Source organism: Nymphalis io, chromosome 20, assembly GCF_905147045.1.
Source record: "Nymphalis io chromosome 20, ilAglIoxx1.1, whole genome shotgun sequence".
NCBI lineage: Eukaryota > Metazoa > Arthropoda > Insecta > Lepidoptera > Nymphalidae > Nymphalis > Nymphalis io.
In genome coordinates, this window is record NC_065907.1 from 557,352 (window position 1) to 701,530 (window position 144,179).

The 144,179-nt window shown below is 33.8% G+C and overlaps 9 protein-coding genes across 23 annotated transcripts in view; 4 read left to right on the forward strand and 5 right to left on the reverse strand.

Annotated features, from left to right (window-relative positions):
* Positions 1 to 425: 425 nt before the first annotated feature.
* LOC126776268 (venom protease-like) lies at positions 426 to 24,149 on the forward strand. Of its 2 annotated transcripts, XM_050498594.1 has the most exons (9): positions 426 to 583; positions 3,850 to 4,659; positions 14,433 to 14,590; positions 14,899 to 15,106; positions 15,721 to 15,856; positions 20,185 to 20,348; positions 20,859 to 20,960; positions 21,309 to 21,493; positions 22,241 to 24,149. In XM_050498594.1, exons 1-9 carry the CDS (start codon positions 520 to 522, stop codon positions 22,388 to 22,390), a joined length of 1,977 nt encoding a protein of 658 aa, XP_050354551.1. In that variant the 5' UTR covers positions 426 to 519; the 3' UTR covers positions 22,391 to 24,149. The 2 variants fall into 2 exon arrangements, with proteins under 2 accessions (XP_050354551.1, XP_050354552.1); XM_050498595.1 differs by lacking the exon at positions 3,850 to 4,659 and having other exon boundaries at positions 430 to 583.
* A 2,008-nt stretch (positions 24,150 to 26,157) lies between these two features.
* LOC126776598 (solute carrier organic anion transporter family member 74D-like) lies at positions 26,158 to 38,129 on the forward strand. Its single transcript, XM_050499244.1, has 12 exons — positions 26,158 to 26,161; positions 29,618 to 29,782; positions 29,982 to 30,152; positions 31,414 to 31,614; positions 32,103 to 32,277; positions 33,116 to 33,254; positions 33,447 to 33,542; positions 34,138 to 34,328; positions 35,061 to 35,174; positions 36,160 to 36,281; positions 37,371 to 37,511; positions 37,957 to 38,129. The coding sequence occupies exons 1-12, from the start codon at positions 26,158 to 26,160 to the stop codon at positions 38,127 to 38,129; spliced, it is 1,692 nt and encodes a 563-aa protein (XP_050355201.1).
* A 3,582-nt stretch (positions 38,130 to 41,711) lies between these two features.
* LOC126776271 (UTP--glucose-1-phosphate uridylyltransferase) lies at positions 41,712 to 64,155 on the reverse strand. 4 transcript variants are annotated; one of them, XM_050498598.1, is made up of 7 exons: positions 64,009 to 64,155; positions 63,523 to 63,549; positions 48,990 to 49,176; positions 48,231 to 48,463; positions 47,295 to 47,500; positions 43,911 to 44,682; positions 41,712 to 43,501 (listed from the first exon to the last, which is right to left on the reverse strand). In XM_050498598.1, the coding sequence occupies exons 1-7, from the start codon at positions 64,036 to 64,038 to the stop codon at positions 43,394 to 43,396; spliced, it is 1,563 nt and encodes a 520-aa protein (XP_050354555.1). In that variant the 5' UTR covers positions 64,039 to 64,155; the 3' UTR covers positions 41,712 to 43,393. The 4 variants fall into 4 exon arrangements, with proteins under 4 accessions (XP_050354555.1, XP_050354558.1, XP_050354559.1 ...); XM_050498601.1 differs by lacking the exon at positions 63,523 to 63,549 and having other exon boundaries at positions 64,009 to 64,146; XM_050498602.1 differs by lacking the exons at positions 63,523 to 63,549; positions 64,009 to 64,155 and adding an exon at positions 56,879 to 57,043.
* A 480-nt stretch (positions 64,156 to 64,635) lies between these two features.
* On the reverse strand, positions 64,636 to 80,800 carry LOC126776270 (solute carrier organic anion transporter family member 1C1-like). Of its 2 annotated transcripts, XM_050498597.1 has the most exons (14): positions 80,670 to 80,800; positions 77,778 to 77,939; positions 71,748 to 71,859; positions 70,966 to 71,130; positions 70,678 to 70,845; positions 70,215 to 70,400; positions 69,589 to 69,792; positions 68,962 to 69,083; positions 67,934 to 68,020; positions 67,585 to 67,781; positions 66,969 to 67,082; positions 66,441 to 66,565; positions 65,870 to 66,010; positions 64,636 to 65,673 (listed from the first exon to the last, which is right to left on the reverse strand). In XM_050498597.1, exons 3-14 carry the CDS (start codon positions 71,779 to 71,781, stop codon positions 65,498 to 65,500), a joined length of 1,719 nt encoding a protein of 572 aa, XP_050354554.1. In that variant the 5' UTR covers positions 71,782 to 71,859; positions 77,778 to 77,939; positions 80,670 to 80,800; the 3' UTR covers positions 64,636 to 65,497. The 2 variants fall into 2 exon arrangements, with proteins under 2 accessions (XP_050354554.1, XP_050354553.1); XM_050498596.1 differs by lacking the exon at positions 77,778 to 77,939.
* Positions 80,801 to 94,393: 13,593 nt separating this feature from the next.
* On the reverse strand, positions 94,394 to 101,047 carry LOC126776273 (small VCP/p97-interacting protein). 3 transcript variants are annotated; one of them, XM_050498606.1, is made up of 3 exons: positions 100,925 to 101,047; positions 98,989 to 99,150; positions 94,394 to 98,750 (listed from the first exon to the last, which is right to left on the reverse strand). In XM_050498606.1, the coding sequence occupies exons 1-3, from the start codon at positions 100,955 to 100,957 to the stop codon at positions 98,736 to 98,738; spliced, it is 210 nt and encodes a 69-aa protein (XP_050354563.1). In that variant the 5' UTR covers positions 100,958 to 101,047; the 3' UTR covers positions 94,394 to 98,735. The 3 variants fall into 3 exon arrangements, with proteins under 3 accessions (XP_050354563.1, XP_050354562.1, XP_050354561.1); XM_050498605.1 differs by lacking the exon at positions 100,925 to 101,047 and adding an exon at positions 100,557 to 100,787; XM_050498604.1 differs by lacking the exon at positions 100,925 to 101,047 and adding an exon at positions 100,557 to 100,723 and having other exon boundaries at positions 98,989 to 99,153.
* Positions 101,048 to 101,226: 179 nt separating this feature from the next.
* On the forward strand, positions 101,227 to 104,462 carry LOC126776520 (ATP synthase subunit b, mitochondrial). Its single transcript, XM_050499112.1, has 5 exons — positions 101,227 to 101,395; positions 101,970 to 102,114; positions 102,736 to 102,934; positions 103,568 to 103,756; positions 104,230 to 104,462. Exons 1-5 carry the CDS (start codon positions 101,368 to 101,370, stop codon positions 104,401 to 104,403), a joined length of 735 nt encoding a protein of 244 aa, XP_050355069.1. The 5' UTR covers positions 101,227 to 101,367; the 3' UTR covers positions 104,404 to 104,462.
* Positions 104,463 to 105,048: 586 nt separating this feature from the next.
* Positions 105,049 to 114,080, reverse strand: LOC126776526 (ras-like protein 2). The gene is made up of 4 exons (XM_050499120.1): positions 113,826 to 114,080; positions 112,581 to 112,668; positions 111,857 to 112,068; positions 105,049 to 110,052 (listed from the first exon to the last, which is right to left on the reverse strand). The coding sequence occupies exons 1-4, from the start codon at positions 113,928 to 113,930 to the stop codon at positions 109,858 to 109,860; spliced, it is 600 nt and encodes a 199-aa protein (XP_050355077.1). The 5' UTR covers positions 113,931 to 114,080; the 3' UTR covers positions 105,049 to 109,857.
* Positions 114,081 to 114,407: 327 nt separating this feature from the next.
* Positions 114,408 to 115,539, forward strand: LOC126776511 (cyclin-H). Its single transcript, XM_050499096.1, has one exon. The coding sequence runs from the start codon at positions 114,499 to 114,501 to the stop codon at positions 115,474 to 115,476; it is 978 nt and encodes a 325-aa protein (XP_050355053.1). The 5' UTR covers positions 114,408 to 114,498; the 3' UTR covers positions 115,477 to 115,539.
* Positions 115,540 to 128,194: 12,655 nt separating this feature from the next.
* LOC126776498 (glutamate-gated chloride channel) overlaps positions 128,195 to 144,179 on the reverse strand; it is a 31,449-nt gene continuing 15,464 nt past the window's right edge. For 2 of the 8 annotated variants that reach the window (XM_050499068.1, XM_050499067.1), the window contains exons 4-11: positions 142,045 to 142,115; positions 138,995 to 139,064; positions 138,510 to 138,746; positions 137,073 to 137,207; positions 136,131 to 136,283; positions 135,397 to 135,671; positions 134,620 to 134,804; positions 128,195 to 134,108 (exon numbers count right to left, since the gene is read on the reverse strand). In XM_050499068.1, coding sequence (XP_050355025.1) covers positions 134,069 to 134,108; positions 134,620 to 134,804; positions 135,397 to 135,671; positions 136,131 to 136,283; positions 137,073 to 137,207; positions 138,510 to 138,746; positions 138,995 to 139,064; positions 142,045 to 142,115 — 1,166 coding nt within the window. In that variant the 3' untranslated portion in view covers positions 128,195 to 134,068. Of the gene's footprint in view, positions 134,109 to 134,619; positions 134,805 to 135,396; positions 135,672 to 136,130; positions 136,284 to 137,072; positions 137,208 to 138,509; positions 138,747 to 138,994; positions 139,065 to 142,044; positions 142,116 to 142,749; positions 142,818 to 144,179 lie in introns of all 8 variants that reach the window. The other 6 variants (XM_050499069.1, XM_050499075.1, XM_050499072.1 and 3 more) reach the window with 5 other exon arrangements.

Below are 144,179 nucleotides of genomic sequence, written 5' to 3' on the forward strand. Positions count from 1 at the left end.
CATCCAAGGCAACGCACAAAAAAAATGAAAATCGGACCAGCCATTTAGGGAGATCAGTGACGCACAGTATACACGTATTACAAGAGAATTATGTATAATGTTGTATATATAAAGACTAGGATAATTACGGTAGTTAATTAAAATGTTGCCTAGCTTTATATAATCTTATTAATGAAGCAAAAATGTAATTAGAATAATAGAACAATGCAAATAAATGCGCAGACGCACATATCTGCGGAGAAAAATAATATTGAATAAAAAAATGTATTTTCTAGATGAATATAATAAATAACCAAATTGATTTCAAATTATAAATACTCGGGTGATCACTTTGGGTTTTTTTGATCTATATCCCCTTGGAATTAAAGTTCCGGTCAGCACAGTGGACGTTTGAATAACTAACCTCGGACGCTTATATTTAAAAAAACGTTCAAGATATCGCCACAAGCTAACCGAATGCGGCGCCGGCGCACGCTTTAGACCTGAGTAAAATTTTATATAAAGTGTTTAAGTTCGACAATGGCGGGTGTGCCGATATTTCTGTGTGTTTGTTTGTGGTTACAATTAGTTGCTGGACAGTATGGTAAGTTTTTCTATATCTTAAGTTAGTTTTTCTTTTTTTTTTTTGTTTAAACGTTTTGCTCAAGTTTTTATATTTAAAAAATATTTAATATTGGGAATAGATAATAATTGTTGTTGTGTCATTTATTTATTTATGTTAAATTATAAATAAAGTTTTTTTTTATTATAACCTATTGTATATTATATGTAATTTGTATTTTAAAATTGTAGTTTAACAATGAAAATAATCGAGGCTTCAATTAGTTGCATTAATAAAAAGTTTTGTGGCAAAAAAGGTTATATTAATTTAAAAAAAAAAAACAAAATATCTATCAAATGTCAAAAACAAAGTCTGACTATTTTAATATACTGATTACATATATTTATGATCATAATTTTAGTCTTGTCCGCATATATAAGCTTATAGTTTTAAATATAAAATAATTATATTAATTCTAATAATGCTGTATTTGAAATATGTTTAGAACACTTATATTTATGTATATAACTAAAATTGTTATATAATTAACTTTAAAGACAGGAAAAAAACCTCATTATAGGAATGTATCAGAAGTAAACAACTGCCGTTAAATCCTCTATAATCATTGTAATTTAAGAAGATGAACACTCAGATAGATATTAATTAATTATATAATAATGAACGATATATAATTTTTGTTGAGAGGGTGATTAGTTAAACAACCTTTGACTGATTTTGGTGGCTAGGTTATGGGTTCAAATCCCATCAAAAAGTTGTTCGAGTTTTTCGTTTTAGAAATTCTGCAATTCGGAACATTGCTAAAATGTTTCCGCCCGCCTGCCTCCTAAAGCTAGAGGTCCTATTGATGAACTCCTTACGGTTATATCTGATCTGCCATTTCATTGGATTATGAGAGTGATAGAACAGAGTGCTCCAGTATTTGCGCACACGCTTAAGCACTTTGTCCTGAGAAGTTCGTCTCTAGTCTCGCTTGAAAATGGTTCCTAAATCATCATTTTAACAATGCTGTGTCTTGTTATTTCGAATATAGCATCAATTATGATAGAGAGAGTCAGAAATCATTGTTAAGCACCTCCAAGCAACATTTATAAGTAAAGCCATTTGTGTTTATGGTATTATTATAATTAAATAATTCACTTACGTTATTTATCGAGGAACCTAAAAGGAGTATGCATCCGTGGAGTAGACTGGTCGTGTAATGTTAAGGATTCGTCTATAAATAATATTATAATTAGTAACAAAAAGTATTTTATAGTCGATTAGATTAGCTATAATTAATGTAATATAATTTAAAAATATATTTTATAATTTTAATGTCAGGTTCTGTTGAAATGGTTGTTTTCGTTTCGTTTAATTTGTCAATATACGTATGAAAATCAATTATGAATAGCTAATCAATATTATTTAATAAAAGAAAATGTTTGAAAAAAACAACAATAAATAATAATTGGTATAATATAACAAATGTGGGTCCATAGGGAAATTTTTGTTTCATAATTTTACTAAATTAATTATTCAATTATTTTTATAAAAATCATAAATACGAGACAGATTAAAAAAAAAACATTTAGAAAAGTCGTGTCACATTGTTAGTTATTGCAAAGGAAACACATTTAAAATGAAAGTAATTAAAATAATCTATACAGTTTAAAACTGCGGTGATTAGTGCTAATTAAGACACAATTATTGCATTCATGGGTTTTGCATTGCATTTTGTTAATAAGAAGTTAATAAAATGTAAATTTTTATAATTTGTTTTTTCGATTTAATGAATAAAAAAAAAAATTATTTTTTAAACATTTTTCCTTTATAAATGCCTAAATTTGTTTATCTAATAGCTTACTTTTTCGAACTTAGATCAATTTAAAAAAAGGATATAATCGATTCTGTATAAATACCTATAAAATAGGCGCACAAAGAAATTAACGTAGGCTCAATCAATCAAAAAAACACATTAATATTTTAAATCTCAATAAATGCCTAATATTATTTTAATGAAAAAGTGCCCAAACATCTTTATTTAAGCAATCCATAAAATTTTTAATAGCATTAAAATTAATAGTCCTAATAAACACAATTGAAGATATACTAAATAAGTTTTTATAATGAATAATTTTTCAACTTTTTTTGTACTTACCAACCATTATTACGTAACTGAAAAACTTTTTTATTATTTAATTCAAACCAGTATTGTTAAATACACCGATAAATAAAATAGCAAGGAAGGCAATAAAAAAAAAAAACAATATAACTTTTTGTTCTAATCTGTGAATCAAGTTTTGGCGGCAATGACTTTAATGGGAATAAAATTAATGTTGAACAACCGGTTAGTAGCCTAAAAACACGGGACCGTACCGAGTTTAGTTTACTTATAACGTGACAATCATTTATTTCAGAAATAGAAATATCATGAATGAGTTTATTTACAACAACACGGGAATTTTTAAATTACGCCTTAAGTTCATGTAGGTTAAATTATTGAGTACTTATTAGATATAAATCCATAATAATAATAAAAAGTTTTGTCCCGTCTTTTATTAATCGTAATGATTATGTCACCGATTATGTTGTGTACAATTAGCATAATATTAATTACATATTGATAATGAAAAACAATGTATATTAACAGATTATACAAAGCCATTGACAGCTGTAAATGTTTAAAAATTACTACCATTAATTAGGTTATTTAAAAAAAATTGTCATATTTTTTTTAGTTTTAAATGTAAGTTTTATTATTTGATACATTCTGACGCTTTGTACATAGAAAAAGTTAATTAGCTCTGCCGTGTACAGCGATGATGCAGTGTGTGTGATTATTTGTATTTGTATGGCATAAGAGGTAATAACCCAAACACGATCCGTTGATGTATAATTGAGCATGACATTATCATTATATATTCTAGGTAGACTTAACGATTTGCTTTTGTTACTTGATTTTTTACAAAGGTTTCGGTACTTTATATAAAAATTGTATACCTTTGCATATTTAAACAGTCTAAGAACGATATTATGATATTTAAAAAAAAAACATATTTTATGATATACTTGCTAATGTTGTGCGTTTGATTTTCATCGTAAACAAGTAACCGATACGTTTCTCACGCAGGCTGCGCGTCATTATAATTGTCAGTTTTCTAAGTAAACGCACAGAATACGAACAACAAAGACCATTAGTTTGTATAAAATAAAATTAACTGTAACATTTTGGACATACAATACTGTTTATAATAATATTATAAAGTATTATATATATATTTAAATCTTAATAATATTATTTTATATAGGATTCTTCCCTCAACGCGCTGAGCGTCGATACCCATCATTTGGATTTGCTGAAAACTTCTTTCCAAATCGAAATGGAATCAGGAACACGTTAAATAACCTATTCAACCCTCGACGCGACATGCCAAATCAATACGATCAGAATAGACCGATAAACCAATATGATCAACAAAGACCTATATACAACGACCAATATAATCAAAACAGGCCAAACAACAATCAATACGATCAAAACAATCCTATGAACAACAATCAATATGACCAGAACAGGCCAATAAACAATAATCAATTTGATCATAACCGGCCCATTAACAACAATCAATTTGATCAAAACAGGCCCATTAACAACAATCAATTTGATCAAAACAGGCCAATAAACAACAATCAATTTGATCAAAACAGGCCCATTAACAACAATCAATATGACCAAAATACACCGGGCTTTAATCCACCAAATAATGTTCGTTTTCCTAATCGAGGAGGTGAAGAGGTACCATATGACAATGTCAACTTTGAACCTGAACAACCCAAACCTGAAACTGAACGTCCTGTTGCAAATGAACAAGAAATGGGTTATGACTTTCAGAATAATGGAGACAAAGGACTTAATAATGGTAACTCAGCAAACAATGAACCTACTTCATCTCCGTTTGGTAATGATCAAGAATTTAGTCAAGATGATTTGTTCAGTAACAAGAATGCAATACCAACAGCCCCACCACAGTTTTCGTCGACCGATCGACCCAGACTGACTCCAGTGCCTCCGTCCGAATCAAGAAACAATTTCAATTTTGGAACGCAAGGAATATTCCGTAATAATTTTTAATATTATAATTAATAACAATTGTTAACATTCATAATTTATTTATAATTCTTATAATTATTAATTTGCATGGTAATGTTATTAGCAGTACATAACTCTGTAGTGTTTTACTTAACAAAGTTAAATATGTGAATAATTTTAAACAAATATACTCAAATTAATGTGGATTTTAAAATGAATACTTACAAAACTAACGATATTAAATTATTATTTGGAATATTTGTAACTAACTAAAGTCGATTTTATATCGACTAAAGGGTCTTCTGCTCAGAAAGGGAGAGGAGGCCTTAGCCCAGCAGTGGGACATTCACAGGCTGTTACTATCATGAAAATACCGCTTATAAACTACTCTTATCTTTAAATTTTGGGACGGCAATACAACATTAAGCCGTTATGTTTTAAAATGACTAATGTAGCTACTTCCAGAAATATAACTGTCGCTTGGGAGCTTAATATTCATATTCAGCTCTTGTGTAATTTACAAAAATATCGCCACAGAGATATATTTGTAAATTTAATATCGAATTTATTATTATTTGTATTTTGTGGGCATGTTTCAAAAATCTTACTTATTAACTTAAGTGTATGTTGTGTGTTAAATATTTTGTGTGTGAATTGGTTACTCGATGAACTGTCATTACCTTCAAGACACTGTAAGAAATGACTACTTAGATAATCAATGGGACGCTAACCATTAGAACTAAGAAAATGTTATGTCATCTAATTCTTTCACAATTACCATTGCAATGAGAATAAATAGGACATAAATACAGAGGATTTATAGTATAGATGTGCAAATATATAACTGCTGGTAAGGTACCTAGCTTGTCTATGGTTTATGGTGTATGGTTTGTCTGTGAAAAATTTAAAATTTTAAAGCGCATAATAGTTGTTAAAAACGTCATCATTTCATTATGTAATGAGTCGCTTCTGTTTGTACGTTTTGTTTACCGTGTCCTTGAATATTTGCAACATACATTTTGCTCTGTCTATTATTAATTCATATGTGGAAACAAGTTTGCGCAAATATATTAAAATCTCAACAATCTATTTGATTAGCATTAATGAATGAGATGTCAAATCGATTGTGACTTAACCTTTGTGGCTGACGTCATTGGTGTAATTATTATTAATTTCATTAGGATTTCATCAAAATTCAGTAAAAACAGCCCAGCTACAGCAGCTTAAGAAGATTTAAATATAGCTAAGGATCTTGCTTTTTATTTAATTAAAGTTTATCGTAACTAGTAAATTTATATGTACTCTAATACAGATAAAAGAAGGTCCCATCTATCTCCAAGAATATTATGGGTAGAGTTAGGAAATGACTTTTGAGTAGTGCAGCTCTATCAAAAAAATAGTAGCTTCGAGGTCACGGTATTTTAAATTTCGATTTAAATCTTATGTTAAAAAATAATAATAAAAAGACGTGTTACTTAGTCCAATAATATATAAACATATCAATAAATCAATCAATCAATAGCCAATCGTTGTCCACTGCTGAACATAGGCCTCTCCCAAGGTGCGCCAAAGCTCCCTGTCCTCCGCCTTCCGCATCCAGTTGGTGAAACATATATAGATATATAATTGTATATATAATTGTACATTTAAATTACATACGTATTTATAATTTTTGGTTAATTATAATTTACAGTTATACAAATAAATATTTAAAAATCACTATATAAAAATATAAAATACGTATTTAGTGAGAAATCAAATTAGCAGACATGATTACTTATTATTAAATTCGCTGCCAGCTATTTGATAAATTTCTTTGTTTAGCAGAGTAAAGATTTCCTTTGTCCACTTTGTAGATAAAAAAAAACAACTAAAATACAACCAAGATTTACACAGTTCAATGAACTTATAAAGCTAAACCTGTCTTAATAGCCGAAATAAATTATTGTTCTTTAACGATAATTAAACTTTATTAAGAATACTTTATTTTAATTTTTATTAATTTAGTTATTTCATGTAAAATAATAAAATCGTTCTATATTTAAAAGATTCCTATATTTTATCAGTCGCTACTGTCCACAAAAACAAGAAATAATTGTTAAAAAAAACGAATCCGGCAACCGAAATGTCATTTAAATTCGACTGAATCATTATTCACGACCTTTATTTCTCGCTATATCCGCCTTCTTTCTACTACCGAAGTGAAAACGTCACCATATAGCCATAGAGCTATTCCATATAAACAAACTCGAAATTATATAATTTCAAGAATACACGCATCAAAATAGTATATCACCATATTTGTCATACACTTGCCATGGTTGTCAACTTTTCACGGGTCAGTAATGAAGTGAGTTCTTACAGAATAGCACTACAGTAGCAATAGCAATATATAGTATGATTTTCTATTCGCTCCATTAAATAGATAATTTATTCAAAAACGTATAAGTATACAAAATAATCATATTTAATTCGACAGTCCTAGAGAAATTTGATATTTTATAATAAAGTCATTAAAATTATTTAAATGCACAGATTATAAAAGTTCTCAACAGCGTACGTATATTTGTTTATAGATAAGTTTCAGTTATCATTTTTAATTTTAGAAAAATAATATTATATATAATACACATGAACATCGATAATAACAAATAAAATTATGTTATTGTGTTTAATTATATTTTACACTAATTAATAAATCTTTACGATTTGCATTGCAAACCGGTGGATTGATTACAAAACATTTATATGAATGCATGAAGATAATTATCTGCATATATATAAATTGCGGAGAGATCGTTAGACTCGATGTTGATTATATTATATTTGTATATAATTTAATAAATAAATAAAAGTGAGTACTATTTTTATATTAATTTTATCAAAAGATCTTAACATAATGTTCGGTTAAAATACTTATTCATATATCACGGAGACACATTCGCAAATTTCAGATATTTAATAGATCCCATTATAAGATACTCACGAAATTTATGTGACTACCCTTATGGTACGTCCTTGCTTAAAGAATTATTATATTCGAACAAAGTGGAGTAAAATATCATTATACATATTAAAGGAACAATAATGGTCGATATAAGACATTTATATAGTAAAACATATAACTATACGCAGGAACTATTTACTTAATTTGGTTCCTCCGTCACCTTTTTACCACAGAACTGCGAGGCATCGTAAAGATCTGATGATATATAACACCCGTACATAGTTGACGTATCTAAGACACGATTTGCTTCCTCGTTTCTGATACGCACCGCTAAGATCTGGAATACTCTCCCAACCTCCGTTTTCCCCACCACCTACAATATGGATACCTTCAAGTCTAGAGTGAATAGGCATCTTCTAGGCAAGCGCGCTTCATCTTAAATGTATCATCACTTTCCATCAGGTGTGATAATAGTCAAGCGCTAGCCTATATATTAAAAAAAAACGCGGCATATAGTAAACCTATTCGGCATGATTTTTTCTGACATCTTCAACATTTACTTTAATATTTCGGCCAATTTTTACACAACATCATCTAAACCTTCCTCGTGAACGACCCCGTCCATTGGTGAAAACTATATGAAAATTTGTACGGGAGTTTTTGAGTTTATCACGTTTAGACAGACAGTTTTATAATATGTAGTGTTATTGTATTTCGACTAATTGACAACAATTTTTTTTGGAAATTAATTAAAAATTCGCCTCTCTTATATTCAAATATATCATGTCAGATATAAATATTGTATATCCATATACCCATTATGTAATAACAATAACGATTACACTAAATTTAAAACTATAAACTTGTATAAAATGCCCAATAATTTTAAACTCCAACTCAATTCGTACAAGGCACGACCGAGTCCGCTTGTAAGTGGTTTGACCTCAAGTTTTATTTGAATTTATTAACACTAAGAAAAACTCGCTATTAACAAAATTCGGCCACCGGTTTTCCTTATATCTATTTATATGTTTGAAGTAGCAGCCAAGGTTTTGTTGGTCATCGAACAGGTCAGCGCGCTATGTGACTAGGTTTAGCAAACACATGTATTAGCTAAGTGACGTTGTGAGCTCTCTTTATGTTATAAGAACACGGCCATATCTTTACCTGGTATGTTATTCGTATCGTATTTATTTATAACAAATTATAAAGAGAAACCTAAAAATAAAAACTTGTTAACATCATCATATAGCGTGTATATTGCAGACAAATTATAAAAAATATAGATAAAAAATAAATAACTTAACCTAAATGTATTATCCATCTGGATATATATATGAATGTGATATAGCTATGTATTACAGTTGGTTCCTAAAAAATCAATAAAAACAAATACACATTGACCAGTAACAATTCAGAATAATGAAAATTACTTAATTTGACATTGATCGTCGTTTCCGAAATTCGAGGTTAATTTAAGTAATTAACTACTTTGCGAATAAGAACAGTAATATGTTAAACTTTGCCTTGATAAGAATAAAGAATTCCAGAGCCTTTCCAATCTGTGCCGCCATTCTGGTAGTTTTAATGGGTAAGAATTCCACATAACACGGTACCATCTCAAGAGTGGGTACCCTAAAGATTTGAACTCCGCAATAAAAAATCGAATAGGCATACATGACGTCACATGAAACAGCTTGTATATCATAGTCAAGACTTATTACTTCTTATAACAAACTGGAATTCAAATCCGGTCCCCCTTGACATACTCGGCTATAAGATCGAAATTGCGATGAACATTTTCCATTATACTTTTATCGCTAGCTTGTACAACTACATATCATGAGTAAAGGTGGATACAAAAAGAATTTTTTTTTTCAGTCCATTATTAAATCAACTGTCTGTCTAGAAATATTTGAATATTAGTTAGGCAGTCTGTAAACTGCCTTATATGCCGCCTCGCTAGCCACTAAACATTAAATTATCAATAGAATGTAAAATAAATGTTAAATGGTAAAATAAAAGTTACAACGCTAGTTTATTTGTATAACCAACCACAGAGGAGTAAAGACATAAACAGCTTTGACGTTGAATTGACGCAATACCATTGGTTGCGTTTTTATTTTATAAAGCAAGACCCAATGAACACAGTGATATTTATAACAATTTATTTATTATTAATACTAATTTTTTTTTGTTAATACTTTTTTTTTATGTAAGGCCGCAGACCCGGAGGTCTTGGGTTCAATTTTCAGGTCGGGCCAGTAAAAATTTGTTGAGTTTTTCTGTCGGAAAATTCTCAGTAGCAGCCCGGAGTATGGAAATTGGAAGTGTGTACACTCCCATGTCTCGGAAAACACGTAAAGCCGTTGGTCCTGCGCCTGAGTTCTTTACGGTCGTGTCGGATTGCCATCCCAACAGATTATGAGAGTTAGGGCATCTAGCGAGTGCACCTGTGTTTGCGCATACATTTGTGCACTATAATGTCTCCTGCGCAGTTAGCTAATCTCTCTTGTGATTGGCTGCTGTGGCCAAAATCGGTCTGGACGACATATTATATTAAATATTCTAGCTGCTGTGCATAGTATGTATTAAGGTCTTCATAGTTCTTTGTATATTGCTTAGAATTACATAGCACTTCTTTCATACTATTTTTGTTGTTGGTGTAATGTTAATGTAAACAACTGTTTAAATGTTGTTACTTCAGAAAGAGCACATAGCAACCAACCAATATGGTTTGACAACGACGATATGAGACGATATGCCTCAGTGCACACAACACGTGAATCTTAGTCGAAGGTTGCGTATTCATATATAGGCAAGGATCTCCAAAGCTATCATTTGTTTTAATAATTCATCTCGTGTTCAATATAGAAGGAAAACTTCACGAGGAACTCTGCATATGTTACAAATACTCTAGATATACATAAGGTAGATATGTGCATACGTAGAAAACCATAAAATTTACACGATGTCACGTCAATTATCTAAATTTAAAGCGTGTAAAACTTCGAATCGCGTGTACTTATATAATTATTTTAAAAATATCCGAAATGTGTTGCTTCTTCTAGTATAAGTTTTATATATATTTGCTTAATAGTTTTTTTTCTGTTAGGCCGTATAAAAGAAACGACTACTCATTTATTGGTATAGATATTCACCCAGAATAGAGTCTAGTGGAGTTCTAAGTATTTCATTGGCTGCCTTGCTTTTTCCATTAAAACCAGTAATATTATATTTACGCTTATTATAGTTAACCCGCGGGTTCGCCAGCGTGGAATTTAGTTTGTCGAAAAACCTTTCAAATCTGTCAATTTAACTTACCTAACGCTTATTTGAATTATACATATAAAATATTTAAATTATTAGGTACTTACAATTACGACTACCGGTATGGTAATACAGTACAGTACAGTACAGTAACAGCCTGTGAATGTCCCACGGCTGGGCTAAGGCCCTCTCCCTTTTTGAGGAGAAGGTTTTGGAGCTTATTCCACCACACTGGTCCAATGCGGGTTGGTGAAATACACATGTGCCCGAATTTCAGTGAAATTAGACACATGCAGGTTTCCTCACGATGTTTTCCTTTACCGTTAAGCACGAGATGAATTATAATCACAAATTAAGCACATGAAAATTCAGTGGTGCTTGTATATGCTATGTATCTTCAATTTTATTTATTTTTATATATATATAACTATGCGGATGTTGTGATTGTTTACCTGTTCATTTTTATAACCATCGCGCCGTAAAGTTTACAAAGTTTGAACATCGTTAACTGCTACAAAAACATGTATACTCAAATACGTAAGCATGGTGGTTTTAAGTTGATAAAATATTAAATAATTTAACACTGAACCAACAAATCTTAGCTTTTTTATTCCAGGAAATATTATTTCAATGGTAATAATCAAGTTTTATATAAAACCGGCTTCATAAAAATCGGATATTTATAACGATTTTCTCACTCGGCTTCGTCCACGTTTTCAAATCTACAAACAGACTCATTTTCAAATCTATAATAAGTAGTTTTAAAGTATCTAATGAAATGACTTATTTTAGATCATAATTAATTAACTTTAATATTTTGATTCAACAATCTAGAATATTTTAGATTAATAAAGTCTTAATCAACACTTACGAGTTTTTTTTATAAGTACAGGATTAATGAATCGTATAAAACAAACCTTATGGTATGGATATAAGATTTGAATTTAAATAAATAGCTGAATGAAGTTCATGACATTCTAATTTGTGGAATAATAATCTAAATCGTAGTTTTTTCAACGATTGCAAACGCACTTTTACAGTAGGAATAGGGTTGTATATATAATATATTATGTAAGCCACAAAGCATGAGCTCGAATAGGAACAGGCGGATTTCTCAAAGCATTGTCAGTAGAAACAAGTTTTACTTGGTGATGGGGCTTTGGCATGCTCGTCTGGATAACACTAGGTACCACTCATCAGATATTCTACCTCAAAACAACTGTACTAAGTATCGTTGTGTTCTCGTTTGAAGGGTGAGTGGCCAGTGTAACTACAGACACGAGGGATACAATATCTTAGCTCCCAAGGATGGTGGTGCATTGGTCATGTAAGAGATGGTTAATATTTCTTAAAATATAAAAACCAATGGGCGATATTGACCACTACCATCATGTGGTTTCCCGTGGCATGTGGTGGCGTTCCCGTGCGTAATTAAGCGCTCTATGTATAATACAGTTTTAACACCCACATGGCGGGTTCACTGACCCTCCGAAACTTAACAATACATTGCTTAACAGTAAAATAACAATCGAGACTGCTATTACGTCTACTACTACTGTTGTGACTTAGACAAACAAAAAATGCCTTCACCAATAAATCAACTAACAAGAATTAATATGTACATATAATTAAGCACATGAATGTCAAATATGGCTGTGAGTGATTTGTGCGATCGATATGACGACGTTTTTATATTATTTATTATATTTCTTTGTCGGAAATCGCCTTGAGAATTTGTCTCATAACTGTTACACATAAATCGTATCCTGTTTGAGTTCCTTTTACACTTAAATTTATCATACATAAACGTGTAATATGTTCTATTACACGAGATAACCTCGGTATTAACTAGTTCGATTTGAAAATGTCTATCAGTTCACCAAGAAAGGTTGTGGAGTGTATAATATAATAGGCAGAGCAGTTCCATTTCACGCGGGTTAAACTGCACGGTATAATTTTTCTATTATAAATCCAATTGGCTCAATAGTGCGTGAATGATTGAAAGTTATAGCGACGATACAGTTCGATATAATCCTACTAGTGGGTCATAGTTTGCGATACCAACACGCTCACTGCGAATTGGCGAAACCTTCATTATTTGCTAATTACTAGAATTTCATACGATGAATGTTTTTGTATTTTTTTATTTAAAAATATGACACATACAAAAAATATAATATGTATGTTAAATAGACAAATTGAGAACCAAAAAACTAATAACTGAAAGCGAAGTCTTTTTTTAAAATCAGTAAAAATATTAATTATACAAAAGTTAACATTACTGATTTAAAAAAATATATATTTCCGAATTTTTATTACTGTGCAAGCGACGGAGATAAATAAATAAATATTATATTGCTAAAACAAATAAATAGATCGCGCGCCGAAAAAAGCATGTAAGGGACTCGTGAAATCTGAAACGTTGCATGTCTTTAAGGCACATTTTAAGCGTTCATTTAAATCTCGATTATTTTTAAAACGTGTTTCGAAAGGTTTTACAAAATGCAAGACAAATGTCAATTTTGACGAGTAAATTTTAGGTAGCTTATCAATTATTTCATATGCGCGGCAAATGTTTAGGAATTCTAATGTTGTAGCGCTATTTGTACATTATTTCTGGAAGAAATCACTTCTACCTCAATCATGAAATGTGGAAAAGCCACATACGATAATACGCTATTTTGATGCTTGTAAAGTTTACAAAATTGTTCCACTGAAATGATGATATTCTACCGGCAAACTTCAATAGTTTGTTTTCCTGTGTTCCGGGTTTAAAGTTGACTGAGCCATTGTAATTCACAATATCTTAGATCCTACTGATAGCGGCGAATTGGTTACGTAAGAAGCTTATTTGCAGTGCAAGTGTAATTTACATGACTGCCTTCTTAAATAATAAAAAAAACGTACAATTAATCAAATTTAAGGAAACAACGTATACGTATCAGGATCAGTATCAGCCTGTTAATGTCCCACTGCTGGGCTAAGGCCTCCTCTCTCTCTCTTTTGGGGAGAAGGCTTGGAGCTTATTCCACAACGTATACGTACATACTATTAAACATTGTTTAGCGGGTTTTTAGTTAAACAATGACTTCTCTCCATGATTAAGATCAAATAACAGAGAGAGGTACATCCTGGCTGGTCTAGGCCAGTCTGGGTACGGGCCTCGGGGTTGCCCCATTTACCCGGGCTGCTCCTCCTCGAAGGTCTTGACCGTCGCGTCATTTCATTCTGGCCCAAAGGGCCAGGGTCTCAATGACCTAGTGGCTGTCTATTATTTGATTTTCTTGTCATCAATAGATGGCGCTAGTTGTATTCTACATCGCTCTATAGCTATTTATTCGTGCAACTACTTAATAAGGTTTGGCCTATTTAAAATAAGAACATAAAAAACCATCTGACCAGCAGTACATACTCGGCTTATTGTAAAATTAGTACAGTACTACCGGGCAACCCCAAACACTCTTTCGGTCATTATCGATTATAATTTATACATTAGAAAGAAGAAATCAGCATTGTTTAAATATTCACTCCTTTCTAAAAAAAACGTTTATAGATAAAATCATTGATTGATACGCTATTTTCAGAGGAAACATGCACAACAATCGAAGGTGGCGTCGGAAGTTGCATAGCAATAGCCTCGTGCCCGACCTACGTGAAGTTATTGCAACAAGTCAGAACAAACCCGGCCTATGCGCAAGTGTTGAAGAAAGCTCATTGCGGCTTCGAAGGCAACTATCCCAAGGTAAGTAATACGAGCCTTAGTAATCTAGTATCAGGACTGAAGCTGAAGAGTTCATCCATTTGTATAAGATTGATAATTATTTTATAAATCGTTTTTGTTTTTGACATAAATCATGCGAAGTTAGTACTGGTTGGTATGGTAAGAAGCTGGTGTAAGAATTGATGCAAATTGAACATTGGACATAGAACTCATGCCAGTGTGCCTTCCATATCCAGTCGGGGGCCGACTCCTCGGTCATCAGCCGAACCAGTTGGAAGGCGCTCTATAAATGGTTGTATATTGCTTTGCAATTAAAATCTTTGTTCCAGGTTTGCTGCCCACTTGCTACAATACCTAATAAGCCGCCACAAACCCAACCCCCTCCCGTGGCTACTACAATGGCTCCTGTAACGTCTGATGCAGCGTCCGGTAAATCTCTGGCATCAGACTTTCTCCAAGTGTTTCCGGCGCCGCCAGAATGTGGAGTTAGCAACGCTTCATTCAGTAGAGTGGTCGGAGGAATTGACGCTAAGCTAGGTACAGAAATCTATATACACATAATTCAATTCCGTGATTGAGGCTTGTATAACAATATCAGTTATCTATTTATAAAGGAAAAATACGTTTTTGTTTAACTGAAAAACTACTAAACCAATATACATAAATCTTATATAAGAAGATACAGCGCGTTTCTGAGAATGATTCAGTATAAATGTTTGTGCTTTGCAGTTTCGTTCACTTAAATCCTAGGTTTTGAACCGTAATAAGTCAAGACTTATCACTTAATACGATAAATTACTGGTGATAGGGCTTTGTGCAAGCTCACCTAGGTAGGTACCACCCACTCATCAGATATTGTACCGCAAAACAGCAGTACATGGTATTGTTGTGTTTCGGTTTGAAGGGTGAAAGAGCCAGTGTAATTACAGGCACAAGGGACATAACATCTTAGTTGGTGGCGCATTGGCGATGTAAGCGATGGTTAACACTTCTTACAATGCTATGCCTGTGGGCATTGGTGACCACTTACCACCAGGTGGCCCATATACTCGTCCGCCTACCTATTCAAAAAAATAAAAATAAACCACGTGACAAACTTGAATTCGGTGTTCATGTACTATGCAAAGATATTTAATTTATCTTCTTATCAGGTGACTTCCCGTGGATGGCGTTACTGGGTTACAAAAGCAGAGGCTCTGAGACTCGCTGGAAGTGTGGCGGTTCCCTCATCAGCTCTCACCATGTGTTAACCGCTGCGCATTGCATACATAACCATGAAGAGGATTTGTAAGTTATTTTAATCATTTCATAGTATTATATCATGCAGTATTTACGATCTATTGGAGTCCTGGGATCAAATAATTAAATAGCATAGTGCTGTACAGTACAGAACAGTAACAGCCTGTAAATGTCCCACTGCTGGGATAAAGCCTCCTCTCCCTTTTGAGGAGAGGGTAGTGCTGTATCAATACATATTATAAAACACCCCCACCGTGTCTAAATTTTGATTAAATTAGATAAATATTTATGATAAGGGTTAAAGTGTATAATTCAATAAGGTTTTGTGTAAATTTGCTGAAATTATTGATTGATTTATTGTTGAAGATGTCGGAAAAATCACCGAGCTTTACTTGCGTGCGCCGCACAAACCAATAAAGTTATATATATGTATTACAATATTAAAGTCTTATGTAGACCATTATTCTGTCCATGTGATGATTAGTTACTTATATATAAAGGTATATTAAACAAGAAATGCTTGTAGTACATAATATAACAGAGCTATATGCAAATTTTATTTAATTTATAAATCTAATATCTACTCCTTCTTTGATACGAATATGCTATGAAGAAGTAAAATGGATCCAGAGCGTATATCTAAAATCAAAATTCCTTTCAACATAGAAACGTAACACTTACTTATTGATAGTCAAATTGGAAACTACCACCGGTTCGGATTAGAAATATGAAGCCCTGAGGAGAACTGGTGGAAGAAAATCAACGGGTTTTTTTTGTCCGTATGTGTCATTGTAAATAATGTATCAAAACGATGTTGTATGAATAACCATAGTCTGCTGATCACATGAGGATGCATTTTGAATATATGATATATAATCGTGTTAACAATTAGCACATTATATAATTACGTCATTAAAATATGTTGGATTATTTAAAATTGCGACATACTATTTGCAGATGACACATATCTTATTTTTAAACTTGAGAGAAAAATAGACAATTATGGCGTTGTAGGCAGTGCTGCGTCACGGGTTCGAGTTTATTTTGAGAGAAATAAACGAGTTCTAAATGCAAAAAAGACCAAATTTATGTTATTTTCGCTACCATATGTAAAATTTAAACTCCTCTGCGGTTACTTTAGGCAATGAACGTCGATGGTCTACGATCTTTCTCGGTGTCAGTCTCGACTCCAAGCTTCCAGCCTTTCGGTGACTATTTGCATGCCCTGGCAGGGTAGTTTAGTTGTACAGTTTATCCGAGCAAAGTAATTCGGCAACTCACAGACAAGTACTGCAAGGCTAATTTATTTTACTAATTTTCGGTCATATGTCATTTTTTATAATATGTAAAATAAAAATAAAAAAACCAAATATACATTATAAATTTATAGCAAAAACACGCCGTCTAAAAGATTGTCATGTGGCATTTAATTTTTTTTTTAAATGACTGTACATATTATCTAATAATAATTAATCTTAATAAATTATAGAGTAAATTCTTATGTCATATGAAATATTCTCATGATGTAATACCATAGACAGATTATTATTCTGCACAAAATAGCCCTCCGAACCATTTATTATCAAATATACCGCTTTTTTCTTTCGCTTCGTTTTTAATTTTCCTAGATGATTACTGACTGATTCAAAAACGCTTTCTTGTAAAGCGCACTGGATAAAATGCATTTGATTTTTATTTGTAATAAGATGATTCAATTATACTGACTAAAAACATAAATATACCAACAAAGTAGTTAGACATACTTCTTATCATAATATGCATGTATGTTCGCTGGCGGGTGGTCTTTGTGCAAGCTCGTCCGGATAGGTACCACCCACTTATCAGATATTCTACCGCAAAACAGCAGTACTTGGTATTGTTGTGTTCCGGTTTGAAGGGTGAGTGAGCCAGTGTAATTACAGGCACAAGGGACATAACATCTTAGTTCCCAGGGTTGGTGGCGCATTGGCGATGTCAGGAATGTATAATATTTCTTACAATGCTTATGTCTATGGGCATTGGTGACCACTTGGTAGTTGGTGAACATAGGTACCTGATGCATGGGCCACCTAATGGTGCCCATGCTCGTCCGCCTACCTATACTATAAAAAAAAAGTTATTGATGATTAGATTATATGTATAATACAGTAGTTGGAGTTAGTATTCATTGATTTTTCTTATACAGGATACATACATTTATATATCACTAGCCCGTGGCTTTGCCCTGTGTTTGGAAGACTGGACAGTTGTTCCTTGAAGCTTCTTTGAGCTTAAGGTTTCATACCAAATTTTATCAAAATCGGTTCACTTGTTAGCCACGAAAACGTAACAGATAGACAGAGTTAGTTTCGTAATTATAATATTAGCATAGATTAATGAAAAATAGTAATTAAATACTGAGTGTCATGTTGGTTCTCAGTGGATCCTATATTCCGAGCAATACATGGTAGCTATACATTAAAAAACTTGAAAAAAATACGATTCAAACAAACTCAACGTCATCTTAGAAATTTGTATTTTGATAATCTATTGTTAACTACTCATTGTTGAGAACGAGTTTTACTTGAACGATTTTCCCAAGATAGATTATCTGTAGCGTATTTCGGCTCACGCTGACATTGAAGACGCAGAAGTTGTTTCGTAATATAAACAAACCGGTAACTTTAACTAATTGGCAGTAAGGCTTTGTGTCAGCCTGTCTGTTTAGGTACCCATCACATACTTAACCACCATACAAAAATGCTTAGTATTGTTGTGTTCCGGTTTGTAGGGTGAGTGAGTCTGTGTAACTACAGGCACAAGGGACATAACATCTTAGTTTCTAAGGTTGGTTACGCATGTAAGAAATGGTTAATATTTCTTACAGTGCCAACGTTTATCTGTAGTAATGACGATTTACACATGAATTTATAGTATCCATAGAATATTATTTATTCCTTTGATATTAAATTCAATTTACATTTGAAGAAGAACATTTTTATAAGTTTATATAGTAATAATAATGTCCTCCAGACCGATTTCGCCCACGGCGGCCAATCTCAAGAGATATTAACCAATTGCGCATTAGATATTATAGTACTCAAGTGTGTGCACAGACACAGGTGCACTATCTATTCCTTAACTCTCATAATCCGATGGGACGGCAATCCAACACGACCGGAAAGAGCTCAGGTGCAGGACAACGGTTTTACGTCCTTTCCGAGGCACGGGAGTGTACACACTTCCGACTTCCAGACTCGAAACAGAACAGGAAAGCCCAATAAATTTTTATTGGCCCGACCTGGGAGTTGAACCCAGGACCTCCGGGTCTGCCGCCTTACATCAAGCCAACAGGCAGGTGTGCGTTATATAGTATTTACCTATAATTCGGAATTAATACTTTAACATTTATTTATTTATTTATTCGTTTAACTCACTTTTTTTTAATTACCTTTAAAAGGACACGAATATATAAACTAGATTTAGGAAGTAACCTTCTAAATCACATGAGAAGTAATACATCAAGTTATTCAATAAAACACGTATATATAATGTATATAATGAAGCAATTACCATAATTAATTGATAGAATGACTTTATAACAAGTAATAACCGACGATCAACTTGAGGCTGTTTATGTTAAGTTATTCTCTTGTAAATGACAAGTGTTATTTACACGTATATATATTAATATTATAATAACAACGAGACGGATGTAGCACTATGATAACTCATAACGTTTTATGACGATGGTTTTTGTACTCTAATAATATGTACTTTGGAAACTTATATAATTTTTCTGATTAATACTCGTGGTGGTATTAGTTAATTAATCATATTTACAAATAATCTAGTTCTGTCACTTTCGGGTTTTTTTAAAACATTTCCGCTTCATTTTTATAACGATACAAAGCTCTTGGAGCTTGCAACTTTTTCTTTCGCGAAAAACCACACCAATACTAAGCTTACTTGAAATTTAACTGCAGGTGACTTCGCACCAATCATCTTTACACAATTGCTGCTGCTGATTTCGAGATTCTGAGTTCGACTCTCCTATAGATCAAATTGTCTATTGCGTTTTTCTGTCCAGAAATTTTCAGTAGCAACTTAACCTCAGAGTTATGAAGACGCTAGTGTTACACTCCCGTGCCTCGGAAAGCACGTACAGCTGTGTCCTGTGCCTGATCTTATTCCGGTCGTGTTGGATTACTAACTCATCGGACTATGAGTTTCAAAGAATGGAGACTTCTCCTATGTTTCAAGCACAATTATGAACTATATCTCCTCAACTCCTGCGCAGTTAAATCGTTTAAGAGGGCTACGTCATCATCGCGCAAATAAAACTGCAACGTATTTTCCTTTACAACACTGTTTAAAATTAATTATATTATTCGCAGATACTTAGTGCGACTCGGTGAGCTTGACCTCGACAGAGAAGACGAAGGCGCAACTCCGATAGACGTCCTCATAAAATACAAAATCAAACACGAAGGCTACAATCCCAAGGCATTCACGAATGATATCGGATTACTGATATTGCAAAACGACGTACAGTTCACAGGTAAATATTAAGTTGGATAATTTTATTGAATAAATTCCTGTGCCGTCCGCACATTCACCTCTAAACTTTCTGCCTCATTGGTCTAGTGGCTCGCTATAACGTCGCAGATCTCGAGATTCTGGGTTCAAACCACAGATCGACCCGATAAAAAGTTATTGAGCTTTTCCGTCGAAAAATTCTCAGTAACACAACAAACACAAGCACGTAAAGCCGTTAAAGTTCCTGCGTCTGGACTCTTTCCGGTCATGGAGGCATGTTTTGCAGAATCTGCATGTGTTTGATAACCATCTGACTGTCAATCCAACGCATGAAAGTTTTTTCAAGTGGTTTTTCTTCACTACCGTGCGCGAAATTAATGTTTAACACAAATTAAGTACATGAAAATCCAATGATGCGTCTCGATTTGACTCCAAAACCTGCAGTTTACTCATCCTAGCCATTGTCATCTTCACTCCTCTCGGATTTACTCCATCTATTACTATATTCAAAATTATTGGTTTCGTATTTCAGATCTTATCAGGCCCATATGTATACCTCTGACCAGCGACTTGAGAGCTAAAAACTTCGAGAACTACAACCCTATCATAGCTGGTTGGGGAGACACTGAATTCCGTAAGTTAGATTAAGATATATATCCCGTTTAAAAATTTTTTAAGGTCGCATATCATTGTAACGTCAATAAGCTTCTGATACAAAAATATATTACTCCTATCACGTGTTCTATTAATAAGTGCTTGTAAATATCGAAAAGTTATTCAAAAACTGAATATATTTGATGGAAAGTAAATCAAATGTCACATGAGAAGAATTTTGAGACTTTGCCTCTCTGCTCCAGATAACATGAGTTAAAATAAAAGTAAAATGAAGATTCAAAAGTACTTGTAAGAATAAAGTATAATTTGATTTTGATTAAACGATATTGGTTAGCTGTACATCTAAAAAATCTTCTTTCGATTCCAGGCGGTCCATCAGCATCACACTTGCAAGTTTTGCAGCTGCCAGTTGTCAGTAATGACTTTTGTAAAAAAGCGTACATCGATTACAAGGCCCAGGTGATAGACGAGCGAGTGTTATGTGCTGGATTCAAGAAGGGCGGTAAAGACGCTTGCCAAGGAGACAGTGGTGGACCATTGATGCAGCCAATTGTAAGTAGTAACCACAAAAGATAACTTACAAAGAACGTTTCTGATTGTTAGATTATGAGCTAAATGAAATAGAAATATAAATTTTTTGAAGACTGCCTAAAACAAAATAAATAAACATATCTATTCCCGTATTTCGTCTTCTTTCTGGTAAATGGACCACCTGATGGTAAGTGGACACCACCGCCCGTAGACTTTGGTCGCCAATGCACCACAAAACTTGGGAACTAAGATATTATAGCTCTCGTGCATGTGCATCTCGTGCATCTCGTGCATGGCAAGAAGCCGAGATGGCCCAGTGGTATGAACGCGTGAATCTAAACCGATGATCGTGGGTTCAAACCCGGGCAAGCACCACTGAATTTTCATGTGCTCAATTTGTAATTATAATTCATCTCGTGCTTTACGGTGAAGGAAAACATCGTCAGGAAACCTGCATGTCTCTAATTTCAATTAAATTCTGCCATATGTGTGTTCCACCAACCCGCATTGGAGCAGCGTGGTGGAATAAGCTCCAAACCTTCTCCTCAAAAAGAGGAGAGGCCTTTAGCCCAGCAGTGGGCCATTCACAGGCTGTTACGGTCATGTTACATTGGCTCACTCACCCTTCAAACCGGAACACAATAATAATAAGTATTGCTATTTGACGTTTGAATATGTGATGAGTGGGTGGTACCTACCCAGAAGGACTTGCACAAAGCCCTACCACCAATAATTTATCAAATAAAAAAATATCATCTTAATTTCCAGTACTACCCCCAAAATCTGACGACATACTTCTTCCAAATCGGAGTAGTGTCCTACGGTAAGAAGTGCGCGGAAGCTGGCTTCCCTGGCGTTTACTCGCGCGTCACCAACTTCGTGCCGTGGCTACAACAAAACATCTTAGGCAGTTCTTAACAATATAAAATATAATACTACGACAAATATATTTAGCTATAAACTGAAAAGTTTACGATACTAGTTGTGAATAATGAAGACGAGAAGATGCTTATTCTGAGCGAGCTCCTGCAGGTAAAGTGATTGCCACATCAATCATAATATCAGTATCTTCTCAGGGGACCAATTCTATTAATTGTCACAACGCAATCGAATAGAAACGTAATCGTTGCCGATTAACCATTTTTCTGTTTTACTAACACGACCTGTCGCGGTTCCGTCGTAGTTAGATCGAAATAGGATCGGGAACGTATCGTTACCGTAATAAATTATTAAAATTGGTCCCCAGTACCTTTCCGTTATAATAATAAAAACCAGAGCGAGATGTGAATTGAGTATTTTCATTATCGAAGCCATGACGTCTAGACTATATTTCCATGACGTATCTACATTTTAACTTAGCTAAATAAATAATTTATAATAGGGTTATTTTTATTGTATTTAATGAACACTTATTGTATTAAATATTAAGTATTAATATAAATTGTTTCTCAATAAATTTTTTATACTTATCTATTGAACTTCACCTGTTTTGCGCATATTCTTACGATTACATTTGTTACGCTGTAAACTAGTGAGTATATTGAAATAATGTATTTCAAACTTTCGAACGATAACCGTTGACTCTTGTTATATATGATATAACTAATGGTCGAAATCGGATAATATAAACGACATGTTTTATATACTATTAATCAACACGCGTCTGAAACCACAGGCCACATCTCGTTATTAATAGGTTTTACTATATAGAGCAATAATTACATTTATTTATTATCTTCTATCAAATATTTATCTTATTTAATAATTGAAGATATTTCTTCTTAGACATATATGCGTTTATTTATATTTAATATTATAACATAGAGCGTGTGGTTCGCTCACCTACTGAGGTTATATGATCGTATGCTGCGTCGAGCTTCGAGTTTCTTACAATTTGTGCATCATGAAGCAATGCTCAATATAGTATCGCTTCATTACATTTCAGTGATACTTTATCTTGATATATCATGTATTGAAAGTATATGATTGACATACTCAATAGTTTTATGTATATTGTATTTTAATCCATAGGTATTTATTTACTGCTTATATACATACAATTGCTATAATTAATGTAACAAAGACAGTGATATGAGATTAACATACGAGTACATACACAATTGAAAGCAATATTTAATGTTGCAATGAATGCAAATATATAAAATAAAGTTGGTTACTTATGTGTTGTCAACCCATTTGACATAAGTATTTGTAATTTATTTGTTCACAACACTTGTCATATTGTTTGTGATTTACTGAACAATTGTAAACAGTTCTTAACACAAAAATTGACAATTATTTAAAATAATTTTACTTCTGTGTTATCAACACGTGTTAGTGACAATATTCTATGATTACATTAGGTTATCAAATATTAAGTACAATGTTTTGTGATTACTGTTGACTTCCTAAATAATTGAAAACACAAAATTACCAAGTGTTTGATAAAAAACGTAGAATTAGCATCTTTACAGTTTTATACCAGTTTTATATATTTTATAAGAAATCAAAGAAAATGTTAACATGGTATTATATATTTTTAAATGTTTGTTTCGTTGATCGAAAACAGATAATGTATAAAATATTAACTAAAAAAAAGTTTTATTAATATAATTTATCACACAGATCAATTTTATAAATGTTTTTATTTTTGATGTAATTAAATTATTAAATTATATACCATAGTTTTTTATTACAAATCCTATATTTATCTAAATTTTTAAAGTGAAATTACTATGAGTGCGGAGTGTATACTATTACATGTACAGATGCAATGTTTCTATAAAAAGTTGCACTTTAATCGCTTTGCTCGCGTCCCAATTCAAAATTGCTAAATTGCCAAAGAAGTTTCTTTAAAAATGAAGAATTATTATACAAACTGTCATCCTCTTTATTACTAACTTAGAGGTTGAATTAAAAAAAACCTCCTTAGTACTAACCTACTGTGTAAAAGAAACCCGTTTGCAAATGTTTATGGTTGATATGTCAGGCAGTCAGTCAGTTATTCTTTTATGTACATAGATGACAGCCTGTAAACGTCACTGATGGGAAAGACCTCTTCTCTTGAATAGACTTGGAGTTTTTTCCATCACGATGATCCAATGCGGGTCAGTGGATGTAACATGTGGCAGAAATTTGTCCAAAACATGCGTTCTTCATCTTCATATAATTGTACGCTCACACTGTAATATTAGGTCCTTACATATGAAATTAGCGTTTTATCGTACTGACCACTTTGATCTGAAATATCTCCTCTTTGGTTAAGAATTCCAAATTCAAATTTATAAATTCATTTAGCTAATATATTTGAGTTTTGAAAACAGTCATTCATTTGTTTTTTCCTCATTATTTTTTCTTTGACGTCACTTATTACCGCACAATGAAAAACATGAAATCTCGGTATATTTACGAATACGAGCTCTACCGTGGCACCAGTTAATAGTATATAAGTAGAAATTTCGACATTCAGAACCAACCCCGTGGACGGCCGGAGACCAAAGTGGAAAATGAAGAATTAAAGGATTATATGATGGAAGCGGATTCATCACAAAGCACTTCAGAGATAGATGCAGGCTTCGGGGTAAGTGATAAAACTGTGTTAATCCACTGAAGCAAACGGGAAAGTAAAAAAAACTTGAACGACGGGTACCTCATGAATTGAATGAATCGCACTTGCAAACACGCGTCGACTGCTGTGTTACTTTGCTCAACCGACACAATAATGAACGGATTTTAAATCGAATCATTACTTGTGACAAAAAGTGGATACTGTACGATAATAGAAAGCGCTCGTCGCAATAGCTGAACCCTGGAGACCCAGCCAAATCCTGCCCTAAACGAAAATTAACTCAGAAAAAGTTACTTGTGAGTGTTTGGTGGACTAGCGCCGGTGTTGTTCACTATAGCTTTCTAAAATCTGACCAACGATTACGGCAGATATCTATTGTCAGGAACTGCAAACCATGAAGGAAGAACTAGCTGCTTAACAACCGAGATTGGTCAATCGCTCTAGGCCACTGCTGCTTCACGACAACGCATGACCACACACTGCACAACAAACAACCACTAAGTTAGATGAGCTACAATTGGAAAGTCTGCGACATCCACCGTACTCCCCGGACCTTACTCCAACATATTACCATTTTTTTCGGAATTTGGACAACTTCTTACTTACTTAAAAAAATTCAACTCCGATGCGGCAGTCCAAGCCGCCTTCAAAGAGTTTATTGATTCTTGCCCCCATAGTTTTTTTAGTAAAGGGATCAATGAACTACCTATGAGATGGCAAAAGTGCATAGATAACGACGGTGCATACTTTGATTAATTTAATATATTTTACAAAAAGAAGACTTTATATTCCTTCCGTACAAAACGCCAATTTCTTATGTAAGGACCTATTTTAATATTTGGCAAAATTTTTCTCATTAAAAACCAAACGTTAAACGGTATTATTCGCATATCTTATAAAACGTACGAGTAACATTGTCACAAGACCTTTAATTTTTGGACTAATCATTGATTTAGATAAGATAAATAAATCGATAAACGAATACGAGTCAGTACACAGCGTTCCGCTGTGGCGTCTGCGCTACCAAACGTCACTCATTGCATAGTGTTAATGATAAATAACTCGTAACCCAATGTGATTATATATGTAAAAAAATAATTTACATAACTAAATCATGATGTGTAAGTATACATTTTCATTAATAATTATAAAATCAAAAGATTGTTTTTTGTTGTTCTTTTTTAGTGTGATTATTCAATATTTTCCGTGCAAACAAATATTTTACTATAATTTCACTAATGGTATATTAATTGGATGAATCTTGTGTGAGAAGAATATCTTCTTCATTCGTATTTCATCTTCTTCTTCTGCATTTATTTAATTATTTACTATTACGTCATTTAGCATTATGTTAAAGATTATAATAAAAAAAATCAATTTTCGTGTGTTAGTTTTATGTTTATAATTAATTTCCGGCTCAATTTATAGTACTTATTATGAAATTCTTGCTTAATGGTGACGGAAATGGTCGCGAGGGTCGTCTGTGTATAAAACTAGAGTGAGGTTTTTGCTTAATCTTCAAATTTTATTAAAATCAATGTGATTTCATCATGGTATCTGAGTTGTATTTTTTCAAACCTATCAAGTCTGGAAAAAGGTTAATCCATTAGTAATACATCCCATCGATTTAAAAAAAATACCTAATTCAAAATCTCCATGACATGTATGTAAAAAGTATCGCTTAAAATATTTAAATATTTCATAATTTAGTTTTTATCAATTCACATGTTAACATTTTGAATGAAAACTTTCATTTAAAGTTTTATAAAGAACAAAAAGATTAAATTCACGTTGTCACGTCAATATAAGGTTTATAGACATTTATTCTAACATTCTTCAAAAAGACCCATTTTACCCTCATCCCTCCCTCTGTGGCATACCGCTGATGATACAAAGCAAAATCGCCATGCGGGGGATGGACGTTCGCTGCGACCTTAGTCCAAGGGATTACATCGAGGCTATTATAAAAACAGCTTCACGGAAACTCAGAGTTCTGAACAAGGTGCGGCGTTTTTTCACGCCACAACAACTGTGCCTGTTATACAAAACACAGGTACGGTCTTGCGTTGAATATTGCTCGCACCTTTGGGATGGCTCCGCTAAGTACCTACTGGAGGCCTTGGACCGGTTGCAGCGACGTGCAGTACGCATTATTGGCGACGTAAAGGTCACAAACACCCTTGAACCTTTACAATTGCGTCGCGAGATAGCAGCACTGAGCGCTCTCTATCGACTGTATCACGGCGAGTGCTCTGAGGAACTATTCTCTCTAATTCCTGCTTCCCCCTTCCCTCTTAAGTCCACGCGAGCTGGTTCTCGATGTCACCGCCTAACTGTGACATCAATTCCATCGCGAACAAAGAAATTTGGCAACTCCTTTCTTTGTCGCACTTCCAAAAAATGGAATTCCTTACCAGCTCACGTGTTCCCCTCCTCTTACAACCCGGGTTCCTTCAAACGAGGCGTGAAGAGGCATCTTGCGAGCCGGCAAGGCGAAGGCGGCTAGTGCTGAACGTTTTTCCCGTCTGTACTGGCCGTCGTCGCGTTTGGACTCTACTACCAGTTACCATCAGGTGGAGTAGAGTCATTTGCCATCCCGGACATATAAAAAAAAAAGACAAAAACAAAAAAGTCACTTACGTGAGATATTTTTAAATTTTTTTAGAAAATATTGTTCAGGTAATTCGTCGTTCTTGGTAGATGTAATATTATCTATATAAAAAAGGTAAACAAAAGGTTAGTAAGTAAGAATAAGCGTGTACATAATATGTTTTTAATTAAGACTAAGTATTTATAGCATATTGTGCTAAATTTGATTTAAATGTTGGCATTGAGTTACAATTTTTAATCTGCGCACCTTCGAAGGTAATAATAAGTTTGTTCGGGTTTTCGTGTATTATAAATTTAAAGATGATGAAACTGCGAAAGTGCTACATATGTGTTAAGATTATATATATAACTCTCTCCGAAACGCGTTGCATCATCTAATATACGTTTTTTTTATTTTTTATATGAAACGTATATTTTTCACCTTAATTCGGATGTTATCCGAACAGTCGCTGATTATTTTATCCGCTTACAACTTAATGCCTTTTAACCGAGCGGAAGTTGTCGTAAATTTGTTTCTTTTTTAAAATTTAGTCTCTTGAAAAGTAAGATCAGAAACAGAACTCTAAACTCTTAAGTACATTCGGCGTCTCGTAAGAATTACATTACCCACTTAATAACGCCTAGAAATAATAAAAAAATATTCAATTTAAATTTAAATATCGATTTATAATAATAGTATAATATATACTAAAATAAAATCAAAATCAACTGTTATCATATTAAACTGTATCTGTATCAAGTTTTATTTCTTGATTATATTTATAATTAAATATATTAATACCTTTGGATGGGGAATTTTATCAACTAAATAATTAGATGATTATTATTATGCGAAAACAAATTAGCTTTTCTAAAAAGTTTTTTTTTGCGAGGATAGATTTTCTATTTAGGTAACTATCGTGCTATTTGAATGCTAATTAATTGTGACAGCCTGTGAATGTCTAAGGCCTCCTATCCTTGTTTTTTGAGGAGAAGGTTGGAGCTTATTCCACCACGCTGCACCAATGCCGGTTGGTCAAATACACATGTGGCAGAATTTCAGTGAAATTTGACACATGCAGGTTTCCTCACGATGTTTTTCTTCACCGTCAAGCACGAGATAAATTATAAAGACAAATGAAAACAAAGCACATGAAAATTCAGTGGTGCTTGCCTGGGTTTAAACCCACGATCATCGTTTAAGATTCACGCGTTTTAACCTCTGGGCCATCTCGGCTTGGAATTTGTTAATATTAACTATATATTTTTGTACTGATCTAAATTGGTGTTAATTAATTTTTTGAAGTTCCTAAATAGCCCTATTTTATGTCCCTTGTGCCTGTAATTACACTGGCTCACTCACCCTTCAAACCGGAACACAACAATAATAAATACTGCTGTTTTGCGGTAGAATATCTGATGAGTGGGTGGTACCTACCCAGACGAGCTTGCACAAAGCTCTACCACCAGTGTCTGCCGGATGATCAGCATTCTCAACTAACTGTCAGGAGATACTATAGTCAATAAGTGTGTGCGTAAACACAGATGCCCTCTTTATTCCCTTATTCTTATAACGCGATGAGACGGCGATCAGACAGAAAGTCCAGGTGAAGGTTTGAGGTGCTTCCTGAGAAGTTCTCGACAAAAACATCAGGACGTCGAGTTATGTGGGATAATAAAGCCCACTGCAAAGGCCATCTTCGACACGGAGAGATTACAGGATCGGGTCAATATAACGCATCCACGACCACGATCCACCGGTGATGTGTTCCAGTCGTGACTTGGCGATGCTCTTCTCAGGGGGCAAAAGTAATCTCGCCGGTCCCCTATACTTCTAGGTAGTGCATGCGGCACCACAAAGCAATCTCGGTTAACTCAGAGCAGTATGAAAGTCTTATAAGCTAATCCAACCAAACAAGAGTAACGCCATCCACTATGAACTATGGAGTACTATGAATAAGATTCAAAAAATATCATACCTCTTTCAGTAATCGCAAAAGTATGGTTCCTCCTTCGCAAGTATATCCTGACAATTCCGCGTTTCGACCTGTTCCTGCAAGGTGCGCTGCTAATTGTTGTATTCCTGGAAAGCAATGTCTACCTCCTCTTGAGGAGAAATGCGGGTACAGGGTACCTGTCATCAATAAATGAAGGTATTTATGAACATTATTAATTAATTTTAAAAAAAAAAGTCAAATATTCTTCACAAAAGTTGCATTTATAGAACTATCAGTTTTTACTAGGTGTCTTTTGTATAAAATTTACTGTTTTAAATATCATTGTTCTGCTATAATTATTTTAAACTGCAGAACAAGTAACGATCAATCATATCAATCTGTTATTTAATTGCAGATTGGGTTAAAATGGGAGTTGGTGGTGCGGAATTTTTATTGGGTGCAATGGTGGCGTGGTATGGACGAGGCATGAGACACTTTACACTGTCAGCTTGGCTTGGAGCCACGGCCATTTCTGGCCTGATAGTTTTAGCATTCCCGTATCCTGAATCGGGGCGACCTTCGGTAGGTAAGAATGAGTAATAGAATTCTAAATAACACATAGTCAATTGATTTTTGTGTCCTAGAAACTTCGTACATTAATAATAAAATATAAATGATAATATTTGAAATCAAGGCTACAATATAATAATATAAGCTATATAAATATAATATAATAAGCTATAGTGTGACTGTCTCGAAAACATTAGGTAATAACCGAATATTTTTATTTATTTAATTAATAAAATTAAAGTTTATTCAAGATGCTCGAAGAATAATATATACTCCAAAGAATGTATTCACATTTGAACTGTCGATAAAACATTTTAATCATTTGCGTATTAAAAATACAACGTGATACAAATATTATTTAACATTATCTGATCATAACGAATAATTATCGTGTTGTTAATTCTCATTATATATTACTTCATAATAGATAATTAGAATTAATCTTGTAATTATAAAAAAAAACGCCCGGATACGCACACTGTACCATCGATCAAAGATAATATAAAAATCTCTTCGCGTCCTTGACTACTTAAATTTTAATTAGCGCCTCGTTGGCGTGATTGTTAGCTTATACAGACGTTGATATTTACGTCCTAGATTTGAATCTGGAGCCAATCATTTGTCTTGATGTGAACTGAGCAACATAGTTTTATTTTATAACGTAAGCATCCATACTATTTTTGGAAATTTCAACTTTAAGGGGATGGAAATGAGTCTAACTTCGTATGAACTTTTCCCTTACAAAATTGAGACGGACAGTTATAGAGGCTTGGGATCTTTCTTTAAGCAAGACAATAGATAAACGAAACAGTATCCAATCCAATACTACAAATATAAAGCTTGAAAGCTAAAATTGACGCGCGACAAAACGAGACGTCATATAACATGTTATATGACGTCTCGTTTATACATTACCCACCACACATAATACATTACCCATGACACACGTAACATTACAAACAACGATCTTTTAAATGAAGATCGTAGTTTAAAATTGACAAGCATTACAGTTTTCACGCGTTCAATTTCCGGTGAAGGTAAGCATCGTGAGGCAACCTGCTTATGTTTGAGGATATTGCCATATTACATCCACCAAACCACATTGGACCAGCGTTGTTGGTTCAGTTCAACGTTATCTATAATAGGAGACGATGCATTTCTCCAACATTGGGACATTTATGGGCTGTGTCTGACTGGATGACATCTATACAAGTCTATCCAGTGTCCTACCATCGCGACGATATTTGATTATTAATTTAAATTATTTTTTATTCTAGAACTTTGCGGAGGTGGTGTCATTTCAGCATACTCCGAACATAATTTAAATAAACAGTCCACTGAAGATAACCTTCTGGTTCCAAGAACCGTGTTCCTTATTATCACAGCAGTTCTTTGCGCACTCACAAAGATCAGCGTGTGGGCGCACGGGATCACGTACTTGGATGACCATGAACCGGAAAGTGGACCATATTTTTATGGTAAATAATTTATATATATATGATAACACTTAAATTAACAAAAAATATTATATACATTATATTACATGCATTAGAAACAATAGGCGCTATTTATTTTATTATAACTGAAGTATGTCGTCTGTATGTATATTCAAACGCCGTAAGTTTTATTGTTATTAGTGATTGTTTTTATTTGAACTAAATAATTAAGAATCTAACATTGTATTCCATGTCAATATTTACCTGTATTGTATTTTAGTGACGTGATGATGTCCGCTCCGTGATGAATTTCTGAATATATATAATAATATTGAGAAAGCTTAAAGTTCTTTTTTAAAAAAAAGTATTTGTTTAAACTATAGTTTGGAATAAGCTCCAAACCTTCTCCTCAAAAAGAGGAGAAGAGGCCTTAAGCCCAGCAGTGGGACATTCACAGGCTGTTACGGTTACGGTTATAGTTTCCCTAAAATGTTCATATACATAAATAATAATATTATTTAAAATTTTAGGTATCCTTATATCAATACGTCTGTCCCTCGGTCTGAGTGGTCAGAACTGGTTGAGAAGTGGTTCAGTGAGGGAGGACTGGTGGGAGGCACATGTGTCACTCTCGATGCTGACTCTCATGTTCTGTATCCTGTTCACTCTGTTCCCGAGGAAAATGGAGGGGTACAAGGAGTTCGAGCCCATTGAATATAACTGTAAGTTATTTTGAAGTTAAAAACAATTGTCTGATAAGCAGGTCAGGATAGTGAATGAGATGAATCTGAACCGAAGAGTGCGGAATTGAACCCGGGCAAGCATATTTGACTTTTCATTTCAATAGGTAATAAATAAATTAGAATAATATAAATTAAATAATATAAATTACTTATTGTAAATAACTTTTCATTTTATTAGCTCGTCGAGTCATTGTAGCTACAGGCACAAGAGACATAACGTCTTAGTTTTGATTTGTATGAACTAAACATAACTTTATATCTTTAAATGAATAGAAGTATGTATTAAGGTTTATAAAGTCAGCCTTATGACTCAGCGAAGAATAGCCAATTGCGCAGGGAAATTGTTGTATTCAAGTTTGTGCGCAGACACGGGTGCTCTGTCTATCTGCACTTATTGCCGCTCATAAGCATAATCCGATGAGACAAGGATCCGACACAATTGTTGAAACGGCTTAGCGAAGGATCAACAGCTTTGAGCGTCACGGTAGCATGTGCATGCGATCCCGTGGAGCTGGTTATTTAGTGGGTATTCCGATGTTCGGGGCATACTCAGCGCCTTAGACACTAGTTCGACTTGGCTCGCCGCAAACGCCTGATGCTTTTTTCCAGCTATAAAAAAAAGGAACAACAACTTTACATGCCTTCACGACACGACGCAAAGTTTCGGAACTGCTTCGGAGAATTCCCTGACCGAATAACCTATTTTTACAGACCCAGAGTTTCAACTTAGAACCTTGGAATCTGCAATCTTAACATGCCAGACATGAAATCAACGAGGCAGTCAGCTTAATTATTTAGAGTATGTTAATTTTTCCAGGTATATTAAAGCCGATTGGTCGTATGCTTAGCAATAAGCCATTAATGCTGCAGACGGTGGCGCTGTCGCTCCTCAACACGGCTCTCTTCGGCTACGTCAGATTTGATACTGCAACTATACAGGTTCGCTTAGATATTATGCAAAAAAAATTTATACCAAATTTCACAATACATACAAACAAAATTAACCCAATATTTACAGTAACTTTTATACTTAGTTGAAACTGTAATATTCGATTAAAAACCACGTGTTCTGGACATTCTCGGCTACTATTTTTAATATTAAATTATTATATAGTTCTTTTATAATTTCAGTCGAAGTTCCACGTAGAAACTCTACGTCAGGATCCGCGAACCTCGCGCACGATAATGGACATCTTCAGATCCCTCGTCATTATTTTCTTCGTCTCGGTAATGGAAAATCATTATTGTTCAAATAAAGTATAATTTAAATAATATAATTGAAATATATTCATTACTGTAGCGAAAATTGAATTAATTACCAAATGCGTTAGTATACGCTCTTAATTTCTCATTTTGACTTACTCGTTGGACTAGTAAGCGAATTATGGCCATAGCCTTCGTTTTGTGACGTCATATTTCAGAAGGAGAAAGATACATAGGTTGGGCCTCACTCAGGTATCTTTTGATTTCCGCAACGTCACAATTGGTCAGCAGACGGCGAGGATTTAAATCTAACAATAAAAGTTATTACGTTTTCCTTCAAGTCCTTAACATCAGTCTGTAGTTGTGAGCTCGTCGAGTCAGTGTAGCTACAGGCACAAGGGACATAACGTCTTAGTTTTCAAGGTTAGTGGCGCATTGACGATGTAAATGGTTAATAGTTCTTCAAGCGCCAATTTATGAGCCATAGAACACTTACCACCAGAAGGCCCATTTGCCTATTCTATTTAACATAAATATAAAAAGTTAAGAAGTTTGTATTGCTTAAGCTCCTGTACCTCAGTAATTATTATTTTTTTGCCTTTATTATTACTTTTTCCAGATATTTCGCATGCGTTTCTCCGGTCGTCGCAGTGAAGGTGTCAAATCAAACACTGCTTCCAAAGTTGGTGGTATTACTTGTGTTTTGGTGACTGCATTCTTCGCTGTACTCACTGGCCTTAGCTGTGGTATAGGGGAAATTGCTGGCGTCAACGGGGAGTACCAGCAGCCAAGCTGCAGTGTTGGATGCGAGTATGTACCGAGTATATCATACATGTACTCTAATTTCATAACCTCGTTACCACTATTATTGCTATCCGGACAATCACCTTAATTATTAATTTTATTTGTGTTTATTGTTCATCACGTATTCTATGCAGAGAAAAATTGAGCGCGGTGAAAATTTATTTGTTTGTGGTAGGTATAGGTGAGTGTGTGCTGACTTGTATATTATATGTATTTTTTTTAAATATTAATAGAAATAGCCGTTTAAAGTTTAAGGAATTACTAATATTACTATAAATAGTAATACGTAGTGGTAAACCCCTCCAATTAATTTAGGAGTGGGAATGACAATAGTCCAAAGGATTAAAATAAAATCAGCGACTTTTACAACGCTATACGGCCCGTAAACTATTATACTATTGACGCTTATTTTCTTAGTCGATTAGCTCTTGGTAGAGCGGTCGTGGTCGTCATGAAGTAGTGGCTGATGTTATTCTTTTCAGGATGTTACGTCATCTCTCACTGTCAGCTGTCATCCTAGTACACCTATGCAATGATATATTATAAAATTAAAAATATTAAATAATTGTTGTTATATGTTTTTATTTGTTTACGCTTATACAATATGTTAATGTCCTATTGCTGGGCTAAAGCCTCGTCTTCCTTTTGAGGAGAAGGTTTGGAGCTTATTCCACCACGCTGATCCAATGTGGGTAATACAATAACAACTATATAATTATATAACAATTGTTTTTTTAGATGCAAATCAGAGACTTACGGCTTCAGTCCTGTTTGTGTATTGAATACTTCGACGACTTACTTCTCTCCGTGTCACGCGGGATGCAGGGAATACGAAGACCTTAATGGATTTTTGTAAGTTCATTCATAATTTTTTTTTTTTTGAAATCGAATATTTGAAAAAAAGGCTCACCTTCGACTGCCATAATTTTAGTTTACATATATACTACTTTTATGTCGTCGACATTCGTACATAAGAAACTTACATAACGTGAGAAACATGGAAAATGTTTAATTGATAACAATCAAAGCATTACAAACCATAAAAAACTTATACCCGTGTTTCTGAGTACCCTGCCCCCCCTGGATAAACATAAAAAATAAGTCCTTTTACCAATTAAACCATGCAAACACTGTTCAGACTAATGTTCAGTTCAGTGTAAAGCGCATCCATCAATCTACACCTAAATAAAAAATTGCATTATTTACTTACATGTAAGACTTTGTGCAAGCCCCCATGGGTAGGTACCCACTCATAAGGTATTCTACCGTTAAACAGCAATACTTAGTATTGTTGTGTTCAGGTTGGAAAGATGAGTAAGCCAGGGTAACTACAGGCGGACATCACATCTTAGTTAACAATACTGGTTCCCAATACGCGCTACCTAAATAGTAATAGTAAGTGCCGAAGTCTATGGGTGGTGGTGGCCCATTTTCCCGTCCGCCAACTTTTATATAAAAAGAAGCATTGCCAGTGAAGCGACAGCAAATCTGACAAATTCTAATATTATAATAATAATGTCTTCCAAGCCGATTTCGGCAAAGGCGGCCAATCTCAAGAGAGATTAACCAACTACGCAGGAGATATTATAATGCACAAGGGCAAACACAGGTGCACTCTCTATTCCCTGACTCTCATAATCCGATATTGGCCCGACCTAGGAATTGAACCCAGGACCTCCGGGTCTGCGGCCTTACATCAATCACCTAGACCAACGAGGCAGACATTCTAATATTACAGACTGTTACAAATAAATCGGATTCTGACAACCAAATAATAATTATATTACTGTACAGCTTAACTAAAGCATCATCAATCATTTCCTTATTATTTTCGAAGGTTGTTCGACAATTGCTCTTGTGGCCCTCAAAGAGCGGTTCGCGGAAGCTGCACCCTACCTTCCTGCTGGCTCGTTTACAACATCTACCTGGTCTTCTTTACATTAGTGCTCGCTGCCACAGGTGAGTTCTGCATTCTATATTATATTGTAGTTGACACCCACAATTTAGTTGTGTATTATGTAGTGGTGGTAGAGCTTTGTGCAAACTCGTCTGTGTAGGTACCACCGACTCATCAGATATTCTACCGCAAAACAGCAGTAAAGGGTGAGTGAGCCAGTGTAATAACAGGCACAACGGTAATTACATCTTAGTTCCCAAAGTTGGTGGCGCATTGGTGTGTTAGTGATAGTTAACATTTTTTACAATGCCAATGTCTATGGGTGTTGGTGACCACTTACCATCAGGCGGCCCAAATTCAATAAAAAAAAATAGAAAAAGTATTAAAACTTTTTAAAAAGTACCATAATTTCAAACTATCTGTAATGATGATGATGTCCTTGTTGATGTCGACCACGGCGGCCATTCCTAAGGGTGACTAATCAACTACGCAGGACATGTGCACAAATGTGTGCGCAAACACAGGTGCACTTTCTTTCCCTCATTGCCATGCGTGTAAATGTTCCATTGATTGCAGAGGTTATATAATTATTATTCATATGTATATAACATCTATATACATTGATTATTATTAATAGATATATTGTTATTTATAGATTTAATACTGATATATGACATACCGTTTACTGGTGTGTATGATGAGAGTTTGTATCCTGATAAAAGTTGGAGAACCACCTTGAACTACTCTGTTGCAAGTTTCTGGAACTGATCTGATACTAATAATTTTATATTCTAAAACTAACCGCCAATTAAACTAATCTTTTTATCGCTGGAAAAACGGGTTACGTGTTTCCCCCACGGGAATAGTGGGGAGGTATGTGGGGCTCGCCGGTGTCCAAGGCGCTGAGTTCGCCCCAAATATCGGAATACCCACTAAAAAACCAGCGATACCCTTTCCGTCTTAACGAGGAGCGCCACGGGATCGCTTTCGCATGCTATCGTGACGCTCTGACGGCTGGCCCGCATATGCGGGCCTCCTTTCACTAGGGAGGATTCCTAGGGTACCGTGAACCCCCCTTGTCACTCACTTCTCCATTAACTGTATTTAGTTTTGTTTATTTAGGATTTTTAAATCGGTTTTAATCATTTCAGCGGCGTCGTTCCTCATGCAAGGCATGGTGATACTTCGCGCCGTCCCGCCCCGTGACAAGCCCATAGCTATCGGGGTCAGCTTCGCCATAATCGGAATCCTCTCGCACGTGCTTGGCCACTTTTTGTACATGGTGATCGGCTGTGAGTATCGCATTCATTTTTTTTGTATTATTATATATTTATAGTTTTAAATTATAATTGTATATAGGTTTACTGCAATAACTTCATTGATGGAACATTATATTACGGTTCACAAATGGTTGGGTTTTGTATTTAAATTTTAAAAGTTTATATCTCAAATTATGTCCCGACCTAGAGTTTTTTTGTTTGTTTTGTGTAGCTCTGTCTGTTAAATTTTCAAAGCTAAACTACTGAAACGTTTTTGATGAAATTTGGTATGAAGCAAGTATGAATTGCAAGGCAGGACATAGGCTACTTTTTTTTACCTCGTACCTGCCCCCCCTCCCTCTAGCACGTGGGCGAAACCGAAGGAGAAAACCAGTAATGTAATAATAATGTAATAATTTAATTTTCCCTTGCATGCATTATCCTATGATAACTGATATTCCGTTTTGTTCTGTTACAGATTTAACGTGTGTCTACGAAAGGGATAGTATATGTCTGCTCCATGATTTTTCAATCTGGTCGATTGGAGCGGTCAGTGCTGCACTCGCAGTAATGTCGGGAATCGTCAGCATAATAGCGAGTCGATATCGACCCACACCTGAACTTCTCATCACTAGCGATGAAAACAGCTGATAGTATATCATAAAATAATAGTCATAACATAATAGGTTTAACATGTTAAGTATACAAGCAGCGAATGAAAGGCGGCACTACTCATGTTAAAGCTACAGTCACATCTGTGAAATCAAGTGACTTCAATGGTCGCACAGGAGTAGCTGTAGCTTAATAGTTTCCGCTTCATAATTACTATTATTATTAAATTATCACAAGTTATAAATATTCTAAAATACTCTTATAGTACGGGAGGCAGCGTTGAAATGACAGAATTATTTCATGAGCTTTGTTGATATATATTTATACATATTGCGAGCGTATCTGCTTAATGTGTAATAAATTGCATTAAATATTAAATAAATTTACCGGTTTTTTTTTTTGAATATCTGAATTTATACGATAAACTAACAGCAATATAATATTTCCTGGTTAATGCAGCTGACAACTCTTATTATAATTACATATTATTAAGACTTCGTATTATAAAATTTTAAGTGGTATACAGCTATACTGGTATACTCACGGTGTACCATGTATTTATTATATATATTTAGTATAAACTGCCTCGTTGGTTTGGCTTGATATAAGGCCGCAGAAGAGAGGTCCTGGGTAGAATTCCCAGGTCGGGCCAATAAAAAGTTATTGGGCTTTTCTACCAGAAAACTCTCAGTAGCAGCCCGGAGTCTGAAAGTTGGAAGTGTGTACACTCCCGTGCATCGAAAAGCACGTGAAGCCGTTGGTCCTGCGTCTGAACTCTTTCCGGTCGTGTCGGATTGCCATCCCATCGGATTTTGAGAGTTGGGGAATAGTGAGTGCACCTGTGTTTGTGCACACACTTGTGCACTGTAATATCTCCTGCGTAGTTGGTTAATCTCTCTTGAGATTAGCCGCCGTGGCCGAAATCGGTCTAGAGAACATTATTATTATTATTATATATTTAGTTTATATGTATATAATACAAGTAGTATATAATTAATTACGTATATATGTGTATCATGGTCCAACATATTTATATATCTTATATTTATTTACACAATTTGATGTACAAATATAGAAAAGTATTTGAAATGAATTGTTGTATTTGCTCAAATCATGTAAACTTGATTTTAGGCAATTGCAACGCCTCTCCCGGACTATTATTTGATATATAATCTTATACCTGTTCAATGTGTTTGTTCAGTTTTATAATTTCAATTTGTTATTAGTTAATTTGTTACACATTTGTTCTATTATGATTTTTAATTTTTTTAAGGTGTATTGTGTTATATATATATACATATATATATATATATATATATATATATATATATATATATATATATATATATTCGACGGGCCGGTTGGCGTGGTTGTTAGATACTTGCCTTTCACGTCGAAGGTTATGGGTTCGATTCCCACCCAGGACAGACATTCGTCTGCATGAACATGTTTGTTTGTCCTGAGTCGGGTGTTATTATCTATATAAGAATGTATTTACAAAAGAAAAGTAGTGTATGTAGTATATCAGTTGTCTGGTTTCCATAGTATGAGCTCTGCTTAGTTTGGGATCAGATGGCCGTATGTGAATGATATCCCAGTATATTATTATTATTAATTTGCAATAACTTGTATTTAAATATAATGATGAAGATGATAGTTTTATAATATATTTTGTATAAAAATATCAACTTTTTTGTTTTATTTCGTTCACAAAAATAAATACAATTACTTAAAACGCGTGTGCAATTCACAATATAAAACATTACAATTTCATTTAATTTTATATATATAATAAAATTCACAGTAAGAGTGAATAAATTTTATTAAAAATATAACATCTCGTCTACTGAGGACAGGAGGGCTGGTTCATTTTTCGCCCAGAGGATTGGATTGCGATTCAAAGGGGAAATGCTGCCAGCATTCTCATTTGTTGCCACCATACTACGCGGACATGACCATCATTTGTATAGTTAGATAGTAGAGGTCTTAAAATAAATAATTCTTACATAAATAAATGCATATGGGCCACTAGATGGTAAGTAGTCACCAACGCCCATAGACATTGTAAGAAATGTTAATCATCGCTTACATCACCAATGCGCCACTAACCTTGGGAACTAAGATGCTATGTCCTTTGTGCCTGTAATTACATTGGCTCACTCAGCCTTCAAACCGGAACACAACAATAACAATTACTGCTGCTTTGCGATAGAATATCTGATGAGTGGGTGGTACCTACCCAGACGAGCTTGCACAAAGCTCTACCACCAGCTTCGACATATTCCTAACTATATTTACATATTATATATAACAAAAGAGTAGTTTTATAATAGGAACATGACACATATTTTTCTTAGTTCGAAGTCGTATATCATCATGGTTGAATGGAAAAACTTTCTTCCTAGCTCTGGTAAATTATTTATTCAATAAGATATCTATTATATAATATAACAAATTATAACAAAAAGCTTGACTTTATTTTAAAGCGCCTGTTTTTATTATCAAGCAACATCACAGTTGTTATTTGTTTTAAATTTTTCGTCGATCAACAAACCTTGGTGAAATAAGATCTATTGCGTAAATTGAACTTCTTGCTCATTATATTTTACGAATTTCATGATAATAGTGTTTTCGATATTAGCAATTGTGGCACCGCTCGTATCCTGTTTGGGATTTAGGAAACGACGCGTTTTGCTGATCAGTTACACATTCACTGTTACTGTGTGGTTTTCCCCACCACCTATTATATGGGTACCTTCAAGTCAAGAGTGAATAGGCATCTTCTAGGCAAGCGCGCTCCACCTTAGACTGTATCTTCACTTTCCATCAGGTGTGATAACAGTCAAGCGCTAGCCAACTCATTTTAAAAAATGCCAGCGAAATTAAATAGGAAGGGATCAGGTAATTTTAATCTTTATAATATATATATATGAGTTTAAAGGTAATTTTAAAATGTATTTGTCGTTCATCTCAAACTACAGCAGGTGGCAGTCCAGATGGAATTTCAAAAAAGGAAGTTTAGTTTACAGTTTTAATATATTTGATTGTCTTAAGATAGATTATTCTCGTCGAAAGAATGGGTGCATTTATAAGAAAAAATACTACTGACCATGATAGCGCCATTTTTAGAACCACGACATCTAGATTAATACTACATCATCCCTGTCACCATAAATACTTATTTGCTCTATTACCCTTTCTTTTACGTTTGCATGCGCAAGCGATTTGCATGTTTTTATGCAGATTAAAAGATAGATATTTGTGGAATACGATCATATTTTTGTACTAAAGAAAGCAAATTTATGAACAAATAATGAGTATAAAATAAAAAAGGGCTTTGTGCAAGCTCGTCTGGGTAGGTACCACCCACTCATCAGATATTCTACCGCAAAACAGCAATACTTGATATTGTTGTGTTCCGGTTTGAAGGGTGAGTGAGCCAGTGTAATTACAGGCACAAGGGACATAAAATCTTAGTTCCCAAGGTTGGTGGCGCATTGGATATGTAAGCGTTGGTTGACATTTCTTACAATGCTAATGTCTAAGAGCGTTGGTGACCACTTACCATCAGGTGGCCCATATGCTCGTCCGCCTTCCTATTCTATAAAAAAAAAAAAAATATTATGATTTCATTTTAATATTTATTTACATATTTGCTTTGACTATGGAAATAGTTCATAACAAATATTGAAAAAATATATTTTATTATCGTGATAAATATACAAATAGAATTTTCATCGTCGTTTCATTAAATTAAATAATGGCACGATTTCAGCAGCTGAAAAAATCTATTAATAACAATTTTAAATAATGATGTGCTTGGTGTTTTGCTTAACTTTAATCTAAGCTATAAAAATCACCACCGTACAAGTTTTATAAATATGTTTATATAAATTATATGAAGATTGTGCACTTCTGACTGTTTCATACAACTTGGTCGCCCGCGACTTGAAAGATTTAATCATTTCAGCGATGCTATTCTATAAGAACTAAATTACGGAAATATCGATGCGTGTATTCTTTTAACTTTATTGTTATCATGTAAACGTGAAGGCTAGATAAGACCGCAGATTCCGAAGTCCTGGGTTCAATAAAAAGTAATTGTTTTTTTTGTCGATAATTCTCAGTAGCCCGAAGTATGCAAGTTAAATCTATACACTCCCGCATCTCGGAAAACACGTAAAGCCGTTGGTCTTGTGCCTGAATTATTTTCGGCCATGTAAACAATGAGTTTCGAGTTTATTCTTACAGAATAGCCTGCTCTCAGACATCAAAAATAATCCAAAATTAAAATAAAACGTCCATTCAAACAGATTTTAAATTTGTGTTTTACATAGAACTGAATACAATATATAGCCTCCCAACATATAATTGTACATAAAAAACCTAATTTTAGTATTAAGCTTATTGTACCCAAAAGAAAGCTGAAAGAATTTTAACATATATACGTACGTTTTTTTAAATATTTTTTGTCATATAAGAGTTCGTGTAATCATATTTCTACATAAATTTAATTAAGTTTTAAGGCAAGTAGGCAATTCCTAATATATTATTGCTACAATAATGTATATAAATGAAAACATTTGTCTTTAATTTATTGACTTTTTTTAAACATAAAATCATTGCACAGATAAAAATAAATATATTTTTTTATAATAAAAACGCAACCCGATTACCTTGAGCGCAATAATATATAGAACCAAATATATATATATATTTTTTTTTTACAAAAACTATTTTTTTTTATATAAAAACAAATATATGTTCATAAAAATCGGTAAATATTTTAGTATATAAAATTATTATGTAAATATTCGCAGTTTTTTACGCTTTAAATTGAGAGTACAACCGTGACAAGCGTCAACTTCACGTTTATTTATTTATCAAAACCTTTAAGTTCTTATATCAATTCATATAATTATATTTCATTTGCTATAATATTAAACAACTATAATTAAAATTAAAAATCGACTTCAAAGTTCAATTATTGAGCCATAGCGACTACAAAAAGACTATTTATTACATAATAAGTCACACATACATAGCACTATATGTTACCAAGAATATATATATCTATATAAGAATATATTATCATTACGAAAGAACAAATTACAAATACATTCGTTTAATGAATTTGAGAAATCGGCACCGTTTGCAAATTCAGAAATTATCATTACGATATAAATTTATTTAATAAATATATTTGCATGCGTAAATATGTATATTTTTTATTTAAACACGCTGTAACGTCTAAATATAATCTAAATTCAATCCTACTACAATAATTATAAAGTTCAATTTCGCTAGTGATCCAATATACGTAGATTGCCCGACACTATCTTGTTCTCCAAGAGAGCTCCAGAGGGTATGTCGATACGGTCTCCGTGGTTCGCGATTATTATGACGGTACCCTGAAATTAAAAACAAAAATTAACGCAATGCTGAAAAAGCATTTTTTAATGGATGAAATTTATACAATGGTAATTTTTTATGTATGGCGGCTGCGTGCGCGTCTGGTAGGTACCCCCACTCATTACCGCCAAACAGCAATAGTTAGTATAGTTGTTTTCCAATTTAAAGTGAGCCAGTGTAAGCACAGGCACAAGGGACATAACATTTTTTGTTCCCAAGGTACGTGGCGTATCGGCGATGTAAGGGATGGTTAATATTTCTTACAGTACCAATGCCTATGCACAGTGGTACCTATTTACCATCAGCTCACCCATTTGCCAGCCTAGGTAGGCAGGCTGATCTATTACTACATATTTACTTTCATGTCAAATAAGTATGATGACCATGAATGGTGTCAGAGCTTCCTACCTTTAATGAGACTCCTCTGCCGAAGGTCACGTCACCGGACACAGTCAAATGGTCCAGCTCGATCAGATCCGGTATCGTCGCGAACCTGTTCAGGAACTCCTTGACCTTCGCAAAGTGGTTGTCCCCCAACTTGACGAGCGGCGTCGTCGGGAACATCCGCTGCGGGGACATGACCAGCGACCCGTGCGACAGGCTGTACAGGTTCGACATAACGAGCAGCAAGTCGGACGTCTTCTTTACGGGCAAGAACCTACTCCTCGGGACATTGACCCCGATCCCCCCCTCGAAGCACTTCATAGCCGCGCCGACCGCCGTCTCGAGCTGGATGACGTTGACTCCGTCCGCGAGACTCTTGTTATTGACGATAATTTCCATATTCAAGGAACCCCTCTCGACGACTCTCTGTATCGCGTCCAGCTTCGCCCAGAGATTGTTGGTGTTGAAGAACTTGAACTGGCTGACTGATTTGAAGTCGTCGACGTGTTCCTTTGGCACTTGCGCAATTTCTAGAAGCCGTAACTTCTGCTCGTATTGTATGAGGGTTCCACCCTTGACGTCAGCCCGCGTCTTGTCGGTCACTTCCATGACGAATTCTGATTGAGCTTTCTGTTCTGGGTTGAGGAGCAAGTCGAGGATGTTCATATCGACGGTGGCTCCCAAGTTGTCGATGTTGCTGATGAAGCAGTAGGTTCTGCCTTCCTGGATGAACTTCTGAAGAAGGCCTGAATTGTAGAAGGATTCGTAGAAGTCACCGTGACCGGGTGGGTACCATCTGAAAGATAGAATTCATTTCATATAACTTTCGTATTTTTTCAATGTATTGCGGTTAACTGGTGGTAGGGCTTTGTGCAAGCCCGTCTGGGTAGGGACCATCCACTCATCTAATATTATACCGCTAAACAACAGTACTTAGCATTGTCGCGTTCAGTTTTTAAGGGTGAGTGAGCCAGTGTAGCTACAAGCACGAGGGACATAACATCTTCGTTCCCATGGTTGGTGGCGCATTGGCGATGTTAGGAATAGTTAATATTTCTTACATCACCAACGTCTATGGGCGGTGGTATCCGCTTAACGTCAGGTGGCCTATTTGCCAGTCTATATATACTATACATATAATATATGTATATATGCCAGAGATAATAAATTTAAGTCGAAGTCGAGATGGCCCAGTGGTAAGAACACGTGAATCTTAACCGATGAACGTGGGTTCAAACCCGGGCGAGCACCTCTGAATTTTCATGTGCTTAATTTCTGTTTATAATTCATCTCGTGCTTTTCGGTGAAGGAAAACATCGTGAGGAAACCTGCATGTGTCTAATTTCATCGAAATTCTGCCACATGTGTATTCCACCAACCCGCATTGGAGCAGCGTGGTGGAATAAGCTCCAAACCTTCTCCTCAAATAGGGAGAGGAGGCCTTAGCCCAGCAGTGGGACATTTACAGGCTGTTACTATATACTATTAATAAATTTAAGCGAGTGTATGACGTCACTTATTAGAATAGCACCACCACACAACGTGATGTATGTCATGTAGATTGGTCGGTTGTCAGACGTCAAGTGTGAAATTATAAGACGGGTATTTTATTATCATATGACACATACATATCTAAAATAACATTATTAATAATACGTAATACATTTTTTTTTAATTCTTAATATTTGTATAGTTTTTGCATTGATTGCATTTACCGAATGCCGAATTAAATTCATTTTATACACACGTTTAATAGTACCAATAAAAATTATCAATTTTCAACTTTAGTGATCGTTTATAATCCGATTAAAGCGTATTAAGCAATCAAAAGTCAATTAATATAGAAATTGATCAACACGGAATTAACAATTGTACATTATATATAACTATATATTTGTTATTTTCAATATAAATATATGCTTTTTTTAGCATATGGGCCACCTGATGGTAAGTAGTCACCAACGCCCATAAATATTGACATTGTAAGAAATGTTAACCATCGCTTACATCACCGATGCGCCACCAAGCTTGGGAACTAAGATTTTATGTCCCTTGTGCCTGTAATAACACTGGCTCACTTACCCTTCCAACCGGAACACAACAACACCAAGTACTGATGTTTTGCGGTAGAACATCTGATGAGTAGGGGGTACCTACCCAGACGAGGTTGCACAAAATCCTATCACCAGTGCTGCTCCGCTTCTATTGGTCGTAGTGTGATATATAGCCTTCCTCGATAAATGAGCTATCCAACACTAAAATAATTTTACAATTCGAATCAGTAGTTTCTGAGATTATCGCGCTCAACCAAACAAATATATAGATACAAAGTCCCATAGAGAGGTTCCTTGAACATGGAATAAATTAAAATTAAAAACTTTTATAAAAGTTTGAAATCTACGGAATTGAAATTTGATTATTATTTTTTTACTTATAAAGAATAATAATAGGGCGGAATATAGCGTGATGTTAAACCCGTATATCACAATTAATGAGATAACACAGAAGATTTTTGTTAATACTGTCTGTTCAAACAAAAAAAAATTATCTTTATACATATAATGTTATATATGTATACAGATTTCATTGTCATGTATAAATAACGTAACTTGAGCCGTTCGTTCACTGATCAACAGACGGAGATCCGATTACAATTTATAATTACTATATATACATTTCATTAGTGGACTATCTATATAAAGAAATTCAACCGATTTTTTTTTATATTCTTCTGAAAGAATAGTAGTAAAGTTTCAATATTGATGATGGTCTAATTTCGCCAATCGAAAAAAAATTAACAGCCTTTAATGTCCCATGGTAGGCAAAAGGCCTCCCCTCCACATTAGAGGGCTCTCTTACTTTAATAACAGCCCAATAATGTCCCCATGTATTCTTAAGCGGTGAGGATTTTCTTCAACAACATATTTTCATGTTAGTCAAGTTTAGTACCACCAATTAAGTTTACTTGTTGGCTTTGCAACCACCCACTCATCATATATTCTTCAGCCAAGCAGCAGTACTTAGTATTTTTATGTTAAAGTGTGAGCCAATGTGAGATCGCGAACAGCGCTTGAATTTAGTATTTTATCATCTACATCAGTAAGGCAGATGAGGTTATCAACCTCCTTATAATAAGTCAAAATTCCTTTAGACTGATATATTTGTTTTACATACAAAATGCTACAATTAGAGTGCACCAATATCACGGTAGCATGCGCAAGCGATCCCGTGGCGCTCCTCGTTGAGACGGAAAGGGTACCGCTGGTTTTTTAGTGGGTATTCCGATGATCGGGGCGCACTGGGCACCTTAGACACCGGCGAGCCCCACATACCCCCCCACTGTTCCCGCGGAGGAAAAAAAAGGGTGCACCAATATAGGCAACAAGTAAAATAAATTTTCTAACTTACGCTTCGATGTTGGAATGGACATCAGGATTCAAGGCTATTGGTAACAGCGACTCCCTGTTGATGCGCGGGTGACAGGATTGGTTGAAGGTGTGGATTTCCAACTTCAGACCTTTGTACTTTCTGATCACCTTCTGAGTGTCCTCGTCCGTGTTGAACGAGTTCATCAACACCAAAGGGACGTTACATTTGTACGTTTTGTTAAGGTGCTGGAAAATATAAATGGATTTTTTATCTAGAATATTCCAGAGTCAAATACGAGAAACGGATGGTTGATAACAAAATTTGATAAAACACTGTCTATCTATTAATTATTTTTTATATATATATAAAAATAACTCTGTCCTGGTACAAGGTGCATTCAACAATTATTATTATTTTCGTCTTATATAATACTATCGCTGTACCCGAAAATAACATACATACATATATACATACATTAATCAGATTTACAGTAACAGCCTGTTAATGTCCCACTGCTGGGCTAAGGCCTCCTCTCCCTTTTTGAGGAGAAGGTTTTTAGAGCTTATTCCACCACGCTGCTCCAATGCGGGTTGGTAGAATACACATGTGACATAATTTCAATGAAATTAGACACATGCAGGTTTCCTCACGATGTTTTCCCTCACCGTATCGCACGAGATGAATTATAATCACAAATTAAGCACATGAAAATTCAGTGGTGCTTGCCCGGGTTTGAACCCACGATCATCGGTTAAAATTCACACGTTCTTACCACTGGGCCATCTCGGCTGTTCGGCTGTGCTGAGCATTAAGTATATTTAATTTAAAAAACTATAGTAACTATTAGAAAACGGAGAAGTTTTTATATTTAAGTAAGTTGTTGTGAACAAATTTTTGTTATTACATAAATACAATTAATTTAATAAATTAATTCAAACTTGCTCGAAACGAATTTAATTTTGATTATAAGCTTACCTCAATTTGCTGTACAGTTAAATCTAAGAAGGTCAATTCGTTCCGCACTTGAATAACTGATTTTGGTCCTTTGCAACCCATAGATGTGCCCAATCCACCGTTGAGTTTAACCACAACCAACTTGTCCAACATATGGTGGATATTGTCCGTGGTCGGCGTGTTCAGAGTTGAGTAGTCTATGACTGCACCCTCTGGAAGCCTCTCGATTTTTTCCCATGTCACGGATGGTCCCTCTAAAATATTAATAAGTCTTGTTGATATAATTACAAATTTCAAGTAAGTAATTCACATCATCAAGCATAATACTATCTTATTTTTTCAGGTTAAACCTTAACCTTTTTAATACATATTTAATAATTAAATATTATTACATTATATACATGGTATTAGAGTTTGACCACGATCAATTTTTTTTTCACTATTCTGCCCGACATTTCTACAAAGTAAAACATTGTGGGAAAACCTGTGTGTGTCTGATTGACTGCCTATATATAATAATTGATATAAGGCCGGGGTTTCCAAGGCTTTAAGTTTAAGCCCTAGGTCAATCGGACCAATGAAAAGTTATTGGCTTCTCTGCCTAGAAACATGGATTCTCTGTATCATCCCGGAGCCTATGAGTTGCAAGTGTGTACACTTCCATATCTTGGAAAGCATGTAAATCCGTTGTTCCTGAGCCTGAACTTTTTTCCGATCGTGTCATATTAAATCACAAATTATCGCCTAAATATAGTTAAAGCTGTAAATTTTAAAACTTACGTTCAGCTAAGAATCTGCTGAATAGATTCTTAAAGCCCTTGAACTCCTTCTCGACGAGCGTTTGCTTGTTCTCGGGCAAGCCTGCCAGCAGCCGCTCCAGTTCCACCTCGAGCCTGGCGAGAGCATCTCGCTTCGTTGCTTCCTTGAAATCCCGGGAACCCGAGGGTGTACGCTGATGGCTGCGAATCTGAAAATAATTATAATAAAATGTCCGTCCAACAAATTTCAGCCAAGGCGGCCTATAGGAAGATCTAACCCTATGCGCGGTACAAGTTTTAACTGGACATTTTTATATTATAGCGCACAAGTGATGAATACGAATATATGATAAATGTACGTCATTTTGACTATCGGCAGAGCTTTGTGCAATCCGGGTCGATACTACCAACTTATCACTCATTGTATATTCTGCGGCCAAACAGCAATACTTAGTATTTTAGTGTTTTGGTTTGAGTGACTCAATATAAATAGGCACAAGGGACATCATATCTTAGTTTCCAAGGTTGGTGGCGTATAGGCGATGTAATGAAAAGTTAATATTTCTTACAGGTCACACATTTCACAATCAGGTAGCTGCTTATTTACTCATCTGCCTACCAATTTGTATTAAATAAATACAAGATTATAAATTCGAATATAGGCAAAATTTATGAAATAGTAAAACCCGGATTATCTTGAGTTCAAGCACTTGAAGTATTATCTTAAATGTATAAGTTTAGACAGGTAATTTGTACAGTAAAGCCCCGGCCAGATTATCGGTATTTAGCAAGTCTTGCGTTGTCACGTCTGCCTACATCAAAAACTTCTAAATATTCACGAGGCCGTCTATAAAGAAACAAAGACAGAATCCACATTTAAGCATTTAACAACGAAGTGTGCGTAAAATGACTTTCCGTAGAATTTATTTTCTAAACCGGAACCAGAAACGATAAGGCAGCTTCATAATCATTTAGTTCAGTTTATCTTTTTCATAGTACATTATGTTAATTATCAATATATGTATATATAATTTTAAGTATTTTTTATGAAATAGGTACGTACAATGCCTATGCCACATACCTTGAGAACTAAAATATCTCTTGTGGCTGTAATTATACTGACACTTTCCCAACCTGAATACAACAATACTGAGTATTGCTGGTTGGCGGTAAAATATCTGATGAGTGGGTGGTACCCAACCAGGCGGGCTTGCACAGCCCTACCGCTTAGTAAATATTTTGTGTAATACAATGTGAACAAATTTTGTGGACAAATAATATATTGGAGAGCCCTATGCCTAGCAGTAGACGACAGAGGATGATGATGATGAAATAATATATTCTTTATTGGAGGTTACGGGCATCGCAACGCGGTTATAAGCGCAAACTCAAAAAGTACTTAACGGATTTTCATACGGTCTTCACCATTGGATGAAGTGATTTGTGAGAAGATTTTGATGTATAATTCATAAATATTTACTGGTGGTAGGACTTTGTGCAAGCTCGTCTGGGTATGTACCATCCATTCATCAGATATTCTACCGCAAAACAGCAGTACTTGGTATTGTTGTGTTCCGGTTTAAAGGGTAAGTGAGCCAGTGTAATTACAGGCACGAGGGATATAACATCTTAGTTCCCAAGGTTGGTGGCACATTGACGATCTAAGCGATTATTAACATTTCTTACAATGCCAATGTCTATGGACGTTGGTGACCACTTACCATCAGGTAGCCCATATGCTCCGCCTACCTATACGATATAAAAAAATGATTTATGTAAATAGACTGAAATTGAAAATTGTTAATGTCGGAAAAAATTATGACGAATGAAGTCGTTAAACAGTCGAAATAGAGTGGTTCAGGTAAAATATTACAGCGCGTGCGAAGCCGGGGCAGGTAGCTAGTGAAAATATAAAGAGAAATAGTTTGTATACCGTTGAAGAACATGTGAAGAAATCTCAAGTTTATATAAATGCGACGTTATTTTATGTTATTTTATCTTGATACAAATAAAAGAGCTTCGTTATTTACTATATAAAAATACATACCAAAGAAGAAAAATACCCTGAATCACTTGGCATTTTGTGAGCAAACACTAATTTATTTATTTAAATACTTTTTTTCATTAAATAATTATAAAAAGTTACTTAGTTGTCAGTTCTCTATAATTATTGTACGTGACGTGCCATGGCGGCGTTGCATTCCGTACTAAATAAGACCTGATAAGGAATTTTGTATAACCCGGCGTGTTATCAATAATAAATGACGTTGCTCGCATATTTACGAATCAGTTTACACTAAAATAAAGATTTTTTCACTAAAATAAAAATAGTTTTCGTTCACAGTTCAGGGAGAGGGGGCAGGTTTTAGGTAAAAAGAGGATTTATCCTTCCTGAGGGTTTAAGCTTGCTCTATACCAAATTTCATTAAAATCGTTTATGGTTTAGCCATGAAAGCGTAACAGACAGGGAGTTACTTTCCCATTCATAATACTAGACACGAAGAAGCCAGGCGTCACGTCACCATTACACACCAAATAATATACATTTAAATATTGTAATCGATTTGCAAAAAGTCTTTATTAAAGAATACTCATTTTAAAGGATTTACGAATATTCCAATTTACTTCTCCAATTAAGTGTAAAGCTTGTGCTAGGAGGTCACAACAGCCCAAGGGGTCAAGATCGAACAGCGATTTTAACGACGTTATTAACACTGGATATAATCATGGTTGGATGGATCATAAAACACAAATTAATAGGTATTTCGTGCTCCAGGTTTATATAATGTTCAGATGGACTTTCCAATATCTTTTGCATATCGATTTTGTTACTTAGAAGAAGCGAAGTCGGTATAAGGTGTATAAAAAAATTGGGTTGGTGGTGGACAAGTGAGGCAAAATTTCAGTGAAATTAGACACGTACAAGTTTCCTCAATATGGTTTCCTTCACCATCGGGCGCGAGATGAATAATGACAAAAATTAAGCACGTAACAAATGACGGGCCGGTTGGCGGGGTTGGTAGATACTTGCCTTTCACGCCGAAGGTTGTGGGTTTGATTCCCACCCAGGACAGACATGTGTGTGCATGAACATGTCTGTTTGTTCAAAGTCTGGGTGTAATTATCTATATAAGTATGTATTTACAAAAGAAAAGTAGTATATGTAGTATATCAGTTGTCTAGTTTCCATAGTACATGCTCGGCTTAATTTGGAATCAGATGGTCGTGTGTGAATATTGTCCTAGGATATTTATTTATTTATTATTAATGGTACTTGGGTATGAACCCGTGATCATCGATTAAAATTCAAATAATGTAACCACTGTTCAAATATTTAATAAATATGTATTATGTTTAAATATTTGTAAAGTCCGTTGCTTTTATTATGCAATGATATAGAAGCTAATAATTTACGTTATCTTTATTGATAGATAAATATTTTATCAACATTCATAATGCAACGACCGGACTAATGATTCATAAGTCTGCTGCCACACTTTCTATACTTTACAACGTCTGATTTGTAATTACGAAGCCTATCGGCAGAGTACGACAAAGCATGAAAATATATAGAAATAATTTTATATATTGACACTAGATTGATTAGATTTATAACATCTTAACCGACGATAGCGGGTTGAAATCCGGGCAGGCACTATTGTGTTTCATGTCCTTAATTTGTTTATATAATTTAATTCGGAGATAAAGGAACACACCGCGAGGGAACCTGCATGTGTCAGAATATACCGCCTCATTAGATTGCATTGTTTTATTTTGTTTGTTTTATTTAGTACTTACTAGACACATACCGGTTGTCGTTTTCGTTTGTATAAAAGGCTAAAAGTAATATATAATATATAATAATATAATAATATCCTGGGACATTTTTCACACACGGCCATCTGATCCCAAATTAAGCTTGTACAAAGCTTGTGCTATGGAAACCAGACAACTGATATACTACATATACTACTTTCTTTTGTAAATACATACTTATATAGATAATTACACCCAGACTCAGGACAAACAGACATGTTCATGCACACAAATGTCTGTCCTGGGTGGGAATCGAGCCCACAACCTTCGGCGTGAAAGGCAAGTGTTCTACCAACCACGCCAACCGGCTCGTCAAATGACATAAGCATCCGTTTCATCACATGATCAACAATTGACGTAATTAAATTAATGATTTCTACGAAAGCGAAATTCGAAATTGCTTCGACAATTAAAACGTGTTGTGATTTATCTCAACCCACCGAATAAAAATATTATTAAGATTTAAAAGAGAAAAAAAACATCTACTTTTATAGTGACAGTTACCCGCTTACATAATGTTATTAAGTAACAGCCTGTGAATGTCCCCCTGCTGGGCTAAAGCCTCCTCTCCTTTTTTGAGGAGAAGGTTTGGAGCTTATTCCACCACGCTGCTCCAATGCGGTTTGGTGGATTACACGTGGCAGAATTTCAGTGAAATTAGACACAAATGCAGGTTTCCTCATGATTATTTCCTTCACCGCCAAGGACGAAATGAATTATAAGCACAAATTAATCACATGAAAATTCATTGGTGCTTGCCCGGTTTGAACCCACGATCATCGATTAAGAATCACGTGTTCTAACCACTAGGCCATCACGGCTTTGTTAATTAATGCCTTTAAATAAATAATACGCGTATACAGGCCGGAATTTAAAGAACCAAAGCCTCTAGGCAAATTGACGTTTAAGAAACACCCCCCCTCCCATTCCGAAGCAGTTAGAATAAAATTATTATTAGCTGGGGCCCCTCTGCTGGCAGGACACTAATGCTGGTGCCTTGTGTACAGTAACAGCCTGTTAATGTCCCACTTCTGGGCTAAGGCCTCCTCTCCCTTTTGAGGAGAAGGTTTGTGGCTTATTCCAATGGTGCCTTGTGTGCCTAAACATAAAAACAGCATTGAAAATATTATACATAATTCATTTAAAAATAAACGACTGGAATTAAAATCCGAGCGCTTACGATCCGCTTCGTACATAGTTATATATAGAAGATAGATTAATAAGACTGAATCGTAACGCAGGAGATATGATATCCAATACACGTAATAATTATAAATGAAATGATTATTCGAAATAATCTTATCAAAACTCTCAGTTCCATAATTACGTACGTACGAACAAACGCACAGACAATAAATTAAGGCCAAGGCGAATTTCATTCGAGCAAATACGTTTATTTGCATCCATTTTATATTTTAACACAAATTGAGTTAATTATCGATTTAACTATTTATTTATTTAATCCTTCTTTTATCACGATTTGTTGAATGTACATTAAATCACTATATATTATAAGACAAAGTCTCCGCCGCGTCTGTCTGTCCGAATGAGATGAACTCAAAAACTTTCGGACTCTCATACGGTTTTCAACAATGAACGGAGTAATTCATGAGAAAGGTTTTTGTGTATAATACATTAAGGTTTTGTGTTAACTGGTGGTAGGGCTTTGTGCAAGCTCGTCTGGGTAGGTACCACCCACTCATCAGATATTCTACCGCAAAACAGCAATACTTGATATTGTTGTGTTCCCGTTTGAAGGGTGAGTGAGCCAGTGTAATTACAGGCACAAGGGACATAAAATCTTAGTTCCCAAGGTTGGTGGCGCATTGGATATGTAAGCGATGGTTGACATTTCTTACAATGCCAATGTCTAAGGGCGTTTGGTGACCACTTACCATCAGGTGACCCATATGCTCGTCCACCTTCCTATTCTATATAAAAAAAAAAAAAACTGAAATATGAGGATGATTATTGAAGACGTCGGAAAAAAACATGTCGACTGACTTCACTGAAGCGCCGCGTAAACCAATAGTTATATGTATTACGATATAAACCTTCTAGTGTGTATGCACTTATTCTAACCAAGCGAGCCGGGATGGGTTTTTTAAGCATTTGCTTCATAAATTGGTTACTCTGTAGCATCAATTAAATCAATCAAGTAAATAGCCATATGTCTTAAATTCTCCAACATATTATTAGACTATCGACTCTATAGCTATGTATTAAGGACTACAACCGTGAAGCTAATTCATTGATTATCCACAAGGTTCTTATCTGCATACTGCAACTGCGCAGTTGTCTATTCTCCAAACAATATTGAAGAAATTGTGTGTAAAAGATCAAAGTTTAATTAAGATAATTATTGAAACAATCATAAAACTTGAACAAGCATTCAACGCTGGCTGAATGGACGCAATAAAAAAAACTATTTGACAGTAGTAATTCTACAATTTAAATTAGGAACTTATAGAATATATGGAAACTGATTTTAGTGAATACTATAGGACGGTTCACAATTTTAATATTCACTGTTCCTTTATAAATAATGAAACATTGTTGCTAGTTTTCGAGATATTTTTGTCGAGTTACACCGTTCCGAAAGTCACAAGTATTTTTACTGTTTCAATTTATATTCACGTTCATTTAATAAATTAATCATACACAAAAAATGCTTAATGCTATTTTAAATGAAACAATATAAAAAAACAATAAGCCTTCATTGCCCGGTGGTTAGAAGACGTGAATCTTAACCGATGATACACTGTTCAAATCGGGCAAGCACCATTTGCTTAATTTATCTCATAATTGATCTCGTGCTCGGCGAAAACCTGCACGTGTATAATTTGACTGAAATTCTGCTACGTTTGTATCCAACGACCCGCATTGGCGCAGCGTGGTGGGATAAGTTCCAAACCCACTCATTCCTCAAACGGAGTGGAGACCTTAGTCTATTAGTGGGACATTTATAGTCTGTTATTTATATTTAAGTTTATAAATACTTATCATTACAAAATATTAATAAATTCAAATTTTAATAAATAAATATAAATATTTGTATGTCCTCTATGCGATCATAAGCTATTCATCTGATTTTGATGAAACTTTGCTAAGCTGTTCTGCGTACGCCTTCGATGGTTCTTGATCCGAAAAAAAAAAATTATTTGTTGTATGTCCTTTAATATAACATCCGTCAATATAGCGCTAAAAGTAACAGGTTCGATCTCCTTGGGGCCAGTGTCTTGGGGAGAGTGTCTTATATTGGGGATATATTATAATTTAATTTGTAGTGTATTTGGATAAATTGTCTGTGACACTTACTATAAATAAATACGCTATGCAGCCCTAACACTCCGTTGCACGTGTAATCTGCCTAGTAGTAAGATTGTTAATTTATAAATATCTTATCATTTCTAATGAGCTACATCCGATGGGACGGTTCGAGGAAAAGATAAATCATAGATTATCGTCTTAGGTTTTTTTTTTTTTGTAAACTAGTCTAGCATACTAAATTTTCTGATCAAGCGTAAACTGTCCATAATAATTTAAGAGGATATTATATTAAACATTAAAGAGCCGTAGTGGAAAAATAAACAGAAATATTAAAATAGCCGAGGACGCTGTGTAAACAGTGGTTACTTTACAATTATTATCATTATAATAATTTCAATATTACGAAATTACGAATAATACACAAACATATGATTATATTGTGTGAAATAAGCATGATGAGGCAGTATACAACAATACACGTTTTAAGTATGTAACAATTTAATTACTTTGGTATAAATGTACCTATGTTACATTGTCATTGAATGCATAGTATTATTTCGTTTTTATAAAAGTTAAATTATTTCGTGCATTCATGTTATGGATCGTAAAATATCTATTGTCTTTAAAATTCTTATAAATATTACAATCTTAAAAATAACTATTTATAAATACTTAATTTAAAATATGTACGATAACCTTACGAGTATCAATAATGGTGCCATTTATCTTTTTTTAATTATTGTAAACTAACGAACTAATCAACGACTCAATTAATGATAGCAGTTTTAATTTTTTTATTGTTAATTAAAATGTAAACTTAAATACCTTCGATAGTAAATCCATTGTCAAAAATATATAATCCGAAATAAAATAAAAACTTCACTTTGACACTTTGAACTGTCAAATTTCCGCGGGAAATTTCAGAGCGAGTTGATATTAGCGCTCCGCGGACGTCGTCGGACTAAATGATGAAATGATTGCTACGGTTATGTTATACACGAGCGACTTCTATTCATTTGATATCATTGACATTTATCGTATATGTTTGTTCATTGTTATCTTAACCGCTGAGGGATATGACATTTGCATTTATGGTCTACTAGTTGCTCCCGGTTTGCACGACAATAAAGTTGTTCATAGCTTTTTTTTTTTTTAAATTGGTAGGCCGACGGGCGGATCGACTACCTGATCGTAACATCACCACAGCCCATAGACATTGGCGCTGTAAGAAATATTAACCGTTCCCCACCAATGCACTACCAACCTTAAGAACTTAGATGTCATGTCCCTTGTGCCTGTAGTTACACTGGCTGGCTCAACCTTCAAGCCGAAATGCAAAACACTAAGTATTCCTTGTTAGCGAGGGAATATCTGATGAATGGGTGGTACATACCCAGACGGGCTCACACAAAGCCCCACAACAAGTAAAAAATTAAATTATCATCTATAATAATAATTATTATTTTTAATATTATTATTATTATTTTTTATTATATTAATTATGAGTCATTTGCCATACCGGCGCATATAAAAAAAAAAAACTATATACAGACACATTTTCTTATTATAATGCGCCGAAAACGATTAGATTCTTGTTACGTGTATTGCTGTGACGTTATAAAATATACCTACCATTTAAACATACAAATAAGTTTAGCTACTTATACTTATCAATTCGGATAATACAGATTATAAATTTTAATTAAATCACAAAAAAGAAACAACGGTACTATCAGATAAAATTTTAATAGGATTTAAACGCTTACTAGCTAAACCATGCCGCAACTTTGAACTCTAAAATATAAGAATTATTAATAGACCTCAACCTACCTGTGGGTTACCCTTTTTTTTTTAATTTCCTTATAGGCTACTATACTGCACGAGACTAAACCAATATATAATTGCTTTTGGTCCAAATACAATTAGCAATTACTTGCATACAGCGCCATCTATAGTACTCCATTGCTACGAACCGTGACCCATTGTGTTAACACCGACTATGACCTCAAACGGTCATATCGTTTAATAGTTACACGATCACTAACAGACGCATCACTAATAAATATATATATATATATATATATATATATATATATATATATATATATATATATATATATAAAAAGATAATAACCTTCTAAAACTATATGCACACATACATATAATTTCTTCTGTGTGTATAATATTAATTATTTATATATGTTTCAATTATGTACTTAAGAATATGTAAAATAAGAAAACTGTGCTTCAGTGTGTAAATTCATCTAAGACATTAAAGCTGCCCTAAAATTTGAGCAATATAGGTTTGTAATCATATTGACAAAGGTACAGTCAATATAAAAAAATAATAAATCATATACGAGTACACTACACTCAAATTTAATCTACGATTTAAAAAAAAATACAAGAATAAGACAAATACACTTAAACTCAACATATATATATATATATACTCAAACACATATAATTATACAAACGTATATTGCCAACTAGTTATTGCCCGCAGGATTGATCGCGTGTTAGGTTAGCGAGGGGAAAATTTATTAGGAAAAATATTGCCTATGTCCTTGGTTTTCACGTATCAATTTCATCAAAATCAATTTAGTGGTTTAGCCGCGAAAGCGTTACAGAAAGACAGGGTTACTTTCTCATTTATAATATCAGAATAAATAAAGAGTAATATATTTATATAACTATGTTCTTGTTCATGATAAATTGCGTTTTATTTTTTAACTTGAAAATATGAACACTTGGTTTTATCGTTGAGAACCAAACTCAAGAGTATTATATTGATAATGATGATGTCCGACTAGACAAGCCGACTGCCACCCCGGTCTAGTTGAATAAGAATATATTGATTTAATTTGATATCAAGAACAAAAGATCGCGTGGAGTGGTACGTATAAGTACCTTATATATGTGTTATAGTTTATCAGACGGAGTTGTATAAATAGATTTATTAGTCAATTAAATAAGTTAAGAACCTCTTAATTAATAAACCAATGATAATATAGTACTTAGCTATTACTTATATTTACTACATAATAAACTCATAGAGTTTTTCTGTCTAAGAATCTCAGTAGCAGACGGAGTCTGGAAGTTGAAAGCGTGTACACTCCCTTTCCTCGAAAAGCACGTAAAGCCGTTGGTTGCGCCTGAACAATTTCCAGTAGTGTCGAATTGTCGTCCCATAGGATTATGACATTGAGTGACAGTAATACTATTCTGAGACAAACTCGAAATCACTGCCGAAAACGGGCTTGAAATGTCAGAGTGACATGCGACATTGACCATAATAACTATAACATTTCAAGAATACTCGCGTCAAAATAGTATATCACCATAAATCAGTTGTCAACATTTCACGGATGAATAATGAATTTCTTACAGTATAGGACTGCAGAGCTGCAACTAAGAATTTCTCGGCAGAATCCTATGACATATACAAGCCTAACGTAGGATTCGAACTTTGAGCTTTAGGACTTGCGGTCTGCTCAAGGTCGGTCAAGAGGAAGTTGGAAGTAACGTAGAATGAGAAAAAAAGGTAAAAATACCACAAGACGAAGTAGTTTGTATGACGACTATTCACTTAGTTTAAACACCATTTGCAACGGTGACTAAACAGTTTTGATTTTTGGGACAGAATTGTTATTTTCCTATATCATTGTTATCAACATTATTATATATTTTCAATCATTGATAAATGATCTCTGCTTACGTATATTTCATTGTTTTCTTAAGGAAATGAATTAGTTACACAGTTTTAAGCCAATATGGGTGAAATTTCTTCTTCTAATGTACACAGAGCCATTTAACTGTACAGCTTGCTAGTGTCGTTACGTGTTGTTTTGTTTCAGGTAGTAAAGTAACTTTTTTTTTTGTATTTTGCATTTATTTCGATGTTTTTAATATTGTATTGACAAATAAGGATTATTCTATTCTATTCTAGAATAAATTAAAATAGGCAATGCTATCACAAATTAAGTAACAATTATTATCATAAAGAAACGAGGTCACGACTTCGTCGTTTTGGACATTGGAAGTGAAGATAAAGAGTTCATTGACAGAACATTGACGACCATCACATGACGACCAATTTGCAAAACTAACTCACAGAAGTTCAGAGTCAGGAGAGCCAATCGTGAATCTTAAACGATAATTGCGGGTTCAAACCAGGCTAGCACCACTGTTTGCATGTGCTCAATTTGTGTTTATAATTCATCTCAGAGGTGAAAGAAAACATCGCGAAGAAACCTGCATGTGTCTTATTCAACCAAAATTGCCACATGTATACCCACCAACCCGAATTGAAGCAGCATGGTAGATTAAGATCCAAATCTTCTCCTTACTTTTAAAGGTTACTGAGTTTTGACTTTGGCTTTTGGCATATTATATGCGCTCTCAGGAAAGCGGACGAGCATATGGGCCACCTGATGGTAAGTGGTCACCAACGCCCTTAGAAATTGGCATTGTAAGAAATGTTAACCATCGCTTACATCACCAATGCGCCACTAACCTTGGGAACTAAGATGTTATGTCCCTTGTGCCTGTAAGTCACTACAAACAGTTCTTGATTAATATTTTTATTTATAATACAACACTATTCCACTTAACAACGTATATACACTTTAATTTGACTTCTAAAGTTCCGATATCAACTTCGTCGACATTCGTAACATCATTTGTTGGTCATATTTGAAGTCAAAGTTATTTATTTGTTTTACTCCTACAATTGGAACAGGATCATTTATGTGATTAGTAATGGGAATCGTTTGAACAGTATATAAGTACTGCAATGTGCAATGAAGTTGATAATATACAACCTTCTCCATGAAAAAAACATTATAGTGCCAACAATCATTGTAAACAACCAGTGTCTAAGCATACCAACACCATATTTATATAAAGTTAAACCAACTAAAACAGTCTAATTATAAATTTACTAGACCAAAAAACATTCAGTAATTATTTATGGCAATTTCACAACCGTATCGTCACAAGATGTATATACAGCGTCACTTATAAATATTACTTAGCGGCTGTTCAGTTATGTTGATTTCTCTTTCTGGCCAAAACTAAGGTTCAAAATGAAAAGATTCTTTCTTGTTTATCGTATTTTTTCAACCATACTCCGCAATTCAATGTACAAATTCAGGCGCGAATTTATCAGAACGTCTTAATATATTTTTTATGGTTGATAAGCGGACGTGCAAATGGGCCACCTGTAATTGTTATGTATCTTGCCTTGCTTAAATTTTAAAACAGTTACTGATTGACCTATTTCTACATTAAGTACCACATGACATTCTATATAATGGAGTCTACCGACAAAAAACCGGCCCGTTGGTAAATCACTAGCGACCCCGTGGTTAGATCCTGTGGTTGGCACAATGGCGAAGAATGGCGTGATTAATATCTATATTACCCATGTTTATAGGTGAAGGTGAACGCTTACGTGACCACAGATGCAACTCTGCGAAAACGTTGAACCATTGTATTTAAGATATATTTGCTGTCCATAGAAACGTAGGTGCTTTCCACCATTATTAAATATTTTCATTCGAAGCCATAGATAGATAGAATGCCTGTGTTCGTACGATTTGAATTATGATATTTTTTTTCTGGATTTACGTAAAAACTACTAATCAGATTTTTATAGAACTTTTTTGTTATGATAGTCACGGCACAGAAATAGACTGCCTGAGACTTCCAAACTGCCACTTCCAAGCTAAACAGAAAATAATATTTTGTTTAGTTCGACTACTTTTATGTATTTATTAGGAAAACAATGCTGTCCTGTTCTTTTAAATGTCAAGTCATTGATGATAGAAAGAGAGCAATGAGTTTTAACTAAACACCTATATACAATGTAAAAATAAATAAGGCGGTAAGTATTTAGCTATCCTTACTAATATTATAAATGCAGAAGTTAGTTTGTTTGTTTTTCACTCTTTTACATCTTAACTACTCAACCTGTCATCATGAAGTTTTGCATACACATTTTTAGGACGTAGAAAAGGACATGAGACCTCCCCACAGTTCAAAATAAAACTGATACATTATATTGGAGATTAGCAATTTGACAATACTTATTTTCGGCATTAACATGATATAACTGTCTACATCAATAAATATTCAAACCAGGTATTGAGCAAAAGTTTAAAAACAACCTATTTCATATCTTAATCTATGTATCTAATAGCAATTTTTCAATAAATTACAATACATCCATAAATCAGGACGTTTTCACATCAGTTGTTCAAACAGTCCTTTTATACTTGATTGGAAGAAAAGTTATACCGATAAAACCTTAATACTGTGTCACTGGGTTGGGGTCATTTATTGCAATAGTTTTTGGATTGTCTATGTTTTAGGAAAAATTTTTTGTACACACAAAACATTAAACAATAGGACGGACATATAATATCATAAGTCTAAAAATTTATGACTAATACCTATTTCATGCAAACAATCATGACTAAGCAAAACTAAAAATGAGCAAAAACTAAATGATATAAATATTGCAACTCATCTTAAATTAAAAAAAAAAAAAAAATTATATATTACTTATTTCGAGTTGCTAATGATTTTCAAATTATTCATAATCAACAGTATCAGTAATAAATTGCAAAAAATTTGACGAGCCGGTTGGTGTGGTTGCTTGCTTTTCACACCAAAGGTTGTGGGTTTGATTCCCACCCAGGACAGATATTTGTGTGCATGAACATGTCTGTTTGTCCTGAGTCTGGGTGTAATTATCTATATAAGGATGTATTTACAAAAGAAAATCTATGTAGTATATCAGTTGTCGGGTTTCCATAGTACAAGCTCTGTACAAGCTTAATTTAGGATCAGATGGCCGTGTGTTGAAAATGTCCCAGGATATTATTATTATAATCTCTCATTATATCATTGTTTGATTGGAAATTGGAATACTTGGACTTTGGGGTAATGGTGCCAAAACCCTTACAAAACATACAAAAATCTGTCTTATACCTATACTGGTGACAGAAGGGCTGGTATGTATTTCACCCAGCAGTTCAGAATTGGCATTCAATAGGAAAATGCTGATAGAATTCCATAACATTCCACATGGTCATCATTTGTACTGTAACTTTTTTTATTTTTTCATTTATATATATTAATTTTAACAAAATAAATTTAGCTTAAATCGAAAATTCTTGAGTTACAACATACTATAAAATAATCGTTAAATTGTACAATTTAGGAATAGGACATGTGAGAGTGGGATAAGGGCCATCACCATCTTATAATATTTTTTTTAACAGTTCATGCTTTAATATAATTTACTACAAATGACATAGATAAATTGGATGCATGCTTATGATTTGATGTCAGAATAGTTTATAACATATGATACTTATAATTAAACAAAAAAAAAAAAAACAATTTAACCTATGCCTGTTAATTACAAAACAAAATTTTGAATAACTTCTAATCAGTCTTACCGCAGGTTTCAGCCTGTTGTCATCAGCCTGTAATTTTATCAATTCTTTTGTCTATTATCATTATAGAATTAAAAATACTATGTATAAATGTATTGGGAATAGTAATTTTGTTTAGAAAAAATTAAAATCAGTTCTATATGGTTTAAGTAATTTATGTAGCATATTATGAATCTAAGATATTATTTCTTGATTATTTAATAAAGTACTACTATACTAATTCATAGTATTTATACGTGGGTAATTTTTAAATAATCGCCATTGTCCAAATAAAAATTTTGATTTAGTTAAAAATCTAACTATATTAATTTATTTTCAATAGATGTCAGTATCATACTTCTTGGGATAAAATGCAGACTTGAACTTTTGGATGACCTCTACAATAGACAAGGTCAAGAAAATAAATAATAGAAGGAACTACGTTATCACTGAATATAGATGATAACTTTTGTTTAAGTTCACAAGTTTTGTATGAATTATTATTATTACCTTTGGCCTTGTTTCCACGCTATCGCCCATCGCGTAAACACTTATAAAACCGTGTATCAAAATGTAATCTGATTGAAACAAAATGTATTATTACAAACACCGTATTTATATAATTTTGACAGATCTCACAACACATGAACACAAGTTCGCTTGCTTGCCAATGTCAATCAGAAATGTCAAATGTAACTTTTGTTTCAATTTACGCCTGCAAAGAACTGCATCGGCCTCAAAGGTGTGAACGAAAGGCAGGGTCTATTTACGTTTATTATTAAGATGGTTATGTTTTTATGTAGCCCAGAAGTACCACGACCAACTATTAATTACCAATTATTATACGGTCAAACAGCAACTTTACTTTGCAGTGTTCTTTCAGTTTGAAGAGTGCATGAACAAATGTATGATAATATACTTCACCTAAATAAATAATTAAAGTAAATTTATAATTATTTTTCAGTCTATATATGCGAGCATGACCATATACTATCAAGTTTTTGCCATTTGATTATCGGCTTAAATAAAAAATACAATTTCAAAATGCATTACATAATATAAAAACTAAATTATTGAAAGGAAGTGATTCTATACTCTTTGATTGAAAGAAAAACATCGTGTAGGTACTTAAATGTTTAATTATGTCAAAATTCCCACAATACAACAACGAAATTACTTTATAAAGGCTACCTATTTCTCAGTAAATACACATTTTTTCCAACCAGACATTTATCGACTTATTTCTAATCTAAATTAAAATATAATATACCTAACAAACGATATGCATTCATATCCTGAATATTTATTCGATTTTTTTTTATAAATAATAAGTCCTTAAATCGCTAGATAATTTGTATATAAAAACAATCAAGCGTAACTAAAAATAGTTTTTATACAAAAAATACAAGTAACACTGCATATTATATAAATATGCGTGCGAGCTATTTTTAGCTCGTTGATCTTGACTCTTGACGCTATTTTTTGGCGCAATCAAAGGAATAAGAAAAAGGATTTATTCAGTGTTGCCGTGTTAATTTTTTAGAGTCTAATAGTTATTATAATATCGTAAAATCGAAATAAATTTCAACTTTTTTTAACAAACAGACGTGTTGATTTTAACATATTTATATAATCTATATTTTACCTTAGTATACTTGTTGGTGATATGAAGGGTGAATATAAGCTGTAAGCTGTAAGTAACAGTTCAAATCCCTCAAGAATGGCGCTAGCGCAATTAAAAAATATATATTTTTGGTGAATAATTAATGACAGTATAGTATACAAAATTTTAACTATTTACGTACTCCAAAATAATTTTAAAAGCATAACCTAAAATAACTGCTATGAGTAAACGTGAAGTGAATTATAGATTTCATCAATTCACTATCTATTTTTTGAATACTGAATTGTTAATAAGCTTAAATAAACAAAGCAAGACTAAACACTCATATCAATTTAAATTAATTATTTTAATAAATTGTGTCTACAACTTAACCGTTCATAACCTTGTATCAAAATTTTGAACTTTATTTGCTGTTCGAATACAAATCCAAGTTGTTATACTGGTCATAATAGATGTAAGGGTCAGGAAGGCGCTTGTGGCTCCAACAAGGTACGGGAAGGCATGACTTTGCATATGACACTTTTCAGCTTCGAGCCAACCACATGTTGCAACTGTAATTAAACATACCAAACTATTATCAAATCACAGATTACGCAGGCAAGGTGTGACTTTATGTTTGTGTGCGTGTATGAATGCGTTTGCGAAAATTTGTGAAAGATAGAGATCGAGTAAAAGAGCGAAAAAGTGAGTGAGTTTAAGACGTGTTTTCTAATATATGTATGTGAACGCATCAATATTATTTCTTACCTCGAAGCCCTAAAAAAACTGAATGTCCACACACAAATGCGACGATTGCAATCATGGACCACATCAAGCCCATCACTACGGACTTGTCCCGAGGGTCCACGGTCCGTAACAGGAGGACTCCTTGAGCTTGGAACGCTATCACTGCAAATATGAAAATTTATAATCACTACTAAAATTATAATTGCGGTGCTTGTTGGTTTTCCTTCTCTCACGCAACGTATTAACGAATACACGTGTTTCTAGACGTGTCTCATGATCCGGAGAATTTGATAGGATACTTTAAAGACCAGAAAAATGGAAGTGTATTTCTCACGGAATCAATCTCAACAGCTACTGTACGGGATTTATTTATAATGGCGTGCGAACACAGGTGCTCTATTCCCTGACTATCTGATTTTATTCTGACAATTCAATATGTATAGTTACTAGGTGAGGGCTTTGAGCAAGCCCGCCTGGGTAGGTACCACTCACCATCACATTATCACATCACATCACACATCACATATTCTTCCGCTTAAAATAATTGTTTTGTTGCATTCCAGTTTGACAAAAACATAAAAAGAGTTCATACATGTCAATGTAACGAGTATAAAGAACAGCATGCTGTGGAAGCGGAAAACGCGCCGGCACTCCGCGTCTCCGCAGGCGCGCTCAAGCACGCGCGCGCCACCGGCGCACGTGCAGTTCGAGTACACTCTGGGTAACGAGACAACTTTTTTAAACATTTTATATAAGGGAACCGTAATTATTATCGTATTAGGTAAAGGCAAAGGTAAGAAGTAGTTTTTTTTTAATCATTACACCACACTTCTTGTGAAGAATAAAATATTGATGTGACAAAAGTTTTATGAGTTTGTAGTGGCTTGAAATTCTGCCACATATGTATCCACCAACCCGTACTGGAGCAGTGGGATGGAATAAGCTCCAAGCCGTTTCTCCTCGAAGGGGCAGGAGTGCTTAGCCCAGCAGTAGGACACAGACTATTACTTCTTATTGAAAGGTTGTTTGCAAATATTCATCTCTTCATTTATCGTCTAAGCGTATATGGTCTTTGGCAGTTACAAGAGCAGTATTGTTATTGTAATTAAATTTCACTCACTGTATTCCATTTACTACTTCTGAGTCTCTACAACCAGCGTGACACGGTGAGATGTATGTGAGCATGTCGTTAGTCGCGCAGACAGGCTTAAATTCGTTCCACTGGGGTTTACAGCTGCAAAAAAAAAGCTGATCATGAATGTCACCGACAAAAAAACTTCACCTTGAGTAATTTGGTATGATGAACTACCATGGCCTTAAACACTTTCGTCTAATTTGAAGAATAGGTACACCTCAAAAATACATCTCTGTTTTATAATATAGGCATGCAAACAACCAAATAAGCCACCTGATGGTAAGTGATCACCACCGCTCGTAGAAATTAACACCATAGGAAATATTAAACATTCCTTAATTACCAATGCTCCACCAACCTTGGCAACTAAGATGTCATGTCCCTTGTGCCGGTAGTTACACGGAGTCACTCACCCTTCAAACCGGAACAAAAGAATAGGCACTAAGTATTACTGTTTGGTGGTATTATATATACATGAAGTCTTCACCACCAAGCCTTCTTACGAAGAAATTTAAAAACTTCTACTTTATATTTTAGAAGAATAGGATTAAATATTAAGTGAATAGTTTATTATGATTTAAGTCAGAATTATAAAACCTACTTGCACGACAGACTGCATTCTGGGTGACCATAATAACTCTTCTCCAGGCCGACGATATTTCCTGAGTCACAGCCGCGAACAGTTGTCATTATGACGTATAGTACCAATACGGCTATACTGGTAATTACTGTTTGTTTGATCGCCTTCAAATTACAAAACTCCATGAGAATTGGAGTTGAGAATTGAACACCGACGTACTGAAATTTAAACACTCATATTAATCTTCTAATACCACTCTAAACTTGATATAGACTTTGTCTATTTTCAGTGTTACCAGGCATCGATATCGATTACAATCTTAACGATCATTTAATAAACAAATAAATAATTTAAAAAAAAACTAACTTACCGCTACAACAAAAGCGAGAAAATAGTATGACAATATTTCAGTGAATTGGACCAGCCCACTGTTCTCAGGAATCAAATTGAATTTAACCTGAAAATTATACAAATTATTATAACTATGTTATTACTTCAATAAAGATAACTTTTAATACTTTTAATATATACATGCCGAGATGGCCTAGTAGTTAAAACGCGTGAATCTTAACCGATGATTGTGAGTTCAAACCCGAACAAGCACCACTGTATTTTCATATGCTTAATTTGTGTTTATAATTCATCTCGTGCTTGATGGCGAAGGAAAACATCGCGAGGAAACCTGCATGTGTCTAATTTCATTGAAATTCTGTTCATGTGTATTCTACCAACCCGCATTGGAGCAACGTGATGGAATAAACTCCAAGCCTTCTCCTCAAAAGCCTTAGCCCTGCAGTGGGACATTAACAGGCTGTTACTATAGTATTATAAATGCAAAAGTCGGTTAAAATTTTGCAAAACTACTCTCTCAACAAGGATTAACGACATTAAAAAGGAACCGAAAAAAGATGGTCTGGAAGAGGTTGACTAGTGGATGGGAAGTTACGTACGTGTTGTTACGGTATCTTATAAGTTCTACATGCAGCGTTCATGCAAGTAATAAAAACGCAAAAATAGTTAACAAGTAACTATCGATCCACGAAAATAAAACTAGATTGAATTGATTGATTAGAACTATAAATTGTTTACATTATGATATCAGATAACTCAAATGTTTAATTTGGATTTACGGAAAGTTCAATAACGAGTACCTAGACGTGCAAACGTGTTTTACGTGTTTGGGTTATATTTTCAAAAGCGTTATATGTAATTCGAACTCACATTTATTGTTGTTTATCGTTATGTACGTCTTTTTTACATATTGTCAATACATACTCGTTTGTAAATAATAATGAAATCCGCGATGGTATAATCAGTTTACACTCTATATGAATCATACATATATACACTTAAATACTTCTATAGTTGTGCCTTATTTATGTGTTTTAGTCAATGTACCTTAACGATATCCATTTCGTAGAAACCGTAACCCCACAGAGCAGCCGCCAAAAGACTCATGGCGAACATCTGCGTCATCGCCACTGAATTGTTGAAGACGCGCCCGACGCTCATGAAGAAGCCTTCGTTTAAATAAGAGATATTTGTTAATTATTAATTGTATATAATGTACCGACTATAGAGCAATGGTTTACGGGTCACCCGACGATGTAAGAGTTGCAGGTTCGACCCTGACCTCTATTGTCATCCTCACTCCACAGCACAAAGCTTTACGCCTAATTGGAGGGGTAATTAGTAATTTCTTAAAAAACTAGCAAAAAAAATACAGAAAAAAAGACAATACATCTTCCTGGGACAAAGTTTAACTTTCTGTATTCATAAAATCCCGCAGATATCTTAAAAATTATAAAAAAATTAAGCTCATTATAAAACTTGTTTATCATCATCTCATTTTATTCTAAATTTACAGGGAAACACGATATAATAATCAAAAAGAGCTGCGTTTCTAATAGGATCTTCTCTGTATTCAAACGATTGAAATCCGTCAATTCAAAGGTGCCTTCCAGAACTTTCAGAACCTTATTTTGATTTTTATTGTGAATCAATTTTTAAATAGAATAAACGTACTCCGATCATGAAGGGGAACGGCTATTTTCTGCACCCCATCCACGACGGGTACTGTTTTTGGTACGAAGAAAAAAAGCTGTATTAAGTTCAGCAAAAACCCGATGACAATTCCAGCGGTCTGCAACGGCATGTTATCATCGACAGCGCCCGTCAACGTTTTGTGTCCCAGAACAAGTGGCACCACTCGAGAAATCAAGACAGCGCCTGCAAATCACAGATACCGTTAAGATAACCAACATTTAATCTACTTTTTTTATTTTTGTAATTTTTAAAACGAATCCAAGTAATAACTCTCACTAGACTAGCCCTTGCCCCTCTATTAAGGGGAAGAACCACCTTATACTACACAGAGTCAATGAACTGCTGACATCTGACAATTCATTCTGTCTGATATGATACATTCACTTTGACTACTTCGTTTCCTTTAAAACCGCGCACGTATAGACCTACACGCCCTCTAATGGGCTCATATGTCCTTTATCTCACGAATTCATTTAAAAATGTAAAAGCACCTCGTTCCTGGGATTTCCAATTTTATCTTAGACTTACGACAAGTAACTAGTTAATAACACGTTCGCTGAGATAAAAATGTTACGTAATATCCTTAAAACAAAATAAATATTTACCATAATGAACACTGGCCCTAGCCGGCGCGTATTCATCGGTGTAAGCAACACCGTGACTCCAGCACGCCACGCGCGACAGAACGAAGGCCATACAAGTAAATACAACAATAACGAGACGAATTATTGAGCGGGTTGAGGTTCCAGTAAATCCAATACTATTGTTTGAGTTTGCTGCGTCGCAAAATTCTGGAAAGATATAATAATGTATAATACATAATCAATATAATCCAATACACAATCCAGGTAACTAAGAAACTATAATATAAACTGCGAATATTCCGATAATATGGACTTTGGATACAGGACCAATGCTCTAGTTGGGCTTAGCGAAAGACAAGCACTAGGAGTCAGTCGGTTTACCACCACGACAGGCAACACTGTCCAATCAGTTACAACTAGAATATAATGCATGAAAGGGCTTCATATTACTCCTATATATGTTATAATTATGTAAAAAAAATACCTGATTCCTTCCTCTCTAATTTCCCTGGAATAAACCACCATGTAATACTGGTCACAGTAACAGCGAATGTGTAGCTGATCAGCAAAGTGCGTCGATTCCTAAATCCCCACCAAGATATGAGCGGTGCTACAATCGCTTCGAATATTGAAAACACTATTATCAAGAGATCTGAAAAAAAATACTACAAGGTTTAAGTTTTTCTATTTTCGTGTTCCGGACTCGAAAGATAATATTGTTAAGAATAAATATTTTAGTTGAACAATTTGTTGACCACGAAATATTATTTACCAGCGAGGTAGGAAGGAAGTTCTCCTGCTCTTATATCCTGCATGATCATTTTGTAAGCGGACACCTCTCCAAACGTTGCGGTGAGCGTGATCCCCAAAATAATACCTCTTAATTTTTGAGGATTGAAATCACTGCTATTAAACCATGACGCAACACGACTTCTCACTAAAAATATATGAAAATACTGTAAATGGGGATTTATATATACTTTTTTATAAAAAAAATGAATTTGAATAAAGAATAACCGATAACGAGTCAATATAAATAAGATATTGTTGCACCGAAACTACCAGATAGATAAATATATAATATTTAACTGATATACCTATTACAGTTAAATATATATTCTATTAGCATATGATAAATATTGATACTTATGCAAAGCCGTTATAAATAGCATGGCTTATATCAAAGTTTATTTTTTAAATAAACACATTTTACTTTTAATAATACCAGTGGCGTAGCATAGGCGGGGGGGGGGGCAGAGGGTGCGGAAAATTGTTTAACAAAAATATACCATATTATCAAAGATTTTTTATTCGTTTTTTTGTTAACAAATATAAAATTAATATGTATTAATGTAATTTTCATTTTTCAGATTAGTGTTTCAATAAGAGAACTCTTTAAACGATGCCCCAAATTTTTAATAATCAAAACCAAAAATAAGAGGGCGGCAAATTTAGACCCACACCGGGTACTAGTGACCTGCTCTATGAATAGTATCGATTATTGATCAAATTGTGATTCTTATCAGATGCTGTCTAATTGTTTTAAATCCTTACCAGACGAACGATTCCACATACGCCGATGTTCCATTTTTGCGTCTATTTATTACCTTTCTAAAAATGAGTCGTAATCGTTTATCTGTTAACCTTTGTCTTTATTTCATTTTTCCTGTAACAATGACAAAAAAGGTTTAATAGCGGTGGCTAATCATTAAACATAAAGACTTGCTAATATTTTTAAAATTAATTAATGAATGCAAACGAAATGTTATACCGGTTCGAAATCGTAGATTCTACCGAAAAAGATAATTGAATATTATTCAACTGCGCAAGTCACACGAATGCGAGTGCAATAAGAAGTGCACTCTCTTTTCCATGAAATCCGACACGACCGGAAAAAGTTTAGGAGCGAGACCGACCACATTACGTGCATTACGAGGCAAGGGGCATGTATTGAACTTCAAAACTCCAGGCTGCTCCTTAGAATGTCTTGCCAGAAAAACTAAATAATTCTGCATTAATTCGATTCGGTGATTAAGCCCTTAACCCTATCAAGCGAGCCAGAAGACACGGAGCAGACAAATTACATACCGACAATAACGCGCCATATTTCATATATCCAACAATATAGTATTATTATTATTATATCCAGATCCATAACATTCCGTGACCCCTGTTACGGAATGTTATCCTTATCTTTACTCAGTCACCGTGGCTAGAACTTGTGAATCTTAACAGATGATTGTGGGTTCAAGTTCCGAGCAGCACCACTGAATTTTCATTTACTTAATTTGTGTTTATAATTTTACGCATTGCATCTACGCCTTTACTTTGTTATGTGTTAATCAATCATTGGAAACTTTTATTGGTAATGATTTGTTTCTATTTGATGTTTATAAAATTTACTGTCTACTTTTTTTTATAATAATACAAAAAAAAAAACAACTCATTCTCAGCTAGGACACAACCGTCTCCTCAAAAATAAGAGGAGGCTTAGGCCTCCTTAGGTGCTGGGCTTTGGCCCATTTGTAATACTCGTTTATTGTTAAACTCCTTTAATCTGACAAATCAAGTCACTTTATCACAGTAGGTATTGTTATCTAAGCATATCATTTTACTTTAATCAGATCGATAAGTAGGTTGAAAACGGAGAACGATAAGATACAGTAAAATTTGGTCAATATTTGCTTGGTTCGGTGTCGTAATGTGGAAAGTTTATTTTTACCAAAAAAATATATGCAATCGAATTTAGTCTTATGAGATCTTTTTATATCTTTCATCGATTTCTTTACAATCAGTTTATCTCGTAAAATGAATCGAAAGTGCTTGTTAAAAACGTGTTCCGTCTTAGGTACTTTTTATATTTATTTATTTTATATTACCAGCTACTATGTAACAATTAGGAAGAAGTAAATTTAAAAAAAAATGTACTAAAATAATCTTTAAATAATTATAATAACATGTGTGAAAAAATTATGAAATGAAAGATGGCCCAGTGGTAAGAACATGTGAATCTTAACCGATGATCGTGGGTTCAAGCCCGGGCAAGCACCACTGAATTTTCATGTGCTTAATTTGTGATTATAATTCATCTCGTGCTTTACGGTGAAGGAAAACATCGTGAGGAAACCTGCATGTGTCTAATTTCACTGAAATTCTGCTACATATGTATTCCACCAACCCGCATTGGAGCAGCGTGGTGGAATAAGCTCTAAACCTTCTCCTCAAAAAGAGGAGAGGAGGCCTTTAGCCCAACAGTGGGACATTCACAGGCTGTTACGGTTACGGTGTGAAAAAATTATAACTGTATCATGTAAACATTTTTTATAAGCAAATCAATTTGGGCGCTCTCGTATATTCCTGCTCCGTCCAAGTTTTGACTGTGACGTCATTTCGCCCGTTCGTTATTGCGGGCGACGCTTTTGCGATGCGCGCGTTGATAATTTCGTATTTATTTTATCCCTCTTTGTGATTTGACGCCCCAGATACGTTCTTTCACTTGTATTAATATTAGAACGATTATTAATATATTATTTTATGCTAAAATAAGAGCAGTATTTTCACGTAGACTAACAAATAATCTAGCGAAAGTCGATCTTATGATTGCGGATTCTTTCACAAATCAAGCGAAATAAATTAATCAGCTTATTATTATTGTTTATTTTAATCTTTTGTTTATGCAGATTGATCATAACTGTGATCGGCAATAAGTCCGTACGTACTCTTCAGTAGAGATACTAGTGCTTTACGCTTTCGATAGAAGACAATATCGATATAGATTATGATATACATTTCCTATATTCATATTAATTTTACATACACAATTCGGAGCGCAATAGTTACGATACCGAGCCACGGCATATATATATATATGTGAAGGATGCGAACATACTATGGCATTGGTCACATAGCGACGTGAGGAGCCTACTTGTAATGAAATAAACTGTTACTGGAAGAAACCTTTTTTATGTAAAAGGGGGCAAACAAGCAGGAGGCTCATCTGATGGAAAGTGATTACCGCTGTCCAAGGACACCTGCAACACCAAAGTACTTGCAGGTGCGTTGCCAGCCTTTAAGGAGTGAGTGGGCTCTTTTCTTGAAGGTTTCTATGTCATAACGGTTCGAAAAAGTCGCCGGGAAATACGATTCCGACATCGAAATCCGTGGATTTCCAAACATCGAGATGGTAAACAGGTAAACTAGAAGATCACCGGTGGTAGCTTTACATTTAATTCAATACGGTAACATGGTAATTCAAAAGTGCCCTTATAAGCCTATTTGAATAAATAATTAACTGATTTCATTTGTATCATACGTACTATATTAGACTACATATTATAATATGTCAATGTAACGTCATTGAATGTAGTTCGATAACGGAGCAAAATTTGCTTTTTTATGCTATAATGTCTAATACCGTGAAATATAATAGATGTAATATTGTGATTAATGAATTATTGTCATATAATCAAAATAAATTATCAATAATTTATGAAGAAAGTTTGGTCAGAATATGTGTTTCAGTATTCACACAGTGATACAACAGAATTTTGGTCAATTGATATGTGTCCATCTTCGCCAAAAAATGATATTTCAAATTAATCTTCCAAAAAACAAGAAAGTAACAACAGCAAATAAACAGACTGTGTCAGATGAGAATAGTGGTGTGATGATATCGCAATTGACTCTAGGACAGAAGCAAGTAGATCAAGTTGGCAGTGAACAAAAACAAAAAATGATTAATATTATAGGAACAGGAATAGATAATACAGATAAAGATAAAAACAGTTGAATCTTAGTACAGAGAAGAAAAACTACTAGTAACAGTAAACAGCGCCTGTCAGGAAAAATGGGTAGTGCAAATAATACAGATGACAAGTTTCGAGGGGCAGATCGGCAAGTGCCTATTTTTATAAGCAATGTACACAAGGGCACACTGGAAACTGATATTGTTAATTATGTACACAGAAAAACGCAAGAAAAAATATCATTACAGAAGATTTCGATTAAAAAACAAGGCTATTGTGTGAGCATATAAATTCTGGGTATTTCAATCAAAACTCCAATGTTTTTAGATAACAAGCTGTGACCTCAAGTCTTTGGTTAAGAGATGTTCGTATTGACAACGGCTCAATAATAAACCACTAATGGAAAACAAACCATGCACATTAGTAACTTTTAATTGTAAAACTGTCAAGCAATCGATTGATAGTGTCAGGCAATTATGTTTAAATGCGGATATAATCGCACTTCAAGAAACATGCTATGGATGAGCTCTCGCTCATCAGAAAACAACCATGAAACGAAACGAGAGTTTCTACACACAGTTAGTAATAAATTTAGAAGTACAGATGTTTTGACACTATAAAAGTTAACTTTAATAACCTCAATTGTCTAGGTTATTACTTGGTTTTAATAACTTATTCTTCTTTGTACCTTTTTTTTCGGGGAGGAAAGGAATTTACACCTCCCGCCCCGTCCGGGGGGACCGGGGCGGGTATGTGGGACTAACGGGGCAGAAAGCCCCGTCCTACCCACTAAAACCTCCCCGGAATTCCGTCTCTCCGCAAGGCGGCGGGTACACGGGAACGTTGTGCGTACGCCCGAGCCGGTCTGAGCGCCATCGCTCGCTGCGGACGTCGCAGCGAGGCGACGTTACGGGCGCTCAGAGCGTCCGAACATATCGGCGCCCCGTAGAGCGCGTTCGAGCGCACGACGCCGGTGTACAGGCGCCTGCAGGAGCCTCCTGGCCCACCCACGTTCGGGAGGATCCTCCCTAGTATTCTTCTTTGTACCTATGTCTAGGGCATTCTTAGGACCTTCTTAGTGTTTATGCAAGATGGGTAATAAGTTGTTTTGTTCACAGGAAGGGTTTATTTTTCTATAATTTTATATATACTTTGTATATTGCATTACAAAGTAATATCATATTTTTCATTGGACTCAACCGAGGAATTGTTGCTGATTTGGAGGCTCTGCTATTTTATGGAGGAGAGTTGGATACCATATTAATGGAGTTAACGTCAATAATATCAGTTACGCTGATGATATGGTTTTGCTTAGCGCATCAGTTAGTGGTCTAAAAAAACTATTAGCAAAAAAAAAAATTGTGCCAAAACACATGGACTTACATATAATGTAAAAAAAAGCGTAATAATGATCTTTGAAAGTGGTAATAAATGTCCAAAAATAATACCTTCGGTAAAAATTAATAATATGAGCTTGACTCAGGTTTTCCAATTAAAATACCTTGGACATATACTAACCACCAGTCTCAAGGATGATAATGACATTGAAAGGGAGAGGAGAGCATTGTCAATAAAAGCTAACATGATTGTCAGAAGATTTGCGCGTGCGTCAAGAGCTGTAAAAAAAACATTACTCCGCGCTTACTGTACCTCTTTTTATACATGTAGTTTGTGGGCTAATTATATGTACATTAAAATCATACAATAATCTACGTGTCCAGTACAATAAAGCCTTTAGATTGCTGATGGGGTTACCTCGCTTCTGTAGTGCTTCAGGGATGTTTGCTGAAGCGAATATAGACTGTTTTTACGCATTAAAAAAGAAGTTAATAAACTCGTAACTTTAAAAGATAGTAAAAAAATCATTTTAGCAGATATCGTAAAATTTCTTTCACTAGTATTTTTTTGTATTTTAAATATGATTTTTTGAGATCATAAAAAAAATAAGCTCATCTTCCTAATTGTGCTATTTTACTTTTAAATAACGCCTGTTTGTGACGTATCATTCGAAAAATTAAATGTACACGCACATATACAAATATTTCCATTCCTCTGCCTCAAAGTTGCTTCTTTATAAAGGTGTCTCCTGTATATGTTTGGCTTATTATAAGAAAATATTAATAAGTCCGCTATATGCGAATTATTATAGTACATTTTGTCCGTATATTTTACTGAACGTAATGCAGTCGCTCAGAAAAAGGGTGCAATGCTAGTTATAATACTTAATAATAATATTATAAAAGTTGAGTCAAGCTTTGAAATCGTATAAGAAAGTATAATTTTAGCTGTGAAAATGTAAGGTTTTAAAATAATTCCGGCCTATATGACCAAGTCTCAAGTTGTGCTTAGGGCTGGCAACCCTATGCACAAAACCCTATTACCTTTTGGTTAGTAAAAGTTAGTAAAATGGCGATTAACTTTACCAGTTCATTCTCGAGTTACATTTCCGGAAACCTTAGACATATCTTATCAAATTGTCAATCATACATTATCTTGATGGAGTTCATGATCAATGTAAATAGGCAGACGTATCCTTTATAATAATCTATAAAAGTGTTATATGACCATTGATATATAATCAACCCTAGATACACACTCAGCGTCTCAAAAACGTCCGCATAAAAGAAGCACACAATTCAAAATTGTGTTCTCATTTCAAATAGTCTCGCTTCACTCGCGTCACTGCACGCTCGTAAAAATGCCGAAGTGTTCGTTGAGAAATTGTAAAAATATTACGACAAGAACGTTAAAAAAAGATAGGATATCGTCTTTTCAAGTATACAATTAAGTTACCAGTGATTGTAAATAGTGAAAGGTTCCTATATTTACGTGTACATACCTTCATCTGTTTTAAGTTTCTAATTATTTATTTTGTTGTATCCGAGATATTTTTTCAAACTATATTAATGTATATAATTTTAATTTTTGATTTTTTGTATTATTTCTGAGAAATAAATGCCTTTAAACCGAAACTAAACCCTTGGATTATTGCAGTGCACTCCTGAAACATACGGTAAATAGGAATATTGAACAATATCTTAATAAGGCTTCTTACGGAGTAAGATCTTATCAAAATTAGATACACGATTAATGTCCACTCATTTAGTGATTAGACAACAAAATCAAATAAATTAGATCATCATTATGATGAAACATCGAAAAAAAAGGTCGAAGCAATTATTACTGTTATTTGTATTTGTTTTATAATCAATCATAAGGTATTGTAAGCTGTCAAGAAAGTGAGAACGGAACATGCAATTTACAATTCAATTTCTATTGTTCATAATTGCGTGGATTTTTGTTTCAGCGACGAACAACAAAGTCATTGCTCATACCTTGCTCACCGTCTGCAAGACTATTTGTCTCGAAGCCGTTGCTATGACAAAAATTACTTTAACAAGGCCTTTTGAACAGTGTATACAGGGAAGTCATTGCTCAAAAAACTAGAGACTGCCCAAAAATCTGATATAAGTATACATTATTTTTGTATGAATGATTCTTAATAATTTAATAGACGATGGTGTGGTAAAAGTTACGAAAGACTGTTCAAAGATACACGACGATTTGTCACCAGCAGAGTGAAGTGAATTATATAAGAATCCGATATAATTCTTCGTCATCACTAATATGACTGTGATTTCGCACTGTTTCAGGCAAAAATCATACAAAGTTAATCAGTACAAACTTTATAAGTACTTGTAGAGGTGGAGATATCCCAAGATAACAAACAGAATAAAAATGTCCTAGATATGGTAATTTCAACTTGAACGGGGCATAGATTATTTTTTTGTTTTTTTTTTTCAAATTTCAAATTCACATACAGGCAGATTGATTGGTTGTGGTTCTCCTCGGTATTGACCGAATCCATTTTTTTTTTTTTTTCGGGGAGGAAATGCATTTACGCCTGCCGCCCGGTCCAGGGGGACCGGGACTGGTATGTGGGACTCACGGGGCAGACAGCCCCGTCCTACCCACTAAAATCTCCCCGGAATTCCGCCTCTCCGGAAGGCGGCGGGGTCACGGGAACGTTGTGACTTACAACCGCAACCCCGCCAGCGGTCGTCGCCATAAGGCGACCCATCTCGAGAGCGCGCCAGGATGTTAGGGCGCGCCTCTCTCCTCTCTGTGCCTCCGTCCTGAACGTGACGGACTCCCCCGTGTCCGTCACTGGAGACTGGGCGTCAGGGCTTGACGCCCCGCGGTGGATCAACAAACAAAACTGGCTCCGCCGCCAACCACACCTTAACTCTGCGGCAGCGTCCGGCCTGCGAAGGCACGTCGCCGTCGATGAGGTCTCCTTCTTCGTTGCGGGAGCGAGTCCACGTCGTCCTCCCGCTCCCGCTCTGCTTCCTCCTTTTGCGACATGACGCATCCGCTGAACCGGGACACTGCCGCCCAGATCTCTTCGCTTCCGGCCATCTTCTCGACGACGGCCGGAAGCGACAGGTCCCCACCTACAGCCGTGGATAGGACCACGCGAGGCTCCGCCCAAGCCGGGCACTCTACGCGCGTGTGTTCCGCCGTATCCACGGCTCCTCCGCCACAATGGTGGCACTCCACCGTCGGCTCCCTACCGACCACCTCACACAGGTACCGGCCAAAACAACCGTGGCCGGTCAAAAGCTGTGTGAGGTGTATGCGGTGTAGCAGGCAGGCAGTCACCCATCCAAGTACTGAACGCGCCCGACGTTGCTTAACTTCGGTGATCGGACGAGAACCGGTGTATTCAACGTGGTATGGACGTTGGCGTATTGACCGAACCCTTTGGTAACATTACATTTATTACAATCTTGTAAACGAATTATTTAAAGTGCTCGTATAAGATTAAATTTACATCATTATTATTTTATTTTATCCAAGTACCTAGAAGTACCTAGAGTGGGTACTTGAATAAAAGTACTTAAATTATGAATGAAACCAATGACGTATATACGAGAATGTAACATACATTTAAACATTAATTAAAAAATATCAAAATTGATCTTTTACCCATATCGATATTATAATAACTTTTATATGGTTTCCAATATTAGAAAACATTTTTTAATATATTTACTTAGAAAGGTTTCGTTCAAATCCAACTGGGTAGGTTACGCACTCATCACACGATGATGATGTCCTCCAGACCGATTTCGGCTTCGGCGGCCAATCTCAAGACAGATTAGCCAACTGCACAGGATATAATATAGTCTACGAAGCGTACACACTATGCAAACACAGATGCACTCACTTTGCCTTCACTATTATAATCCGATGCGACTGTAATACGACACGGCCTAAAATATTTAAAACCCAACCAGATTTCCAGACCAACTTAACGTTCTTTCCAATTCACTGACATTCTTCAGCAGAAAATCCGATAACTTTTTATTGGTCCGACCTGGTGTTTTAATCCTCAGGATCTGCGACCTAGTGACAGCTAGTCACTAGACCAACGAGGCAGTCAACTTGTCACATATTCTACCCCTAAATACTTAGTTTGAAAGGTGAGCCAGTGTAATTACAAGGACAAGGGACATAACACGACATGACTTCAAAATGCAATTAATCTGGTCTCTATTAATATGATGTTAAATGTAAAAAAATATATATTAATAACGAGTTACATTTATCTTCTTAAGTATTAAATATAAACATAAATGGTTTATAAATACTAAATTGCAAAAATATTTATATGTTTTTTTTTTGTTATCTATCTTTCATATATAATTCATATCTACAAAAAACTTACTTGCATTCTGTTTTGTCCGCAATAATTCCAAATTTGTTCACATACTAAATTATCACAGATAAGAAAAAAACAATATCATAAAAAAACTAAACGTTGCCTCGATTCAGCTATGAAATGAGCCCTGCCGAAGAGGCAGCACGTGTTTTATACCACAATAGACTGATAACAATGGTGTTTCTTTCAGATAGATTGTAGAATTATTTATCAGCTAAAATTTAATCTAAAGCTTTTATTTATTAACCGCTTTCAGATATTTCTATGAATCAACATCACACTGACATGGCATTATAAATAATATCGAACTACGTAAACAAACCACGCGTTAGCGAGTTACGTTTTTACGTTTTCACGTCTTAACTAACGAATCGATTATCATGATTTTTTGTACACACGTTACACGTTACGTTACGGTACAGCAAATGACAGGGTATTTAACACCCTCCAACCTCTCAAGCGCAGCAACGGGCAGAAACTAGTTTATCATATAATAATGTTATCTGAAAAATACAGCTAAGCTTTAGTAGTTTATTGGTAATTGGAACAAACGTGACAATATCAACAGCTTAAAATTCTGTTATCTTATATACAATAAATCCAAAATAGAAATAATTATCTATGTTAAGTTGTGACTCAATTAGTGTCTCCACGGCTATAACGTAAAAACTGTAGGGGGTATTACAGATGTCATCGATTATATTTTCTTTTAGATGTTAAGTGATGAAATTAAGCAATATATAATGACTTAAGAAGTCACATAAATATACAGTAACGGATATATATTTTCTATTTAACAAATATATCATTTCTATTATCTTGCTATATATGTTGACAATGATATGCTGATGCGTCTTTATGATGATTGTAACCGTAGTCTTCCTTCCATTCCGAAGATTCCTCATTAAAATAAGTGAACTGAGAATCGAGAACGTACCTATAAGCCATAATACCAAACATGTCATTTGCGTTTTAAATTACTTTCAATTACTTAAATTGCATTTTACATTGCAGTTAGAATCAGGGAATATTTGATGATTTGAGAATAGAATAGAAGAAAGATAATGTAACAATGTTTCTATAAAATAATTCGTTTATTAAGAACAATCAATAATACAAAGAAACGAATCCCATTGATTTCACGTTTGGCCTCAGAGGTTTTTTTTATTGATATGGTTTGTTGTTATATCGAGACATTCTGGGATAGACACCAGTTACCTAGGACATTCTGGGACATTTTTCAAACACGGCCATCTGATCCCAAACTAAACAGAGCTTGTACTATGGAAACCAGACAACTGATATACTGCATATACTACTTTTCTTTAGTAAATACATACTTATATAGATAATTACAACCAGACTCAGGACAAACAGACATGTTCATGGACACAAATGTCTGTCCTGGGTGGGAATCGAACCCACATCCTTCGGCGTGAAAGGAAAGTATCTACCAACCACGCCAACCGCCCTTCATATCGGTTTTGTATGTATTATCTGTTTTCATAAAACTTCTGCTGATATCGATATAATAAAATAAGAAAAAAATAACGTTAAACAGTTATTTTTATATAAAATAGGCGGCTAGTGGCAGTGGACTTTTTTTTTAAATAGGTAGAAGGTCGAACATCGGACACGTTGGTAAGTCGGCACCATCGCACATAGTCATATGTCCCTTGTGCATGTAATTACATTGGCTCACTCACCCTTCAAACTGGAACACAACAATACCAAGTACTGTTGTTTTGCGGTAGAATATCTGATGAGCCTTACCACCATTAAACCACCACCTGGCAGTAAGTGGTCACAACCGCCCAAATAAACTGGTGCTGTTAACATTCTTTACATAACCAATATGCCACCAACCTTGGAACTAAAATGATGTCCCTTGTATCTGTAGTTACACCGATTCAATTAAAAAAAAAGGAGCACATCAATACTAAATATTGCTGTTTGGCGGTAGAATATGTTTATATTTGAAGATCTTATCATTGCATCTTAGCATTCCTATTATATATTTATATATAAGAAAGATACATAGAATAACATCGTAAGGAAACCTGCACATATCAAACGACAACTGCCACATGCGGGAATTCTAAACATTCTCCAGAAGAGGCCTTAGTTATTTTTGGTGACACTTATAAACTGCTACTTTTAATTATTTTTGCATTTAAGAAAACAATATTAATTTTACACCTGTTTAAATTGTACCTATATGGATTTGTTTAAATTAAACGGAAAATTATTCGTTTTTATTTTAAACACTACTTCATTAAAATGTTTTATTATATACCAGCTACCCGTCCCGGCTTCGCACGGGCAGAATAAGGGCACGGTTATTATGCATACATACACGCACAATCTTGAGATCAAACGCAAGATTTTTAATAAAATATTTTTAAACTAAATAAAAAAACTAAATAAAAAAACAAGATGGATACAATCCCAAATGTAAATGTGTGTTTTCAGCGTAACGCGTATGTTGAGTGTTATGATTCATCGTCTAATCAACGAGAGAAGCACACGTGACATAATATATTACTCGAGCAAATAAATATTGTCAATATATACATATTTTACTATTGACAACAATTGTCTCACCGTTTATTGCATTTATTATTATCGTGGAATAATATTACTGATAAGAAACAGATGATATTTAGATTACATAGATATTTTACTGGTGGTAGAACTTTGTGCAAGCTCCTCTGGGTAGGTACCACCCACTAATCAGACATTCTACCGCAAAACAGCAGTACTTGGTATTGCTGTGTTCCGCTCTGAAGGGTGAGTGAGCCAGTGTAATTACAGGCACAAGGGACATAACATCTTAGTTCCCAAGGTTGGTGGCGCATTGGTGATGTAAGCGATGGTTAACATTTCTTACAATGCCAATGTCTATGGGCGTTGGTGACCACTTACCATCAGTTAGCCCATATGCATTTATTTATGTAAGAATTATTTATTTTAAGACTTCTACTATCTAACTATACAAATGATGGTCATGTCCGCGTAGTATGGTGGCAACAAATGAGAATGCTGGCAGCATTTCCCCTTTGAATCGCAATCCAATCCTCTGGGTGAAAAATGAACCAGCCCTCCTGTCCTCAGTAGACGAAATGTTATATTTTTAATAAAATTTATTCACTTACTGTAAATTATATTATATATATAAAATTAAATGAAATTGTAATGTTTTATATTGTGAATTGCACACGCCTATTCTATAAAAAAGGTGTAAAATATTCACCTGTGTCATAAGTATTAGTATTCATACAAAAACCAAAGATACAAGCATTTAGAATAGTCATTTTATATAATTGAATTCCGAAAGAGCCGTATGGCAATTATTTTAGAATCCGAGTTGTGAATTTTAACCAATGATCGCGGGTCAAACCCACGCAAGCACCACTGAATTTTCATTAATTCTTTACTCTGCACTAGGGGTGTTCTTCAAACTGCGATCCACAACACCAGCCCGCGATACCTATCAATCAGGTCGCCGTGCCCAATCAATACAAAAAAATACGCTTTATTCGGCCATAATAATATAAGCTTTTTTCTTGTTTGACACTGAAAATCCTTGTATTGAATATTACATAGCTCTTCTGCCCTCTGCTGTGCTCTGCTCGTGACTTGATCGTAAGTAAAGATCCAAACGCGACGACTAGGCGTCCCTGCCTTACCGGCCCGCAATATGCCTCTTCACACCTCGTTTAAATGAACCAAAGTTATACGAGGACGGGAACACGTGTGCTGGTCAAGAAATCCATTTTTTGGAGGTGCGACAAAAAAAAGAGATGGCAAATTTCTTCGTACGCAATGGAATTGATGATACAGTTAGGCGGTGACCGAATGATTGACATATATACAATTAATTACTAAATAAATACAAACGTCAATTGCGTATTGTTTTAAGGCCTTTGAGCCGTTCTGATGCTGTTCGTAAAAAAAAAAACAATCACGATAAATATTAAGACGAATGTCGTTTATATAACCGGATAATAAGCAATTCAATCGCTGAATACGTTTTATAACATTTGTTTTAAGGTTAGGAACTTCTTGAATTAACTAACATAATATTATTCAAAAAATATTCTAGTATTATTACATAATATTTAATTATATAATATTGTATTTAACATAATAGACGCTGGGCCCTGGCTTATGTTTGGTTTGGTTTGGTTTGGTTCTGAGATACTTAATAGGGTGTAAGGTATATCTGCCGATGTTAAATTGTCGCGCTCGAGTAAATCCCAAATCCTCGGGCTACTAATTTTTTTTACCAAGTTAAAAAATTAATATCGATAATGTTATGAAAAACTTCTAACGATTCCCAGGATGTCCTTAATTAGGTCTGTGTCAAATAACTGCACTGTTTGTTAAATGACTGTAGTTAACAGAAAATTGCCCTGGACATTTTATATATATGTAATTTTAAAATTGTATTTGTTTTTAATATGCATCGCAAGTTTTATAAAGTGTCGTTCTTTTACTTTTACGTATCTCATATATCTATGGTTTCTCCTATATATAAATAAATAGATCTGTAATTAGCCACTTACAAGCACTTTTGAAACGCCATTACAAGATTATTAAAAACAACAGAAAAATTAAATTAATTTAAATACCTCTTACGTATATACATGCGATAACTTTAAGGACATTTAATTTAATCTTGTTACATGACCATTAAAAAGTACAATACAATTACCACCGGTTCGAAATGTAGAATCTATCAAGAAGCGGCAAGAAACCTAATTTATTCTAAGTAGAAAGTAGGTAACACATGCTTTTTGCGATTGAAATAATGATCAAAGCAATAACATTAGAAGAAGAAATATCAAGTTTATTATTTACTATTTTTATCCATAGGCATCTTTGGTTCCATTGTTCTCTTATTTCAATAACATTTTGCCTCAATTGTTGATATAATTTAAGAAAGGAAATAAACATTGTCTACATAAATCGACAAAAACAATATCTATTTCATAATGTTATAAATTATATTTTACACTATATACTTCTAATCTTACAATTATATAATGTTTATATTTCTTATTTCTACATAAATTTCTACAATCATACAGTACTTGAAATACATTTAGTAGGATATTATAGTCGACATTGTTACAGATAAGACAAATCGAGAAGTTACAATAATAGCCACTTCTCTGTTTTATTAAATAGAAGCTGTTTTAATTTGAAACTGTCCAGCCAAGTACATCAACATTCATCAATCAAAAGTATGAGCCTTCACTCAAATGTCATGTTACGATTAGGCAGTGCGTTCATTTCGGTATCGGATAAGATATTACCCAAAGTAAAAAATCTGATTAAAAGAATTATATCGGCTTCGTCCAAAAAATATTCAACAAACATAAGTAATCGTAAAAACTATCTACTTTGTGATAGGGCTTTTAACAAGCTCAGATGGGTACCACTCACTCTTCGCATATTCAAATAAAGAGTACAGTAACAGCCTGTGAATGTCCTACTGCCGCTCTAAGGCCTTCTCTCCTTTTTTGAGAAGGTTAAAGAAAGAATGAGACAAAGTAATTACAGCCACTTCGTAATCCCATGGAGTATTGTTGAAGTCGGGAATGGTTAATATCTGTAATCTTATTTTTTTAAATAGGTGAAGGTTCGTTCTTTTATGTTATAGGTAAACGGACGGGCAAATGGGCCACCCGATTTTAAGTGGGCACCACCGCCCATAGACATTGGCGATATAAAAAGTATTAACCATTGATTACATTGCCAATGCGACACCAATCTTGGGAACGACGATGTTATGTCCTTTGTGTCTGTAGTTACACTGGTTCATTTTTTTTCTTCATCTTGTTGTGTGAGGATTCTGGATATTGACTGGTGGTAGGGCTTTGTGCAAGCTCGCCTGGGTAGGTACCACCTACTCATCAGATATTCTACCGCAAAACAGCAATACTTGATATTGTTGTGTTCCGGTTTGAAGGGTGAGTGAGCCAGTGTAATTACAGGCACAAGGGACATAAAATCTTAGTTCCCAAGGTTGGTGGCGCATTGGCTATGTAAGCGATGGTTGACAATTCTTACAATGCCAATGTCTAAGGGCGTTTGGTGACCACTTACCATCAGGTGGCCCATATGCTCGTCCGCCTTCCTATTCTATAAAAAAATACCTAGGATGGATAGTGGTAGTCGCCATTTGTACTCTACCACGAGTTTCCCCATCGAGTCGTCACTGTCTTCGATGTAATATACGAAGTTATTCATGTTACGCGATATTGACACTGCATGGGATTTGTAGACCAATGATTGGAATACGCTGTCGGGCAATTGGCAATTTTGTCGCACATTTTTGACAATTGTCATCGTATAATTTAGTCCCTGGGCCTCATATATTGTCAGGATTTTGGATCCTTCTCTGTTGCCATTGGACTTGTAGGGATTCTTGTTCTTGTGTATATGTTAAGTACAGTTTTAGGTTGGGTCTAAGGGATCGCAATACTGTACGAACTTTGATGAAGGAACTTTATTACTTTACAAATATATTATTTTGTAAACTCACGGAGTGCGCTACATGCAATGGTCATCTATATGAGTCCAACAGATGATGTTATAAAGATATGTAAGCTTGAAAAGATTGTCTTGTCAATGTATGGGAGTTGATCGACATCTCCGATGAGAAGAACGTAGAGGAGTAGTGGCTACAATTCAAAGTTGAAATTGCATTTAAACCTGGTGGTTTTTGCACACTCTGGCACTCTATACCTAGTTTTCGAAGGAAACACTTTCCAATAGCGATTGGGCTGTTACAAGAATTGTGTCTTCTATCATATCCCGTCCTCGGGTTGTGACTACGTTGAGGCTATTTTCAGGGGTGTGGAATGTGATCGTTCCGCAGCGCCACTTTTCGTATTCGTCCGGGAATGTGACGCTTCCAGCGACACTATAAGCTGTCATATGAGGTGTAATTATTGAAGTAGTAGTATTAGCTTCGGCTTCAGAGTTTCAGCTTTAGCAGCCCTTCTTGTTGTCGATTGCCTTGTGTATGTTTAACCACAAGGTCATCTTATATAGTTGGAAAACAAAAGATACAGTGACAGCCTGTTAATGTCTTACTGCTGGACTAAGAACCGAACCTTCTCCTCGAGAAAGGAGGGGAGGCCCCTCCTTTCTCGAGGAGAAGGTTCGGAGCTTATTCCACCACGCTGCTCCAAATCGGGTTGGTAGAATACACAAATGGCAGAATTTCAATCAAATTAGACACATGCAGGTTTCCTCACGATGTTTTCCTTCACCGTCAAGCACGAGATGAATTATAATACAACCTGTCAACGCCGCACTGCTGGGCATCATTTTCTATTGATGACAAGGCTTAGAGCTTATTCTACAAATAGCTTCAGTGCCATATCATCGACGTCATACAGATTCACATTCTTTCAATGTAGTATAAAGTTTTCGTTCAACACAAATTCAGTTGATTTATTTATATATCTAAAATCTATTATATAATAGTTTTTTTTTTCATTATTTTTAATGAAATTAAGCACATGACAATTCAGTGGTGCTTGCCCGGGCTTGAACCCACGATCATCGGTTAATATTTACGCGTTCTAACCACTAGGCCATCTCGGCTTTTTACAACAAACGACAACGACAAAAGAAACGTCGTTAAATAATTATTAGCATCCGTAGTATATTTTCATTTCATATTTTTTTTCATGCCGTGGAGTGCCGGCTTAGAATTGCACTCCCCCAATCTCATCCCGTGGGTGTCGTAAAAGGCGACTAAGGAACAGGGAAAAGGAGGGATGGGCAGCAGCATCCCACCCATAAACAACCTACCCGGCGCAACAATCGCCGGTTCATGGCAGGCTACCATAAAAAACGACTAAACATGGCAACGTATAATGGACGCTCGATAAGGCTGGACCATTACCTCGCCGAATTAGAAGTAGAGTTAAGTCACATAAGCTGGCATATACTGAGGTTATCTGAAGCCCGAAGACAGGGGGAGGATACGATAACTCTAGAGTCCGCTAACTTACTCTACTTCCGCGAAGGTGATGAACTCTCCCAGGGTGGTGTCGGTTTTATAGTCAAAAAGGATCTCATTAACAGCATTGTAGAAATTAGTAGTGTGTCGAACCGTGTCCTAAAACTTTCCGACAGGTACTCCCTAAAGGTTGTACATGTATATGCGCCAACTTTGGCATACTCTGATGATGTGGTAGAAGCAATGTACGAGGACATCGCAAAGGCCCTCAACGACACCTCGAAGGCCCACTACAATGTTGTTATGGGAGACTTTCATGCTAAGGTGGGAGTACGAGATAGCGGTGAATCGAAAGTCGGACATTACGGCTTGGGCTGCAGAAATCACAGGGGGAAAAAGCTGGTAAATTTTCTCGAAGCGCAGGGGCTCTTTTTAATGAATTCTTTCTTTCAAAAGAAGCCCTAGAGGAGGTGGACCTGGCGAAGCTCCGATAAAGTGACAAGGAACGAGATAGACTTTATCATTTCATTTCATTATCATACGTCTATCAATTAGTTACCCAACAACATAGAATCACCCCCTATCATGCCAACGAATACAGTGTAAACAACGTGTCATTAAAAACCTATGTCCACCTGTTATATGTCGAACAGCTTCAGCCAAACGACAACATGATTTTAAAGCAGTTTATTTGTATAACAAAATAAATAAAATAAAAAATATACACTCCTTATGTAATCGTGAAGCTAAAGTAATTATTAAAAATTGGCTACTAGGACTAGATTATGAACAAACTGAACTGTTGTTGCTATAATATTTTGTGAAACAAATTACACATAGGCACACATACACACACACACACTCAAACACACATGAAAACACACACATATGTACACACTCCACTCTAGTATACAGTAAGAAATAATTATTTATCATTTATTTTTTATTTATATAGAACGATGTCACTAAAATATGAAAGAGGACACTGATTTCTGTAATACAGGTCTTTGAGCCTAGCTCAGAAATCAAAGACTTCATATAATTTGTAACTTTTTATGTGAATAATGATTATTTATTATTATTATTTCGAATAAAAGGCACATATTTAGAGATGTCTCAGTAATCAACAGGTTTAATACTGGAAGTGATCACCGCTTGGTTCGAGGCACACTAGATATCGACTTCAAAGCCGGAAGATCGAGAATGATGAGGTATACTCTCCAACCTACCTAGCTCCAAGCTGCTCAAGGCTCCGAAAAGTTCCAAATGGAGCTTCAAAATCAATTTACCGCGTTGGAAACCGTAAGTCATTGCAGGGATTTCATGTCGATTGGAGATATATCGAGGTACTGAGATGTCTGTACAACGCCACTACAATGACTGTCCACATCCAGGACTGTAAGACGAAGGCGACCTCACACCTTCGATTTGTCGATGATATCGCTATCATAGCAAAGTCGCTGGAACAACTCACCGAAATGCTGCGTAGCCTAGGTGAGTCTTCCCGGCCTGTCGGTCTCGGTATGAACTTGGACAAGACCAAGGTCATGTTCAATAGGCATGTCGTGCCGGGACCAATATATGTCGAAGGGAAACCTCTCGAAGTTGTTAGGGACCTAGGACAGGTTATATAAGTCGGTTGGGATGGGCAGCATTTGACAACCTTGTCAAGTCCTCACGTCGTCTATACCGCAATGTTTGAAGACGAAAGTCTTCACCCAATGCGTCTTACCTGTCATGACATACGGTGCCGAATCCGTGACTAATCCACAAATTCAAAGCCGCACAGCGTGCTACGGAGCGAGCTATGCTCGAAGTATCTTTGAAGGATAAGATCAGAAATGAGATGATCCGGAAAAGAACCGGAGTCACCAACATAGCTTGCAAAATTAGCAGTCTGAAGTGGCAGTGGGCTGGTCACGTATGTCGTAGGACCGATGGCCGTTGGAGCAGACGAGTCCTAGAGTGGAGACCGTGGATCTGCAAGCGCAGCGTAGGGCGCCCTCCAGCCAGGTGGACCGATGACCTTAAGAAGGTGGCGGGTACCGACTGGATGCGAAAGGCGAAAGATCGGGAGCTTTGGTACACCTTGGGAGAGGCCTATGTTCAGCAGTAAACTACAAAAGGCTGTTGATTTATTGATTGTAGTATATTTTCAGTACATATTTTATCTTTATCTCTTAAGACAGGCTTATATAAAGACAATGACTGGCGACTTCGCCTTGCCCACAGTCACTGACCCTCTATCTTTTTCTAGCCAAGTGCCAGACTTTGCTGGAATTGCTTTACGAGGACATCTAAAACAGGCGCGCCAGTCGCTGACACACCCTCGGTTGTTCACGTGGTTAGGTTTTTAGTTTTTTTTAAGAACGACACCTTTGTTAAATTGCGATAAAACACTATCGGTAACAAATACTGACGCCATTTGCCGGCAACTGTAACTATTTAAACCTATATTAATAGCGATTTCACATTTTTCTAGTCTAGTTTTCTGACTCAATCTTTAGCTGCACTTAATTGTATCAACATTATTTCAGTCATTTAAGAGCTATTTAATAATAAGCTATACAACTAACAATATTTTATAATTATATAAAAAAGCAGTGAAACCCCGTATCAGATGTAGATGATTTATTTTAATATTGGCTAGAGTAAAATCTTCTATATCCGATGGATTCACTTCTCCTGCGAGAAAGCGATGAGAAGTCGGATGCTGCGGCCTCATAGAGTTTGTCACGATTGGAATGGATCTGTTCAAATGTCGCAATCTTTATTTAGTATCATGTTTTATACTATTTTTATTAAAACGTCATTGCCGTTTTATTGAAGGATCAGCTGACATTGGCCTTCGTTCGATAAAATAAGTAATAATATTGTTTAATTCATTTAAGCCTCATGTTATATTATAGCTTTATAAATTTTATTTAAGCACTTAAGTCGTAAATCTAACATATAATAAAAAAATAAAATATATATGTGTCTGTGCCTAAGCTTTAAGCATTCAAACCTATACTATATGTACAAGGAAGTAAGCGTTGAGATCTTCGAATTAGTATATTATTGTCACTGGAAAGAAACACAGCCAACTACCAAACATCGGCCTGCTAGAATTTCTTAATAGGAAAGCCCAAAATCTTTTATTTGGTCGGACCCGGGGTTTGAACTCCGGGACTCAGGATCTGAACGCTATTAAATTAGCTACTAGGAATAAGAAAAAATTGTTGCAGTGACGAAATAATAAATACATTATCGCTTAATTACATATTTAAACCTTCAAGGGCCAGTACACAATAGCTAAGTAAATGTGATGACGTCTATAGGCCTACAGAGATAATACTGATATTATAATTATTTATAATAATATAATTTATATTATATTATTTCTTATAAAAAAATTTGCTTATATAATTCGTAAAAATATTTCACCCATACTCGCACAATCGAAGCCGCAGGAAAACACAGGTCGCGATGAAGACGAAATAAATACGCACTTACAAATCGAAAACAAAGCGAGCAAAATAACACTATACTAAATCTCTCTTATCAAAACAATAAAATACTAATTCTATTTGTTGTCAATTATACCTTAAACGAAACAAAGAAAATTGATAATTTAAAATGAACGCTAACTAATGACCTGATATTTAAATTTGACAAGCTGGCTAACATGCAAATAAGTATAAGAATAACGATTTTGGTCTAAGCTGTTATCATTTGTATAATAAATTACTTTTTGTATTATCTATAGTTATAAAATATTTTGTTCTAAATAAATAAAACGGAAACTGATTAAAGCTGAAATTTGGGTTTATTTTATAACTTAACTGCTAGTTTCAATTTTAAAGCGGGAAGTGGGAGGTGAAAGTTTGTTTGAATTTTAGCCATCTCACGTTGAAACGAACAACTAGTTTGCTGTCACGATCAACATTTTAATTTGCCTAGATTTTGAATATTGGCATAATTTTTGACCCTCCAAGTGTATATAATTTAGATTAAATATGTCATATAATAATTTGTATGACAACATATAATTTCTTTTTAAAAAATTTAGAGGATTTTCTAAAAGAGTATGTAACGTAGAAATTAATCCTATTTCCTTATTATATTTTATTCTATTTTTATATAAGGATATAATATTTATTATATTATATCCTTATTATATATTATTATATTATATCTACATATCGAATTGAGGATTATAAACTCATAACCCAGCCCAGAACTATAAGTTCTTAGAGTTTCCAATTAATATATCTACATCCAAACTAATATTATAAAGAGGTAAAGTTTGTGAGGTTGTAGGGGGTAATCTCTGGATGTACTAAAACGATTTTGAAAATTCTTTTACCAATAGAAGGCCACATTATTTGTGTGTCATAGGCTATAATTTGGGCTATGATGAGACTGAATCATTACTAAAACGATCAATATAACATTGACTTAACCTATTCTTTCTTCCTACCCCATCCCTTCCTTATAGTATATATATTTAGATGTATATATTTATATATTATATTTTGTTAAATTAAATGATATTTGAGTGTTATGTTTATAATGAACAAATAATAAATAAATGTGCTGTCGAATTGGAGGCGTCTGTAGCTACGACACAGTATTATACCAATGTAGTTACTATCGTATTTATTGTTTAAGATATGTATAATTTGTTGTATATAATATATATATATATATATATATATATATATATATATATATATATATATATTAACTGGAGAAATTAAAAGACTTTTTCGTGGTACCCCGATTTGCAAAGTAAGTCGGAGAAAAACGGTCGAAAGAACGGTTGTTACGAACCCTGCTTTAACGATGAGAGATATATGATTGAGTTTTAAAGAAAAATTGCAAAGCTTGATAATGCCTACAAAAAAGTCAGCAACAGTATATGTATATATTTTATATTTAAGTCACAAAAAGTAGTCTTTTATATTAAAAAAATAATATTTAAATCGTTAGGTCATGTTTATTGGTCATTTTATCACAATGATGAATTCTTATTAAAATAAGTAAACTTATCGTCTCAAGTGCTTAAAACAAAATACTTTTCCTATTACTGCATACAATTTGGACGAATGCTTAAAGAGATACGACATAGATATGGAACCGCGAACGTGTCATAATCTCCTCATATAGTTTTTTTGAAATAAATTTATCAACAAAAAAAAATTTTATTTAGATAAAATTCGTTTTTTACAGTATGTTTTTATGGTTGCATTGTTTAGAGATAATTTAAAATATCAAATACGCAAGACAATTTTATTAATGTTCGCCCAACGCGAGTTTTAGCAGTCAGGAAATAAATCATAGCCCTTAGTACTAACCGAACTACAATCAATGTTTGCCGCCCAACGAAGTGGGCACGGGTCAGCTAGTGTGATCTATAAATCAACTTCCCAAACGACATTGCCATATATTTTTATCCACATATATGTAGATAAGAATATAGGTAAGAAATGCAGAAAAATTGCAATTTTTAGTACCCTGGTCATAAATTTTAACCCGTGACACACACTCACAGTCACTGATCTGTGTTATACACAATCCATTGGTCTTACGATAAAAATAATGGGATAAGATCTTCTAACATATTATATGATATATACAAGTAAATTATTCAATAAAAAACAAATTGCAATATTTTGAAAAAAAAAAATTATATTAAAAAACAGTTGATGAATATTTACTCTGGTAATAATAAAGTTAGCTGTCAAAAAATATAAACAAGACGTTACACACCAAATAACATTTATTCATAAATTATTTAAACATTTACATTTATATATGATCTACAATAATATTTGTGTAATAAAATATAGCTTACAGTACACATTTACCAAATATACAGTATAGAACAGTCGATGAGTTATATAGTTAGGCAAAGTCTTAAGAAGTTGGTCGATTATCGTTTTAAAACAAATAAGTAATGGTAAAAATTAAATATTACCACAGATTAAATTATTCAAATGAGATATTCGAACGTCTTTTGATTAAGAAAATTATAAATATAACTCAAATTGATAACAGATTCTGCGTTTAGGCCACACATAGTTTTTTTTTAACACACAATGGTCGATATTTTTGGAAAATACAGAAATAGTGTGAAATTAGCCTAATACATTGGCTTAAGTTTCTTAATTTTAAATCTCTATATATTTCAAGACACCGAATAATATTTCATATTATAATAAACATTAATATACGATATTAAAAAGTGTAACATTTACGAGTAAAGGTTATATTATGATAATATTATAATTATTAATTTATTATTAAACCGAAATAATAATCATGTAAAAAAACAAGTTATATTATATAATCAAATTAATGTAGTTTTTATAGACGTTATACAGATTATATAATTAATCTTATTTATCAACAACACAAATGAACTAAAACAAATATTCTCAAAGTAATTGCCAGGCTATGTCATTGATACGAAGTATTAATTTGTATTTGAAATATGATAGAATATTATTACAACATGCTTAGATTAAAAATATAATACAACATTGAATATTGGCAATTTTAAATACTACACTTTAAAATTTAGAACGACGAAATAGGTTAAAAAACAAAATAGGTTTTATATACAATAGTGTAATGTTAATTTATAGGCATAATTTTGAAACGTAAACGTCAAACGTGACATTGACTAATTTTTTTTTAAATTTATTTGTGGCAAAGGTACTACAATATAAATAAACAAAAACATTGATGATATATATTTTTTTATATCAATAAATTATAACTATGTAAATATATTCTACTTTTTGATATTTCATTTATAATTGAATTTAAACATTTCTTTCGACGTGTTATACTTATACGTTTAATTACTTAGGAGGTATAGAATGTGTCATAAGAAGTAGGTACCTTGTTCAACCGTAGTTGGCCCTGTTTAAATTTACTTTGAAATCTATTATTACTACGTGAAGGTGTTAGAATAATTTCAAATGTAAATTATATCAAACAAACCCTGTATTTAATAATACTATAGGAAAAATTGATAGAGGTAAATCGATTGCCGCTCTGAAGTTGTAGAAGTGGTATCGCAGTGATATTTTTTAAGTAAACAAGGCACAGCATTATTAATAGAGTAATACGATTTTTTTATAAACAGATATGTAAAGTTGTTTCAAATATAAAAATATTTTTTTCATGTTGTCAACACATATCGGTGACAAATTTCTTCAAAAGTTTCAAACAGAAATTACCAACTATTTTGTTGTTAAAATATATAAAACAATCATTCGATATGATTCATTGTTAGTTGACATTGTTATATAGTTTTTCGCGTTAACGGTTAATATTTATTACATTGCCAATGTCGGTTCGTGATGGTGACCGCGTATCACCACGTTTTTATCACGATCTTTAATAAAGTGACAAAAATACCCTCTTTCTGTAATATCCTTGAAATAATACAAATTCGAAATCAATAAAAATTAAAACTATTTGAACTTAAAGTTTTATTTTCTGAATTATTTAATTAATGAAGTTTTAGATACATTTTTTATCAATGACGTTTGTTGGCGCTTGTTATTGCGCGACTAATTTAAAGACTGACGTCAGAGCGGCAAAGTTATAATGTTCTAGTAGTTCTATTTAAATTGATTTAGAACCTTTACTTAAATACGAAGGACTATAATAAATTGTCAAAATTCTAACGAAGTAAGCTTTTAACGTTAATTATTTCAAAACAAAACATTGATATAAACGATAAACAATATATTTGTTAAACACCAATAATTATTTAAAATGTGATCCTTAATCTAGATACCGTTTACATTATATTTTACGGTAATTTTTAATCCGATTTGTACAAATCGTAAACAGAAATGTGTAAGTAACCTCACTAATGTCAATAAAAATGTATAATAATATATTTTAATTTATAAATGTATCTGAATTAATATATAGCATTAACCAGTTTTATAAAATGACAAGAAAATAGGTTTTTTTTATTATTATTGATTTGTTTACGATTTGTACAAAACAGATTAAATTTGACTCAACATTTAAGCGTGTTTTTAAGATAAATTAAATCGTATACTTCGTGAAAACACGCTACAAAGTCCGACGGTTGAGAGAACATGTCTCTGAAGTCTGTCAGTGGGTGATGAACGGGGCTCGCTACCGTACGATAATTATCGTACAAGTACGATAATAACATAACTACGTACGATGTACGATGGTACACTACTATCGTATGTAGATTGTACGATAATTTCCATTAGAATGAAAAATTAAATCAATAACAATTTTAATTGTTTTTACTGTCAGCGCCATCTTCGGGTCATTCAAAAATCCTTGCCAATCAGCGATCGATATCGATGACTTGATTCGATGCGGAATGTTGGCAGTTAGTCTTTTTGAATTTGGCCATTACAATACTTCGCGTATATATTGCGTATATATTTTTTCGTGTTGCTGTTTTTTTTTTTTAGTTTACTACTGATTTAAACTGTCATTAACACTGATTTAAAATATATTGTTCGGATTATTTTATGTATTATAATCATTATCCTAATGTACGATAATTTTGATCCATATACGATAATTTTACGGCCCTGGTACGATAACTGCCTGGCTTTAGGTTGGGAACACTGGTCATGAATAATGATTCATTGCACTAAGAAACAGTTGACATAACAATGTAAATGCACAATTTTGAGTATAAAAATAGTTTAATTATTTATTTATTACAGATATAACATTTATTGCAAGATTTTTAGAGAGTGATTAATAAAATTTTTATAGTAAATTTGCCATTTAGAAGTTACATCAGCCATGCCATCCATCAGGAACACATTCTCTCAGCAGTCGGCCTATCGGACATTAATTTTATCATTCACGCATTTATAACTAAAATAACATTGATACATAAAAAACCCTAGATACACACTCAGCGACTTAAAAACGTCCGCATAAAATGAGCGCACAATTTTGAATTGTGCGCTCATTTCAAATAGTCTCGCTTCGCCCGCATCACTGCACGCTCGTAAAAATGCCGAAGTGTTCGTTGAGAAATTGTAAAAATATTACGTCAAGAACATTAACTTTTTTAACTTAATGGGATATCGTCTTTTCGGTAAGTAAAAGTGTTTATTGATTTGTTTTTGTTGTTTTTATGACTTAATATACAATGCAATATATGATTTTGATTTAATTTGTCTCAAAACTTCACCCATCGGTCCAAGTATAATACGGCTAATTTCAATGACCGCATTGTCAGTGTAAGAACTATGCATAACAGCCTCCTTTTATTTTAATCGTATAATACAAATAATCCTGTTCTTATTCAATGGCGTCGATTTCTTATTTATTATGTTTAATTTTTTAACTAATAATTCTATATTATAATATAGTTTTTAATTTAGAAATTTTAAAAATTAATCGTATAAAAGCTATTATAGAAAATTTTATAGACGTTTGTTTAAATAATAACAGGTACCTGCTTAGTTTCGATAAAATGTTCTACTAATACTTTTTGAACGAAAAATTAAATAAATAATTTTACCAGTAAATATTCGTTTCATTAATTTATACGCAAGTTATGATAAAAGTATGAATACGTTTAGAACACAATTTAACCAACTCTTTAAAATTAATTCAATGTCGTATAAAAATAAACAGTATAAATAATATTCGTGTCAGCAATCCGCGTAAGGTTGAATTTGCAAAAAAAATGTTTATAATATAACTATAACAACTTATATAGAATTGCCGAGCGTTTGGTGACAATTTCGAGTGTTACTTTTGTTCGTGATTGTGTATCTTGAGTTTTTTTATATAACAATGTAAAATAATATAAATTCATACGCACCGAACAAATTAAATCTTGTACGAACTAAAACGCAAATATACATAAAACAGATTAAAAATAGCATAATATCAAAGTCACTACTTCACACGAAGATCTGTATCGGGAGTAAAAGTGCGCACTTCAGATAATAATTAGAGACCCATTTGTGTAGTAGAGCAACGTAAATAAAAAGGTTGCACAGAAATCAATTCTTGTACTTGTATTTGTTGGTGGAAGCATCGCTGCTTCCACCTTGCTCCTTTTCTCAATCGGCCGTCCACTGCAATAAGAAAATACTGTAGAGATATCTATACTATTTTTTTTTTTCTAAGCTGAATAAAGTTACATCTTCGTCTCGTGTAATCTTCTGTTCAAGGTTAAGTTTTCAGTCAATCGCGTTTCCGAGTTAGCTAGCATAGTTTTACATTTTAGTATATATATGTATTTTAAGAAAGCTTTGCTTACTGAATAATTGTTTTAAAGTTAAATTATTATCTATTTCTAATAAAGTAACAAACCTTCAAATTTGCTCCCCCCTCCTTACGGAGCTCCTGCTCCCGCCTCTCCATCTCTTCAGCGCGCAGCTGCATGCGTCTCACCTTCTCTGGATCCTTGACTCCACGAGCCGCCTCTTCGGCACGACGTTTCTCAGCGGCTTCCATCTGCTGTCTGCGCCTGGTCTCCTTAGAGCAAATGAAAATATAGACCCAAACTGGACATAAAGCATACAATAAAATCTAGAACCAAGGATCATAAATTTTGAGAGAAACAGAGGACCTCTAATTCTATAAATTTATTTTTTATTTAGAAAAATGCAGGCAGACTGAAAAACGGCAAATGGTCACCACCACCCAAAAACATGGGTAATGGTTGTAAGAATAAAGTTGGGTATGGGCGTACATCGTCAACGTGCCACTAACCCTAAGAATTGATGTCATGTCCCTTGTGCCTTTAATTACACTGGCTCACCCTTCAAACTGGAACATGTTGATGGTAGCAAATGTGATGAGTGGGTGGCACCTACCAAGGCGGATGTGCACAAAGCCCTACCAGTTTCTTCTATTTTCAAATGATTTTAATATCAACAATAAAGTTACTATTTTACACAACTTGAGTACAAATTGAGTACTGGATTATTCCAGCACAAAATAGACTAGGTGGAACTACTAAAAATAATTACAAAAACTAATAGATAACTTTAGATAAGCTTGTAAATTAAATGATATTATATAAAGGAATAAAAATAAGCAAAAGAAAATTATCATTACAGGCACTATCAGAATAGCAGTGGGCAGAGGGGAGGGTTGATTTAAAATAAATATAATTCAATCATGGTTAAAACTCAAAATCTATATAATTCGGGCATGATTTAGAAATTCGCATCTCGATTTTGGGTGAGAAGTAGGATTAAAGTGTACAGGGGGAGCTTTACAAACCGCCTGTACCACTCCCACCCTGCGGAAACCCATGGTTACCGAGATATTCATGATTAAAGTTTGAGGTTTAGTCACCTCGGAACTATCATTTCCTATAGTTTTAGACTAAAATAGGGTCAAATTAAAGTGGAGGGGTAAGGGGGGCTAACTCCTCTCCCCCTATTAATTGACATTGATACCTACTCTGCCTTAGACTATAGTGAATATGGGCCAATTCGGTTCTGTCACTCACCAACCTCTTGGCTATTTTTAAAGTTCTAGAATACTTTTTTATGATGATTTTGTTTTTAAAATATTTATTGTTGTTCTTCCTCGTACCCCTCCACATTTCCCAGCCAAAATCGAGACGCAAATTTCTAAAGCCAACCCAAATAGTTTAACTTTAATAAGCCTAATGTTTTAAATATGGCGCTGATTAGAATTATTGCTCACTTATCCAACAATCCTAATAATACTCCCTAATATTTTTTTATTTTAATTGTAAGTGTACCATTTATTACATAAGATGGCAATCGTTTTATTTATTTTTTAATTTCAGTTCAATTGTTGAATATTGATTGCATTCATCTATCTATATTTTATTATAAAAAAAAAGATTCCTTTTATTTCTGTAAATAATTATTTGATTACAAACCAAACGTTCAACTTACTGCATCTGGAGTCAATAATTCCGTTGCTGAGGGTCTACAGCAGGATGTGAATATTCCCATTTTTAGGAAAACTAAACAAAACTTGATTTCGCCAAATAATTGCACATTCCAGTCTTATCTACTAACACAGTATTTAAATGACAATAAAATTGACATTTAATAAAACGTTCAACATTTTTTTTTATTAAGGCATTGATTTTATTTAAAAATCTGAAAAAGACACTAAACTGTATGGGAAATGCCGAAGTAATTTATTTGAATAAAGTAAAAAAGCAAAATAAAACCTTAAAAGATAATTATGTAATTCACTATAACTACATACAGCACTACCACTACGCCACATTCAGTCTTACAAAAGTTAAACTAACCATTCTCATCCAAATTGTATTAATGTTTGCCATTATTGCTGATAATATAAAATACTTCAATAATAAAGAAACAAGTATTACAAATCCTTTGATCGAAATATCAACCGTATAACAACGTACGATGAAAAGTTCAACTTATCGATCAATATTAAAATATTACCAACCAAGAAATGTTAACTAGGTCACAAATCTAAAAGTTATAAAATATTTTTATACAATTATTTTTAAAGCCATTATTTCTCTGAGTTAGTTAGTTGTACTCGTAATCAAAGTTTATTTCAAAAAAGTATCTTTTTTTATTAAGACATAGTAAGGGTAACATTGGCAACATTGATTTTGTCGATACTCGATAAAATAAATTGCATATGTAACATCACTAACGCAAAGTACTTTACTGTGGGGCTGTCGAAAATTTTGGATTCAATAAAAATTGCGTTTTAAACATGTTTTCACGTGTAGCTTTGCGTTCAGGTACGTTAAATTCTCAAAGAATACGTTGCTATATTAATTATTTTTCTCTAAGTAAATTGATAACCTTGTGTTGGGGTGGTTTATGTAATCGTTTTTGACAAGTGCCGAATGAAATGTATTTTTTTTAATTATTAATTTTTAGTGATAACTGGCCATAAAATAAGAAGGAAATTGTTTTATAAGCCACTAGCTTGTTAACATCTAATGTCAATCAAAATTTAATCTAACATTAATTTGGTCAGCTGATAGTTCTGATACAAATATAATTAAAATGTAAGGAAGAATATTGGATATTTATATCTGTTTATGTTAATTTTATTAAAATTCCTTTAGTGTAAGAATATTTAAATATATTTTATCATCAGTGCAGTTCCTATTCAAAAAATGTTTAACAAATAATTTTTACCAGAGTTCAGAACTTAACCTTATACAATATGGGACACATTTTAAATTTAAAGAACAATAATTAATTTAAGTTCCTAACACAGATGCACCCAATAAAGTTAAAAATTAGCTAAAACATTCAAGCAATTTTTCAAATATATTAAACACATATTACAATATTACTTTTCAGTCGCGGCTCGTCAGTCCACACCGACAGCGCTTGTCGCTCGTGGCTCAGCCTCCGAAGTCAGTGGTGTGCGGGATGAGAAAAACTTCCCCAGGCCAGTGAGAGGTGAACCCGGTAAAGTTCGACTTGGCTTCATTCCCGAAGAATGGTAAGAATATCAAGTCTTTTAAATTATATTAAGTAATATTTATGTATTTAATCTAGAATACTAGATCTATATAAAGTTATCCTCAGTTCACTATGTAGAGTTAACCATGATATGTTTACTCTTATTAACTTCAACACATTTGTTGAAGTGAAGTCAGTACTATAGTACAGTACAGTAACAGCCTGTTAATGTCCCACTGCTGGGCTAAGGCCTCCTCTCCCTTTTGAGAAGGTTTGGAGCTTATTCCACCATGCTGCTCCAATGCAGGTTGGTAGAATACACATGTGCCATAATTTCAATGAAATTACACACATGCAGGTTTCCTCACGATGTTTTTCTTCACCGTCAAGCATGAGATGAATTATAATACAGCCTGTCAATATCCCACTGCTGGGCCTCATGTTCTATTGATGACAAGCTTATTCTACAAATTGGCTCCAGTGCCATTTCATTGCCGTCATGCAGATTCACATTCTATACATGTAGTATAAAGTTTTCGTTTTTCGTTCAACACAAATTCATTTGATTTATTTATATATATAAAATCTATTATATAATCGTTTTTTTTTTACTATTTCTAATGTTTATTATTTTTAATGAAATCCAATTTAAATATTCCAGGTTCCAATTCTTCCATTCAAAGACTGGTGTGACTGGTCCCTACACATTTGGTGTGGGTCTCGCCACATATTTGTGCAGCAAGGAAATATATGTCATGGAACATGAGTACTATACCGGTCTCTCCATTTTCGTAATGATCTATTATGCCAGCACCAGGTTTGGACCCAAACTTGCAGAATTCCTCGATAAAGAAGTAGATGTAAGTGAATCTTGTCATAGCTTTCAATTAACTTATTTTAATAGTAATACTTTAATGATAAATTGCCTTGCAATGTGAAAATTTCACTTTCCATCCTGAATCCCTAATCCAATGTTATCCTCACTATAAATATATGCTTCATCCTTAACCGGGGGTGAAAATAAAAGTATGTAATTTAATATTATAAATCTATATAAATATACATCTTTTATTTTTTAATTATTCTTATATTTTATTAGTGAAGACAAAAATAAAATAACTTATGAGCCCTTAAAAAGAAATAAGTTTTGCAATATTTAGACTTTTATCAAAACCAATATGATGTCTATATATATATATATATATATATAGGCAATGATGAAATAGTTCATTTTCAATAATGACTGGACCACTGGGCAAACACAAGAATTAATAAATCTTTCAAAATAGAACATATTTTTTAGAATAAAATAAAAATAAAAGAAATGGTAGAAACAAAAAAAAAGAAAGTTTAAAATTTTAAACCGATCAATATCCTCTGTGTTTCTTCTATATGTGATGTTCGCAGATTATTTTCACATACATGCCATAAAGAATATAAAATTTTTGATTCCTACAATTTATAATGTTTTACATTTACCAATTTATTTCTAGAACGTAGAAAGCAGCTGGAATGCAGGTCGCTTAGAAACTATTAAGTCTCTTGAAGATGCCATCGCTGGAGAGAAGGAGGCTCAGTGGAGGGCTCAAGGACAGGAGCTGCTCATTGAAGCCAAGAAAGAAAATGTTCTATTGCAACTCGAAGCCGCGTATAGAGAACGTGCATTGAACGCATACCAGGAAGTATGTTACCAAAGATTGTATATATACAAATAGATATATATGACGTTACTTGCTCTTTGATATTTTCTATTTCAAATCAAAAAAGTAAATTTGAATAATAATATAAGCTTGATAGTGCAAAATAATTTTAAGCCTCGTCAGTTATGAGGGTTTTGGAACTTATTACTCTCAGCTCCAGTTAGGATTGATGAACATGCACATGAGATAAAAAATCACCCAAAACATGCCTTTAACAATGATTTCCTTCACTGCAAAGAACAACATTAATAATTAACTGATAACTGGGTGTGAACTTGTGATCTTCGGTTACCTCGGCTCAAAATGAACCATCTCGACTCACCAACTACTTAAAAAGTCGAAAATAGCACTTATTAATATTATATATAAGGTTCAATTAATAAAGCTGTACCGATTCTACCATAAAGAAACCAAGCTGTAATGTGATTTAACTTATATAAATTGTTTTTGGACAGGTCAAGCGTCGTCTGGACTACCAACTCGAGAAGTCCCTCTTGGAACGCCGTATCGCCCAGAAGAACATGGTCGACTGGATCGTAACCAATGTGACCAAGGCCATCACACCAGACCAGGAGAAGCAGGCCATGGACCGCTGCATCGCAGACCTAGCGGCCCTCGCAAAGAACTAAAATTTAGTTATTTATTATCTGCATATTGTTAATAAACTGAAATCAAGCGTAATATAGTTTATGGGAGTTTTTTTTTTAAAACATTCGTATCTACATACGCGTCTCTCAGAAATGGCCTGGTTTTAGAACAAGCTAATTTCCGAAGGTAGAATTGATTTTTAATAAGTTATGTTTGTGATTTTAATAAAAGTTTATATAACTTTATTCCTTATTTACACATTTGGTTCTGTATATAGGCGAATATTTTTAACCCTACCTCAGAAGTTTCTTAAGAACATACTTTATGGTATAATTCATTTACTTCTATACTAAACTTCAAAGTTGCGTCACCACTAAATCAAACTTGTCTACTTATATGACATCAACACGCTTTGGTAACAAAACAATCCATCTATTTTAATAAAAACAATCCTTAATAATATCGTGTATATCACTGGAGCAAACATCTATAGTTAATGTCTAACCAATATGTATATACAATACTATATAAAACTTCTTTCAGGAAGTATATCATTTTTATCATAGCCAGTGGTGCGTTGCTCTCTGGACCAATCGTGGATTACTTTGGTAGGAGAAAAGCTAACTTTACAAGCTATTTTTCCATTGATCTAACAGATATCGATTTCTTAAATAAAACAAAACACATTTGTTATATATTTTTATTACAATAAGATATTACTTGACAACAGTGTGGTTATACAGTTAAGGGCGTATAGCCCACAGTTAAAGCTCTTTGAAACTTTTCGTCACCCTTGGTTACTCTATCGTTTATACAAAACGTCGACTCGCCAGCTCTAGATCTAGACACGACTCTTTATTCTTTAAGGCGAAACTACATTTTGGAGCAGAATATTGCTTAGTTTAACGTAATCTTCGATATACAACAAGATACTTTTTTTTAAACAAAAATCCCTATAAACAACTAATCAAAGGATACTCAAAAAAAATTAATATTAGGATTTTTTGTTGAGTGACCTCTTTTTTAAAGGCGTCTTTATTTGAACCGTTATATCTTGTAAATATTTAAGAACATGTTTTAAGCATCCAAAGTTTTCAGCCCTTTGCTATTATAAGAAATAACAAGAAGTGCGTTTTTCTTATAGTACTAACGACGTCTATCTTTGGTAAACAAGAGACTACGATACGGCGATCGTCGTGCGCACGAATGCACTCAATACAAAATATATAAAAATCACACATATATTTCTTTACGATTTGAAAAACTGTAGTTTCGCCCGAGACAGTGGAATCGATAACCGTTTTTCTCATTACACAAATCGCCGATTGAGCTTAATATTTAAAAAAAAAAAACAACAAAAATTGCACAATGTATAGAAGTACACCGGAAATTGTCTCATTATACATTATAAGACAAATAAATATTTCCAAATCACCTAATATTTAAAGTCCACCCGCTGTGAGAACGCATTTTTTGACGTCTGTCAGTTGATCACGATAAAAAATAAACAGCTGACATAACCTCGTGGATATATGGATTTATAAAAATACTGTTTGCTTATTTATTTAAAATTAAATTTAGCACAACATTAACTGCACGTTGACATAACGATATTAAAATAAAATAGGAAAAAAATAAACGCTAAAAATATTTATATCGTACCTAAATTCTTTCACTTCAAAGTTACACAGTCCATTCGATACCGGACGTGTCAGTAACGCCTTTTCCCAGCAGCCGGACATTAAGACAATCCAATAAGATAATAATTACTGTACACAGATACAAACAGGATTAAATTTAAGTGTATATTAATTAATTTTGAATAATATTGGCAGCTCAACCAGTCCTGGAAGGCAGTTTGGTAGCTATTATTTTTTCTGATATGTACAGTAATGACATTTTAGAATGAATCGCAGCCGTGTTAACGCTAAAGCTTATAATATTACAAGCTATATTAAATTATAAATATCGTATCAAAAACAGTGCACTTAAAGTAACGTTACACTTAGCAAAAAATGCATAAAAACAAATAATACGATATAAAAAATATATAGTATGTATATCTTTATTACAAAATACCTAACAGTGATGGGAATAATTGGGTATTTAAATTATAATTTCACTCCTCATAAATACAGTTACATTGCAATAGAAGATTTAAACTAAAAACCGGCGACTAGCTTAGAGATGGTAGAATTCTACGAGTTATGCATAGTTCAGAACCGAGCATAAGGGGCGTATCAATATATCAATCGGGTAGGCTCCTTGTCTATTCATATGGTGTCGGGGAACAAGCTTGCCAACACTGCCAAAGGATGTTAGCATCAATCAGGCGCCCGGGTGGAAATAAAATTCTTGTATCCTTTATTTCACTCACATCATCGACCTCGGACTGAAGTTCCAAGAATACTTAAGTTGTATACAAATTAATAGAATAATAAAATTGATTGACCGATGACTTCCCGAGCGCATGTGACGTCACAACGTTAAATTATCCCCTGGCTGGCTGATTCGTGTATTGTTTTTCGCGTTCGTCATCGATCATCAGAGCTTTCATTGATTTTTTTTTCTGACAAATATGGAAGCGAATGATTTTTTTTTTAAATTTAAATACCCAATTCTCAATAGCTACTTTATCGGAAGACCCATCGTCTAATAATACAAAAAAAAAACTTTAAAACCCTCAACATCCGCGTCACAACAGACCAAAAACTTGTATCGTGGTACTCTGAGAACATCTTTGTGCGCACTATTATTATTATTAAATATACCGGTTTCAATAACGTTAAATAACGCTTGACAGCTACGCAGTTATTTTTCGAAATTTATCGAGCATTTCCCGATAAATAATCGAAATTAAACCGGGACATTTAATAATAATAATATTATGAACCCTCACAGCACATTATCTCAAAAATGAAATTAAGATTTAATTTCGAAACAACTTACACGATGATGCCGAGAAACTTACCAAAGTAAAATTGTTACAAAAGGACAATCTAAACAAAAAAAAACACAATATAAAGTAGTATTTGGTTTCGAGACGTCCATGTTAAAGCTACTTTAAGTCCCGTCGCTGAGAGATCTCTGAGAGTCGCTGAGAGAGATTTTGATTTTAGAAAATTTTACATCGAGCTCATTATTTATTTCTTGAATACATTTTGGCGACGAGTAAAAAAAATAACAAAACGTCATGTGCTGGCGTTAGTACGATGTTCGGCGGAACACTCGTGTTTGGTCACCGCACGCAAGAGTGGAGTATTTTCATCAATCGTTTCAAGCAATTTTGTACAGAAGTTTGTATTACCGATGAAAATGATAAGACCGGTGTCAAAAGTTTGCGCAATTTTATTGACTGCTTTCTTCAAAGACACATACCGCGTAGCAAAGGGTTTAGTCATTCCTACCGATCCGATTCCGATGAACATATACAACATGAAAGTTTAGTGCAAAAGCGAAATAATCATTTTATTTCTAAACGAAGTACTTTTGCCGAAAGATATATGTTTTATAAGGCGGAACAACGACCGGGGGAAGAACTAGCAGAATGGGCAGTGCGAGTGCGTAGTCTCGCACAACAATGCGAGTTTAAATCTGACCTTGATACGGAATTACGGGATAAATTTGTGTTGGAGCTGGAAAACGATAAAGAGAATGAAAAATTGCTGAAAGTATTGAATATCTGACATTCAACAAAACTTTGGAATTAGACACGAGTGTTCGTTGCGCGCGCATGGCGTTGCAGACTTCCAAAAAATGCCGCCTGTCGGCGTCGCAGGACGGGGCGCTGGTGCATCGAAAGCCTGTTGCTTTGAAAGCCCGCTCACCACCGGTAGCAAGGAATAGTGTTCCTAACGTGAAGCAAGTGTGTGTTGTGTGTGGTTGAGTTAATATTATTCGAAAGTTCAGAGTTACATCGTCCGTTCGATCACAGATCTGCCAGACCAGCAGTTCACTTCAACACGCGTGAAATGTTATAATTATAATGGTCAATATCGCATATGACTTTTTGACATTTGACGACCGTTATCTACGGGGAGTCTCGAGGTCTCTCAGCGGCCGGGCGTTAAAGTCGAAGTGGAAACATAGTTAATACCGATCCATACAAATTAGAAAAAAATAAACATTATAAAAATATCTTCATTAACTTTCATGACCAGTTACAATCTGTTCTTTAAAATATAAATTTGACTGATAATTATTTTGTAATCAATAATACAAAATACATCCGTTTTGTGCAAAATCAAAAATAAAATTCAAACAATGTTTCAACGTACTTAACACTGGAAAGTCACAGGTACAGTTAACAGAACAAATTCTATTGAAACATGACGCGTCTTCTATCCTTCGCCGTATAATATTAAATTGTAAAGTTATTTGTGCTTATTTTAAGATATTTTAGCAATAATAAATAATAATAATGCTTATTATCTAACATACGAAATATATAATATAAACAAAACCCTGTCAATTACAAGGTTTTTTCGCTGACTTCGTTAAACACATTCTCTATAATAATTTGACAGAACTAAAAATAATTCCTTTGTCACGTTCATAATATAAAATTAAAAGGTTGTATGAAAAAATTAACATTCAGTTTAAAAGTCGAGTGTAGTGAAAATTATGAAGATTATATGAATAAAATATAAGGATATAGTTATTCCAGTAGTAAAAGGTTTGAAATTTTGCTGCTGGAACAAAACACTGATTGTGTCCTTGAAGTATGAATCTGGATCCAGGTCCGAGTTATGAGGGATTATCATCGACAAGGATTCGCGTCTTTCCGTGCCGCAGGACAACAGTCTCACGGCTGGGCTAAGCGCTCCTCTCTAATGCGAATTTGTCGACATACAATAAGTCCTAATTTTTTAATCTCATATTTTTTCCTATTCTTGTTTAAATTGTAATTTGTATAGTTACGTTTGTATGATACATATAATTTATTAAAAAAATATTGTAACTTAATTTTTACTTACAACCTTTTGCACTTAAGTAGCGTTGTGTTGTATTGAAAACAATAGCAACTTATTTTTGCCTCGTGAATATAGTAACCGCGCTTTAGTCAAATTAATTTATGATTGCGTAAAACGGACCCGGCATTAATAGTTCGTAGCACAGAAAATATATTAACATAAAAAAAAAATCATCGCAACATTACTCTTCCAATGCCAACAGCATTGCTGTATTAGATTAAATAAAATTTCAAAGCTAATTCCAGTACATTTTAGATATAAATAGCTTAAACGCTAAAAACGAGGTTGTATACATTTAAAAATTATATTAGCACTTAAAAATAAATGAAATTAAGGTGCTACTTAAACAAATGGCTTCTCAAAAGAAAACAAAATAATAAAGTGAATTTTGCAAAAACATCAGATTAGAAGCACCATTTTTAAGTTCGAACAACAGATACAGATATTATTTCAATTCTGTCACCTGTCATTCGAATTTGACGTTTGATTTTTTTTTATAAAGCTCACCCAACACCGGTCCTGTTACAAGATCGTGCATTTTTTCTTCTTAATCCTGTTATCTGACTTGATGTGGATCCTCTCCGCTTCTTGGAAGCGACGGACTAGTCTGACGAGTTCGTGGAAGGCCTGGTCAACGTTCATTCGCGCTTTAGCGCTGCATTCAATGTATGGTACTTTCAACTGTCTCGATAGTGCCTGCGCCTCATCTAATGTGACCTATAAATTGAAATTAAAATTGGTAAAAACAAATACACGGACCAATTGAATGTTTTTATAAATGTGAAAATTAATGAAAATTACATGTCTATGTAATAATAGTTTATTTTTTATCATTTAATTCCTTCGAAATTGTTTCTAAGATTTTCGTCCGAATTAATGCAATGATAAATGACTCCATCTATTATGTACTTCATTTACTTATCGAATGTCGATACTTTGTAAAGATTTGACGAAATTAAAAAAGTTAAATATGTCTAACAAATATCGCGTAGGTAAGCTTTGTTGTTATGGTAGTATATATCTCGTAATGTAAATGTGTTGCTAAATAAACAATAGTCAAGGCCCATCAGCGGCGTAAGTCGTGGGCGACGTGGAGTTCAGCCTACTGCCTCGAGGCCTAAGGGGCCCTACGCCTCCAAAATTTTGTGTTAAACTGGTATTAGATACATTAACTTCCGCTTTGGACAAATTATCGCAGATCTCAATAACTTATTTAAAGACACTTCAATTACATATTGTTATATTTATTCTTCATTAAAAAAAAATATATACGAAAATGTCTAGAACGGTATGGTGCCCAAGCCGATGTTGCCTTATGCAGCTTGAAATCATGAAAAATATTCAACTAAAATTATTTAACAGAGTTTCGAATAAGCTTTTTTCTAAAAAAAAAACTTCCTCTGGGTATGTGTAAGCCTCCCCTCAACACAGATTGCAAAACTATCTAACTCGGAAATTAGCAGCTCATCCAAATGTTATCGAGTATTATATTATAAAATTTGTTAAAAATTTTTAATATACTTTTGTTTTATGTAATTTGTGTGAAATATGACTATGAATATTAATAAACTTTCCTTTCACTATTTCCCCGGTTCATATAAAATGCTTTCACATTATATATTAGAAAATACTAATAAACGAACCTTGGAGCCACACAATTGTTCTATTCATTCCCACATTACCGCTTAACTCAACCTAAATCTTTTCATTCATTGACCAAGACATAAATAACTCAATTCATAATAATCAAAATAGAAAATAAACCTTAAAATAAACGGATGTTCTGTTTTAACAAACAATTTATAACATATAAGCTCAATAAATAAGCCAAATTTCCATTTTTTACTAACTACATAATAGCTGGCATGCATTACCTCATTTTTATAAACAATTATGAGATAAGACTCGTGGAATGCCTACCAATTGTATGTTAATGAAAATGGTACTGTGACAGAAATCTTCATATAAGTATAAACAAATGCAATGCTATCCTGTAAGAACTCACTTCATTACTCACTCGTGAAATATTAACAACCAACTTATAGTGATATATTATTTTGTGTATTCTTGAAATGTTATAATTATTATGGTCAATGTCGCAGGCAAGTTTCTGACATTTCACTTTTTCTAGGATGACTTTCGAATTCGCTTTTACAGCCCTATTCTACACAGTTTAACACAATCAGATGATTGTTATAGAAAACCTTACTGGACAAACAAAAAGAGGTTTATAATGCAGGATGTGATAACTAATATATTTATTTCTTATTTGTGCTTATTGTTTATTTTTTTCTCTCTGCACTGTTCTATCTACTGCACTGTTTCTGAATGTAATCTTTGTTAAATGCTGTCCTACAATTAATTGATTTATTTTATGGCTATGGCTTTTTTATTGCGTTTTGTCTTATTAAGGATATTCCGATATCATAATTTCTAGTTGCAATAATAGAATGATCTCATAAACATGACATAACATAAAAGATGAAAATGATGAGTGTTTGGCTAATACGATTCGACTTACCACTCTCTGGTGCTCCAAGTCAGCCTTATTCCCCACCATCAGCATGGGGAACTCATCGCGGTCCTTCACGCGAAGAATCTGCTTGTGGAACTTGAACAGCTCATCGAAGCTGGCGTGGTCAGCTACCGAGAATACTAGGAGGAATCCTTCACCCGAACGCATGTACTGTTCTCGCATCGCACTAAATTCCTCTTGACCCGCAGTGTCTAGAACTGGAGGAATAATTCAATTAAAATAAAAAGACCAACAAGGATTTATTTCAATCGTGTATGAAGCTACATTATGATCGTCACAAGAAATTTGCAAAATTTCAGTTCAAGTAGTTTAAAAACAAGTTGTAATATTTGATCCACTGAGAGTCAAAATCATTGGATAGAACATGCGGATCCTAAACGAAAATAACAAATTCAAACCCAAGAAGTTATACTGATGTATTTTTATAATTTATCTTGCCTTCACCGAGAAAGTAAAACATCTTGAGGAAACCTGCATGTGCAGGATGAAAATATGCCACACTTCATAACAATGTCGTGAAATAAGTGACATACCTTCTCAAAAGCTATTCGACCCACATATACTAAGCAGGTATATTGAAATAGAAACATTTCCCAAATCCATTTCAATTGAAAGAGGGGGAACAGGTAAATGTAAAACATTGACCTTAAATTGCTATAAAAAAATTTATAATAATAAATATTATATGAGAAAATGGCCAATGACTCACTGTCCAACTTAGCTGGAATGTCATCAATGACACACTGCTTTGTGTAGCTGTCCTCAATGGTGGGGTCATAATCCGTTACAAAATAACTCTGAAACAAATTGTCTATTTTAAACCCTCATTATTTAGTTTATAAATGTCTTGCTCTAAGGCCACAGACCTAGGGATTTTACCTCATGCTTTGAAATGTAAAAAGTTTCATTATTACAGAACCTTAACATTTTTCTGTCACATCAGATTATAAAAGTGTGGGAATAGAGTGCATTTTTGTGCACTATAATATGGCTAGCCTTTCTATGAATGGCTGCCGGTGCCAAAATTAGTTATGAAATATTATTATTACTTAGTAAATATTATATCATAAATCATATGATATAATATTTACTGTGTTCTAAATCACATTTATAACCTAGTGCTTTTGGAAAAATTAAAAACATAAAATAAGAAAGTCTTACATTTTAAAGAAAAGCAAATAATTAACATAAATAATTTTATATTATTTCTTTTTTTTCAATATTTATAAATAGTTTAATGTAATATTTGTTTATAAACTTATGTGCTTAATTTTATTTTTATTTACAATAGCAACGAAACAGCTGCTGCAATCAATCATTGTTTTTTTTATATAATATTAAAAAGTAAACATGAATGAATCTCTTACGATATTATATAGGATGAGTTAAGTCACTCTTTAATTTCGACATATAAATATTAGTACTTTACCTTAATTCATGAGTATTTTTAAGTAATAAAATTTCAGTAAGCATTAATTTCTTGAAAATTAAGTGATTGATTTTAATAATTAGTCATGCTGGACACTAATGAGTTATGAATGACCTTCGTCATTTAGGAATGTTCATTTGAATAAATTTGCACATGAATAGTAAATGATTTTGATTAAGAATTCAGGAAATAATTGCAATTTTTATCAGTAATTTAAGAAGAGGGTTTATTTATGAATGAATAACAATTAAAGGTTTCCCATATATAGTTAATTTTATAAGGAAATGACCACATGTTAGTTAGTAATGATCAATAAGTAGAAATGATGACACCGGTGGGCGGCGTCGTCTTCTAGCTATTTGGACCTTGGCTTCATACTTAAGACACTATTTATAAATATGAATGTTTTTCATTATTATACACAAAACAATATTATAATTATATTTCAGTAAGGGAGTATAGGTGGCTAAAAATAGAGTAATATAGGTCTCGTAGGCGTATCAATAACCAAATACGGCAAAATACCTGTATAAATTGAATTGTAATGGCACTCTTTCCAACACCTCCGCCGCCAACAACAACAAGTTTGTACGTTTGAGCTTGACTTGGTCTATCTCCGGGTCTCGACATTTCGAATAACAACAATTATAACTACTAAATTGAAAATAAAACACTTTATCTACAGTATTTTCTAATTTCAGTGACGGTCACGGATGATTCAATTGTTACGACTTGTTACACGCAGCATTTTACAAAATCACAGACTATAAACAACAGTTAATCTAAAAATACCATGGGAAAAAAAATACGAAACACTACACTGAGTAAATTGAAACGTTAATATCAGCTGCACGTTGATGTTGCCACCTAAAAAAATGTTTTAATTAAAATATTAACCAATGATATCAGTAATTTCAAAATTCGTAACTTAACGACTGACTACTTTATATAGGACTGAACTCTAATAAATATGTTAAAACATATACAATAAAAACTATGATCCACCAATGATTATCATACATAAATGTTGCCATATAAATAAACTTTAAATTGTCGTAACCGATCACTATATCTGTCAAATTTTATATTTGAAGTTTCAAGTTTAGATAGAGTACAGACCGTTTTATTTTGCTATTGCTTACAAAAAACAAGACTAAAATTTGGGTAACTTTTATTGGACGATTGTGTATTAGTTAAAATGTTCTCAACCAGCTCTCAACGAAAGTTTTGGACCTTCAGTGATGAAAGCGAGATAGCTCGTCACCGAGAAAAGCACAATTTGGAATACATATCAAAACATGGCCAACATATTGATGAATATCAAAGATATAACTTTTTTCTTTCGCCAGAAGAAGAAAGGCTGCTGCTAAAACAATACGAGCTTCACTTAAAAGAGTTTTGCAAAAGATTCATGCCACCAATGCCGAAAGGAGTAGTGGGCACTGCGTTTCATTATTTCAAAAGATTTTATTTATATAATTCATCAATGGACTATCACCCTAAGGAGATTCTAGCTACTTGCGTGTATTTAGCTTGTAAAGTTGAAGAGTTTAATGTTTCAATTGGTCAATTTGTTGCTAACATCAAGGGTGACAGGGAAAAAGCCTCAGACATCATATTAAATAATGAATTGCTTTTGATGCAACAACTAAACTATCACTTAACAATTCATAATCCATTTCGACCAGTTGAGGGGTTTTTAATAGATATTAAGACGAGATGCACACTCGCAAATCCCGAGCGCTTAAGAAGTGGCATAGATGAATTTCTTGAGAAAGTATTTCTGACAGATGCATGCTTACTTTATGCACCGTCTCAAATTGCTTTAGCTGCGGTTCTTCATGCAGCTAGCAAAGAACAAGAGAACTTGGATAGCTATGTAACCGATATGTTATTCCGTGATGCAGGCCAAGATAAATTAGCCATACTCATTGAAGCAGTACGCAAGATACGATCAATGGTTAAAATGGTAGAAAGTCCAGCACGGGAGCGTGTAAGAATAATTGAGAAGAAATTAGACAGATGTCGTAATCAAGAGAATAATCCTGACAGCGAGATATATAAGAGGCGTATGAGAGAAGCGCTCGATGAAGATGACCTTCCGCACACTGGTTCGAGTAGAATGTCACTTGATACCAGCGGTATATCACAAGTTCTATCTCCATCTGCTTCGTAGATAATAAGAAAAATAACAAGTTCTGACATTAATATTTAAAATAAACATATGACTTTTATTTAAAATAAACATTGTCTTTTATTATAAAATAAACTAGAATGTATATAATGTAAGAATAATTTTCTTTGTTTTAATTAAATTTATTTAAACCAACGAGTACACAAAAAATTTAAATTAAAAGTTTACCCCTGAATCTAAAAAGTGTAATATATATATATATATATGTAATATGTATATATATATATATATATATATATATACATATATATATATATATATATATATATATATATACAGGTCCATCTTTAAGCTATTGGAGGCCCTGGGCACATTAGGATAATGGGGGATATGACTGTGACATTAAAATATTTTTTTCGCTAATAAATATTGGTTATTGTTTGGTTTGCTTTGAACATGCTTACTCTACTTTAATGTTTATTTTTAAATTTTCTTGTAGTAATAAAAACTTTTTACAAAATAAATTCTAGTTATCCCATTTAAACAAGGATAAATGCTTTGCTACTTACGTACTGCGTTTTTTTTCCTGGCCATCTAATTAAGGAAATTATCACACTTGTATTATAAATTCAATTTTTTTTTTAAATATATACTTTTTTTCTGGTGCTGCTTAATTTTGGTGCCATTCTTAAATTTGTTGTCTTGAAACGAATATTATTAAATTATTTTATGACTCCAAATAGGTATAAGCGAAAAATTATTATTAATTTATATGGTAAATGTAAGGTAAATGGTTGTATCGGATGATAGCATATAATCTTTATTGTTCAAGGACTATGGTTTATAATGCAGTTCAATACTTCAAAAAGCGAAGTTTTTGGGACAGATCCAGGTATTCAATAAAGCATTTCAGCTAGAACTATTCGTCGACGTCTAGAAGAGGCGCAGCTCTTTGGAAGGATTGCTCGAAAAGTTCCTTTGCTAAAAAATGAACACCTACGATAAGAAATTTGGACATTGGACCTATCACCAGTGAAAATTGATGTTATTTTCTGACGAGACAAAGATAAACCTAATTTCTTCCAATGGTAAGCAGTACGTACGGCGTCCGTCAAAAGCAGCGATGAACCCTAAATACACAAAAAAGCAGGTAAAGCATGTAGGTAGCAACATCAAAATTTGAGGCTCTGCTGAGCTTGTTAAGATGTTTTGTGTTCTTAATTAGCTATTCATGATTTCAAAAATAAGAAAAAAAAGCCGAGATGGCCTAGTGGTTAAAACGCGCGAATCTTAAACGACGATCGTGGGTTCAAACCCGGGCAAGCACCACTGAATTTTCATGCACCTAATTTGTGATTATAATTCATCTCGTGCTTAACGCTGAAGGAAAAAATCGTGAGGCAACCTGCATTGAAATTATGCCACATGTGTATTCCACCAATCCGCATTGGAGCAGCCTTGTAGAATAAGCTTCTTCTCCAAACCTTCTCCTCAAAAGAGAGAGGGGGCCTTAGCCCAGCAGTGGGACATTAACAGGCTGTTACTGTTACAGATTTCAAAAAGTATTTAATTTAAAGTTATTGTTAACTGTTGAAAAATAAACTATCTTGTTAACAATGCCTTGATTTCATTTCCAGCTTTATTCAGGGTTAATTGTGCTTTCATTTAAGTACCAAAATAAGCATTAAAAAGCTCTACACTCACAATATAGACTTAAAGTAAATATTTACTCACATAGAACTACTGTCCCTAATTAGTTGGCCACGACTATGTATAACCTACTCATACTCATACTCATTGAGAATTTTAAAATTAACTCAAACACAATACCTCTGTTGTTGGTGTGGAGTTAGGTAATTTCGTTGGATTTCATCATACAAAGAGGGCCAAGATTAGTTCTTGAAAGTTTTGAACAAAAAGGAATATTTTTGACATTCTTTTTTTTTAACGCTGGATAAACGCGTTACGCGTTTCCCCCACGGGAACAGTGGGGGTATATGGCGCTCACCGGTGTCCAAGGCGCCGAGTGCGCCCTGAACATTGGAATACCCACTAAAAAACCAGCGGTACCCTTTAGCGGTGGAGAAGGCGCGCATAGCGCCTTTTTCTTCTCCCCGGTCTTTTCCAGCGGAGCGGGTCGGCAGTGGCATCTTCTTCCCGCGCCCGCTCCGCGGCCTCCTTCTGTGACATCACACTATTACATAAGGAGACCATTTCCGACCAGCACCCGTCGCTTCCGAGCATCGCGTTGATGATGTTCTACAAGGAGAGGTCTCCACCGACAGCCGCCGCCAGGGAATGCCTCTGAGGCCCCCACGCAGCACAGGGTCAGGGTGTGATGCGCCGTGTCGAATGGCGCACCACACTTGTCGCAGGAGGGTGACACCTCCCGCCACGCTATTTCGTGCAGGTACTTACCGAAGCAGCCGTAAGCACCTGCGTCAGCCTGAACGAGAGCGTGCCCGTTTCTTTTTGACCCAGCGACTCAAGGGAACTTACCGCCTCCACTGTCGCCAGGCCTTGGGGGACCCCAGGTCCTCCTATCATCGGGTGGTCAGGGCCTGCTGGGCTAGAGCCCTGACATTCCTGTGACAACTTTGAAAATTACACAGATATTAAAGATTTCAATCAAAAATCGTTTGTCTCCATTTTATTTATGATTAGATAATTTCCTTGCTTTACGTGCTTTCCAAGGTACTGGAGTTTACACACAGCCAATTTCCAGACTCCAGAACCCAGGATGAGTTAGCCAGTAGACCAAGAAGGCAGTACTCACTTCAAGGCGTCTGATATGGATGATATACATATGTGGCCATTAAAAATAATTCATATTAAAATCACCTAATATAAAAGTTTTATATACGTTTTTCATTATATATTTTATATTAAATGGTCAAAAATATGTTTCTTTATTAGTCGAGGTATATACACACCATGTATAAAGTTGAGAGTTGCAACCACCGACATTGATACCAAAACATCCACAAGTCCTTGGACTTTCATTAGTAAAGTTATGTGTTTATATAACTACTATATATATATATATATATAATATATAATATATATATATATAATATTAAAATAGAAATATTATATTATATATATATATGGAAGGTGTGAATATATATAGGTGGAAGGGAGTGGGGATGGTCTCATGCTACCGTACGCACTAGTGAGATGTGTGGAGGGCAATCAGCAAGATCATTTTTGCTTTGTGAGGAGAGCTCCGCCTAGCCACGAGCGAAGCACAGCACGGGAGGAGCCGAGGACGCGTTATATCGATACGATCCTGTAGCCTTTCCGATTTATTTGGAAGGCCATCACAGGGTTCCCACATAACCCGTTCTGGCCTGCTAACCTCTCAACGGCAATTTCCACTGCGTGAATAAAGGTGGCTGTATATATATACAAGGTTACAAATCCTGTAAGCCCGAGTTGAAAATTCAGGACTAATTAAAAGCTAGAGGGTTTTCATGAATACTATTTTTAGTGGCAACAATTAAAATAATAGGCAGTATTACAAATGTGCTACGAAAAGGGTTAAAAGTTACGAGCTCTGCTCTGTTCCTTTACTTAAGTACATGTATATAGTAATAGCATATATTGTATACAAAACAAGTAGCAATTCATTTTCTTCTTATAATTGATTGAACAAATTAAAAGTTGTAGGGATTCGCTCTCGTCTCTGTGATATAAAAGGATCTTCGGACACTGGAGCATCACAAGCATCTAGTCTTCCAACGACTTCGTTTGCAACAAAATTCTAAGCCACATACACAATGCACAAAGTTTTGTTTTACGTGTTCCTTGTAGCGTGCTTATGTGTTGCGACACAGGCGCAGTTAACTTTCACTTCCAGCTGGGGGGGTAAAAGATCCACAGGACCTATGACGTGCAGAAGCGATGAGGCTGTCGCTGCCATATTCAGAATGATCCAGGTACATTTTTTTTCTTTCATATCATATACCTTATTATTATTATACTGTCCACAACTTAATGTTTTATTAATATTAACAGATTAAAATAGAAATAATAATAAATTGACTAATATTACAATTAATTAATACAATTAATATAATTGTTTTTTTTTATATAAACTAAGTTTTACTAAACGATATTATAATGTTATAGTTTCATAAAAAAAAAATTTTTTTCCAGAACGAAGCCGAAAGATTGATCCTCTGCCAAAAATCTTAAAATTTTAAAAATGAATAAGATTTATATAAAACTACGGCATGTATTGTTTTAATATGGACAAATATTATTTCATGTAACGCATTTATTCAAATTGTTATTGTTATTGGATCAATGAAAATCTATTATACAAATAAATATTTTTAAGAAATATTATCATTTTATATTTATCCCTAATTATAAAAAATAAGGAGATGCCGGAAGGCCAAAGTGTAAGGTACCCTTTGTCCTTTATATATATCTATCTGGAAACATTATAAAAAAATTGTTATTTCCACTTTATTCTCTGATAGTTCTTTTAAAAAAAATGCAGTTAATTTTTTTTATTTCAAAATTAAAATACTTTATTCAACATTATAGCAAATACATACATAGCATTATACATACTTATTTATTGTCAAATTAGAAATAACCACCGGTACGGAAACGAAACACCCAGCCCTGAGAAGAACCGGTGAAAATACTCAGCCGTTTTTTTTCTATGTAATAAGGAGCCGTCATGATAATTATAATACATTAATAATATCTATTGTTAAAGAAGAAATAAAAAACTACTAATAAATAAGGATTAATAAACTTAAAAAATAAATATTTATATATATATACCCATATGTACAAACAAAAATTAAAAAATTATATTTTAATTACTTCAAAGCAAGAGCCTTTAAGGACAACCAACAACATTTTTTACACTTATATCTCTATTTAATATTTATAAACAGTTATTTTTGGAGTCGGTGCCAGCCAAAAAAAAATAACCTTAATAGATATTAATAGATTAATTGGTACTCAATTATCTATTAATATATGAAAGCGAAATCGAACGAAAGCTGATAAGTGGAAAGAAGCACATCAAAAATTTTATGAGTTCGAAAGTTTGTTGCTAAAGCAGGATTAAAATGTCCTTCTTGGCTGTTTTTTTTTAAAGCTAGGAAGCAATCGTGGTCAAGATGTGCTATCATTCTTCATATCACAAATTCATTGATTGTATAACAACCTTTAGCACACAACCGTTCCTTAACATATATTTTTTTAATTTAGCAACTGGTTTTGAATGTAATTAAATATATATTAACCATATTCAATTAAATGAATACATCCTGTGCTTATTTACTATTTTATGAAGAATATTTACTTTAAAAAAAATTACTCAAATATATTTTGTTCTTGATAATTCGAATATTTATAACTTACGAAGAGGCTCATTATACGTTTTACTTTTTCTTTCAATAAATAGATTATGCTCAAAAATCATTTTTAGAGCATTTTACTTATACGTTACTGGTGGTAGGGCTTTGTGCAAGCTCGTCTGGGTACCACCCACTCATCAGATATTCTACCGCAAAACAGCGATACTTAATATTGTTGTGTTCCGGTTTGAAGGGTGAGTGAGCCAGTGTAATTACAGGCACAAGGGACATAAAATCTTAGTTCCCAAGGTTGGTGGCGCATTGGCTGTAAGCGATGGTTGACATTTCTTGCAATGCCAATGTCTAAGGGCGTTTGGTGACCACTTACCATCAGGTGGCCCATATGCTCGTCCACCTTCCTATTCTATAAAAAAAAAATCTGTTTGTTTTTCTTTAAAGATTTTTAATTTACCTTTTATTTATTACCGATTCATCGATCAAACAATTTTTCTTCTTTATGTTCTATTAAATATACATACTTTACTTAATTATGCCATTTTATATATATACGAAAAATAAATTATACTTAAATTATAAACTTCTAAGATTATAGTAGCTACCCATAAATTGCTATAGTACGTTTTACAAATAAAGCGTCAGTTCTATGCACATGTCTCGTATTTCCATAGATTTTAAAATCATTATACGATCGTATAAAAATCGTAGCTAATGCTAATTGAGGTTTTATAAAACTTCATTGTCAAGAATACGACAAATCACTAAGAAGGTAAAAAACTTGATCATTTTAATATTTCAAAGTTGGAATTGATGACATAATTATTTGAATAAATATAGTGAAACACAAAGTAGCATTTTGTGTTTGTTTTAATTATTTTAAAATAACATTTTTTCTGAAAAGATACTTCCGTATATACCACAGGGACATGGTTTTAACACTATGTTGACCATTGATCAAGATTAACTAATTATATCACGCGATGATTAATAGCAACGGATCGCGGAGCAGTTCCCAGGAGACTTATGCTCGCTGCGGCAGATGAATCAAGATCGGAGATCATCCTATGCCGACCTTTACGCTCCCAGTCTTTGTAAAGCAGCACGACGTGACCCTTGCGTTCCAGTGCTACTTCAAAAGGATCAGAAATAACCATGACATTAAAGCGACCGTATTTATTAATAATATGCGACATATATATATATATATTATTTCCGCTGCTGAAGCTACGACAAGTAGTGTTACTAAAATGATAAGCATTGTTATTTCTTTACTAGTAACAGCCTGTTAATGTCCCACTGCTAGGTTAAGGCCTCCTCTCCCTTTTGAGGAGAAGGTTTGGAGCTTATTCCACCACGCTGCTCTAATGCGCGTTGGTAGAATACACATGTTGCAGAATTTCAATGAAATCAGACACATGCAGGTTTCCTCACGATGTTTTCCTTCACCGTTAAGTACGAGATGAATTATAAACACAAACTAAGCACATGAAATTTCAGTGGTGCTTGCCCGGGTTTGAACTCACGATCATCGGTTAAGATTCACGCGTTCTAATCACTAGGCCATCTCGGCTTCTTCTTTATTATTTATTCGGGTTATTTTTTATATTTAAATAATAAAGAAGTTAATAGAAGATGGCCCAGTGATTAGAATACTTGAATCTTAACCGAAAAATGCAAGTGCGGAAGCTTAATTTGTGTTTTTGTAATATGTCATGCTCGGCGATGACGAAACACATCGTCAGGAAACCTACATGTGCAGGCCACAAATTTGTCACGTAAACGCTTTAACCCAGCAGAGGGACATTTACAGGCTGCAATTTTTACTTTAAACAATTAATTTATATAATATTTTATTTATGATTTGTTACGTTATATATATATTTTAAATAATTTGGTCATCAAATCTAAATTTAAAATTATGTACTCATCAGTTTTTTCCCAATTATAACATTGGCAGAATATACGCCTAACTCCCGAAGATACACGCTATATCGAATGAATGAATGAAAATATGAATGAATAAAAACATAAACAACTTCAAGGTTTTACCTTCTAATTAATTTTTTTTTATATAGTATAGGTAGGCGGACCCGCATATGGGCCACCTGATGGTAAGTGGTCACCAACGCCCATAGACATTGCCATTGTAAGAAATGTTAACCATCGCTTACATCGTCAATGCGCCACCAACCTTGGGAATTAAGTTATATTCCTTGTGCATGTAATTACACTTGCTCACTCAATTTTCAAACCGGAATACAACAATACCAAGTACTGCTGTTTTGCGGTAGAATATCTGATGAGTGGGTGGTACCTACCCAAACGAGCTTGCACAAAGTCCTACCTCCAGACGACTAACTTAGACGTACCCATCCTGTGAATATGCTGCTGATTAGTTTTCGAAGTTTCTATACGTCATACACATTGATTAAATCAACAACTTACTTCCTTAGTTATTATTTACAATAAGACATCTATTTTCCATATGAAACATTATATATATCATCTAGATACATAGAGCTGACGTATTGTTTGTAACACGGTCCACCACAACTCATAATATGCGCCATATAAGTTCAGGAAATTTTAGTAGTCTAAATGTAACAAAAATTATATTTAAACAAATATAATTTATTTAAACAAAAAGGCAAGCGTGCATTATCAAGAGCCTAAGTATATTTAAAAATTTTAAAACAAAGATAATATAAAAAAAAACTTCATAAAGTAAATTAATGACTAAATTCAAGCGAGTACTTTAGGCATTTAATTGAATGTGATTAAATGTGTTTTGAAAAAACAAAATAAATAATATTTTTAAATAAAACTATCATAAAATGCACTAAATAGTGATACGGTGTAAATGACATTTAGATTTAAAAAAAACGTAGTATTGGTCTTACCATTAAAATTAGTTCCTTTAGCAGATTATTTTTATATAACTTTAAAGAAAGAGTTTTAATATAAGTAGGTATATCATATTTTATCTTATTTCATAATTAGGGATAAATATAAAACGATTATATTTCTTAAAAATATTTATTTGTATAATAGATTTTTATTGACCCAATAACAATTTGAATAAATGCGTTACATGAAATAATATTTGTCCATATTAAAACAATAATGAATGCCGTAGTCATATTTAAATCTTATTCATTTTTAAAACATCAAGGTTTTTGGCAGAGGATCAATCTTTCGGCTTCGTTCTGAAAAAAAAAAACAAACTTTTTTCTTATCCGAAACTTTAAAACATTGTAGTGTCTTATGTAAATTTTAGTTTGATTTAAAAAAACAACTATTTTATTTTAAATACATAAGTATATTGTAATATATTTTAAAATTATTATTATTTATATTTTAATCTGTTAATATTAATAAAACATTTTAGATTGAGTTGTGAACAGTATAATATAAATTTGTAATGTATATTTTGTTTTTTTATTTTAATTTTATATATTATAAAAATTATTGTACACAGTACCTTAATAAGTTATATGACATACAAAAAAATATACCTGAATCATTCTGAATATGGCAGCGACAGCCTCATCGCTTCTGCACATCATAGGTCCCGTGGATCTTTTACCCCCCCAGCTGGAAGTGAAAGTTAACTGCGCCTGGGTCGCAACACAGAAGCACGCTACAAGGAACACGTAAAACAAAACCTTGTGCATTGTGTATGTTGCTTGGAACTTTGTTGCAAACGAAGTCGTTGGAAGATCAGCTGCTTGTGATGCTCTAGTGTCCGAAGATTGTCCTTTTATACTTCAGAGACGAGAGCGAAGCCCTTCGAATTTTAATTTGTTCAGTCAATTATGAGAAGAAAATGAATTGTTATGTATGGCCTCTTTGGTTTTTAATAATCAAATGACTCTATCATAGCGCTATATATTTACGTGTTAACTTTTTTTTTATTTAGGTTCCCGACCTACATATATACATGAATCAAGTCTTTTTGCATTAGGACATATTCGGTAATGGCTTAATCCGGTCAGTTGAATGTTTTTTATATATTTCGTTATCTTAAAAGCTTAGATTACTATGTCCATTACTTTTATGTACATTGGGGTGTCACATTGTCATTAAAAAACAAAACAACATTGTCATTCATACGACATCTAATGATAAGATTGTTTTTATGTAAACTAATTAGACGGATGGAAAAATGGGCCAAATGATGGTAAGTGGTCACCACCACCCATAGACATGCCAATGCGCCACCAACAGGAACTAAGATGTTAAGTCCTTTGTGCCTGTATTTACACTGGCTTAGTCACCCTTGTGGTATGTTAGTAAGGTGTTAAGACCAAAATTTACAAGCTGAATTAGATTTTTTCTGAAATATTTTTTTTAAGTGCGTCTCTACGAATCGAAGTTCTTCACCAAATCATTTATAATAATGAATCTCATAGCTGTACATAAATATTAATATTTAGTAAGTAAAACATACTTCATGGTTTAAGCTGTATCCCACTCGTATGTATGTACCTGCTCTCAATTATTGGAGAATATATCATGCTTTAAAATAATATTTGTAAAAAGTGAAATAATGTTCTTATGATAATATTTATAATTATAAATTAAAAAAGGATATATAAGTGGGTCATATCAACTTCAATTCTGTTTTAAGTTTGATGTAAAGCCAGATTTTATATCAATCCAAAATATAATCCATTTTTATTTCGGAAAGAACAAAAAAGGATATTCTTAATAAGTTTCGCTTAGGTATTTTAAGAAAATTATACATAAATGATCGATAATTTAGATTTATCATTTCTAGATAGGGCACCGGCTTTTCTTGATGGACCCGTGTTCGTTCTTCAGCTACCTAGCTACATCTAAGCATAGAAAGCAAAAGTGACAAGCCATGTAATGTAAGTACTTATAGAAGTGTAATGAAGAGTAGTCAGAAACTAATCTTAACAAATTCCGTTGTTGCTGTTAATAAAAGCGTACAGTACAGTACAGTAACAGCCTGTGAATGTCCCACTGCTGGGATAAGGCCTCCTCTCCCTTTTTGTGAAGAAGGTTTGGAGCTTGTTCCACCACGCTGCCCCAATTCGGGTTGGTAGAATACACATGTGGCAGAATTTCAGTGAAATTCGACACATGCAGGTTTCAAGCACGAGATGAATGATAATAACAAATTAGGCACATGAAAATTCAGTGGTGCTTGCTTGGGTTTGAACCCACGATCATCGATTAAGATTCACGCGTTCTTACCACTGGACCATCTCGGCTTTTTAATAAAAGTGAGGAAGAACTAATTGGAGCTCTTCCCTATTTTTACACCCCATTATTATTAGTTTATAGATATATGAACTACTTAATAACATAGATCTGGAGATAGTGAGAGAAAACAGCAAATCATTTGTTAAAAGTAATAATTTAGGAATCGAAATCTATAATTATTGAAACAAAAATAATAGTCATAACGCTCATCTGGGACTCCAGGTTCAGGTGAATCAGTAAACAAACAAGAAGCGATCCTTTTAATATTATTATTGCAAGTAATGTACAGATATAAAAGATAATTAATTATCCCCAACAAGTACGACTTCATTCGACTTTTACGCTGAAATTAAAAACAGTCAACCCAAGATATTTTCCGCAATGAGGCACACTGACTCTTATTGCCATTACCATGTAGAGTAAAATTGCTTGTATTATAAAACTTTTAAAAAGAAAATAGACAATTGTATATAGATATATAAGAAGGGTGTTTTGTTGTTAATGGATCATTCTGAGCTCATCTGTTAGAAGCAATGGTTGACTTAAGGCGTTTTATTAAGCGTGCAGCGCTGTGCCTGCTCTTCGTTGTTGCTAATCTGTTTGCAGTATCAGAAGGACAGCTGACATTCTCATCTGGATGGGGCAAGAGGTCCAGAGACGATGAGATCACTATCAACCTCGACGATCAATTGCAGTGAATATTTGAACCGATTTTCATCTTTCGGTAAGTTGATTTTTATATGAAAGAATTTCGGCGTCGTCATATTATTATTATTCTGTTTATAATTCATCTCGTGCTTTTCGGTGAAGGAAAACATCGTGAGGAAACCTGCATGTGTCTAATTTCATCGAAATTCTGCCACATATGTATTCCACCAACCCGCATTGGAGCAGCGTGGTGAAATAAGCTCCAAACCTTCTCCTCAAAAGGGAGAGGAGGCCTTAGCCCAGCAGTGGGACATTTACAGGCTGTTACTGATTACTGATTACTGACATATTTTATAATTAAGTTCTTTAAGGCATATGTAAGCACAAGCTCGAGACGCCGCAGAAATCGGTCGTGAAATTTCAGAGATTGACATAGACCATAATACGAAATAGTATCACCATAAGTCGGTTGTAAACATTTCACGGATGAGTTCTTACAGAATAGCACTGCGTATCTTTAACTTCCTCCTTGATCTAGTGTCTAGTTGTCTCAGCAGCAGTACTATGTATAATGAGTTCACCTTCTTACATTGACCTGATCTTTCTCGTCGAGCTAAGAGAGTAAGGGACCACAGAATGCAAATGTGTTTGTGCAAAATCTCCTTTACGAATGACAGCTGTAGCTTGAATTCATTATTTTCAAGTCGTCGTAGTCGTACGTATTTGGGGGCCAGTGCAGTGTGTAAGCTACATAAAAAAATATCTGGCAGATTTAAGGCTGATCGCCTGCCTGATGCCAACGCTGACTCGTTTCCCCGACACCATACGGTTGAGGCGCTTCTGTAGGGACATACGTGACGAACCAGTTGGCATGGTTGATAGACACTTGCCTTTCACGCCGAAGGTTGTGGATTCGATTCTCACCCAGGACAGACATTTATCTATAAAATTATGTTTATACAGGATATTATATTATGTTATGTTTTTTCCATAATCGATTCTGTTGGCCATGGACTTATTTTTTTTTCCTTGATACTTGTATTGAGTTTTATTATATATAATGAGTGTAAATATAAATATATATAAAAATAAGTATACCTAAATTTATAATCTTACATTAAATATTAGCGTTGTAACAAATTTAATCTACTCTATTTTTTTTTATTATAAATTTATATTCAACAAACAACAATTTCAACAATTCAGTTTTCAGTACAGCTTAGTAACACTTATCGTTTATGTAAACTTTATTGTTAGCGTTAAACTATCTGTATCGGTGCAGTAATTATAAGTCAGTCCTTGAAACTCATTAAAAATAGTAATAATTTTATATATTATAAAAATTCAAAGTTAGAAATAAATAATAAATAAATATCCTGGGACATTATTCACACACGGCCATCTGATTCCAAACTAAGCAGAGCGTGTACTATGGAAACCAGACAACTGATATACTACATATACTACTTTTGTTTTGTAAATACATAATTATATAGATAATTACAGATAATTTGTAAAGGTAGAAATAAAACACGATCAAAGATGGGTATAATTTTAATAAAGTCCATTCCGCATCATTCTCGTTACAACATTCCTTTAAAATTAATTAAATTAATACAATGATGTCGCTTGCATTATTAAACTCCGGTAGAAAGTTACAACGGCAACATTACATAAAAAAATTATGCAATTCCCTTCCCTATGAATAAAAAAAAATATTACATAGATGTTTATAGAATTTTCTAGATTCATTTCGATTACAATTTGTGTATAGTGTTGTTTTATCGATATTAAATATAATGAATTCATCGATATGTTGACGATGTTTTTAAAAGTGATTAATTGACCTAATTGATTTTTTTTTTTCAGATTAATGTGACCAGACTATGTATCCGGAAGCTTAAATTATTTTGTTGCCAGTGTCATTATAATGATTTTGAAATAAAATGTTGAATTTTTTTAACTATTCATCACAGCCCGAGAATATCAAACTCAAACATATCTTAATAAATATATATCGCACATTCAACTACAGGATTTGACTATAATGGGCTACTTCTTAACTTCGCCATTTTAACGTTAATATTGCACTCAAAATTAACTATTATATCTATTAAACTTGATGTGATATTTAATTAATAACATTTAGACACCGATTTCATTAAGTGTATTATTAAAACTTTATATTATTATATTTTATAAATTAACTTCATACTTGCAACCTTATTATTTGACAACATATATTTGTCAACAATGAAATTATAATTATAAAACATAAACGTTTTTTTAGTTTTAAACATTTGCCCCTCAATAAACAATCTAACAAATAATGTAGAAATAAAGGGACGGAAAGAGTGAAATGAGCAAGATACATAGAAAACAAAAACAAAATGGCTTCCGAAATTTTATAACCGTGTCTTAATATAATTATTTATTACTATTATAACGGAACACAGCAATAGTGATATAATACATTGGTATCGTACTTAAATATATAATGCATCACAACATGATTGTTTTATTTTCATATTACATATATTTCCTTTTATTTTACGCGTTAAATAAGTGCTTTTTTAATTAATTTAGGGTGTATTTAATACGTAAACTGTTGCAAAGACTAACTCGCATTAGTGTACAGTAACACACGAAGTACGAACACGCTATTTCAACGCGTGCGATCTTTGTTAAGGTGAAGTCAATAAACGGCTTAATAATATGTCATAAAAAAGTGTATATAATGTTACCATCAAGTCAATCAAATGTATTTATTAAATAAGGGGCCGCTACACATCCACAACAATACAGGGCTATGCAAATACTATACATCTTAATTTGGGTCTTAGGATTATTTATAAATGCAGAACCTGTTGACAGGCATTGTGAACAGTTTTCATAGCCCGCTATAAATTGATTATATCAAATAATTTCCAATAGCTTTTACACTTTTCTATTTAACATATCATTAATGTTTCCTAATAAGTATTGTATATATCCAATAAAAAATTATAATGTAATTTTTTATCGGAGTGTTGCGAGTAAGGCGTCCGCATACACCCATTAAAAATTACCCATGTCGAGATCGAAAGCGATTCAGTTAAACATTATCACTGCTATGAATCTCAATATAAAATAAAAACGGACAAGAAATTATAAGTAATTACTGTCCAATAATAAACTAAAAAATAATCAAATAATCTAAAAGTATCATTCACCTGGTTCCCATGTGTGGTTACGACTCAAGCGCAAGATAGTGTCGCACACAAAGTCATAACAAAGTAAAAAACAAAAAAAAAAAATTATTTACACTTAACTTTTGGGAACCAGCTGACGACAAATTTAGAGAAATTAACAAGAATCGTAAATCAATAAACAATGTTTAAAATGAATATTGTCTATAGATATATTGTGAGTCGAAGACCTAACATACGCGGACCTGTCAGTTTCATCGTCGCTGCAACCACTTTGCGGGGAATCCGTTCACTAGGTTTGAACTAGTGAACCGGAGCTTAGAGAGAGAACAAAATTAAAATTATTCAATGTACAAACAATAAACAAATATATAATTGGTTTTACAATATATCTCTAGAAATATAATTAAGTTTGTGCGTTCCCACTGTTATATATTAAATATTGAATAATGTAAGATTCATAGACGTGATTCCGTAGATTTTCGGCGCAAAATCTATTTTAACTAAACAACTTCCTTTGTCAACATGAATCATTTTTAATTATTGGTAATTTTAAGGTTCGACCAAATTTAATCTCGTTTGTAAAAAATAATATATACACACCTTATACTAACTTATTCTAAACCATAAACTATCCATTTATCAATATCAGCGAAATTTCCTTTCCATTATTGATCGGCGAGTTATTCGAATACTTCAGAAAGATTTTCAAATTAGTTATAATAAACAATTAAAAGAAAGTTGTTACAAAAAAATCGAATGAAGATGATATGAATAATGGTAAATTAAAAAGATAAAAGGAAAAAGAAAGAGAAAAAGAAAAAGATAAAGAAAAAAAAAGAAAAGAAAAAAAAATTAAATGTGAAGAAGGAAAAGATTAAAATCTTAAAAAAGTAAGCTAAATACTCGTCACTCACCACCCGCTTGATAAAACCAGACCATGTGCTGGCACTCCTGTCATCAGTCGAATTTTAGTTCAAGTCAGCTGAGTCTATCGTTTAAGAGTCCACGATAGACGCAGACAGATTGAGCAAAATCCGAACAGACTTTAACAGGAGGGTGGTATTTCGCCAGACGGGCCCCGTGGCCCTACCACCTGTCGAGTTCTGTCGCCTCCTACGACACCCTGGTATCCCGACATGGGATTGGGGAATGTATTCTACTCCGCCCCAATACGGAGGTAAAAGATGTTTGATAGTAAATTAAGAATTACAAAATTGATTTATTTCTAATACTTGTTCATGATTTTTGCAAATAACTTTTTAAATTGAACAAGTAATATTTGATATCATATATACACTAGGATTTTTATTTAAATATAATGAAAATTGATCATAGTTAGTTATTTCAGTTTCACTACAATTGGTAAATGGTCACGGACGTTGGCGCTGTAGAAATATCAACCATTTATATCGCGATGTAACTACGAATACGATATAATCCCTGTATATACACTGCCTCACTCACCCTTCAAACAGAAACACAAACATACTGTTCGACCTTTAAATATGTAATAAGTGGGCGGTACCTACCCAGACGACCTGGAGAGCCCTAAGATCAAAGAAATCGAATTAAACATATAATAATAATATAAAATATATACTCAGTAATTCTCGAATTGATTTTAAAAGCAATTACGATATATCCTAAAATATAAAGGTAATATTATATAAAACCCACATGCTGTGATGTACTATAAATATATTTAATATTTACAGTGTGACGAATAGTGAGAAGTGAACATAGATACATAGATAGTTCTTAGTAATATAGCATTATAGTATAGTTTACTGTACAGTGAGCGACACAGGTGTGGAGTAGGCTGTATATACATTTTCATCACCTACTTTCACAGTACACGTACGGTAATTTTTTCAGCACATTATTCTAAATATTCAAAAAAAAAAAAAAACATATTCATAATAACAATCGTAAAAATTTAACTTTTCGAAGAAATCTTATCAAATCTCATTACTAACTGGTGTTGTTCGTTTATTTTAAATGTATCTTATTTTAAAATCTCTATGATTCATTGTTACCCTGTAGATATTCCGTGGATTACAAGTTATTTCAAAGGTAAAACATGGCAACACGATTTTTTATGTAATATGTGCTGAAAAATGTACCATATTACGCATTCATTACCTACGACTACGTTATATGATCATTTTAAGGTTATGCATTTCTCTTAAAACATAAGACATAATGACACCTATATAATAACTAGGATCTACAATTACTGTGAAGATTACGGACTAAGGACACTATATATGCTAAGAGATTATGAACTCTATTCCATAACCTAAAGGTCGAGTTCACATAATATCTTCTACAATATATTTAACTATTATTAAAACTAAGTCATTCATACCTAAATCTATTCATAATTCCAAATCGATTCTGTTACATATCAAGTGATCCTTATTATAAAAGGCTTATGGTTCATTTTAGCACAATTCAATTTAATACTAAAATGATGTCCATATAATCTGAAGCTTCTATGCTATGGACCGCTTGTATGCAGTCTGACATATCTAGACCCGTATATATTATATGACATAAGTCATCCTCACAGTAACAATGGTTGCGAATAAGTAAAATTTATATTTAAATAAATATATTTTTGTGTACGAAAAGTGATTGGCAGAATATTTGGCGTGTAATGACAGACAAAAAAAAAATAACCTCAAGTTCAAATCAAGAATTATTAAAATATATGGTGAAAATAATTTTAAGATCAATTGAACAATAGCAATATATATTTATTATAAGGATAACTGTACTTATCCGCAACTAGTCGAATTCTCCTTAATTTATTTGTTTAAATTCACACGCTAACCGTTCAGACATATTATTAATGTGCGTAGTTCATTAATACCAGTGACAATTAAACATTACGTTGCACGAAGTTAGCTATCGTATTTTTCTATCAGTAAGTAGCCCATCATTTATACATGAAACCGTAGTAGAATAAAATTATCCAAAATTTTTATAATTATGAAAGAATGTTATTTTTTTACAATGTTTGAAATAAAAAAAATATCATGAAGGCGATTCCTTAAACTAAATGATGTAATTAATCTACGCGCTTGTAAGGCTGCGTCTTGTGACATAGATAGCTCGTCTTTTTGAGTACTTGGTTTTTCTGTTCTTGGTCTTTTTGGCTAATTTTTCATTTAAATTTAAATGTATTGAATGTAGAGATTGAAGAAGTAAGTTTGGAAGCAAAAGTGTTTGTCATATAATAGTTAAATTAATATTGTTATAAAACTTCTGAAGGCAGATACATGATAGGCATTGGCAAATTATTCAATTGAGAACTGTCAAATAGAACGGAATTGAGCGATAGTGATGAATGTAATGAATGAATACGTAATAGAAGATTGAATATGAACGATAAATATACATACATTTAAAATGCCAAATTTCAGAACGTTGCTAGAACTGACGCGATAATATGTTTCAACGATGTGATCTATGAATCCGTAGAGTCTAGGTTATAGGCTAGATGTTGTCCTAGATTATACTAGATGTTGTTCTAAAATTTATTTCTTCCAGTAATTTATTTCATTCCAAATGTTCGTCTAAATTTGAGAATTAATTTGGCAAGTCGATTATGCTCTACCAATGCTTCTATGAAATGATGTATCGTATATGTGTATGTACCTTTCAGAACCTCTAATTAATCAATTCGAGGTCGAAATGTGTAAGTAGACTATGTGATGATGATGTCAATGATCACTCTGTGTTGTTTCCATTCTCGATACCGGTGAAAGCCTTCATGACCTAGAAGGAAGTACGGAGCCAAAAGAAGCGGACTGCGCAAGCGCACCGGCAAAATTAGCGCCACCGCTCGACGGCCCCGGAGCCACGGGATTGAGACTCTATGCTCCGTCAACTTAAACGGTCTCATGTCGTAAACGATCCTTTAAGTAGTTAACCGCGACAATTCATCGACTAATGAGGCCAGTCATTACCTGGGACCGACGAATATCAAAACGACGACGACTACAGAAAGAGATCGTCTACGACACTCGACTCGAGCGGTACACAGGAGGCGGCGAGTCAGAGGTGGCGCGTGCGGGGCGCGCGCGGCGGGCGGGGCGCGCGGGGCGGGCGCGGGCGCAGGCACGCGCAGTAGACGAGCCCGAACAGCGCGTAGGGCGCCAGCACGGCGGCGGCGAGGCGCGCCCCCTCCACGCCGCCCGACGTAGACACGGAGAATCACTTCTCCTCGTCCTCGTCGCGGAATAGGTACGTCGACCTGCATGGACACGTCCTTGTAGCCTCTCGTACACCGGCAGGGAGCGACCCAAATATCCTACTATTTATAGGGGGGGGGGGAGGGGGAGGACCTATCGGCTCCACGTCTATCAAATGATAGCGATTGAAAAATTAATCAAAAACTTCCCTTGTGAAAACCGAGCAGCAGATGTGTGCAGCGACTTAATTTTTTTTAAAGTAAATAAAAAAAAATTAATAATGTTTACAATAAAAGACATTCGTGTGTGCTTACGATTTTATGTTTATCAGCTTGGACACTCCTAAGATATTAGTTTTTTTATATCCCTGTCGCTTTCTGCTGGTCTACAATGGATCCAATATTTCACCTATATTTTATTTCAATATTTTACCCATATTAAAAAAAAATATTTATTTCCTTCAGATTCTGTATCTAAACTTTATAAACAAAGTTAGCAGTTGTTGTAAAAATGCAAACACACTCATAAAAAGTGGAAATAGATTGTAAGGAATTAAAAAAATATAAGCGTTACCAGTAAGCAAGATTGAAGAGCGCGAAGACAAGCGGGAAGGTGATCCTAGAGATAACATCTATCCGCTTAGAGCGCGTCGGGAACTTGGACATCCAGAGTCGGCAGCAGTTCTTCCGTGGGGGCGTCATGTGAATCTCGCACTGCCGCATCTTGGAGTCCACCACACCACCGCGCATCAGCGGTTTCTGTTAGTTGCAGACCAGTCAGGGAGGACGGACAAATTGCATTTTGGACGAATTTTTAGAAACTGATCCACGAAATCGGTTTCATTTACTTTTGATATATTAAAGTTGCTATATTTAAAAAAACATTCCGACATTTATAATCAAATATACTAAGACAAAATGACATGAATTTAACTATGTCTAGCCCAAATATAACTTTCTTGTTAGGAATAAATGTTCTTAATCTTAAGTTCAATTCGAAATTATTATTATGAATCATTAATTACTAAAAAAGACATGACAATCAATCAGAAGAATAAAACTTGGAAAACACTTAAACAGATTTTTTGGTAGACTGTTTACTTGTTTATGACACTAAAATCTACTAAACTAAGCAAAATAAGAAAATAATTCTCTAACCATGCCAAAATTGCCAAACAATCTTATTAAAAACTGAGAGAGCCAGATAATATTCAATACAATAATGATTTATAAAGATCAGATATAAAAAAAAACGATCATATCAAAATAGTCTCCTATAACGTACATCAAATTATTAAAATCAAATCGATCTACTCAAGACCCATAATAACTGAATCAAATGCGAGCTCACCATCGCAAACGTCGTATTGCTGTCCGTGTCCAGCAGGTCTGACGCTGCATCCATGCTGGCGGCAGCTTCCATCTCCCGTCTCGTTTTCTTCATATTCTCTCTATGCATGTCGGAGCGAGATGCATAATTCACTAGAGCGAACTCTAGCAACGCTCCGAACACGAACGTTAGACATACCCCCGTCCATACGTCTATAGCTTTGGTGTATGAGACGGGGGGCAAGGAAGCGTTGATGCCAGACGATTGCGTCGCCATTGTGAGGAGTGTAGTTACTCCTATGGTAGACATTTTAAAGTTAAGTAGCGGAACATTTTTTCTATTTATAATAATGAGAATTAGAATAATAGCTACTACGAAAACTCACTCACAATCTCTAATTTGAGGGTAACGGGACAACTACTAACAACTTTAAGCAAAGCGGGACATAACGCGCATGCGTCAATCGATCTTAGTTAATTATTAAAAATATCAATACATTGGAAATTCCCCGATCATTCACCCTTCCTACGTTAGTCAGTGTCGTTGCCTGTTGTCGTTGTCGTTGTCGTTCCGCTTACATATAAGTTATTGGACCTGCGCCGTTAGTCCCGTCAGATTATGAGAGTTAATGAATAGAGAGAGTATTTGAATTTGAGAGCTAGGGAGTCTCGCTAAAGAATGGCCGCCGTCACACTCGGCCAGGAGGACGTCACATTGACTATAAAAGAATGATATAAAGTTTGAGCAAAAATTACCTAGAGATACACGCGCTGGTACAGCTCCCTGGTCCAGCCAGAACGACACCCAGGACACTATGACTAACATACAGCAGGGGATATAGATCTGAATTAGGTAGTAACTGAACTCCCTCTTGAACAACAGATCTACTTTGAGGCAACTGTATTCACCTGAAAGTAAAAGCATTATTTTGTTTTTAAATTATTTTTTTCACACATGTAACACTTGAAATGGATCTTGGGGAAAAATAAAATAACTAATGATATTATCGACTTATTTAACAGCTGGAAAAGTTAAACTATGAATTAACAAGAAAATATTCCACGCGATCATAATTTCTATAATACTTATTTATTTTTCATTGTTTATATAAAATTTATATATAATTAAATCCTTTATCAAAATTATTATTAATTAATAAGTACAATTTCCTTCGAAATAATGGAACCAAAAATACTAAACATAGGGTTTAATGAAAAAGTTTAAATTGTAGCACAATTTGATATGATTACTTAACAATGGCGGATTACGTTTCTATCAGATATAAAACTATGGGAATGAAGCCCAGTACATCCAGCCCACTATGTTTCAAAGAAAACAATATAAAGCGTGAATCAACAAAGCAACTGACGCGTTTGTCTGTTGTTTTAATTCGTCAAATGTCTTCAGATTAAAACGTCACAAGTTTTATATATAAGCAGGGTATAAATAACAGACATATAATTATCTACTATTTATATTTTACTTGCAACTTTAATTTTAATAATTGTGAGCAAGGGATTTTTTTTTTTTTTAATTTTAAAAAATTTTTAATTTTAAAAACAGTAGATTTATATATATAGCAGTTTGTTAAACAATTTATTTTTCAATTTTTGCCAAGTTTCATTTACATCTGTCGTCCTATCTATCTGACATTTATCCCCGCTATTTACCATCCCCGGACTAATTGTCAATTTTACCAGTATTCGTCTTGCTGTTGCAATAATCAGTGAGGAACTTCTCGAGCGTAAAGCGAGGCAGATGTAGGTTCTTCACAACCTGGACTGGATCTCCCTCCTTCCACAAGAACACTAGATCATCAGTCGTCCAGCCATCTGAGGAAATAGTTTTACGATTGCTATCCATGGACTTAAAATTCATGTATATAATTGTTTATCTAAGAAAATTTATAAGCCGATATGGTTCTGAGAGTTGTACACAAGTATCTCAATTGAGACTTTTAGGCTAATTGAACGAACAATAGTAAAAGTTTCCAATTTTTATTGACACATTTTCAATATTTATTCATTTTTAACAATTATTGATCAATGAAAATCGAACCGCGTGAACCCTATTAGAGATTTTTCAATAAGTTCTAAATCCGAATTTAAAAACAATTTTTTTTAAACTACCTTAATTTATAACTTAAATGTTCGATTTTTAGTTTTATTTAAAAATAACGGTTACATTTTCTGAATGTGAAAAATAATTACACTTAAATGAAACGCTGTGGGCGTTAGTTCGCTGTTAACACAGACAACATTGCTTCAAATGTTCTGAATATACCTTTTCATATTTCAAGGCGGCTCGTGTTTACATTAACATGGTTAGACATGAAACTTTTTCGTAACTGAATATAAACATTAACGCAGGTGTAATAGTATTTAATTGTATATGTAATGTGTAATTCGACAATTTTATCGCAACCTCGATCTAACTACTATGATTAAAATCATTCGGATTTTAATGACTTAATAATTAAGGATACCAAAAATAAGGAAACGCTTTATTACGAGCCAACGTTTTCTATCGTTATTTTACAGGAGAATAATTTGTTTTATTTATTTATGGAAGTGAGTCTCATCCGGACACATTGCTGGTACCGCAAGTTGTATAGTTTCTTGTCGGTTCGTCTCGATAGAATCTACATTCCGAATCGGTTGTAGATTTTATTTAATATTATACATGACGATTTAGTCTAATTTTATGCTTACTTGAATAATAAGAATTTTGTTATTTGATTTATAATTCAGTTCTCACAACCTTACAGCGCTGCTAATCACGGATACGTAAGTTGATACATCCCTTGTGCCTCTAATTACACTAGCTAACTCTATCAATCTTTTAGACCGAAACTCAATAATCATGTTGGCGATACGATAACAGTAGTCAATCAAATCGAAATATTTTTACTCAAATTGACTTTTAATAGTACTTATAAATCAAGTAAATTGCTACCGTTTCGGAATAAGGATTCTACTGAAAATAACTGGCAAGAGATTCAGTATAGTGGTTGTTGGGTCATAGCTAAGAGAAATCTCTATCATATTAATTAAACATGACACATTAATTAGCAATGATTGTGATATTAGAATCATGATATAAGAGTGATGATCAAATAATTGAGGAATACTCACAACTGGCCATTCGCAAGGAGCATGTCTGTTTATCCAACGGGTAGAGCTTGAGGTTCATGGGGCAGGAGAGAGTAAGGGAGATTCGGATGCTGTACAGCACGTTCCCATTGGGAAAGATCCGGATGTAAACGTTCGGCATGATTATGTTGTGGAAGTGACCTTCCTTCTCATTGGAGAAGAAGAGATCCGGCATCCATACTCTGTTCGCTTCTGTCAGGGTGAGATACTTCAGGCGACCTGGTTCATGGAAAATTATTTAATTAAATATGTAATCAAACTTATATATATATATATATTAATGTTGATTTTTAAATAAGAAATGACGATTTTAATGAAATTGAAAATGACATTTATAAGAATGACAAGAAAAGCTAAATAAATATCCATGCAAAAAATATCTTTCATCGTAAGCCGCGACTAAGGAATAATCGCCCTTTAGTCAATATTTATAGTTAAAGCCATGAGTTTTTGATATTTTCACTTACCCCCCAAGTTGTTAAACTTAAGTCTCTCATCTAACCATTGCTCCCTGAACGTCAATTGAACCGAGTATTCCTGAAAACATTTCCAATTATTTGAAAACTGTTCCATGACGAAGATTCCTTTGGGATATAATCAAGGATGATTTCAAAAACCATTTTGAACTATTAAATAAAATCAATAAAAACGTATTATTGTGTGTAGTAAAAAATATTGATTAATCCCACAAGGATTTCATCTAAAAAAACTATATTGAACTGGTTCAAAACTCATAAATCTATAGGCATCTTTATTGTCTGAATAATACTATAAGCTGTTTGGGACTGCAGGAATTAAATTTGTCGCCGATGAACGAGAAAAATTGATGCAGCGTTTTTTCTGAGGTAACTCTCGTGGAAACATGAATAGAATTTAAATTGCTCACCGTAACATTATCAAAAATTTGGTAACGTTACTTATAGTGTTAGATTCAGCCAATATTTGGTGTCACGGCGACAATATCCATTCCTCGATAACTTGAGGTTGATGTCATTATGACTTAAGGAACAGCACAAGTCTACGAACTTGCTCGTTTATCGTACTGTATAATAATTTGTGCCAGCGAATTTAGGTGCATAGTTTATTAATTAGCCAATATGATCAATACATGTATTTAACGAATAATCAATTAAAAATATTACAGAGAAAAATTTGTTGGTGTCGAAGGGTCTTTTCAATTAAAATTATTATAACATCAAGACATAAAACATGAGATCCATCGACATCAATAGAGCAAGTCAAATGAATTATCGTAACATAGAAAGCTTGCTACATATTACGTACATTGATAAAACATGCTATAGAAGTTAGCTTTTGTATTCGTAAATAAAAAATTCTAATTCTATTATTTTTTTGTATTTCACAATCATATTCCAAAGTCAGGATGAGTAAAACCCATAGACAACATTCCCATTGAACTGATATTGTTAGTCGAGATGTTAAATAATTAATCAGTACCTATTCATTATGGATTCGCGAACAAGTGGCGTTTTGATCGTTAGCGAAGCTGTTATCGGAACTTGAGAAGTAAAATTACCATTTAAGTATTTAAGTGGAACAGTGCTTTATTATAAATAATGATATAATAATCAATAATTGTTTTTTATTAGAGCAGAGTTATTAGTAAATCAAAGGTTTATTTATCTTTACTTCATCATCGATTGGAATAAGGTATACTAAAGTATCAGAGCGTCATGGTAGCATGCGAAGGCGATCCCGTGGCGCTCCTCGTTAAAACGGAAAGGGTACCGCTGATTTTTTAGTAAATATTCCAACATTCAGGGCGCACTCGGCGCCTTGGACACCGGTGAGCCCCACATAAATGAGGGGGCCATTATTCCCATGGGGGAAACGCCTAACGCGTTTTTCCAACGATAAAAAAGGTATACTAAACTATCCATTAGCACCGTAATATATTTGTAATGATAATAATTGTATAGATAAAGTATCTAGAGAGGAAGACAGTGATGGATGCCCACAAAATCATCGCGATGAATTACTTAAAATATTGGCCACGCGCCAGACGGGGCTCGCCACGTATCCTCTATTTATCGAATGCTTTTATAGTTTTTTTTTACGATATGAAAGGGAAGACGAAGGTCGAAGGTATTTATATGGGTGTATGTTTACATAATAGGCTCTCCGCTATTTCAAAGCTGTTAGTAAAATATCTTTGGAATTTCCAAATCCATTCCAAGATAATATGATGGTGACTTATTTTTCAAAAGCTAACTTCTATAAAATATATCGATATAAACCGAATTCAATTGATTTTACGAATTTTCATATTTGTTTATTTGTATAATTCATCATGCAAATGTTATACAAAAATATAACTACGGAAACGATCAAATTAATGTGAATCGAGACTATAGACCGTTGAGTGATAGTAAAGTGCTGATAAGATTTTATATCGATATAGATGTTTCAAAGGAATCATGCGTTCATTCCTTTAAATTCAAGCACAATTTATAAACCAACTCACCGTTTCGCATTCGTCGATGGAATGCTTGGATATACCTTCATGCAGACTCAAGGATCAGTTAACTAGAGCTACGGTACGGTATTACTAGCTTCAGGGCGAGGGTCACATATTGCGGTCTGGTGGTCAGCCACCGAACAGAAGCACCGAACCGAGTGCGGACGCGACGTTTGATCTCGATATAATAATAACTTTACACAACACAAATTCACATGAACAAGACAATATCAATTATTTCACAGTCAATGTACACGACCAAAATAGTTTTTATGTTCAATTATTTTCCAAAAAATAATTTACATGACAACGCAAAGTGAAGCATGAATAAAAATGAAACGAAACAAAAGTATGAAATGCATGATTGAAGGTGCGGGCCGCGTCGTCCGTGTCCTAATCGGAAACGAATCGTTACTCGTTACAATCTAATATCTTACAATTAATTGATTTTTATTTTAAAACAATGTGCTAATACCGAAGCGGTTGAATTTTGTGCTAACTACTGTATCCATCGTGTTTATACAATGTGTACCGGAGCGTGCCCTCTAGTAAGAATAAGATTTTACAAAATAATAATTATTATTATAAATCAATTGGAAAATAAAAAAAGTTAAAATAAAAATAATAAGAATCTCGGTTATTTCCATTTATAAAAATAATTATTGTATGTGGTTTAATGTAACCTTTTCGCAGCACCGCACCGTGATTAATAATCTTGGTTTGTACAATTATAAACACTTTCATCGTGCAAAATATACATATATTATTGTAGAATTAAATAAAAGGAAAAAAAGGAACAAAATAAATGAATAAAAATAAGAATCACAAACATACCCACGCACGAACACGATAGCTTGAAAACGCTTAGAGCAGTGCATTAATGCCATAATCATTTATTTATCGCCAATATCATTACAAAACAAAGCTTCGAAACGTCATATATATTTACAGCACTCGACACGTGTGTAACGGAAACTTTATTTTATAATAAAAGCGACAATGACGCTGTTTGATTAATTGCACATGGCAACGACTCACCATTTTGTAATCATCTATTTTGCTGATGGATCGTAGATACAGGTTGACGCGGACTAACGTTGGCGCTTCGCCTTTGTGAGAAAAAAGACACGTATTTAACAATTTTTAAACCGCTTTCCCTTATAAAACATTTTAACCATTCAAATATTAAACCCAACGATAATTTGGAGACGAAATTTAATGAAGTAATGTTAATTGAAACATGTAATGAGATGGACCCGACGTTAGTCAGATCCGATTAATTCAGAAGTCGGTCCATTCCATTATGATAAGCCGATGAAGCATCAGCTCATTAAATTATAAAATAATCGTTTTTTTCTAAAAAAAACTATAAAACCAATTGCAATATCGATTTAAAATCTAATAAAAACAAATCGAATGAAATGAAAACCGACCTTCCAATTATTGATTAGATCCGAGATCGCAGGAACTCTTAAAGCAGCTATATAATAATGGGATAAAACAAAACGCGCGCGCTAAAAACGATTTTGGTCGTCAACACCAAAGAGAGGAAGAGAAAAAAAAATAATATTATATAAAACTGAACTTTACATTAAATCGGGTAAATCTCTCCACAAAACAGAAGGAGCGAATTGCCCATTCATTTGACTTGTTAGAGAAAATGAAAAACCGATTTAAAGGAATAAAAACAATCTCATACATTATCTTAATCTAGATGCATGGCCCAGTCGGTCGTTGACTTACCATTGTGACGTCATCGATTTTTGATATACTTCGGACAAATATATTGACGCTCACTACCGCTGGCCCATCTAAGTACCAAGCAAAATATACGGTTGATATTATATTACAAAATAACTAAGCCCTATTGGAGCATACATTTCGTGTCACGCGGTGCCGACTCTGAAAACCACACACTTTGCTATTTTACTCACCTTGTTCCCTGTAAATTTTATATATTCAAGTCCTATACGGTACCTATAATGTTAATGATATTCAAAGGTCGATGAAGTAATTATTAAACAAGGAATGACGATGAAAATAAAACCAAACTATAAGAAAATCAAAATATTTACTCACAAAGTCTCGTTTGGCTTGTTAATAGGAATTTGTGTTAGTGTTCAGGCCAGGAATTTTAAAAGTATAAATTATTAAAATCTTTATCATTCACGTAAAAAAAAAACATATTTGTAAAGAATGTTATATATCATAAAATTTACTGATTAAATTATATGTAAGAAAATTGTGTTAATCTCGTCAAATGTGCAACACATGTGTTGGTAATGACTAGACTCGAAACTGATAGGATGAAAATTAATGTAATAACAATAATAAACGTTCCTACGTCTAAAATAGATAAAGAATAAACAAAAAAAAAATTAGACATAAAAACAATTAATATAATAACTTAATCTATATACGAGTATTTGATGATTCAAATTAAATTTAATTTTTAGCTTTCTTGACGTAATCAGTCAGCCATTTTAACTTTTAGAATACGGTCGATTTAAGGAGGCTTTTAACCAACATACATTTATATTCAATTTTGATGATTTATATGTAGAATCACATAAACATGCATATTATAATTTTAATTTAACATTATGGACGGTTTATTCAAACAAGTATTAGTCTTGTGACAAATTATTTATATTATAACTATTTAAATACATGATTTAACTTAATCATATCGTTATATTTTTTAATTAAATGCTTAAGAAATAAATTGATTTGCTTAAATTGAATGTATTTCTATATATTTATATAACAGATAATAATAAAAAAAGTTTTAAAATTAAAATGATCGAACCACGCCCGCACTCGTGCGGCGTTAATTAGCTGTAACTCACAGTCCACCGGGCCGTAACATGAGTTTAATTAAAATACTCATAATAAACGACTTTCCAGACATAATATAAATAACCATCGATACTGCTGGAATATACAAAAATATCGCTCTATATTCGCGAACTTATGTCTCGGAAGTCGTCAAACAAGACACTCAGAATCACTTTCAGGCATTGGATTGGAATAATAAAAAAAGACATAGGATTCGACAGGATTCCTACAGGTATTCCCTTACCATAGAGTTACGAATATTAGTAATCAAAAAATATATGGCAAAAAATTGTCGATGTCGATAAACAAAAATTATTTACTGTCATTTTAAAAAC

Coding starts and splice junctions, on each gene's coding strand:
- LOC126776511 (XM_050499096.1), top strand. CDS start 114,499: ATGTTCTCAACCAGCTCTCAACGAAAGTTTTGGACCTTCAGTGATGAA.
- LOC126776598 (XM_050499244.1), top strand. Junction 29,783..29,981: donor CCTGTCATCAATAAATGAAG/GTATTTATGAAC, acceptor ATTTAATTGCAG/ATTGGGTTAAAATGGGAGTT. Junction 35,175..36,159: donor GAAGACCTTAATGGATTTTT/GTAAGTTCATTC, acceptor TTATTTTCGAAG/GTTGTTCGACAATTGCTCTT.
- LOC126776273 (XM_050498604.1), bottom strand. CDS start 100,616: ATGGGAATATTCACATCCTGCTGTAGACCCTCAGCAACGGAATTATTG. Junction 99,154..100,556: donor AATTATTGACTCCAGATGCA/GTAAGTTGAACG, acceptor ATTTGCTCTAAG/GAGACCAGGCGCAGACAGCA.
- LOC126776270 (XM_050498596.1), bottom strand. CDS start 71,781: ATGGAACATCGGCGTATGTGGAATCGTTCGTCTG. Junction 69,084..69,588: donor CGTTCCCCTTCATGATCGGA/GTACGTTTATTC, acceptor ATTTAAACGAAG/GCTTCTTCATGAGCGTCGGG. Junction 66,566..66,968: donor GAAGTAGTAAATGGAATACA/GTGAGTGAAATT, acceptor CTCGTTACCCAG/AGTGTACTCGAACTGCACGT.
- LOC126776526 (XM_050499120.1), bottom strand. CDS start 113,930: ATGTCGAGACCCGGAGATAGACCAAGTCAAGCTCAAACGTACAAACTT. Junction 112,669..113,825: donor TTACAATTCAATTTATACAG/GTATTTTGCCGT, acceptor AATTTGTTTCAG/AGTTATTTTGTAACGGATTA. Junction 112,069..112,580: donor CATTCCAGCTAAGTTGGACA/GTGAGTCATTGG, acceptor TTATTCCTCCAG/TTCTAGACACTGCGGGTCAA.
- LOC126776271 (XM_050498598.1), bottom strand. CDS start 64,038: ATGGGCGATAGCGTGGAAACAAGGCCAAAG. Junction 63,550..64,008: donor GCGTGGAAACAAGGCCAAAG/GTAATAATAATA, acceptor ATAAAATTACAG/GCTGATGACAACAGGCTGAA. Junction 48,464..48,989: donor CAGCAGATTCTTAGCTGAAC/GTAAGTTTTAAA, acceptor TTAATATTTTAG/AGGGACCATCCGTGACATGG.
- LOC126776520 (XM_050499112.1), top strand. CDS start 101,368: ATGTTTTCACGTGTAGCTTTGCGTTCAG. Junction 101,396..101,969: donor ACGTGTAGCTTTGCGTTCAG/GTACGTTAAATT, acceptor ATTACTTTTCAG/TCGCGGCTCGTCAGTCCACA. Junction 103,757..104,229: donor CATTGAACGCATACCAGGAA/GTATGTTACCAA, acceptor GTTTTTGGACAG/GTCAAGCGTCGTCTGGACTA.
- LOC126776268 (XM_050498594.1), top strand. CDS start 520: ATGGCGGGTGTGCCGATATTTCTGTGTGTTTGTTTGTGGTTACAATTA. Junction 15,107..15,720: donor AGGAATTGACGCTAAGCTAG/GTACAGAAATCT, acceptor TCTTCTTATCAG/GTGACTTCCCGTGGATGGCG. Junction 15,857..20,184: donor CATAACCATGAAGAGGATTT/GTAAGTTATTTT, acceptor TATTATTCGCAG/ATACTTAGTGCGACTCGGTG.